Genomic DNA, 144,179 nt, shown 5'->3' with positions numbered 1-144,179 from the left:
TCTTTTTCTGTGTTTATTTTGCTCTTTGAAGCCTGCAGTCCAATTTTGCTCCTAAAAGCACTGTTTTGGGGTGGAGCTTCAGTAAGCCCAGGGAGCCTAGCAGCTCAACAGTGCTACACCACTGCAGTTGAACAACAACCTGTGATCAGCTAAGGCTGTGGCCACTTAAGGGAGCCAAACTACATTCTGAAGAGCTGTAAAAAAGCCTGAATAGATGTTTCTCTTCCAGATAATCTTAATAATCATGCAAAAACCACAGGATGGCGATGAAATTTCCAACACTCAATTGGAAGGCAATGGATCTCCTTTCTGAGTTTACTTTGTTCTGACAGCACATGGAGCTCTGTTTTTTGGACCTCAGTGTTTCTGAACCAGATAAACAAGCTGTTAAGGTTAAAGCTGCTCTCAGCAGTGAAGACCTCCACAGACTGAACACTTCAGGTCTGTTGTTCAAATTCAAATAAAATATGGTCAGCACTGGAAGATCAATTCCGAGTGAAGCTCAGCCTCAGGATACACCGTCTGGAATTCATACCTTTTAGGCAACAACTGATAGAGACTATTGACTATTTCATAAGTAGATGCAGAAACAAGGAGTGTGATTACAACTTCATGGGTGTCTGAGCTAGCCAACAGAATAATCAAGCTCATAATAGCACCAACCCCAATAGAAGAATTCAAAACATGTACTTTTAAGGAGCTGTATCTGAAAACTGCTGTCAATCACTTATCACCAAAACAGGATGTAACACAGTAGCCCTTTGACTCTGTTCTCAGAATACAGCAGCAGATGAAGAAGTCAGACATGTATATATAGCCTCCCAGTTAATATTGTGTGTATACAGTCTTATCTTCAAATAAAGAACCCACATTATTGTTTTACCAATCCTTGTCATATACTTGGTATCTTTCCGTTGAATAGAAGAATGTAACAATCCCCTGTCCTCATCCTGCTGTTACTATAATGTACCCCTCCCTACACCTGCCTTTTTGGTGCCTTTGGGTGTTTCATGTCTGCTCCTGCTCAGATCCTCTGGTCTTAGCAGTCTAGGCACAAGGGCTAAGGTCCACTTTCTGTGGGTCCTGCTGGAAAAATGATGCAGGAGACATAACGGCATTATTTCCACCTCATTAGAATCATTTTTACAACCTTGGAACTGCTGCAATAGCAAGTTCTCTGCCCCACTTAGGTACTCGGAAGTCGGGAGATGGACAACTGGCACCACATGCCACCTTCTGTTCTTCTCAGGGAACCATACCCTGGGTGCAAAGTACAGAAAATTTCAGCTCCTATAATTCTGAAGCCATCATGCTCAAGATTTGGTCTGGTTAGACCCAACCTCTACACTTAGTTCTGGCCACAACAGGCAGCAAAAGAAGCATCTGGCCTTCAAAGTGATGCTGAATATGATCACAAGGTTGAAATCTAAGGACTGAATTATGAGGAGACATTGGAATAATGTGAATTTTTTAGCCTTGAAAGGGGGTGAATATGAATGGATCTAATGGAGGAACATAAGAAACCAATTATAATAGTAAGAATTGGACTGTAGTTGTAAGACGAAGGATACAGATACAAACTGATAAAAGTTAAGTTCAAACAATACTTCTTTACACAGTGATGAATGCCTGGTATGGTCTTGTATGTAATAAAGTAGCAAAACTCTGGAGGCAGTTATGCTGTGATGGGGAGACTGAAGGTTTCACTGAAAGAATGAGCTAAATGAGCTGATTGGCCTCCCTTGCCTGTATTTGTCCTTGTGATTTAGACCATTCATAAAATAAATGGCCCTATGTTATCTTGGTACATTTATTTTAAGAAATATTTTAATAAGCTTCTTTGATCAGACAATTTAACAAGAGGCTCTCAATTAATCTCAGTCACTTCAAGCAAAAGAAACTGTGCATTAATATGAAGTGTAGCAGGGTTAAAAGATGAATACTGAAACCATGCATTATATCTTTCGCTATAAGACATACCACAACCCACAAATGAGATTATACACTAGATTTCTCAATAGGATCTAAAGTGTAAATGAATGCACTTCAAATGCTGAGGTATTGACATTGACAGATTAGCCCCGGTTACGGAAGTTACAGTCGAGTGATCACATTACAAGTGGATAGCCGATAGTGTCATCCTGCCTGAGGCTAGAAAACAAGGACAGAGAGTTACAGTTCATACTTCAATGCACCTAGGATCCTCGTCGCAGACTAATATACGTTCATTATAATCATTAGTAGGTAGCACAGATCTGCGCAATCCAATAGCTTTAAATTTCTTGCAGTTCTGATCAGCTGAGTCTGAGGATGTAATCTTTTATTATCGTTACTGTCGCTTTGCTTACAACAACCTAATCCTCATTAGAGAGTAATAACACTTTTCTGATGTTTTAACCCAAGGACCTGGGGCCTAAGAGGGCATGGGGGGCAGATGTGGCACATAAGTAAACATGCAGAAAGTAATTTTTTTGTCAGAGAATGGTCTGCAGGGTGCTTATTCCCTCTACAACTATATTGAATTACAAGAATGCATGGGGGTATTTCCTCATTAGTTCCAATGCCTGCCAAGAGGCAGGTATTATTTTTTCCAGCTTGTTGCAAAAGGTTTGAAAGCAATGTGGCTCTATTATACAATGTCTCTCCATTTTCTTCCAAACTAACAGTTCTTCCTCACCCATGGCCCCTGCAGTTATGCAAGAGATTATTTCCCCCACTTCATTTACCTCCTTTTTCTGCTTATATTTCTCTCACTTTTTTCCTCCTTTTCCTGTCATCTTTTGCTCCTCTTCAGTTTTATGCTTATTTCAATTTGTTTCATTTTCCTGATACACTCTTTTTGCTTCATAAGATTTAGATTAAAGATAAAATTTATCGTACAACTTTTTGGATGGCCAACAAAGGAACAGGTTTGGCAGGGGTCAATTTCTTTGATCTATTTCCCCAAGAAACAAGCAAACTCTTGATGTGAATGTGAGGAAAAAATGGGGAAGAGAACTTTTCAACTGGGTCTTCATCCCTAGTAATTTTCCCAGAATGGCTGCAACTGCCCCCAAGTGGTGGAGCAGGGACTATGTATGTGAAGGATGTAGGCCCAATAAACAATCTTAAATGTGCAATGAGGGGATGTTCCAAGACCTTCCTAAGTGCATAGCCAAGGTTCGCTCAGACACTGGTATCCAGCAAGCTGGCAGTCAAGGCTCATCAGACCGGGTTTAGTGGTCCTCATGTGTATAAGATTTCTGACCTACATTGACTTTCCCCTTTTCCTTTCAAAAGTATTTCTACATGACTGAACTAGTACAGTTTACAAGAGCATATGGGGACGTAATGTGCTCCTACAATCTGTGGCACTGTGTTACCTTAGTGTTTAGAGGAGATTCAATAATTCCTTTACCATTTATGGTTATTTCAAACAGTGGCCATATTGGCAATGTCACATGTAGGGAGTAAGATGCTGATGTATTGCTACATGAGTTGGGTGCAAAAAAAGCTGGCCTCTTTCGAACTCCAGATCCTTGACAGATATGACAGCTAGGGTCAATGCTGTACAAAATCTGCAAGACATGATAATGCATGGGAGAAGACAGGACACTTTAAGGGATCTAACAGTAACATGTAGCAGTTATATTCCACAAAGTGCTGTCTGTTCATAACACATTGACTGTTCATTTCTGATGAGCCCTAGCACAAAGAGCTTTTCATTGCATCTCATGTATACAGTTACCATAGCAGGGTCTGTTCTCCAGCTGTGACTTACAACTCAAAGTGTTGGAATATATATTTCTTCCAAGGCCTTCATGCATCATTTTTTTGCAGTATGTTCCAACAGCATAATGCTCAATAGTTCAGTAATACCAAGAATGGGTTACAGTTTGGGCATGGCTTCCTTCTTCAAGTTACAAGTTAAGGCTACTTCACAAGTCTGTGAATCTCTTGGAGGAGGACAGACTGGATATCATTGCCTATAAGAGAAACAAAAAGGGAATAGAGAAGCTGAAACAGAAGGCCACCCCCAAGCTCAGGTCAAGCACCATTCTGCTCCTATGCCTTGTTCTCTTCTCACTCAGCTCCACACATATATAATAGTAAATGCATCACATGCAGTATCTTGCAATACAAGTCCAAATTCCTATCTTGGAAAAGTTACTTTTTCATGTCCTTTGTCTGTGACATCTTTTGGTTATCTTCACCTATCACTGGCCCTCTATCCAGCTCTACTTGTATCCCCCCACCCACACACCCCGCCCCCCTCCCCAAACCAGCTTATATTTCTCCTCTCTTCTTAGTTCTGTTGAAGGGTCATTCGGACTTGAAACGTTAACTGTGCTCCTCTCTGCAGATGCTGCCAGACCTGCTGAGTTTTTCCATGTATTTTTGTTTTTGTTTTTTCATGTCCTGCCTGTTTTCATCTAATATTCTTGTTTCCTTCTTGCAGTCTTCCATCTCATGAGTGATGGTTTGCGCCCTGGCGGTCAACTCTGTGTTAGGCATTGCCTGTTGAGGCTCAGGAATCCCATTCTGGCATGGCACTCTCTGCCACATTTGCTGCAAAGGAAGACAGTGGGCTGAGAAAGTACAGGATTTGCTGACTTCTGTTTTCTCTGGGTCCTCTTCTTGGCCTGCTGAGGTTTTTCTTTCTGCTTGCCTCTTCCAGTGCCCCTCCAAACAGTCAGCCTCCAGGGTCACGGCCACAGGTAACTGCCTCCCAGTTGTCAGTGTCAATGTCTACCATCATCATATCTCCTTTGTAGTGGAGGTATGGATGCCCAGCAGGTTGTAGCTTAGTAGTCAGTTCACTGTATGGAAAGCCTTTGGGTATACGGTGTCATCCATTTGATGAACATGGTAGAGCCAGCGCAGATGTTGGTGGCTTAACAACGAGAGAACGTTGATAGAATTAGCATTATCCAGGACCTTTGAGTTGGTGATCTCGTCCTGCCAAGAGATGCAGAGGATATGACTGAGACAGCAAAAGGTGGAAACTGTCTAACCATTCTCCTGCCGAGCATATGTTGTCCACGTCTGACCACTGTATGGCCTTGTTATGGCACGGCAGATGGTAAATGCTGAGCTGCTCAAATCCCAGAGAGAAACTGAAACAACTTCTAAAATGGTTTTTCCAATTTCTGTAGTACAAGGAGTGGTTCTGAAATCAGGAAATGATGTCCCTGACTACTTGTGATGATTTTATATCAAAGTAAACAACTATTTAAAGAATAAAGAAAAAAAGCAAATAAAACACAATTACATTTAAACACATGAATGGCTTCACACAGTAAACAGTTTTTAAAACAGTTCCATAAATCTTAAACAAAAACAGAATTACCTGGAAAAACTCAGCAGGTCTGGCAGCATCGGCGGAGAAGAAAAGAGTTGACATTTCGAGTCCTCATGACCCTTCGACAGAACTTTAAGTTCTGTCGAAGGGTCATGAGGACTCGAAACGTCAACTCTTTTCTTCTCCGCCGATGCTGCCAGACCTGCTGAGTTTTTCCAGGTAATTCTGTTTTTGTTTTGGATTTCCAGCATCCGCAGGTTTTTTGTTTTTATCCATAAATCTTAACTTTACCTTCAGAGCTAACCTTCCCCTTTTCTGTTCAGCAACTATCTTTATAGATTTTAGAATCTATAGAAGTCCAGTAATTTTTACCACACAGTGGTTTTTCTTGAGGTGTCCTGTGAGGCTGGCAGAAACTGATTCTTTCAGTCTGGCCTTGTTCACACAGTCTTTTGGAAATTCTGACCAGCTACCCTGCTATCTTCTGGAAAGTCTAAGCAGCTACCCCCTCACATTGGCTTTAGTATTTCCTTAAATGCATTCCTTCCATTTGATCTCTCTATTCCAATTTCTTCAGAAATGCTTTCTTCCCAGAATTGATTAGATGATTCTTTACTTCAGCTCTTAGGCTTTAATAACAAACTTAACCTATCTTTACCTCACTTCTTACACCTTTTTACAACCTGCACATATCTCCCTTTGAACTACAACAACTCAATTCAAAACTATTCCTGTATTGGTTTATGTAAAACTCTGATTGAAGTTCCTCTTGGTTCATTAACATATCAAAGCCACAGTTGCCTTTAGACCCTTGTCATCACGCTAGCTTTTAATTCAATTACAGCCTGACTTCCAGCTCATAAGATAATATGTCAGGGTTACTACCAGAAGAAAAATATTGTAATTTATTGTTTTCTTGACAGAATGTGCTGAAAACACCAGCTTGGTAGACCGGCAGTTTGGTGTTCTCAGTCAGGTTGCTGTTGCTCTACACTCCTTTACTCAGCTGCAGCTTTCACAATGTGTGTGTTGATTTCAAATGACAGACACCTGATGATCACAGAGTCTAGATATGTGAAGCTATCAACAACCTCCAGGGTCACGTTGCCAATGCTGATAGATGGCAGTATGGCAACATCCTGGACCATGACACGTGTCTTCCTGATGCTGATGATCAAACCAAATTATTTACAGGCTTGAGAGAGTTTGTCCGTTTGCCACTGCAGGTGTTCCTCAGTATAGAATGTTAGTGCAGCATCGTCAGCATCGAGCAACTCTCTGATGAGGACTTGGTGCACTTTTATCTTTGATCTTGGGCAAGCAAGACTGAACAGCTTTCTGCCAATTCTGGTATGTAAGTAGACATCCTCTATTAGCTGAACTAAAGGCAGATGACAGCAGCAAAAAGAAGAATAAGCTGAAGTGTGTCGGTGCCAGAACACAACCCTTTTTGACTACATTGTCGATATCCAAATGTTCTGATGTTTCTTTGTCATAGTTGACCTGATCATCATATCATGGAAAGAGGAGATCGCACTGAGTAGCTATGGAAGGCAGGTGATTTTCTCTGGCAGCTAAATTGGGCCACCGCTGCTCACACGGTTGAATGCCTTGGTGAGTTCTGTGAAGGAAATATATAGTTGTCTCCTTTGTTCACAGCATTTCTTTTGCAACAGCCAGACTGAGAAGATCATATCAATTGTGGATCTTCCAGTTCTGAAACCACACTGGAATTTGGAAGAGATGAAATCAGCTAAGATCTTCAGTCTGACAAAGGGCAAGTACTTTTCCCATGATGCTCAGCAGGGAGTTACCTTGGTAGTTGTTACAATCACTGTGATTGCCCTCGTCCTTGTAGAGGGTCACACTCTTTGCATCACGCTTATCCTGGGAGACTGCTCCCTCCCTTGAGCTGAGACAGGGCAGTTGTGCAGATAATGCAGGACCGCAGCGTTCCTGTGCTTGATGAGTTCAGGCACCACCACTGATGAACGGTGGCAGTAGTGTGTACCATCTACAACTCACCAAGGCTCCTTCGACAGCACTTTCCAAATCCACGACTGCTACCATCTAGAAGGACAAGGGCAGCAGACACATGGGAACACCACCACCCGGAAGTTCCCCTCCAAGCCACTCGCAATTCTGACTTGGAAATATATCACCATCCCTTCATGTCACTGGGTCAAAATCCTGGAATTCCTTCCCTAACAGCACTGTGGGTGTACCTACGTCACATGGACTGGTGATTCAAGAAAGAAGCTCACCACCACCTTCTCAAGGGCAAGTAGGAATGGGTAATAAATGCTGGCCTAGCCAATGACACCCAGACCCGATAAATGGATTTTCAAAAGTACACATCAGCACTTGGAGCTTTACTCATGGCAAGCATGTCAATAAATTTGCTAAGCTCCTCCAACATGGGTTCCATATCCACCTCTGCCACGACAGGCAGGCTCTCTATGGTGTCTAGAGCTTCCTCAGTAACTATGTTTTCGCTGGAGTACAATTCAAGGTAGCGATTCACCCATCTCCCCTCCGTTTTAACCTGATGCTGTTCTGCTGAAACTTGTAATGCATAATGTATATTACCGAGGTCACATTACCCACAAGCTTTAATGACTTCTAAACATGGGAATTCAACTTGTGTATCTATGCAATGGATCTGGGAAGATAAATAGCGTCACCAAAATGACAAGAGCATCAGAGTTGGCTTACCTGAGTGACAAGGATCTTTTTTATTATTTAGTATCACAGAATAATACAGCACACAGAGGAAGGCCATTAATCCCATCAAAGAACAATCCAGTTAGTTCCACTAACACCATTACACTGCATTTTTTTCTTCTGTATCTATCCAGTTCTCTTTCAAGCTCTACTATCAAATCTGTATACGCTATCCTATGAGGCAGTGCTTTCCAAATCCTTACCACTCTTTGCGTAAAAATATTTTTCATGTTGCCTCAGGTTCTTTTTGCCAATCACTTTAAATCTGTACCCCCTTGTTATCCACCCTTACAGCCATTGGAAACAGTTTTGCTTCATTTACTATATCTAAACTATGCATGAATGTGAACACATCTAACAAATATCTCCTTAGCTTTCTTTACTCCAAGGAGAACAACCCAGCTTCTCCGGTCTAGACACATACCTGTAATCCCTCAACCCCAGGAATCAATCTGGTAAATCACTTCTGTGCCTAATCCAAACCCTTCATGCCTTTCCTAAAGTGTGGTGACCACAATTGGACACAATAGTTCACATGAGGTTGAACTTGTGTTTTACAAAGGGCTAGCATAACTTCCTGGTTTTTGTACACTTTGCCATTATTTAAAACACTTAGGATCCTTTATGCTTTATTAATAGCTTTGTTAACCTGTCCTACTACCTTCAAAGAATTTTACATAAATACCCCTAGATTTCCCTGTTCTTGGTCCCCTTTAAAGTTGTCTCCTTTAGCATATAATCTCTCTCCGTATTCTTTCTACCAAAGTTATCACTTCACACTTTTCTGTGTGCAATTTCATTTCATTACATCCACTCATTCCATCAGCCCATCTATGTCCTCTTGTTTTCCTGTTTATTTATATCACACAGGAAGTTTTCATTTTAACATGAAAATTCTACATATTAATAAATATGATGGCTGTGGCAGAGGCCTTGTGGTGTAATGGTTCTGCCCCTTCATTTGGGCATGATGCTTTAGGTTTAAATCCCACTTCAGGACTTGATGGGCATAGAAGGTGTGTTAGTAACATGGCTAATATTGGGTTGATTATCAGCCTGTAAATCTTTCCAATATACTTAATAGCAGATGGTAAGAGTGGGAGAGTTTCCTAGTCAGATATACTGCAGATGGCAATGGTAAACCATTGCAGTGCTTTGCCAAGCATAATCATAGACCAATCATAGACCAATTTCTTGGTACATGGCACCTGAAGGAGGGACAGGATGTCTTTTCACTGTGAGGTGTGTTTTGATTTGGTTCACTAAAAGGGCTTCAGACTGCAGTTAGGTTTTACTTTGTTCACAATACACTGTCCTGTACAGTGTGGCAGTGTTGTGAAGAATGGAGACATTAGAGACAGGAATGAAAAAACATAAGAAGGAAAAGGACAAAAAAGTTTGAAAGAAAAAAGGAAAGCATTTTGGAAAGGGAAGCATGAAAGACGATGTGGAGCAATTATTCAGGGGAGCCCAAAAATAAATTGCAGCATCTATGTTAACAATCAAAATGCACCACAAACAAAGGTGCACCTGTGACCATTAACACATGTGGTTAACAATTCATTGTCCCTTACACAGGTACACAGGTTGAATTTCTAGGTTCACAACTCATAAGAATCTGTGTGCAACATGATTTATGCATTGAAATCTATGGTAATTATAGCAATAGCAGGTGAGATCCATTAAATATTGTTGGTTCACACGTGATCCCATTAGTCAACGACTGACAGTTAGCTTTGTGATTCAATAAGGTGCTTCCTTTCTCTTAGGTTTTCTTTGGGAGGGGTGGGACTGGGGTGAGAGTACAAAAGGCGTTTATAGTGATGGTCAGGTAAGAGGGCTCACATTTCAGGATTCTATAAGAGACAGAAAGAAATGTCTGCCATTTCAATAGATGCTTTCCAACCCCGTTAGAGAAACTTATTTGCATATTGTTGAACTGTAACACCTTTCATGATGATTTAATTGCTTGACATAATGAGTTATTATTCTTGGTACTATTTATTTTGCCCTAATTATATGATGGATGAAAAACAATTATCTCTTCAATATCTCTTGAATGGAACTCATTTCCATATTAACGAGGCTCTACTGGTCTTCACTTTGAAAGGCACAGATATATAATTGATAGAAAAGTGTCTATTCTTCTTCCTAAACAAATTCTAATTAATATAAAATTGTAACACTGAGAGCAGTGATGAGTGGAAATGCAAGAATACCAAGGTACACTAGCTCATTTACTTGCTTGGAATAGGAAAAGTATTCTCCTCTCTCCAATGTAACTTTATCATCTTACATTTTATATCAATGCCATTATTATCTTTGCTTTTTTGAACTTTCCTCCCTTGTTCCTCCTTAAATCCAAATGCACTTTCACACACAAGCTTCCTCCTCACTGGTTGGAAATCATCCCTTATGTATCCAACTGTAAATGATTTATTTTACTGCTTCAAAAATGTTCAAATCCTTATTTCACTGAGAATTTTCTCTATTCCTAGTTTGTTGCCACCTAGTCAATGCTTCCTGATTTAAGTTGAACTGTTTGCAAGTTTGGTGGAAATTAGAACAAAAATAATAGAAACTGCCCTGTTTCTTTATATGTGAGGCTATTATAGCTGTACCACAAGCAATCTTCCATAATGTTTGTAATTCCAGGTCATTGATGTGAAGATATCTTGCATTTGATACGAGATGGACACTCAACTCAAGAAGAAATAATTTTTGACACGTATGGAACATAGAGTATAGTTAAAGAAGTAACATATTTAATCTCTTGAGCCAGTTCCACCATTCCATTTGATCATGGCTGAACTGTAACTTAACTCCATCTCTCTGCCTTCATTCCCAAATCCTAAATAGCCTTACTAAAAATTTATCAATCTCAATTCTGGAATTTTCAAATGACTCCCAGCCTCAGTAGCTTTTCAGGGGAGAAATTTTCTGCTACTTTTGTAAGATGAATGCTTTCTGACATCACCAGTTCATAGCCTAGAATTAATTTGAAGTTGTGCCCCCTTAACTCCCCCTGCCCTCAGCAAAGGTAATAATTTCTATTTGGTTTTGTTAATAACTCCTTCAATCACCGTAAACACTTCAATTTTATCACCATTTATTCAATAATATTCAGAGAGACCACAAGCTTGCTCTTGCCTCAAAGTCAGATGGTTGTGGGTTCAAGTTCCACTCCAGGTCTTGTGCATAAAATATCAATCCTTATTCATGTAATCTTTCCACACCATTTAACCCTTTTCATCCCAATATCATTCAGCTGAGTCTTTGCTCTGCCCTTCCAAGGCCAATATATTCTTCCTGAACAGCAGTGCCAAGAACTGAATGCAAAACTCAACCCAAGCTTTATATAACTGTAACATAATTCCCACCCCTTTGTATTCAAGCCCTCTTGAAATAAAGGCCAACATTACATCAGTCTTTTTAATAATTTTTTTGTACCTTTCCACTAGTTTTTAGCGATTTCTATACTTGGATCCCTCAAATCTCTCTGTTCCTCCTCAGTTCCCAGTTTTGTCCCATTTTAATTTGATCTACTTTTCTTGGGTCAAAAGTAATTTCACACAATGAACTCTAGGACATTCTAGGACACACAGAGTGTGTTATTCCATTGTGATCTCTACCCAAGAGGCTGAGGTAACGTTAATTTGAATGAGCTGAGGTGAAATAATAGATCAGGATTAACTTCAGGGATGACAACATTTTATTGCTAATATCAGATCAAGGACCATCAAGATACTCTTCCATGAAAATTCAGGATCTTACCTTGAAGGGGATATTAATTTTGGAAAACTGGGGCAGAAAGTGTTTACATAGGAATGTCCAGAATAAATAAGTCCAGAAATGTCAGTTCCTAAGTTGGATGCATGTGGATCATTTTTGGCAGACAATGAAGCTGAGCGCTTGGAGTCTGTTGAGAACTTTCTTGACTGCATTCAAGCCAAATTCGAAGGTGCTTTGGTGAGCCATGCTGCAAATGGAGATTTCTACAAACACTTTGCAGTCTGAGGTGAACCACAATGTTATGTATGTACTTTGTGAAGACACTGGAAGCTAACACAAGGAGAACATCTTGTACTGGTAGTTATTTTTTTCATTCTTTCATGGGATGTGGATGTCACTGGTAAATCCAGCATTTATTGCTCATCGCTAATTGCCCTTGAATTGAGTGGCTTGTTAGGCCATTTTTAGAGGTCAGTTAAGAGTCAACCACAACATTGCTGTGGATCTGGAGTCACAGGTAGGTCAGGCCAGGCAAGGATGTAAGTTTCTTTCCCTAAAGGACATTAGTAAACCAGATGGGTTTTTAACAGCAATCAATGATAGTTTCATGGCATCATTGCTAGCTTTCCTTGCTAGATTTAAAAACAAATAATTTAAATTCAATTAGTTGTTATAGTGGGATTCGAACCCATGTCCCCAGAGTATTAGCCTGGGCACCTGGATTTCTAGTCCAGTAACATTAACAATATGTCACCATCTCCTCTATGACAGAGCCCTGGAGTTCAACCAAGGATATTTGTGAAGACAAGAATAGAACACAATGTGAAAATATGTGCCCTTCAGATGCAAAGCAGCCAGTAAGTTAACTGGACACGCTGTACAAATAATTTGAGGTGATGCTACCACCTGAAGCTTTCCTGCTCAGGTCTTGGAGGAACCTGTTGATATGGTTACGGATACTGCATAAAATACTGTAACATCCACATGCCTGCATTGTTTTGTCTTGTTATGTCTTGGAGGTAACCCTATGAACAGAAAATGTGACTCCTGGCTGGGAAATAACAGACAGTGATCTGAGTCTATGGCAGGATCCACATAGATGTTTCCACACTGTCCAGGCCTCATGATTATACCATAGAAGTCCACAGGGCCTATCTCCTGTTTTCTTCAGTATGTGATCTAAATGTTATCAGCTCTAGCACTGGTTGTAAGAAATTGGAACAAAAATATCTTTAAGGGCAATTATTTTCATGTGTGTTCATCATCCCCCACTTAAGAAAATCTGGGTTACTTGCACTAGACATCAGGAAAAAGAAACAGGCAGTCACAATCACAGCATTGTTGCAGTGTTAATAGGTTTTAAGCGAAGCTGAATTGTGACTGCTGTGATAAAACTCAAATACTTGCCTTAATCAGAAGTCGGAGGTCAGGGACTACTGTTCGTGACGAGTCTTGGGCCTTTTATGCATGTGCTGGCCAGGGAATGGCCACACATTCGAAAAAATGACTTGATGAGAAGGATGAACAACCCGTGGTTAAGAAAGGTTCTCAAGGAGAGTATCCAATTAAAACTAAGGCATAGAAAGCTGGAAAAACTAGTCGTAGGCTAGAGGATCGGGAATTTTTTTAGGAACCAGCAGTGGATGACTAAAAAACTGATAAAGAGTGAGAAAATTGATTATGAAAGTAAATTGGCAAGAAATATAAAAACAAACAGCAAGAGTTTCTGTGGTATATAAAAAGAAAGAGAGTAGTTAAAATGTGCATAGGACCCTTGGAGGATGCAACTGGAGAATTGATAACGGGGAACAGGGAAATGGCAGTTAACAGAAACCAATATTTTGCATCGGTCTTCACGGTGGAGGACACTATATACAGCCCAAAGATATCAGATAACCAGGAGCTAATGGGAGGAAAGATCTTGTAACAGTCCCTATCATGAGGGACTAAGTGTTTGACAAACAAATGGGACTAAAGGCAGGATGACCTGCATCCCAAGGATTTTAAAGGAAGTGGCTGCATTGGTTGAAATATTTCAGAACTCATTGGATTCTGGGAGGGTCCCAGTGGATTGGAAAACTGCTAATGTGACACCCCTGTTCAAGGAGGGAGGGAGACAAAAAGCAGGAAACTATAGGCCAGTCAGCCTGACATCTGTCGTTGGGGAAATGCTAGAGTCCATTATTAAGGAAGAAATAGCAGGACCTTTAGAAAATGTTAACGCAATCAAACAGATTAACATGGTTTTGTGAAATGGAGATCATGTTTGACAAATTTGCTAGAGTTCTTTGAGGATTAAACAAGCAGAGTTGATAAAGTGGAACCAGTAAATGTAGTGTATTTGGATTTCCAGAAGGCATTCGACAAGTTGCCACATAAAAAGTTGTTGCACAAGATAGGAGCTCTTGGTGTTGAGGATATTGTATTAGCATGGATTGAGGATTGGTTAACACACAAAAGACAGTGAGTCAGGATTAATGAATCTTTTTCAGGTTGGAAAGACATAACTAGTGGAGTGCCACAAGGATCAGTCCTAGGTCCTCAATTATTTACTATCTATATTAATGATTTGAAGGCGGGGGCAGAGTAATGTATCCAAATTTGCAGACAGCACAAAAATAGGAGGGCGTGTTGTGATGAGGACAAAAGGCATCTGCAAGGCGATATAGACAGGTTGAGTGAGTGGGCAAAAACTTGGCAGAAGGAGTTTAATGTAGGAAAGTGTGAGGTCATGCACTTTGGTCGGAAGAATCAAAAGACAGACTATTATTTAAATGGAGAAAGACTCCAAAAAAGTAAGCACAAAGGGATCTGGATGTTCTTGTTCATGAAACACAAAAAGTTAGCACGCAGGTGCAGCAAGTAATTAAGAAAGCAAATGGAATTTTGCCCTGTATTGCTAGGGGGTTGGAGTTTAAAAATAGGGAAGTCTTGTTACAGTTCTACAGGGTGTTGGTGAGGCCGCACCTGGAGCACTGTGTATAGTTTTGGTCCCCATATTTAACAAAGGATATACTGGCATTGGAGGCAGCTCAAAAGAGATTCACTGGGCTGATTCCTGGGATGAAGGGTTTCACTTATCAAGAACAGCTAAACAGATTAGACCTTTATTCATTAGAGTTTAGATGATTGAGCAGTGATTTTAATGTTGAGAAGATGTTTCCACTAGTGGGGGAATCTCAAACTAGAGACATAGCTACAGAATAAGGGGACACTCATTTAAAACTGAGATGCAAAGGAATTTCTTCTCTCAGAGGGTAGTGAATGTTTGGAATTATCTGCCCCAGAGGGTTGTGGAGGCTAGATCACTGCAAGTATTTAAAGAGGAGTTAGATAGAATTTTGAAATATGGGGGAGTTGAAAGCTATGAGGAGTTGGCATGAAAGAGGAGTTGAGGCCTGGGGCAGATCAGCCATGATCTTATTGAATGGTGGGGCAGACTTGAGGTGCCGAATGGCTTACTCCTGCTCTTATTTATTATGTTCTTAGTTTGTTTATTTTTCCTTCTTCATTGTGTGCTTGTGCAGAAGGAAGGAAGGGAAAACGGCTTGAAAGGCAAATCAGATTACCTGAACCGGAGCACCATTACTAAGTAGGTGTCCCAGGAGCAGGACAGAGAGAAGGTCCCAAAACAAGGAGAGGTACATGGAGAGGTCCCAGAAGGAAGTTCCAGGTAAGGAACAAAGACAGGGATCAGGAATAGGTCCCATTAAGTTAAGCTAAAAGAAAGGAGCAGAGAAGTAGGCTCTGAGTTAAAGAAGGAGCTGCAGTGAGGAGACTTGAAGTGAAATGGGCTTGAGAGAAGTCCTGAAGATCTGAGAAGGCAGACGAAGGTTGGTGACTCTGTGCTGTGGGCCATTGGTGCAAAGGTACTCCCTTGAAGTAGTGGTGTTCTGCTTGGCATAGCCAAAGATCTGAAATTGTGTTTGGAGGGTGTTGCATGAGTGTACTCGGAAATCCAGGGGAAAGAAATCTCAGAAGGCAAGACTGAAACCCTACGAGGTGGGCCACTGTTGAAACCGCCCAAGTGGGAGTGGTTTTTGGAAAGAATTTCAAGACGAGGTCTTCAATGTGGAGATTAGAAACCCTCGTGAGAAAGAAGTTTCAGTGAGATTAGTTGACTCACAATGTGATAAACATCTGGGTGGGTTGTTAAGAAATCCGTGGAATTTGCTGTGCTCTAACCTATCATTTATTATGGGGTGTTGAGTGTGTGTCAGAGAGAGAAACTAGGGATTTTCAGCTCTCTGAGAAGAAAAACTACAAGGCTATAATTAGTTATAGCGCTCAGTAAAGTGATCATTTTAGCACAGCTGTTGCTGGAAGACTGAGGGCAGAATTTTCAGGTTGGCAGGAGGCTGCAATTGGTGGGTTCGGGGAACAGGTTGCCGATGGCAATCGGTCCCTGACTGCGATTTCATGCTGGGTGGTCAATTAATGGCTAGCTAGCGTGAAGCATACGCTGAAATGCTCAGTGCTGCTGGATTGGGGGCGGGTGCTGAAGTAATCATGGGCGCAGCCGAGCGCGGAATGAGTGCTCCCTAAAGGTAGGGAACTGATGCAGGGAGCTGAAGACTTCATCAGTATTAAATAAAGATTTTAAAATCAGGACAAAAATGTCCAAGCATCACAAAAAGTCTCCTGAACATATCCTGAACATTATAAAAATTACGTCCATAGATTGATATATTTTTTAATTTATTAACGGAAACCTCATCCACCTTTGGATGAGATTTCATGAAAAATGCAAAGGCCGCTTGGCTGATTCGCCAACCGAGAGGCTTGACAGACCACAAAATTTCGGGGAAATTACAACTTTAATGGGCTTAATTGGCTTCTTAATTGTCGGCGGGCATGCTTCTGACTTTTGCGTGTGCCCGCTGACCGAAATATCACTCGGGCGGGATGATGTTGGTATGCTCATCCAACATCATTGTGTGTTATTTTACACTCGAGCAGGTTGGGCATGTGCCCACAAGCTGACTTGAAAATTCTTCCCTGAGTTTGGGGAACCAATTTGTTTTCTCTGCAGTTGAAGAAACAGTGAGTTTAGAGTATGGTTTTTCGATGTCTCAGGGAGAGAGATGAGTTGGTGAGAAGCATTAGGAATTCACCAGAAGAAAACCTTTAGCAACTGTACCAGTCCCAAATGAGAAGCTTTTGTGTCAAGCTAGCAGTAACTCTTCGCTGGTTTATGTGTCTGTAAAAATATTGCTGGGGTAAAGGGATAGTAGGAATTTGACTCTCCTTCCTATGTTTGTATTCAGATCTTTTCAACCTTTTTTTCTGGTGTAATATAGTTCACCTTTCTTGTTTTAATAAATATTTTATTCTTTGTATTAAAAGTTCGTCAAAAGACTCCTGTGAATTAGTTTAGTAACTTAACTCCATGGTTTCTAAAAATAAAAAGAGTTAGGATCTATCAAGCCAGGCTTTACTCTGGGTTCTGACTTGTTCAGTATTAACATCAGCTGGGATCATAACACTACCACTTGCCCTTCTGGCTCTACCACTGGGAGATACACCATTTCTACCTGTTATGTGAACATTCAGTGAAGTGTTTTGATCCCATGTTTTTAATGGGGTCTATTAGTTTATAATGTATTATTTGTAAGAACATTACTTAAAACCAGTACAGCTAGAAAGTAACTATTATCATTGAGGGAGTGAGTGGAATAAGATTTACTTCAAAGCCTGTGATTGTCTCTCAATCAATTTTTTCAGTGTTTACAAAGGGAAAAGACTGTTCTAAATTATTCATGTGATTCTTAATCCATTCATCTCCTGTCTGTGTTGGCCTTGCATCAGCTTTAACAAGAGCTTCCAGCTGTTGCTGTTTCAGTTATAGATAATCGCTCACTCTGCCAAAGTGAAAATTGAATTCTACTGAACTGTGCGCTTTACCTTCCTGGGAGCTCATGCCAGCTACAGCAGAAAAATGTGAGTCACACTAAAACAAAATAGAAGTGTCAATAAAGTGCTACTTTGCAGCTCGGAACAAAATTGGATTTTTGCAGAGTCAGGGAGACTCCCTGGACTTTTAAAAAAGGGCAGCCAGTACTCGATCCTGACCCATTTCCCAGCGTTTCTAACTTTCACCAGGGCATTTTAAGGGTGCGGACGGGCATGCACCCTGTATGCCTAACCTGGCCAGTTCCATTTCAGGGATAGCATGTCCTAGTCCACTGCAATTTTCAGGGAGCTGGACAGCTTTTCAAAGAGTTGTAGTTCACAGCACTTCAAAGGTGTCATGAACCATATAGTCAGCACGAGGGAACCTTTTGAAAGGTATGTTCAAAACGTCATCCTCATGCTCCCAATGTCAAGGGATACCCTCCACCCGCCCCATATGTCCTCCCATGACGAATTAAAGTATCAATTATCCAGACCATTTTAAGTATAAATAGTAGAAACTGCAAGCATTTGTAACTGCTTTATCTCGAGTAAATAAACATTGTGAAATTGTCAGCATAGATCTGAGAACCAGAACTGACAATCAAGCAATCTTTTCTCTGCGGTTCAGGTGTTCAGTACTTTAATGGATGCCTGAGCTCTCTGCCAAGAGTGCATAATGAGCCCTAGGGAATATGTTACTTGATTGACAGCTCTGGCTCTCTGATCTATGTTGTCAATTTCACAATATTTATTTACACAAGATAAAGAGGTTTCAAGTGCTCCCAGTTTATGCTATTGATACATTAAGTGGCCTGGGTGACTGACAGTCTTTTGGGCTACAGGAAAAAGAAAGTTTTTTTTCAGAAACTGGAAAGGTATCAATGAATGACTGGGTTTTTAAAGCTTTTTTACACATCCTAATGTCATTTAGGGTTCATTGGTTCTATGCAGTGTATAGTGGGTGAATAGGCATGGAAGTGCAATAGCATGGCTTGGGGGATAAAGGGCCATTAGCATTGATTGGGGGCTTAGCTTGGCATGGGAGCATGAGGGGGCTATTGGGGGTGGGTAGGGTGGCATGACGTGGCATGGATGGGGCGTGGGGACTGAGTGAGGAGTGAGGGCTGGAGGGCCTTCTCACAGGACCAAGTCTCACAGCACTGAGGTGGGCCTCTTAAGCATCTTGCCTCCACACCCGGCAGCCCCTGTGGCTGCTTCCAAATTGTTTCCTGGGTCAGCTGGCCTGACTGCAGCCTGCACCTGCCCCTCCCCGCAATGAAAATCCCATCCTTCCTGGCACTTCCTCCTGAAGCGGGTGGGCCGAGTCGGGAATTTTCCCAACTCCTGCTACCCACCTCAAGGACAAAAATCCAGCCAAAACTTCTGCACACGCTCCATTGGCAAATGACCTGCATTACTCTAAGGAGCAAATTTCACACACAGTTGAACAGATTAGTTGGGAATCTAACTGTCCTGATCCACACTTGTACTAAAATATGAATTTCTAATTACCTGACATTCAGATCCACTTTAATAACCAGCCTACAGAATACGGTATATTTTTGTCAAGTAATTTAGTTGATCAGGGCCATCTCATTGTTTACTGCGATGAATAATATTTATCACATTGTTTCAAGTAACTTCATATTTTCAAATTTGTTTCATATATAATATAAAATTACAGTGCCTTTTTACTGATTATTATTCAGGTTCAGTGCACTACTCTGAGTTATCTGGCAAGAGTTACAGCAGCAAAAAGATATTTAGAAGATAGTCCCTTATTCTGTAATTGGTTTCACGTCTTGATGCACATGCTAAGAATGATCTGATCATAGACCTTAAGAATTAAATCCGCCCTACAGTTTCATTGACAGTGCAGAGTAAACATCACTGCTGCAACACTAATGAGATAACATAAAATATCCAGAGGATAGTAAGTACTTTGTGACAGTAATAAGACTACTTTTAGACTGCCTCACTCTCTTGTCTGATTGGCAAAGGCTTTGCTGTGCATATTCTAGCCTGATTAAAAGTCTTAAATTTCAGACTAATAATTTGACTTCGGCTTGTAGCATGAATAATAGGTTTCATTATGGCGCAAGTCAGTTAAATGGCCTGGAGCATTTTTTCAGGAGTTTAGTTATTTTAATATTGAACAATTTTCTCAGCGCAATTAAATGGGAGATGAAACCCTCGCATGATTAGTTTCTGATCTCAGCTGTAGAAAAGATAGGGAAACACAACAGTTAGTCTGAGTATCTCCGCATAGAGAGAAGGAAGTTACAGCAACCTGTCTGCTCAGTCAGGAAGCTCCTAAAACCAGTTAAAGAGTGGCAGATTCAGGGTCTCTTGGTGATGGAATATTGGCCAGTGTGAGGGGCCCATGAATGAGACTGAGAAAAACAAGTGTAACTGAAAAAATTATTATAGGCTCTGATAAGTTCCTTAATTATTGGTCAGAAGTATGTTTTTACATTCAAATACTTGGACAAGTCAAACAGCAGAATACATGAACCCATCAAGTACAGTAAGGTAAATCAAGGAGTGCTGTTAGGCTATGTCAAAGTTAGGCCAGCAACTCACCAAGGCTACTTCGACAACACCTCCCAAACCCACGCCCTCTATCACAGGGGCAACAGATGCCTGGGAACACCGTCACCTGCAAGTTCCCCTCCAAGCCACACATCATCCTGACTTGGAAATTAGGGATGGGTAATAAATGCTGGCCTAGCCAACGACATCCACATCCCATAAAAGAATAAAAATAAGTTGGATTGAGAAAACTTGTACCTATTATGAAAGGAAGTGAAGGACAAGAGTAAAGGAACTCCAAAGCTTTGACATTGTCAGAGCCAATAAGATGGAACAAGAACTTATATTTTACTGATGAGGAACCAGGATAAAAGACTAAAGCCTTTTTTGGAGAATGATAACAACAATAAGGTAGAAAAATATCCCAGGGTGTTTTACAGAAGTATAATCAAATAAAAAGGTTGACACAGGCCCAAAGAAGTCGTTATTGGGTGGATGATTGAAACTGTGGGTCAAAGGGGCAGGAATGGAGGAGGATCTTAATGGAGGAGAGGTATTGGATCCAGTGCCCTAGTTTGTTGGGGCTAAAGGACCCAGGTTGCACACTTGTTTCGGGGTGGCCGCGTTGGTACCAAGGTAGAGAAGATCAGTAGACCGTTCTTAGAAGAAACACATTGTTTATTTACAAAAGGAACTCAGCATCTGCACTTGTGTGCTTACAACTCAAAGCTCTGTCTTTACTCTTCAAGCTCTAACTCAAGACTACTGAATACAGAAGTTAATGTCCCCTTTAGCACATTCCTTAGATAACATCACCACCATCAACACCTCTTTGTCCTTTTGTCTATGACATCTTTTGTCAATCTCCACCTATCATTGGCCGTCTATCCAGCTCTACCTGTCCCACCTCCCACTTAAAGCAACCTTTTTTCACCTCTTTTCTATTTTTCCTTAGTTCTGAGGAAGAGTCATTCACACTTGAAATGTTAACTGTGTTCCTCTCCGCAGATGCTGTCAGACCTGCTGAGTTTTTCCAGCTATTTTTGTTTTTGTTGGAGAAACCTAAGTGTTGAAGGTTTGCAATTGAGAAGTAAGAGGCCAATTTAGGACTGATGGTAGGAAGTTTATCACCCGTGTAGTGACAATGGAAATTTACACTGATGTGTTAACACTGCATTTATTTTGATGCATTTATAATGGTCTGATACAAAATATAGGATCTCACTGCTTAATCTGGTTTTGCTTATATTACTGGTAGTATTACATTATTTGAGAGGTAAACAGCAACAACCACATTAAGGAACAACAAAGAATTAGATCTTGAGAATTTGTTGAAAATCTTCCATATGTCCATGGAGTTGGAATAAATAACCTAAGCAAAGGCAGCTATTGTATAATAAGCCAGATTCCTATTATGATACAAATGAGGTGTCAGCCTTGGTTCAGTCTTGCCATTGAGTCAGAAGGTTTTGAGTTCAAGTTCTACTCCAGAGACTTGAGCTTCTTGATTGATACGTCATTGCAGCACTGAGATGCTATCGTTTGGATGAACCCTTAAACTGAGACTCCATTTACCCTCACAAGTTTACATAAAAGCTTCCCTGGTGCTATTTTGAAGAAGAACAGGGTGTTCTCTCTGTTGTCCAGGCCAATATTTATCCCACAACTAACATTATTAGAAACCCAGATTATTTGGTCATTGATACATTGGTGTTTGTAAGAGCTGGCTGGTTTATATTTTACCTCATGGCAACAGTTCTTATATTTGAATATTACTTCATAGGTCTGCAGGTCATGAAAGATGTCATGATGGTGGAAAACTTCATTTGTCACATCTCGAGATCCAAATCTTTGTTTTCCTTTTATCTATTGGGTGCGGCTGTATGAAAGGAGCAAAGCTCTTCAGTTCCTTATAGTTTTGTGTCATACCTTCCTGTAAGCAAAGAATTCTCAGTGGTTTACTCCCTGCACCAGGTAGTACATCTTTATATGTCTATCCATGCAGTTATTGCATTTGATTTTAAGTATGGTTACAATGGAGATATTTTAAGCAGCAAATTTTTTGAGAGTGACCCTATTTTGCATTAAAAACAGGAAAATTCAGTTGCTTGATGACATATCTTTGTGAATAACCTCTCTGAGAATTTATTCCAGCTGATGGAATCTTGCTGGTAGTATTTCATTGTTTCATGGACAAAAGTGTTGAACAGATGAAAAGAGCTATTTCATTTATCTTTATTTGGAGTGATAGGCAGTAACACCCTTGAACTATAATGTTTACTGCTATTACCATGCTTGTCAACACAGTTGTTTTAACAGAGCATTCCCTACGTTAAATTGAAATGGAGAACCATTGCCATGTGAAAATCCCAATAAGTGACTGTGAGCCCCTGGAGGGGATGTTCAGGGCACAGTTACAGTTCCAACTTCTGTTTCCCTCCTTCAGAGAGAAAATCTAACCCCTCTTGTCAGTGTCAAACATCCTCCAGTTTGATGTAGAATGAATAGAAATATAGGCCTGAACTTTTCATTTGTTGGGCACAGGTGATTGGTGGGCCAGGAACAGATGGGAAACGGACCTCCGGCCACAATCGGACCCCGACCATGATTTCATGCTGGGTGGCCAATTAACGGTCAGCCAGGGTGAAACGCGCACTGAGAAATGCTCAGTGCTGCTGCGGTGGGAGAGGGAAGAGGGTGGGCACTGACCTAACTCGGTGCGCGGGTGAGAGTAAGACCATAAGTCCATAAGGTATAGGAGCAGAAGAAGGCCATTCAGCCCATCTGAGTCTGCTCCACCATTCAATGAGATCATGACTGATCTGATAATCCTCAACTCCACTTCCCTGCCTTTTCCCTTACTGATTCCCTTACTGATTAAAAATCTATCTCCGCCTTGAATATACTTAACAACCCAGCTTCTCCAGCCCTCTGTGGTAAAGAATTACACAGATTAACCACCCTCTGAGAGAAAATATTCCTCCTCATCTCTGTTTTAGCTCAAGGAGTGAGCTCCCTGAAGGCAGACAGCTGCTCCAGAGAGCTGCAGACCTCCACAGAATAAAAGGAAATGACAAAACAGATGCAAAATATGTCAATGCAGCACAATCAAGCGCCCAAAAGCATACCTCATAGAAAACCGATCCCCAGATATCTCTTCTCATTTTATTTCCCCACAGATTTTTCACCCTGCCCTGGATCGAGGTTTGAGCAAAAATGCGAATGCCGCCTGGGAGAATGGCCCATCCGCCAACCGTAACTATTTACGGGCTGCATAAAATTGTGGTTAATTGCTTAATTGCCCACTTAATTGTCGGCGGGCACTTGCGGTAGCCGGAAGGGCCTGCCAAGCGAAATATTGCACAAGTGCGCGATGACATCGGGACGCTCGCTCAATGTCATCACGCGCTATTTCATGCCTGTTTGGGTCGGGCGCATGCCCGTCCATGGGACCTAAAATTCTGGCCGTAGGGAAGTACCGAAAATTAGACCCAGGAAGGATTATGCTGCGCGTCCGATTGTCCCAAAAGCTGCTGGGTATTAAATTGAATATGATTCACAAACAGTTGTGTGGCCTGGAGATAGCATCCTAATTTATATCCCTTTTCTTTCATTGTAGGTCTGGAGGAGCAGCCTGTCTGTATTTCCAGTGAACCAAAGCAAAACAGCCTCCTATTTCCTTCCTACTAAAGATGGCAAGCACCAACTTTGCCCTGCGATGCTTTTGAAAGGTGGCATCAGTGGAGACAGAGAACCCAATGGATGAAAAGCATGTGAAAATGGCTGCGGAAAAGTTGAACCTCCTAGTCCCATGGTTACCATATGGGAAGCACTACCCTTTCAGGAACACTGCCCGCCTTGGAAAGGTTCTCTACCCTGAAGGAAAGTGATTAATGTGTTACAGAAACAGAAAACGCTGGAAAAACTCAGCAGGTCTAGCAGCATCTGTGGAGAGAGAAACAGAGTTAGCGTTTCGAGTCTGTATGACCCTTCTTCAGAGCTGAATGTGCTGCCTCTTGCAAATAAAGACTTTGCTAGATAAATCTGGGTAGAGATGACCAGCTGATATATCATTAATGCCAGTTTAGAAGCACCTAATGGTTTAAGAGTTGAGTGTAGTGGTGATTTTACTTTCTGGGTAAAAGGTTATTCTACGATAGAAGTGGTCTGCAGGTAAGTCTCCAAATATCTCAACTATGATCGTACCTGCTTTCTGCCTTTTTTGTCTCTTCACAGAACGGCCTCCTTTGTCCAAATCCTGGAACATTATTGTAACCTCAAAAGAAATTGTAGGAAAAAGAATGGTGTCACGCCAGGCATCTACAACATGAGGAACCAATTAACAACAAAATACAATTATATGATAAACTAAAACTACTCTCACTTTTCAATCAATATTGAAAACTCAAACAAACCTTTAAGAAGTCACTGTTTAAAGTTTAAAAGTAGCAACCAAACAGTCATGAATCCATAGATAAAAGCAAAAAACTGCGGATGCTGGAAATCCAAAACAAAAACAGAAATACCTGGAAAAACTCAGCAGGTCTGACTGCATCTGCATATGACTCTTCAACAGAACTAAGGAAAAATAGAAAAGAGGTGAAATATAAGCTGGTTTAAGGGGGGGAGGTGGGACAGGTAGAGCTGGATAGAGGATCAGTGATAGGTGAAGATAACCAAAAGATGTCATAGACAAAAGGACAAAGAGGTGTTGAAGGTGGTGATATTATCTAAGGAATTTGATAATAGGTGGCATTAAGGGTAGAAAGATGGATGTGCAAGGCACAGATAGCCCTAGTAGGGATGGGGTGGGGAGAAGGGATCAAAATAGGCTAAAGGGTAGAGATAAAACAATGGATGGAAATACATTTAAAAATAATGGAAATAGGTGGGAAAAGAAAAATCTATATAAATTATTGGAAAAAAGGGGGATCGGAAATGGGGTGGGGATGGAGGAGAGAGTTCATGATCTAAAATTGTTGAACTCAATATTGAGTCCAGAAGGCTGTAAAGTGCCTAGTCGGAAGATGAGGTGCGGTTCCTCCAGTTTGCATTGAGCTTCACTGGAACAATGCAGCAGGCCAAGAATGGACATGTGGGCATGAGAGCAGGGTGGAATGTTGAAATGACAAGCGACAGGGAGGTCTGGGTCATGCTTGCAGACAGACTGAAGGTGTTCCGCAAAGCGGTCACCCGGTTTGCATTTGGTATCTCCAATGTAGCGGAGACCGCATTGAGAGCAGCAAATGCAGTAGACTAAATTGAGGGAAGTGCAAGTGAAATGCTGCTTCACTTGAAAGGATTGTTTGGGCCCTTGGACGATGAGGAGAGGGGAAGTAAAGGGGCAGGTGTTGCACCTTCTGCGGTTGCATGGGAAGGTGTTGTGGGAGGGGGTTGAGGTGTAGGGGGTAATGGAGAAGTGGACCAGGGTGTCCCGGAGGGGACAATCCCTGCAGAATGCCGATGAGGGGTGGGGGGGGGGGCAAAAGGAAGATGTGTTTGGTGGTGGCATCATGCTGGAGGTGGCAGAAATGGCGGAGGATGATCCTTTGAATGTGGAAGTTGGTGGTGTGATAAGTGAGGACAAGGGGACCCTATCATGGTTCCGGGAAGAAGAGGAAGGTGTGAGGGCAGATGCGCGGGAGATGGGCTGGACAAGGTTGAGGGCCCTGTCAACCACCATGGGTGGAAAACCTTGGTTAAGGAAGAAGGAAGACATGTCAGAGGAATTGTTTTTGAAAGTGGCATCATCAGAACAGATTCAACGGAGGCGAAGGAACTGAGAGAATGGGATGGAGTCCTTACAGGAAGCGGGGTGTGAGGAGCTGTAGTCAAGGTAGCTGTGGGAGTCGGTAGGCTTGTAATGAATATTAGTGGACAGTCTATCACCAGAAATTGAGACAGAGAGGCCAAGGAAGGGGAGGGAAGTGTCAGTGATGGACCATGTGAAATTGATGGAGGTGTGGAAATTGGAAGCAAAATTAATAAATTTTTCCAGGTCCAGACGAGAGCACCGAAGCAATCATTGATGTACTGGAGAAACAGTTGTGGGAGGGGGCCGGAGTAGGACTGGAACAAGGAATGTTCCATATAACCCATAGAGAGACAGGCATAGCTGGGGCCCATGCAGGTACCCATAGCCATACCTTTTATGTGGAGGAAGTTAGAGGAGTTTAAGGAGAAATTGTTCAGTGAGAGAACAAGTTCAGCCAGACGGAGGAGAGTAGTGGTGGAGAGCACTGAACGTTCAGCATCAGAGAGGGGAAGGTCAGGGGGTATGGTGAATACACGGCCGGGGCTGGGATCGGAAGATGGGATGGGGACAGAGGGACAGGCAGGGGTGGAGGGTCCTGGATGGGCGTTGGTGTCGATGAATTGTTGAAGTTTGCGTCAGTTCCTCTGACATGGGAAAATGGGAGCCATTCAGATTAATGTCTGAGACATTTAAAAGGTTAATTAACTCAGCTAAGAGGCAATGGGTGAGACTATATCCCTAGACCTAGGCTAACCCAATACCCAATATGGCAGCATGATTCGATAGCAGCCCTTTTGTGTTTTTGAACTGTATAAAGGAGGCTGTAAGGAGTCACCTTGTGTGGCAATGTGAGAGGCCATAGCAGCATACAGATCTCAGCTGAACCAGCCATGAGTCACATGTGAGAGCTTGTGCGAACATGGGATTCCCTGCCATTGGGATTTAGAGTAAGGCACTGAGAAAAATCATCCCTGTTCCTCTGGGAAGAAGCTAAGCAATCTCCAAGTGTCTGTACCTGCAGTTTCCAGTAAGGAAAGGTGCCTTTACACACTGCCAACATCTGCGTTATTAATAAGTCCATCTACAAAGGAAAACCCTGACTATTTGATGTCACAAGCCATTGCAGCTGCTAAACTGAGTCTCAAGTTTTAACCCCTTCACTTTGGAAAGAAGAAATTCAAGCAACTGGTGCACAATGATACCTCACAGGGGCTGAGCTAAAAGCAAAATACAGCGGATGCTGGAAATCTGAAACAAAAACAGAAAATGCTGGAAAAACTCAGCAGGTCTAACAGCATCTGTGGAGAGAAACACAGAGTTAATGTTTCGAATCTGTATGACTCATCTTCAGAGCTCTGAAGAAGAGTCATATGGACTTGAAACATTAACCCTGTCTCTCCACAGATGGGGTAGAATTTTCTGCCTGTCTGGCGGGTGGGCCAGACCCAATCTCCGGCAGGCGGGGAGCCAATTCCCGCCGGAGAAGCGGGCCCCACCGCCATTTTACGTGAGCCACCTTCGGAGGGGATGGCCCTTGTCACCCAGCAGCCATCCATCCAGCCGAGCCAGAGCACTGGAGAGCCCCGGCACCTGGGAGTGTCTGAGGATGTAGGCGTTGTGGGAGCTGCCTGGGTACCTTGCACAGACGTGTAGAATCAGCATCCTGTGATCACACACTATCTGCACGTTCATGGAGTGGAAGCCCTTCCTGTTGACGAAGGCACCGGGCTCACTTGCTGGCGCCTTGATGGCCACATGTGTACAGTCTATAGCACCCTGGACGCGGGGGAAGCCAGCAATGGCCGCGAAGCCTCTGGTTCACTGTGTCTGACTTGCCTGGTCACAGCGGAAGTGGATGAAGGTCAATGCCCGTCTGAACAGAGCGTCTGTAACCTGCTTCACACAAGTGTGGACAGCTGATTGGGAGACACCGCAAAGGTCACCCACCGAGTCCTGGAAGGAGCCAGAGGCATAGAAGTTGAGGGCAACTATGACCTTCCGAGCCGCTGGCAAAGGGTGTCCACCCACACAGTTAGGGGAGATCTCTGGCCCGGGCTTGACAGATATAGTTGACTGTCTCCCTTGATAGACGGACCCTCCTTCAGCACTGCAACTCAGACATATTGAGGTAACTGCTTCCCCGCTGTACACCCTGGCAGCAGGATAGTGGCGTCTTCTGTGACCCCTTCCGCCTTGAACAACCTCTTGGCCCTGCGCCCCTTGTGCCTGTGCCTGGCCTCCCAAAGGTGGCTCCCCTGGAGGCTGATTGTGCACTCCTGGCCTCCTCCTTATTCTATCCCTCCCTTCCTCCTCAGAGGAGCTGCCTCCAGTGGACAGATCAGCTCCCATTCCCAGACTAAGGGAAGGTTTCTTGAAACCTGCAGGGATGGAAAAGATTCCTCACTGCAGAGTGCTGACCTGCAGGTTAAAAGTCCAGAAAAAGCAGCTGGGATGCGTTCTGAGGTGTTGCAGATCACACAGGCAAGTTTGAAAAACTTTCAACAATAAACACTTCACCGAGCAGATTCACGATCCGACCGAGCCCTCTTATCCCGCCCGTGGGTGAGGTAAATACAAATGTCTCCTACCCCCTGCCTTTTGCACCTGTGCGCCGACCTGAAGATTGCACGGGCGCTGAAAGGTTGCTGTCGATTGAACACTCAAGGGCCTTAAGTGGCCCATTAATTAATGGCGGGCGTGCTTTGGACTTCATCACAAGCTTACCCGCGCAGAGGAATATCGCGATGTCGGGATGCTGACCTGACCTCAGCGTGTGTCATTTTACGCACGGACGTACGGGCCCTGCTCCACCCGCACGTCAAATGGAAAATTCTGCTCTTGGTGGAGCAGACCACACACGAATCCTTAGCTCATGGATCACTTGATGAAACATCTTTTATGTTGTTATGACTCTCATCCTGAGAATTGCATTGCTCAATTTGGAAATGAGACATGCAGATAGCTGAGGCAATAGTTAGTGGGCTACACAGTTGGTGATCATGTGATACATTCACTCTAAAACAAACTTAGCCAAAGATCCAGTTTTTCACTGTTTCTCTCCTGTCAAATGGACATGTTCTGGCAGGCCCAGCCTATCTAATCAAGTCTCCATTTTCCAGCCAGATTTCCTTTTAGTAGCTTAAAGCGGACAGTAAAATAACTCTAATCAGAAAACTGAGGCTTCCCTTTGGTAAAGAACTTGTTAGCTGATGCCCGTGGAACAGGCCCTTCAAACCCATGCCAAATACAAATCAGAGAAAATATTGACGCTAATTACTGAATCTATATTTTGTATCATATCTATTTACCCAAATTTAGTCTTTTTTTTCTGTGGATTTTTTTTGAAGCACCTCACTAACCATCTCTTATTCCTGCTGTGATATGTCCCGAAGGCCTGTCAAAGTCATTCTTCACCTTCACGCTGGCGCAACTCACTCTGGAAGGCCAGGGAGAATATCTCCCATTGATTAATGATCTCTCAGCCAGAAATACAGTCAGGTTCTAAGGGACATCTAGAGGGCGTATGGAAGCCCTACCTTGCGAGGTGTGCACTGCAGTGAAGTGGAGGAAAAAACTTTGATGAGTGCACTGAGAAACTAGGGGTGGAATCGTCCCAGATTTGTGTTAATTGAGGTAGTGGGTGAGTGAGTGAAATGACATTTTACCCATGGGGCTGTGGTGGCGGGTTTTCACGCTGTATCGTCCGAAACTTGCCACATTATTTATGCATTCTCAGGAAACATGCAAAAACGAGAGTCCGCCCACCATCACCTCACCGCTTCATCACGGGCACCATATTTAAAGTCCAGCCGCACGCACACATCTCAGTGATTCCGGAACGCAGCTGCTGCAGGGGAGACCTGGCCCTGAAAAGACAAAAAGACTGCAGCCCCCATGTTCAGGGCTGCGTCACGGGAACGCCTTTTGGATGCTGTGGAGTCCCGCCGGGATGTCCGCTACCCCCCACTCTGGCTGCAGGATGGGCAGAGGTGTGGGCAACCAGGCTTGGGTGGTGGTGCCAACATCTTTCAAAAGAGGACAGAATTGCAGTGCTGCAAGAGGATGAATGGCCTCCTCTGTTCCACAAGGGAAAGTCACTCTTCTCATCGCTTTCAACTCTCACACTCACAAACCCATCACACACCCACAGGGTCCTCACTCACTGCAGTTCAAGGGACATCACCTTTCACTCGTTCACACTCACCGTCATTGTCCTCATCCCATCCATGGGATCACTCACCACCCACACAGGCCAGGCATACTTAACAGCTGGACTGCCAGGCACACTGGTTACAGCTTTTCCATCTATCTTCATGCGGGACCAGCTGGCACAAAACAAGAGGGAGAGGTTGCAGACCAGTGGAGGAGTACCTGAAATCAAGGTCCTCACGGACTTTTAAAACAGAACTGGCCGGTGAAGGTCTGGACCGGTCCTGTGCTGACAGTGACCTCAGCGCTGCTCTACCAAGTGAGGGTCCAGAAGTACAACTTCCATCAGACAACCATACTGTCAGTGATGTGTCCTGTTTCATAGGCCACTGCCGTGCACTAATTATCCCCCCTTGCTTTCGCAGGCACATCTGGGAAACAGCAGACAGAGTTCTTGACCCAGGGCCTCCAATCAAGCCCCGAAGAAATCTCTGAAGAAGAATCTGGAGGTACCCTCCTTGAAGTCCCATCACAGCGATTACTCACAATCACACCTCCCACCCTTACTCGTACACCTCGGTGGGACCTAGCTTTAGAGTAGCCTCGGGATCACAATCTGATGAGCACCTTGCACTTTCTGATCCACAACAAGCGGCGGCAGGGATCTCCCTGGTGTCCGCAACTCGGAGGACTGCTGGAGGCCAGAAATTGGCTGAGTCCGAGTCAGATGATGAGCCTCTGGACTCAGTCATGTCACAGTTGCTGGAGCTGCAAAGGCAAGCTTGGGAACATCAGGAAGTGATGTCCGCTGCCTTCCTCAGATTGCAAGGCACAATGGAGGAGTCAGTCCACATTCACTCTGAGGTGATAGTGCCAGCATGCCAACACACCGAGGCCAACATTGGTAGGATGGCAACTGCCATGAAGGCCAAGGTCCAGAACAGCACTCCTGCACTGGTGCACTGGCTCAAATCCACCACTGATGCCATAGTTAGCCTCCATCAGTGTGTATGCGAGAAGGGTGCCGGGCAGCTCGATCTCACTCCAGCTACCCCTTCTCTTCAAGGAGTCAGCCAGGGGCCCTTGGGCACCCATATGGAGGAGGATCAGTAGGTAAACACTCTGGGACCGACCATCCATCCATCCAGGTAACTTCGGGAGTGTCTGGCCCATTCATATCACCTCATCCTGTGACCTCAGCAGCTCCAGCTCCGTAGGTTGAGGAGGGTGCCACTGCGTGAAAGCAGGCCGGGGCCTTCCAAGCCTCGGCTCTACAGAGGACGCCCACCAAGGTCATCACAGACAGGGTGTCGCAGTCAGCAGACTGCCTCTATCTCTGCTGTGGCTGTCCGGGGAGCACCAAGACATAGTGGCAGGGTTAGGAATGTTAAGGAGAATTAGTTGCACACACTGGGCATGGATGTTAATCACTTGTACACACTGTTCACTATTGTCAATGAACTCCCAAGAATATCTCCCTGCCTATGTCTCCTTGTTCTGATGAGTAATGTTCTTGTCGCTCAGATGTGAAACTTTTCTGCACAAGATAAAGACAGGTGTCTCAGTCCAGGGCCTCTTCCCTGTGCTCTGTGCAGCCTTCAGACCACAGTGATGGTCCAGCCTCACACTCCCTGAAACATTAATGATTCCTGCACCTTGGCAGTGCTGTTCATTGCTGCCAAAATATAGTGGGCAGGCACCACAGAGTTCTCTCATTCTCTTGGTGTGCTCTCAGCACCTCTAAGGTGAGGCTGGCCCCCATTTCTTCAGCATCTGTGACCTGTGACGCTGTGCTCCTGATGTGCTGAGGTGTTGAAGGCGGACAAAGGATCAGATGCTTCTAAAGTTTCATGGCTGCATCTCTATGATATGATCCTGATCACAAAGCGCAAGTGAGCTGCCCTTGGCCAGAAAGGAGTCAGACATTCTCAGAGGCTGTGTGAAGATCTATGGAATGTCCTCACTGCATGTCATCATCATCCTCCTGCAATTGAGCTACTATTAGGACCTCCACTGCGTCTCCATGACAGAAGAATTATCACAGAGCGTATTTGCGCTGCTAGGCTGGAGTCAAACATTCACGGATGCAATGTGAGGCACTACGGGGCTACCTCACTGCATGTCATAATCATCCTCCACAATCTAGCAGCTATGAGGGCCTCCTGAGCGTGCCTGCCTCCTCAAGCCAGTTTGAGGGCCTCATCCCCATCATCGTCGCCTGTGGGGACCTCCTCACCCTCATCCCCGTCGGAGGAGACCTACAGCTCCTCCACTAGCTCATGTCCCCGCTGTAGTGGCAGGTTGTAAAGGGTGCAGCAGACGACGACGATGTGTGACACCCTCTGAGGACTGTTTTGCAAGGCTCCATCAGACTGGTCAGGCACTGGAAACTTATCTTCAGGATTCTGATCATCTGCTCCACCAAGTTGGGAGCTGCAGCATGAGCCTCATTATAGCGTCGCTCTGCTACAGTCTGAAGCCGCCACACGGGTGTCATCAGCCACAGCCTTGTCCCCGAGGAGCCAAACCTGCAGCTTCTGTGGACCTTGGAAGACTTCAGAGATCTGCGACCGACTGAGGAGGTAGGCATCGTGCACACTCCCTGGAAACTGTGCACATCTGAAGGATGTACTTCTGGTGATCACACACCAGCTACACATTCAGTGAGTGGAACCCCTTGCAGTTGACATAGTTGACCGCATGTTGCGATGGAGATCTGAGCACCACATGGGTACAGTCAATTGCAACCTGCACCTATGGAAAGCCCAAGATCTGGGCAAATCCAATCGCTTTTGCAATCTGGCTGTCCTGGTCCCAGGCAAAATGCACAAAGATGGCATCTGTGACATCATGGATGCATTTGTGGGTGGTAGGTTGTGAGATCCAGAGGTCGCCTGTGGAGCCCAGAAAGGAACCACTGGTGTGGAATTTGAGCGCCGTGGTCACTTTCACAGCCACTGGCAGTGGATGCCCCCCAGGTCCCCGTGGCACCAAATCCTGCTGTAGCTGGCAGATGTGACTGACCAGCTCCCTAGACATGTGCAGCCTTCGGCAATGCTGGTACTTGCTTATCTGCAGGAATGAAAGGCAGCATCTATAGGCCCTGGGTGTCGTTGGGGGGGTTCGCAGTGGCTCTTTGGCAGTGTATACGGGAGCCCCAGCCGCCCCTTCTTCCTGAGGTTGCTGCTCCTGCCTCCGTGTACCCAAGAGCCTCAGCCGCGCTCTTCACCGTCATCCTCACTCTCTGTAGGCCATCAGGCATACAGCTGGTTCACCAGGCTCCCCGATCCTGATGTAGTCCTCCTGCAGGATAAAAGAGAGAGACATGTGGTTAGCATGGGTGATCTAAGAACCTGTCCTGGTGAAATGTGAAGGTCCCTTAATGCATCACGGAGAGTGCTGGTCACCACTTGGATGGTCAGAGATTAGTGCGCTGCATGGCTGCCCGAAACCCCACCACCTCTGCCCCACTTCACCTGATTGATTGGCAGCAGCCTTACCCATTGGACTACATGCTGTGCTCTCAGTTCAGGCATTCTCCTAACCCACACTGTAAGGCTGCACTCTTAGCTTGATCCATGGGGGAGCCTGATCCAACCCGAACGATGACATTGCGAGGGGCTGTGAGCGCCTCTAATCGTGACTGCTCCATGGCCAGCTTTAGCAAGGAGTTTGTACAATGTGTGCAATTTTCCAACTGTTCTGCAGTGCACTAAAATGTTCATGACTTTGTAGCCTGTATAGGGGGCCGGTGGTGGTGAAAAGCTTTGGAGCACTTGGTGGCACTTTGAGTGGGCAGATAATCCTGAAGCCCGACTCCAAAAACATCAATGTGGCTGTGCCGGAACTGTCTGAGTTCCAGAGCAATGGTCACCTTATACAGGTGTCCCTAATGCGTGGCCGCTTCCCTCGGCCACCCCCTATCCCGAAAGCTTGTGCTCTGTATTCAAAGGCCTCCCTCCCCCAACAGCCCTCAAGCTTGAAGTCCAACAGGACTACGAGCGCTGCACAATGTTACTTTGTACTCACTTCTGATTTCCTCTCAAATTGCAACCTGCCAAGTGCAAGCCCTTAATGTGCTGTTGTGAAACACGTCGGCGTGCTTTCCCGCGTATGTGGATGGACAATCCAGCGGAGTGGAGGCAGGGGGGGTGAGAGTGGGGGCACGGTGGGGGGGGGGAGTTGGGGGCTGGGGGAGAGGGGGGGGTTATGATTCCAATGGGCTGGCCTAGGCCTAATAATGATATGCAGATGTATTACAATGAGGTTCCTGACGTCCAATGGTGGGAAATGCTGAGCGGACAATCACAAACTGGTTTCACGCCATATTGTCCACCGCATGCCACCGAACATGACTGACGCTGATGGGCATGGAAAAACCCAGCCTAGACAAATCTGAACAGGTGGGAACCTGTGGAAGCTCCTCCGGCCACACCTCACCAAAAGACAGTTACAGAATTTCTGAAATCTTTTACAGTATTGCTCAACATTTTGTACAAAATATCTTAATATTTACAGTTGCACAAATGGGAACTAATTTTGGGTGAGGATCCGATAACAGTTTGACAAAAAAAAAATTATTGTGTGTCCCAAGCTTGGATAGAAACTGTGACACAATATAAAGCATTCTTCTCCTCACCCCACCCTAAATCCAGACAGGTAAGTGCAAGTGAGCACTAATCTATCATCAGTTAGTGCTGACAGCGAGGACTGAACAAGTTCCGAACACTCACTCAACCTGCAGGCAGAACAAAAGGTAAGATTCCGGCACCGCATCTTTGTTCAGTTTAAAATGGAAAAGCCAAATCTTCTTCCTCTTCTAACTCACATGTTAAAATGTGTCCAGAATCAGAAAGTACATTGAAGTGGAAATTATATTCACAGGATAAGAGTACCTGATGTGGGTTCCACTGAAAACAATGAAATCCACAATTCATTGCCTCAGACTATGAATACAGTCTTTGTTTTATTAGCTGTGTTTCGTATGTGATCGCTGAAGGTGGTTCAATTGAACTCAGCAGAAGTCTTATGTTGTTTCTTCTAAAAGTTGTTCACAAAGGCCAATAAACTAAAATTGCCCATTAGTTTGAGGAATTTGAAGGGTTTGAAGAATACTTGTGTGATCAGAAATATCTTAAGCCAAATCATTTATTTTCAGATTTTAACAGGCTTGTTTTTTTGTACTGTTTTTAAAAATGTTTTAAAGATATACTATTCTTCCATATAATATTTGCTAATTACAGGTAAGATGGGTGTAGGAACAGAAGAACCTGTGAGTATATGCACATAAGTCTTTAAAGGTCACCAGACAAATTGAGAAGACTGTTTAAGAAGAAAACATGTGGGATCCTTAGCTTTATAGATAGACACATGGAGTACTAAAGCAAGGAAATTGTGTGAAACACTCATTAGACCCCAGCTATAGTATTGTGCTCAATCTGGCCACCACTCTTCGGGAAAGATGTCAAGGCATAGGAGACAATGAAGAAGAGATTTACTAGATTGGCTTGAGGTACTTCAGTAATAGAGAAACTGGAGTTTTTCTTCTAAAAGCAAAAAAAAAAATTAAGGGAAAATTTAACAGAGGTGTTCAAAATTTTCAATGGTTTTGATAGAATAAATAAGGAAAAATTAATTCCAGTGAGAGAATGGTCAATAGCCAGAGGACAGAGATTTAAGGAACCAGAGGTAACATGAAAGCGTTTTTAGCAGCACATTGATTTGATATAGAATGCACTACGTTGGAAAGAGATTCCATAATAACTTCCAAAATGGGTTAATGATTTAAAAAGGAATAATTTACAAGGATGTATGGAAAGAACAATGGAGTGGACTAATCTCAAAGAGATGGCATAAATATGATGGACTGAATGGCCTTCTGTGCTGTATCATTCTATGATTGTAGATGGTTAGATTTTTATTTGGTATATTTTCATTATATCCCTAGAATAATATTTTATTTTTGTTGTCTTGTTAAACAGTGCTAAGAGAAAAGGTTTATCATGTCAGCTTCTTGATTTTTTTTTTGGTCATATGCCTGTAGAAAATATAAGAATTCTGTTCCTCCGTAATTGTAGCTGGGTATGACATTAGCGCAATACTGCAGGGGAGTAGGAAAGGTGGGTCAAGCACATGTTAAAATGAAGCATCAAATGCTAATGATACATATAGTTCTTTCAGAAGCACTGGCTTTGTTCTTGTTAATACAGATGTCACAGTATTGTTGGTGACTCATTAATCATGGATAAAAAAGAATCAACAAGCCCCTTTTCTCATGGCAGCCATTTAAATCTGCATATTATCTTTCACATGACAAAAGATGCCAATATTCTTTACGAGACAGAAGGCAATGTGTAGGGTTCCCTGCAGCTCTGTTAGTAAGGTTTAAGAGTGTTGGGTTCATCCCATTAAAGGAGGAGTGTCCACTTTAGGTACAGGAACTACACCTGACAGATCTATATATGTAGACTGCTCCATGAAAATTTTGTTTTTCTAACCTGAGAAGCCTCAGCTATTCAAATTCTTAAACAAGCCCAGGCTTGTCAGGGTTCGATCATTTATATGCTTGCGAGTTTCTAAAGAAAATATTAAGTTTTTCATTCTTGAATATCCCATCTTTTCACTGTTAAAATAGTTTCAAGAAAATTATTTCCACTTTGCTTTTTGTGTTGGAAGTCTTGTTTCCTTCCATTAGCAGACTTGCTTTTTTCAATGTTGGTTGAATAAAACTTTATATTTTCATAATTTAGCTGAAGTAGCCTGAGGGTAATGCTGACATCCACATACATGCTGCCTCACAATGGTATGAGATTGAGTTGTGACTGCAGTTTTTCATCCAATAAGTCAACGTTCTGCCTTTTCCCTTTGAGAGAAGAAACAGCAAGATGAAGGAAACAGCAAGATTTAGAGAATGGGATAAAAAGAACATGATGGTCATTTTGGCTCCAAGTCCCCATCTTTGGCTCATGGATGCCAGGAAACTCCCTTAATTGAGTCCTTTATATATGGTGAGGTAGCTGATTTCAATGAGGACAACTATAGCTACCTTACAATTGGTCACAATTTCCTCAGGATGAAAGGACAAATGTCTAGGGATCTTACGTCTGATCTCTATTTGGTAACAGCTGCTGTTCACTGTGGAATCCAGATGAGTCCAAGATCTGGCTTAAGTGTAATCTTTTCCACAGTCGATTAAGTTGTTGATGCTCACCATCAACATGGGTTATATCCACCTGAGTGAGGTGTCCACTGTTTGTGGAACTGTATCCATAAGGAGGAAAATAGTGGAAAGGAAGCTGAGTAGTGTGGTGCCTGCCTCAACCAACTAGACCATCCCCATGGGCAGAGGTCTTCTAGACATTTTGGTGATATGAAATAGATGTAGCGACTGGGGTTGTGGGAGGGGGAGATCAACTACATTAGACAGGAAGTAACTGATATTAAATATAATTCAGAATAAATGTTGCATTAGAAACCTTGAGAGCAGGGGACTGCAGTCTATGTGCTGGTGAGTGGATTTCTTTAATGTTGAGTTATTTCATGAGAGTGGAAAAATGATCATTTATGCCAGAGTAATTTAAGTGCAGATCATTTTATTCTTTTGGGTGCTGCTGACATAAGATGACTATTTCAAGAATGCCCTTTCCTTTCGGGTGACAGTAAGATATCTCCACAAAGAGTAGACCAAAAGATCTACCTGAAAGAACATCATCATTTGGCATGGTCCCTTCAGTGCCATGACCTATTGCAGTGAGAGGCAAGTATCAATAGTCCACAATATTGAAAGAAACTGACATTTGCCAAGGGTCATTTGGTTTTAGTGCCAGCCCTTGGTGTTGCTGATATGGGTGACCAGAAGCTACACTTGAAGAAGTGCACAAACTTTAAGATAGAGGAAGGAAAGAAGTTACATAGTATGTTGCCCATCCACAGGACATCATGCAACACTTCACAGCCAATGAAGTACTTTTGCAGCATGAGTGTTGTTCTAAAGGAAACAGGGCAACTAATTTGCACACAACAATGTTGCACAAACTGTATTGTTAGAACAACCAAATCATCTGGCTTTTTTTAGCTGCTGCTTGTGGGATAAATATTAGTCATGACACTGGGGAGAACTGCCCTGCTCTTCAAAATAGTTGGATCTTTTACATCCACTTGAGATGGCAGTCAGGGTTTCACTTTAATGTCCCTTTCTGAAGGTGGCACATTCAACAGTGCAGCTCAACCTTGGTACTGCAATGAAGTGCCAACCTAGATTTTGTGCATGTCATTTTGGGACTGGCACTTGAACCTAAAACCTTTTGACTCTGAGGCACTGAGACACAGCAGAAAGGGTAGAGGATCTCTGTCAAATAAATATTGAAAAAAAGTGTATAAAACTTATAGCAAATTAACATATCTGGGAAATGCCTCCCCTCATTTGGTTGGCCAAAATGAACGTACTCCATTTCCTAGCTACCGATGCCATCTCTCATCCTGGCAACAGTCTGAGATTAAGCTAGTCACTTTCCAATTCGCCCCTGTCTTAGCTTGTCTACTGCTGAAACCCTCATTCATGGCTCCTAATGACTGGACCACACTATTCCAATGCAGTCCTGGCTGATCTTCCATAAAAATGAGGTCAACCAAACTTAGATTCCAGTGTCTTAACTTACAGCAAGGCCTCTTTCCCTATCACCCATGTGCTCACCCAAGTGAGTTTATATTGGCTCCCAGTCAAGCTTTAAAATTTTCATCCTCATTTTCAAATTCCTCCATGGCCTTGCTCCTTCCTATTTCTGTAATCTCCTCCAGCCTTAAAACCCTCCAAGATACCTGTGCTCTTCTAACTTTGGCCACTCTTGCATTCCCAGTTCTAACTATTCTACCACTGGTTGTCATGTCTTCAGTTACCTAGGCCCCAAGCTCTGCAATTCTCTTCCTATACCTTTTTTACCTCGCTTTCCTCCTTCTTAAGCCTACCTCTTTGAACAAGCTTTTAGTCATCTGACCTAATTTCTCATTATGTGGCTTGGTGTCATTCTTTGTTTTATAATACTAACATGGCATCTTAAAGATGCTCTATACATTCAAGCTGTTATTGTTGATAACTTTGTGTTTGCAAGGTTGAGCTGTTTTTGTGCGTCTTGTAATATTTCGGAGTGTGGATAATGCCATATCACAGTTGAAAGTAATATTCTTTTGCATAAATATTTGTGGTCCTTACTGGAGTGAGCTGATGTGGAGACTTGCAATGTCATTTACAATATTCGCTTGGCAACAACTGGCAATAGGAGCTACAATGGTAAAAATATCTTGTCTTATGATGATTAATATACATGTATTCAGGATTTAGTGCATAATTCAGGAGATTATGTGAAAACGGAAGTTGTTTATTCAACTGTAGAACCTATACTTGCACTGGGATCAGATTGAAAGGGTAAAATATTTTCCTTTTGAGTTCATTGTAAGATTCTTTGATTAAGGTTGGGTGGTCTTTTTTTTAAAACCTTTTTGCAATTGATATAGGTTCTCTGATATATCTGGAGAGTAATTTAGCATTCACTACACCAGATTGCCTGCACATTGAATGATGCAAGTTGGGCAGGTGACTGAACCAACTTGCTTGGCCCTAGGTTTTTCGATTGGTCCCCAAACATATAACATTTCCTCAATTTCAGGCAGACTGGAAACGTTACTGAGTCTGATTGGAAGGGCGTATCCCAAATGTATATTTCCAAAATATTTGTTGTGGGTGGACTGTGCCTCATCAACAGAGAGGGTACTTTTCTTTGTAACTGGTAATGAGAGCCATGCCACTTGCTCATTCTGAGTGGATGGGAGGAGGGTGTGCTGTATTTTCTGTTTTTTTCTCCTGTATAGGTATGCCCACAAATCACTAAGCTGAGTCCCCTGGGATCTTGAGACTGATTGATTGAGTTCTTTGTGACCTCCCAGGCTAATTGAACGATTTTCTAGTTTGTGGACGTGAACCATTGCACACAGATGCCTAATTTGGCACACTTGGGCTGCATTAGAAAGTCAATAATAATGGTTAATTGTAACTGGAAAGGTCGGAGTAGTTCTTGATGCGTGGCGGGGAGGTTATTCTTCTGAGGTTGTGGTTAAGATACTGGGGAGTAAAACTTCCTCTGGTCACTGTGTATTGTGACATCATAAAGCGTTAAAGTTTTCCTGTTACATACTTTGGCTAAAATCATAACACCTTTTGTAAGGACACATTCACAGTATCTCTAGAAGTATCTAACAGAGGACATCTTTACATATGCAGTTATGGCATTGCTTTGTAGATAAACCAGGGGACTTCTTGTCCCTTTGTTAGCCCACCATATAGGAAGTTTTACTCTGCTGCTTACCTCTACTCTGACATAGAACTATGTGGTGCGCTTTTTTAACTAGCTATAAAAAATGGTAGGTTTACCATTTCTTAACATCGAAGTCCTTCATTTCAAGCAGCACATGTTTCACCTCATAAAATCTAAATGACTTTTAAGAGCAGGGAATGTGATACTTATGGACAAGGAAGGCCATTCAGCCCATCACAAACATCCATCTGGATCATCCTACATTGTTGCATCTAAATATTTCCAGCTTTTTGCGTCTGTACTTCTGCCCATTTTGAGTATTAATCGTTCTTTGTGTGAAAAAGAACATCCTGATAATTTCATAGATCGTGATATATAAGTCACCCTCTGAAGCTTTGAACAATCCTTTCGAAAACAGAAGTTGACTTATATGCTGAGAATAAAATGTAAACTGGTGTTGCTGTAGGTGGGTGCTATTTTGAAATGTGTGGGCATGTCTATAACTCCCATGAATCTCCTTGGGAACATGCCTGTATTGCTCCACTTGATCTCATGCCTCAATGTACAAGCGAATATCATCCGAAACATGATTAGCAGAAAAATGGGGCATTGACTTATATGCCAGATCAATTTACACACCCCAATCTGTGGTATTCCTAAAGTTACTTTTTGCTAGTTTAAACCTTTGCCACATTGTTCTAATTTTACTGGTTATTTAGAATATTATTTTAGCTTAATCTTTTCTACAAAATTGACCAATCTATTTACTGTTTTAAGATTATATATGAGATGCGTTTTTTCTGAGCTTAAAGTCTCTCCAATCTTCCCTCATAACTTAGATACCGGTCTTCAGATCAGTCATGTGGTTCTTCTCAGCACTGTCTCTATTGTTTCTCAGTGACTAGACAGGCCATAGTGCTCAATCAATCTGTTTAGCTGACCAAAAAATTATACGGTTTGATCATCACTTCTTCTGGCTTGTATTCTATTAATTCTTTGCCCTTTAACACTGTGTTGATCACTGTTCTCAATTAGCTCAAAATGTTGAACATTAAGTCTCCTAAGGCTATTAGATCTCTTTCTACTTTATCCTTAGATGTACGTGCAACATTTCACATATATTGGTATTAAATTTCATCTACCATTGTTCGGCTTACTTGCATTTTCTATTTGGTGTGTTTGGTAGTTTTCTGACTCCATTGTCCCTCCTAGTTTGCATTTGCAAATTTAGTTAATTTGCATTGAGTTCTGGTAACCAAGTTGCTAACGTAATCAGGAAAATTGATGTAAATTACGAATGGCTTTACACTTCTTCATGGGTGTTGTCACTCAGCACAATGATATGATTCCCCTAAGCCATTATGAGTAACTCTCACTAGTCATCTATTTATACATCGCATGCTCTAAATTGCTCCTGCTTTGAATGTCATTAGTAATCTTTAAAACATGTTTTGGAAGTCAATATAGACAACACGGTAAGATTCACTAAGATAAAAGTAAAAAAAACTGCAGATGCTGGAAATCCAAAACAAAAATAAAAATACCTGGAAAAACTCAGCAGGTCTGACAGCATCTGCGGAGCGGAACACTGTTAACATTTTGAGTCCGTATGACTTTTCAACAGAACTAAGGAAAAATAGAAGAGAGTCCAATTTTCACTTCCTTAAAGCAATTGAGGAGATTGAAAAATGAAGGATGTTCACCTGATGAATGTTTGTTGATTGCTATTTACCGAGTTATTCTTGTACAGGTTAGACAAGAAAGCCTCTGAGCCTTGTGAAGATATTTCTTAAGATTGCTCTGTTGAATAATTCATTATTTTAGGTGCAACAGAAGCTAGGATAATAGATCTGTGGTCTTCTGTATTGTCACCATTTTTGAATCTGGGTACCACATTTGCCTGCTTTCAATTGACTGGCCATTGTTCATTGACTCCCTCAAAATGATTGTCAGCACCTTGCAAACTTTATAAATGATAGATCGGGCTGGATATTAGCGTTTTTGTGGGGTGAGGGAGACAGAACAGAAAGCGAGTGATCTGCTTGCTCCTCTCTCCACTGTTTCAGCTTGTGGAATCAAGCATCAGACGGCCAATTAGCAGTGCGAAAAGGGACTCTGTGCTCAATCTGGAGTTTAGGCCGGGATGTCATGTGGCAGAGGGGTTATACTATGAACAGGGAGTCGGTCACAGCTACAAATTTGAAGGCCCCCTGTTCTCTCAATCTCTCCTTATTTCTTATGGAAGGCTCAAGAAAAAACAGCTGAAGTCCAAAATCATACGGACGCTGTCACCTTCACCAGCTGACCCTGCTGATACATGCAGCCATGATCCCAGTGACAGGCCTTTTCTTCCACCCTGTGTTGCCTGGTCATACCTGCCATAAAACACTCCTAAAACTTTTCCTCTCCAATGTCCGAAAAATGCAGTGGGCAATGAAAATTGCATACATTTGACTCTTTAACAAGTTTAATAGACTGTTAATTGGTTATTTCAAAATGGCAGGTGGGCTTCCAATTTCCACGTCCGGTCCATTCCACAATATCCGAGACTGACTTGATGACACTGTACACTGACCCGACGTCACTCTGCCAAATTTTACGTTCACACTGGCAGGGTGGGTGAAGGGCCACCCAGCAAATTTACAGACTTAAAATCCATCCCATTCTGATTTTATAATGAGGTTAAATGGCTTTTTATTGCTTCGAAGATGGAATTTTTGCTGCCTCTTGGATTTATTTGTTTTAAGTCCTTTCAGATTTTCTAAGGGAAGAAATTTCCCCCCGTCGGGAGGGAAGTTCAGGAGTGGGCCCAGGCAGGTGTGCCTCCGATCGGCGCCCCTGATTGGGGGTGCGCCGCCATTTTACGTGGGCGGGCCAATTAAGCCCCGCCCAGTGTGACGTCCGCCAGGGAGCACTATGCGCTCCCTGTGAGGGCAGGGGTCGGGGATTCTCTCATTCGAGAGTGTGCTCTTCCGCACATGTGCACTCTCAGCCGGGGGAAACCTCCCCAAATTTAAAAATGTTAAAGGTACAAAAACAAAATTTCCCTGACATGTCCCCTCATGTGACACCGTCACATGAGTTGAGACATGTCCATCACTTTAACTCAAACATTTATTAAAATTTTATAAACCTTCATGAAACCCCATCCTGCCCATGGATGAGGTTTCGCACTTTTTCTGAAGCCTGCCCGCCAACCCTAAGATTGGACGGGCAGGTCCATTAATGAGGTTAATGGCATTTTAAGTGGCCTCAATTGGCCGTTGACAGGTCGGCGGGCACACAGCTGATTCGGCTGCGCCCCTGCCGACCTGAAAATGGAGATGACGCGGGGGTCACATCGGGCGGAATCCAGCGTCGGCGAGCGGGCCCCGCCTCCCACTTTCTGACCTAAATCTCCTGCCCCAAGACTTTATACAGAAGTCTTGATTTCTGCCTCAATGTTGAGGAGAATGTTCTGTTTATTTTAGATGTCAGCCTGGCTCAGTGGTGGCACTCAGCCCTCCACCCGCACTCCCCACCCCACCCCCCCACCACCACCCAAAATGTGTTACCCGGGCAGCAAGTTGTACCTCTGTGAAATAACATAGGGCAGAATTTTTCCATTGGCGTGCGGGGTGGGGTACTCGCTCGCCGACATGTAAAATGAGGTGGGGTGAAGTCGGGTGGAACTCCTAATGTCACCCCGCGTCACTTACAGTTTCAGGCCGGCGAGCGAGCAGCTGACCTGTCAACGGCCTATTAAGGCCATTAAGAGGATGAGGCTTCATGAGGATTTTAAAATTTTTAACGAAAGGTTTCAATAAAAGTTCTGGACGTGTCCCAACTCATGTGACAGTGACACGAGGGGACATGACGGGGAAAATTTTAAAACTCCTTTATTAAAAGTTTCAAAATGGAGCCAATCTCTCTGAGGCTGCACTTTGCCTCGGAGATTTGTGCTCTCTTTCACACGTGTGCGCGGTAGAGCGCACTCCCGGCTCATTGACTCCACCCCCACCCCACCTGCACAGGGAGCACATGGCAGTTGCTGATGGGCGCAGTTGTGAGTTGTGAGGAGGATGTAAGGAAGCTCCAGGGTGATTTAGACAAGCCGTGTGTGTGTGGGCAAACACTTGGAGATGCAGTGTAATGTGGATAAATGTGAAGTTATATGCTTTGGTATGAAAAGCAGAAATGGTGATATATTGGGAAGTGTGGATGTACAAAGGGATCTGGGTGTCCTTGTACACCAGCCAGTGAAAGTAAATAGGCAGGTGCAGCAAGCAATTAGGAAGGCAAATGGTATGTTGGCCTCCATTGCAAGAGGATTTGAGTTCAGAAGTAGGGATGTCTTACTGCAGTTATACAGGGATTTGGTGAGACCACACCTGGGGCAGAATTTTTCTGTCAGTGAGCTGGGGGCGGGCCGACACGAAAACGATGCAGGATGATGTCGGGGGGAATCCCCGCCCCATTTAAATATTCAGGAGGTGGGCGGACAGCGCGATCAGCTGTCTGCCCACCAACCTGTCAATGGCCAATTGAGGCCATTGACAGGGTAGTTAAATCAATTAAAGGACCTGCCCGTCCAACCTTAAGGTTAGCGGGCAGGCCAGGAGCCCCAGCGGGCTTCTGAAAAAACATGAAACCTCCTCCACCGGCAGGATGAAGTTTCATGTCTGTTTTAAAAACTTTAATAAAGTTTATTTGATATTTATTAACATGTCTCATCTTGTGTGACATTGTCACCCGAGGGGGACATATTAATTTTTTAATTTTCTATTTTTAAACTTTCAGCGATCTCCCTGAGGCAGCACTTAGCCTCAGGGAGATGTGCGCTCTTTAGTGTGCATGTGTGAAAGAGCACACTCTGACAGTTGGGAATCCCTCCCCCCGCTTCCTGTCGGGCAACACGCTGGGCAGGCCTTAATTGGCCCACCCACTTAAAATGGCTGCGGGTCCCGTTTCGGTGACGGCGATCGGCTGCCCACCCGCCCATCAAGGGCAAAATTCTGCCCCTGGAGTATTGTGTGCAGTTTTGGTCTCCCTACCTAAGAAAGGATATACTTGGCATAGAAGGAGTGCAGCAAAAGTTCACTAGGCTGATACTGGGGATAGCAGGACTGTTGTATGAGGAGACATTGGCTTGACTGGCCTTGTATTCACTGGAATTTAGGAGAATGAAAGGGGATCTGATTGAAACATATAAAATTCTAACAGGGCTAGACAGACTAGATAAAGGGAGGATGTTTCCCCTGGTTGGGGAGTCTAGAACCAGGGACCACAGTCTCAAGATACAGGTTAGGCCATTTAGGACTGAGGTGAAGAAACATTTCTTTACGCAGAGGGTGGTCAGCCTGTGGAATTCTCTACCACAGAAGGTTGCAGAGGCAGGGTCACCGAGTATATTCAAGGAAGAAATTGATAAATTTTTGGATATTAGGAGCATCAAGGGGCATGGAGAGAAAGCGGGAACATGACGCTGAGATAGAGGATCAGCCGTGATCATATTGAATGGTGGAACAGGCTCGAAGAGCCAAATGGTGTACTCCTGCTCCTAGTTTCTATGTTTCTATAATGAATTTGTTGGATATAATGTGGGATATCATTTAGAAAACTTCCCAGAGCTACTTGAAAATCAAGAGGTGAAAAGGGGGGATGAATTTAAAACATTCACCATCACCAGGGAATAGGTGCTGGGAAACCTATAAGACCTAAATGATGACAAGTCCCCAGGACCAGATGGCTTGCATCCTAGGTCTTAAAAGAAATGGCTGCAGATATAATGAGGCACTGGTTATAACCTCCCAAAATGCCTTAGATTCTGGAAAGGTCCCAGTGGATTGTAAAATAGCACAATTGTTACATTTAACACCATTATTCAAGAAGGAGGGAGACAGAAAGCACAAAACTGTAGACCATAGGCAAATTGCTAGAATCCATTGTTAAGAAGGTTATTGCAGGATACTTAGTAAATCATAATGGGATCAGGTAGAGTCAATATGATTTTGAGAAAGAGAAACTGTGTTTTTTGAGGAATTAACAAGCAAGGTGGATAAAAGGAAATCTGTAGATGTGGTGTGCTTGGATTTCCAAAAGGCACATCAAAGGTAAGAGCACATGGTGTAGGGGGTAAAATATTCGCTGGATAAAGGATTGGTTAGCTCACAGGAAGAATCAGGAGTAGGGATAAAATGGTCCTTTTTGGGTTGGTAAGCTGTAACTAGTGGAGCGCCACAGGTATCAGTGCTGGGGCCTTGGCTATTTACAATCTATACTGATGACTTGGATGAAAGGACTGAATGTATTGTAGCTAAATTTTGCTGATGACACCAGATAGGTAGGAAAGGAAGTTGTCAAAAGGAGGTAAACAGTCTACAAAGGGATATAGATTCAATGAATGGGAAAGAAATTGCTTACGGTGTATAATGCGGTTAAATGTGAACATGTCCACTTTGGCAGAAAGAATAGAAAAGCAGCATATTATTTAAATGGAGAGGGATTGCAGAACTCTGAGATACAGAGGGATCTGGGTGTCCAAGTGTATGAATCACAAAAAGTGATTAGGAAGGCAAATGGAATGTTGCGTATATAGCAAAGGGAATGGAATATAAAGTAGGGAAGTTTTACTGCAGCTGCCCAGGGCCTTGATGATACTGTGTACAGTTTTGTCTCCTTATTTGAAAAAAAGGATATAATTGCATGAGAAGCAATACAGAGAAAGTTCACTCTACTCATTCCTGGAATGAAGTGATTATCTTATGAAGAAAGTTTGAACAGGTTGAGCCTATACCCATTGAAGTTTAGAAGAATGAGAGGTGATCTTCTTGAAATGTGTAAGATCCTGTGGGGACTTGATAGGGTTGGTACTGAAAGGATGTTTCCTCTCGTGGAGGAGACTAAAACTAGGGGACACAATTTAAGAATAAGAGATCGCCCATTGAAGAAAGAAATGAGGAGAATTTTTTCTTTCAAAGAGTTTTTTGTATGTGCAATTCTCTTCTCCAGAAAGCAGTGGAGGATGGGTCATTTAATTTATTCAAGGCTGAATTAAGTAGATTTTTGAAGGACAAGGGAGACAAGAGTCATTATGGGCAGACAGGAAAGTGTTGAGACCACAACCAGATCAGCTATGATCTTTTCAAATGGTGAAGTAGGCTTGAGGGACTGAATTGCCTGTTCCTATGTTCTATATTTCTATGTTTATATATTCCTATATTCCTAATATCATACTGCAGCAAATCATATTCCCTATTAACAGTCTTCATTGGTCTCTCCTTCTTGTTCTTCCAATACATAAGATAGCATTTATGAATAAGAAAGAGTTCAGATTCTCCTTTTATGGTATGCATTCTTTTATGAACCCAGTGCACATCTCTGTATGTAGAGTTTGCTATTGTGCAAGTTGCTTTTTCTTTTTGCTTGTGATGGAATTATACATCAATGTCACTTTGCAATGAGCTAAAATGTATCTTTGTGAACTGTCCTTGGGAATATCTGCAAATCATTTACGAGCTGATGCAAATTAAGGCACAAAACTTGATAGTCCATATGGCACAAACATTGACTAACTATTTTTTAAGTAGCCTATGATCCTTCAAATTATTGGAGGAGACCAAGGCTGGAATTTTGGGTGTCCTGGCGGGTGGTGGGGTAGGGGAGGGGCACTATGGTGAGAAAGCCAAAAATTGGTTGCACAGAACTTTGATAATTTCGCCCGGGATCAGGAAAACCAGGAAGCAAGAATGCTGGGATTTAAAAGGAAAAAATGTTTTTATTCATTCACAGAATGTGGGCTTTGCTGGCTGGGCCAGCATTTATTGCCCTTGAGAAGGTGGTGGTGAGCTGCCTTCTTGAAACGCTGCAGTCCATGTGGTGTAGGTACACCCACTGTGCTGTTAGGGAGTTCCATGATCTTGACCCAGCGACAGATCTCAGGTTTGCCACAGGTGCAGGATGCCATCGACTGCACTCACGTAACGCTTGGATCTCCGTGGCAACAAGCAGTCAACTATGTCAACCGGAAGGCTTCCACTCGCTGAATATTCAGCTGGTGTGCGACCACCACAAACACATCCTGCAGGTCTGTGCACGATTCCCAGGAAGTGTCCACGACTCCTACAGCCCAGGCAGGTCTCAGATCCCTGACATCTTCCAGGGTCCACAGAGGCTGCAGGGTTGGCTCCTCAGGGACAAGGGATACCCACAGAGGACGTGGCCGCTGACACCTGTGCAGCAGCCTCAGACTGCGGCAGAGTGATGATGCAATGAGTCGGACCTGGACTTTGGTGGAACAACTATAGGCATTTTGAAAATGAGGTTCCGGTACCTCGACAGGTCTGGACTGTAATACAGTCCCCAGAGGGTGTCATGGTATCATTGTCACTTGCTGCTTGCTTCACAACCTGGCACTACAATGGGGAGAGGACCTGGCTGAGGAGGAAATGGAGGAGCTGCGATGAGGAGGACGTTGAAGGGGATGACAGTGTTGAGGTCCTCAAAGGCGAGGATGTCTGCAATGAGGCCATCGCACTGGCTACATGAGGCAGATGCACTTGGGAGGCCCTCATAACAGCACAATTTGTGGAGGATGATGACGAGATGCAGCGAGGACAACCCTGATATCCTCACCTTGCACCTGGAAACGATTGACTTCTGTGTGGCTGACGACAGTTCACATACTCCCAGTGCTCAGGGTCATGTCATGGAGATGCAGCAGAGCCCCTAATAGTGACTAGATTCCAGGAGGATGATGGCGCAGTGAGGACACTCCATAGATCTTCATATTGCCTCTGTGAACTTCTGACTCCTGTCTGGCCAGAGAGGGGGGAGGGGACTTCATGGTAGATGCCCACAGTGTCCAGTAGGTGTCCAAGGGAGACTTTGCTAAAGTTGGGGGCAACATGTTTTCTCCCTTTGGCAGCCGGGGCGTTGCAGCAGCTTCCAATGCCTTAGGCAGTGCTAGCCCTGTGCGGGGGCCCCCTCTAAATCTGGAGCCTGGATTACTGAAGGCCTGAGGAGACAACAGGGGCTGGAGAATCAAAGGCTGTCCTGCCAGCAACCCAGCATGTTCCCCAGGAATGCATTATTAATGAGGTGGGATGCACTGGGATTGGGATGATACAGCACAAAAACCCATCATTGCAGACAGCGGGTAAAATGTCCTTTTTTCTGCCCACTACCACACTTTTTGCAAATCTTGGATGATTCCACCCCACGTTTTATAGATTGAACAAATGTTATTTTGTTAAATTATTCTTTTGTGGAATGTGACAGGAGACAAAATTAAAAGTAAACAGAAAATATAATGTAATTGTGAATAACCAAATTCGGAAATAACCACTTTCCTTCGATAGCACCTTCCAAATCCATGACCTCTACCAATTGGGACAGCAGATAGATGGGAACACCATCACCTGCAAGTTCCCCTCCAAGCTGCTCACTATTCTGACTTGGAAATATATCACCGTTCCTTTCACTGTCACTGGTCAAAATCCTAAAACTGCCTCCCTAAATGCACTGCGGGCGTATCTACAACACATGGACTGAAGCTGTTCAAGAAGGCAGCTCACCACCACCTTCTCAAGGGCAATTAGGAATGGGCAATAAAAATGCTGGCCTAGCCAGCAACACCCACATCCTGTGAAAGAATAAAAAAAGGAAAAGGTTATTTATACCGTAAAAGATTCCTTTCTGCGCTGTTTTAAATGCAGTGTTAACCCATTGCATAAGTTTCAATGACTTTGTCAAATACATTAACATGTTATTACTTTTTTGCACAATATGCTCTCAACCCATTGACATTAATTCACACATAGGCCACATACTTACAGGCAGGTTAACTTTTATTCTAACAGCTTTAGAACTACTTATGTTTTGGTTTTGTATAGTGGAGATTCTTGTTTCTCCTTTGAATTGCACTAGAATTATTTGCCTATTTGATCAGTCTTTGACAGAAAGGAGAGGCTAAATTTAAGTTTGTGCTTCGAAAATACTCTCTTCTTTCAAATCTAATGTTTGATTTGGTATTGATTATTATTCACATGGTTGTTAAATAGGGAATACCCAGATATAAATGTTTAAATTAATTTTTGGTATTTGGGTGTTGCAAGGATGTATTGCCCATCCCTAGTTGCCCTGACAACTAAGTGGTTTAGACCTAGGCCACTGCAGCAATGATAAAGGGACAGTGAAACTTATTCAAGTCAGGACATGTGTGTGATTAGGAAGGATGATAAGCTTGACGATATTTTTAAAGTACTGAAAACAAGGTTTGAAAAACGAGTTTCAGAATATTTACAGATGAATCACATTAGTTTGGGAGACACTTGGATTGATTTGATTATCAGCAGCATTATTCAAAGATAATGATTCTTTTTGAATTTCAATCACCAAACAAATTGTCATGAGGAGTTTCCTTATCAATGCATATTAATCTCTTAATTTCCTAATTTATGTATGATGGACTATGAACATGCACTAATGTATTATTCATTCCCATAAATTCAAAATTGAGTCACACCCTTTGTTGGTAAATGTTTTGACAGCTCCTTGACAACAGGACATCTTATACAAATAATCTGTGGTTGATTCTCACAATTAGTAGGAGATTTAATGGGACAATAGTCTTCTCACTCTGCTTTTCTTCAGCTTTAGAGATTTTAGAGACAAAAAAATACCATGACCAGAAAGAGAAAAAAAATGAAATGAAGGGATTAATCAAGAGGGAAGAACTGTAACATTTAAATATACAGCTATAGTAATGAAACAAGATACCCAACCAGAATCTGAGCCACAGGAATGAACAATTCTTTGACTTGCAAGCTGACAAACGTTTTTCTCTTTTTCTCTGTCTTCATGTCTTTCCCTATTTTTCTCTCTCTCTCTCATGTCTACACATAGAAATAAAAATAATTAAATAATACTTCTCCCATAGCATTGCACACTGAAAGTCAAGTGTAGTCTTCAGGTGAAGTAGAGTTAGAGGATAAATTATAAATGGATCCAGATGTATAATTAAATGGATTCAGTTCCAATTTTAAACACGTACATTCTGTCTTTGTTTTTGCATTGGTGTGAGTACAACTGAGCCTGCCAGTTTCCTAACAACCTTGCACTAATCCTGATTTTTAACCTGTTCTTCTGATTCTTGCATCCTTCCCTCCTCCTCCCTGCCTACATCCTGGCTGAGTTGAATTATTGTTGATAATAAAATATAATAAAATTAAACCTCTGGGAATTTGAGAACATATACGTTCCTCTACAAGGTAGCAAAGAACAAAAAAGGACGACTTTTGTTTATCCCAATTGCTCTAAACTAAAGCTATAAATACATCCTCAAGATCCCATTTGAAACAGAGGTGAGGAGGAATTTCTTCTCTCAGAGGGTTGGTAATATTTGGGCTTCTTTTCCACTGAGGGAAGTGGAGGTTGGCTCACTGAATATATTCGAGGCTGAGGAATTGAAAACAATGAAACTGAGGAGCTAGAGTGTCACCACTAACAAAAGGATGTCATAACCGTGTAACACATTTACTTAATGAAACAAGCATCCGCAGTATTCTGCCCTTAATTTTGAAGACACAGCTATAACCTGTGTTTAGTACTAAATAGAGTAGTTTTATTATCAAGTAGCTAAAACATAACTAACCATTTACTCAATTTAAGTACTGCCTCTCCCATTAGAATGTAGTTGGGAACCAGATGCAAAAGTTATTTTTGTAACCATCTGTATAGTTACCAACTGGCTGAATCAATGAAAGGGCTGTTTCCCCATTCTCTAGAACTCTCAGTTTCGGTTTTGGTATACCCCGACCTCTAGCTCCACAGGAAGAGGGAGACTGAGGCTGAGGAGCCATCCAGGAATGGAACAAGCATATCTGCAAATCAGGAGGAAAATTAGCACAGGCAATCTGGTCATCTTAAGGGATGAAGCAAATTACCTTGAAGAAATTGATCTTGCACCAATATGCCGGCTATTTCATATAATGACATAAGAAATAGGAACAGGAGTAGGCCATTCAGCCCCTTGAGCATGCTTCAGCATTCAGTAAGATCATGCTGATCAGATTGCAGCCTTAACTCCACTTTCTTGCCTACCCCTCATGCACCCCTCCCCATAACCCTTGACGCATTTGTGAACCAAAAATCTGTCTAATTTAACTCAAATAAATTCAGTGAGCCAGCTTCCACTTCCCCCAGTGGAAAAGAATTCCAAACACTAGCAAGCCTCTGAGAGAAGAAATTCCTCCTCATCTGTGTCTTAAATGGGGTCTTGGGGATGTATGCTGTAGCTTTAATTTAGAGCAAAATAAAAGATGTTCTCTTTTGTTATTTGCCACATTGTAGAAGATTTATTCCCACTGTGTTTTGTTTATTTCATGTTTAAATTACGTACTGGGGGTGAAAGCCTGGGGTTGGAAATGCATTTAAGTGGGAAACTTGTGTGAATACAAGTAGATTTGATTTAAGTAGCAGTTTCCAGGAACATATCTACTATTTGAAATGGGACATTCCTGTAGTGTCCCATATAAATGTGGATGTAGGGATTCATAATAGAACAAAATCACCAAAAAGAAAATAACAAAAACATGCCAACAGGAATTAAGGTTTCATGGATAGGAAGCTTGTGGACATTAGGGCCTGGATTTTCATGCCTCCATTCACGTTGGAATGGAGATGGGGGATTTAAAATTGGTGGGCGGGACCCAAATCCGGGATTCCTGCAGCTATTGTAATGGCTCCAGGATAAGGCAGCGGGTAGCAAGCCCACACTCAGTACTTGTGGCCTTGCCTACTCCATTGCAGAGGTGGGCATTTTAGATCCCCCACTATTTTCATGGGTTTGGGGCCATTTTGTTTGGACAGATGGTTCATGACACTTCTGAGTAGCTGTGAACCTTGGGGGAAGCTTGTTGTGGAATCAGGAACCTTTTGACAGGCAGGTTTTAAAGGTCTTGCCAACTTCTACTGTCATAATTAGATGCTGAACAATAAGTTAAATATGTTTTTCATGCAGTGATTTGTCATAAGGCTCTATCCTTAAAAGGTAACTGACCATTAAATTGACCAGTAGTGTCTAAGTGTTCACATGCATTAGAGTACTTTACCTAGTGGATAAAGGGCTCTTCTGTGTTCAGTAGTATTGAGAATCTGACTTTAAGTGTCATCTGGACATTGTACTTTCACCTTCAGATTGATATAAAGTTCAAAGCCCTTTTGAAACCTAAAGCACACTTCCAGTAACCATTATGGGCAGAACTTATGAGCCATATAATAACACAGACAAGTCTTTGAAATGTTCATGAGACTGTAAAAATAAGCAAGCAGGCATTCAAAACCTCCATGAAAAAAAAACACCCTTCTTACAAGTTCAGAAACTGCCAAAGAAACACAGCCATTGCCCTATAATGTGGATTATGAAGGGACCATTGGTGGTATCCAGAGCGGATGGAGAAATCGAGGGGCTATGGGAGTATGGAGGAGTCATATGTGTATTAGAGTTGCATGGGGTGTATAGAGACTGTATGGGTTATACAGAGGGTTATGAGGGTGTGGAATGGTCATGGGATGTATTGAAGGGGCATTGGTGCATGGTGGGGGCATGAGGTGTGTGGAGGAGTCATGGATGAATGGGGGGCATGGGTGTAATAAGGGTGCATTGGGGTGTACTGGGGGCATGGAGGTATGGAGCGGGAATGGTGTGAACTGGGAGGCATAGGTGGTATGGAGGAGGTGTGGGGGTATGGAAAGGGTTGGGAAATGGAGGGGGAGGAAGTATGCAGGGGACATGGGGCATGTGAAGGGGGCGTGGCTTGGGGGTGGGTGAGAGGGGGTGTGGGGAGTGAGGGCTGTGGGGCCTAATAACCATGTTGAGAACCGGGCTCATGTCCCAATGAACGGAGATGGGCCTTTTAAACTGCCCACTTTGCCATTCACTCACCTCTTTTGCTGCCTCAGTCTTGTTTCCGGAGGTGACAGACCCATTGGCAGGCCGGCTCTGCCTCGTCCGGATGAAAATACAACCGGCAGGCAGGCACTGCCAGGGCAGAGGCAGAACCGCCGAGAACATTCCTGACTCCCGATTCCAACCTCAAAGATGAAAATCCGGCCCTAGGTTTTTAATGCTTTAGAGGCACCACATAATTAATCCCAGTACGATGAAGCTTTTAAGTATGACGATTGAAATGAAATTCAACTTCAATGCTGTGAGATTTTTTTTCTGTTGTTAATAAATTTGTTCATTCTTGAAAAATATTTTTCAACTTTTTTGCGCATAGTAATGAATGACAAAATTCTACATGCATTACCCAATAACGCTCCTTCTTTTCCCTTTCCATTTATTGAAGGTTTCACTGCTGACATCAGAGAAAGTTTGAACAGCCAATAAAAATGGGGCGCGAGTTCCGAGCCATCATTCTCCTTTCCTGCTTGTGCCTGATTGGTCAGACGGCAGGTAAATTTATAATAGGCAAGTAATCTGCTCAAGGAGTCTTGAGGCTTATTTCAGTATTTAAGTGCTGGCAAAATGTTGTGTTTTTGGTGATTTGTGTAGCTAACTTTTCCAATCTTGCACCTGACGTACACTCACCATGACAGCTGGGGAATTTAAATGTAATTAATGAAATAAAACCTGAAATTGAAGGCTAATATCATTAAGGGTGGCCAAAAAAAACTGCTGGTATTTCATTAAAACCCAGCTGGTTCACTAATGCACTCCAGGAAAGGAAATCAGCCATCATACCCAGTCTGACATATGTTTGACTCCTGGCCCACAACAATGTGGTGGATTCTCAACTGCTCTCTGAAGTGGCCTAAGAAGTCATTCAGTTGTATTCAAGAAGGCAGCTCACCACCACGTTCTCAAGGGCAATTATGAAGGGGCAATAAATGACACCCACATACTGTGAAATAATAAAATAATACATTTTTGGTACTTAAAAGCTTTTTAATATTAAAAATATTGAAGTTACTAAGCAACTGACTGCTTTATACCAATGAAACCAGTAAGGGGTTTTGTATAGTTTCTAAAATTATTTTCAGTTATTTAAAATCTGGTTACTTACGGGTTGAGGACTAGATGCTGATGGAATAGTTATTTTTGTGATAAACTAATTTTCAGCTATATTAATAAAACTGCACCAGGTCAGCACTTTTAAATATGTTGAGGATTTTTTTTGAATGCAAACAGAAGTACATTCCAAAATGCTTGTCCTGGTTTATGGAAGAGTTTACGCTTGACAAAATGCAAATAAATGCTTGAAATTCTTTCATCATTTACCTTGACTGAACTACTTTTGGGCAAATTGTTCTGGCAAGATCAACATAAACTTCATTCCTTTGTGGTTCTTGCTTCTGTTCAACTTCAAGAATTCCACGTAGAAAATGCTTTCACTTCTGTGAAAAACATGCCTGAAAATTATTCCATTGCCATAGGCTCTCTGAAACCGCTGTAATTCACAGAATGCAAACCGATCCAAGTTCAGTTCTGGGTCGGTGCCCATTCAGCTGGCTTCAGCCATGTGGCCCTGGGTTCAGGCAGCAAAAACCACCCTTTGTTTCTTGACTTGATCACTATCCAGCAACCTTTGGCTCTAAGTGTGCTAATCAGATCCTTTGATGAGAGGTGTTGGCACAGTGGTATTGTCACTGGACTAATATCCCAGTGACCCAGGGTAATTCTCTGGGGACCTGAGTTTGAATCCCACCTTAGCTGATGGTAAAATGTGAATTTAATAAAGATCTGGTGCTAAATGTCTGATGATGACCACACAACCATTGCTGGTTGTCATAAAAGCCCAGCTGGTTCACTTATACCCTTTAGGGAAGGAAATCTACCATCCTTACCTGGACTGGCCTACTTGTGACTCCAGACCTACAGCAAAGTGGTTGACTCTTAAATACCCCCTGAATGAGGGATGGGCAATGATGCTGGCCTAGCCATTGACTCCCACATCCCATGAATTAATTAAAAAAAATAGAATGCAACTTGATTTTAATGCCTTCTACAGCCTTACAATAAGGTCTTACATTATATGATGAGTCTCAAAATTTGACAAGTACGGGAGGGCAAATGGTGCCGTGGGAATCAGATCCTAGTGAGGACTCAATACCTTTAAGAGAGGAGGAAAAGGATGAAAATTGGCAGGAAAGGAAAAATGTTTGCAAACAGCTTTCAATAAGCTGGCCAGGAGGCAGTCAACTCTAGAGTTGCTCAGTTAGATTTGTAATCCATCCATTAAAACAAATGGCTGGCAAACTAATATGTCAAATTAATCCAGAAATATCTTGAGCAGATGGAGATAAAAATGCAAAATATGAAGGATGAACAGATACAAACACAAAGAATATCCTTGCGGGTTCTCCAATTGGCCGTTATCGCTTTAGTGGAAATTCTGTTGGGGATTTCTGTCAATCTTCCATTAATTTTATGGCAGCTAATCAGGAGCTCTTAGGAAATTCTGGCTAAACTGTTTATTTTTGAAATTTATTTAAAATTGTTTTTATGTTGGCAGATTGTGGTATTGCATTAGAGTAACATTATAACATTGGTCATCCATGGTTTAAAATTTTCAGCCTAAGGAAGTTGACATCACCCTGGCTCTGGTGGGAGTCCATGGTTCAGGTTAAATCTATGCTAAAATAAATTTTACAGAGACGAAAGCTCTGGGCTGTTTTCTTTTTTTTTTAAACTGTGTTCAGAGAATATCTATTCTGATTAAAGAACATGTTATCATCAACATCTGATTCCTGGAGTTAAATACAGCTACTGAGAATAATAAGCAAAGTTCTAACCACTTATCAAATTGTATATCATCCATCAAACTGCCACAGGATTTAAAGAATCTCTCTTCGTTACTTAACCCGTAAATAAGGAGATTAACGAATCTCAATCTTTTCAACATGAAACTCAAAGCATTTTTCATTGGTTTTTGCATTGTTAATATATCAATGGATAACAGTACATGAATAGTATTAACTTAATTCACAGATTTATTAACATTTGCTTTTTGTTTGACATTCAAAGGGAAACGTGGAGAATATGATAAAGGCTCAAAAGAGGTAAAACAATGCACTATAAATTTATACAGTGACTAGGGAGTTTGAAGGGAAACAGCACCGAGGGAAATACTTTTATTCACATGCAGCCCATTTTGCCATCTCCCTCAAGGGGAAGTATTTCCATTTTACTGGTACCAGTTGGGTCTTTCACTAAAAACAGTCCACTTGATTATTATCAGTACTGAACTTTTCAGTTATAATAGCATCTAGAACAGAAAGTGATGCCAGAAACAATCCAGCTCAGTTACTGAAACAAAAACAGAAAATGCTGGACAAACTCAGCAGGTCTAGCAGCATCTGTGGAGAGAGAAACAGAGTTTATGTTTCGAGTCGTATAGCCCTTCTTCATCAGATGTTGAGTTTTTCCAGCATTTTCTCTTTTTGTTTCAGATTTCCAGCATCCACTGTATTTTGCTTTTATCAGCTGAGTTATGTTGGCTAGAGATAAACTCACTAAAAACATCATGTAAGGAGATCTTTTTCAATAGGAAGTCTACTGTTCTCAGGAGACAATTCCATTACATTCTCCAGCCCCTGCTCCAACCGTATATGTTTGCACAGTTTCACAGAAATTCACCAATTGGTCGTTCTTTATGTACACACTTGAACAGCATTCATAGACTATTCATTCTTGAGGCATGGCTCAATTTTTTCCTTACCAGACATCCAGACATAGACAATTTGCAGTTCATGTAACTGAGTATTAATACATTGATAGGGGCCCTGACTGATATTTCCTCACCCTAACCCAGGGTCACAGTAAACATTTGCAGCATCCCTACTGCTGCCTTGGCTAAAATCAGCATAGACTAGGATCATTCCTGTGCTTTACCTCATCCTTAATGGCCCTTTCATCTATTAATACATTGAGGCACCTTGAATCAACCACATTTTTAATAACATTTGGCATTGATATTGTAACTTCAACATAGAGAAACATCCCACAGCACTTCACAGAGAAAATTGACATTGAACCTAAGGTGGAGATATGGGATGAGGTGGTCAAAGAAGTGAAGTTTAAGAATTGTCTTAAAAGGAGAGATGGTGATGCTGAAGATGGAGGGATGGGATTTAGGGAATTGCTGAGTGTGTGACTAAGGTAGGTGAAAGCAATGATAAGTTAAAAGTCAAGAGGATGCCTCGAGGTGTTAATGTATTAACAATTACATTGTTAAAGTTTTTTAATGTCTTGTTAATTACATTGTTAAGGTTAAGAGAAACAGGTGATGGGTATTAATTGTCTTTAAGCACATATAAATAGGGGATAGCTGGGATGCTGGGTTTTGTGGGAGGAGAGCTGTGAGACTGAACAAGTCAATAAACTCTTTCAATAAAGAAAAGCTCTATCTTGGTTTCAGCTTCGCCAACCAGCTTGGATCTTATTAACAAAGAGGTCTGAGTAATTAGGGACGGAGGTCATTGGGTAGAAGGAGTTCACATACATACAGAGGAGCGAGACTATGAAAGTAGTTAAAAAGAAGGATGAGAATTCTAATTTCAGGCTTTGGGGGGCTGAGAGTCAATGTAGAAAAGCTGGAGCAGGGGTAATAGCTGAAAGATTATTATATGGGCAGCAACATTTGGATGAGCTAATGTTTGTGGTGAGTGAGAGATGGAAAGTGGGACACAGGGCCATTGGAATTGTTAAGTCTGGTAGTAACAAAGATATGAATGAGGAGACAGGTAGGGATGGAGGTGGGTGATGTTGTGGATGTGAAAGTAGACAGCCTTTTTGATGTAGAGGTTATGGGGTAGGAGCTCACTCCGTGATGGACAGAATGCTAAGGTCATGAACAATCTAGTTCAGCTTGAGATAATGGCTGAGGTGGAGAGGGCTGGGTAGAAATATGGGGCAGAATTTTACATTCGGTGTGTGGGTGCGTGCCTGGCATGCCGGAACATAAAATGACGCGCGATAACGTCGGGCGTGTGTCCCGATGTCACCACGAACTCGCACAAGATTTCGTTCGGGTGGTGCGTGCTAGAATTGGCTGTGCACCCACCGGTAATTGAAAGGCCTATTAAGGCCATTAGCTAGGTAATTAAGTTGAATTTTACACAGACAGGCGAAAAGGTCAAGCGGCCTTTACGTTTTTAGGAAACCTTATCCACTAGCAGGATAAGGTTTCCTGAAGCTAATACTGATGAAATAAAAACTTTATTTTGAAAAGAGAAACATCTCCCATCTCATGTGACACAGTCACATGAGGGGGCATGGTTCATTAAATTTTTACTGTCCTTATATATTTTTTTAACAAATGATCCAATCTCCCTGAGACACAGGATCCACGCAGGGCGGGCCTTGATTGGCATACCCATGTGAAATCGCAGTGCAGAGCCGATCACAGGCAGCAGTGGGCTCTGTGAGTGCCCCCGCCCGCTCCTGCCAAGCCTGTCCGATGACTAGAAAATCCTACACGTGCAATCAGTGGCAGGAGGGGGTTTAGGGGACCACGTAACAATGCAAAGGTGGGGTAATGTGACAGAGTTTGTAGTGAGGACCAAAGATGGCATTTGACCTTCCTAATGTTCAGCTGCCTTTCTGGCGAATATTTCAGATGGAAAGTGTTTCCCTTAATAATTAATTCCTCTAATAGTTTAATAGGTTGTGAAATAAAAGGCACTATATACAGTTAACATGACAAATGAAGGCTGTGGTTAATACTTTAAGGGTTAATTATTGATGGTATCTAGAACTGCATGTGTTTTATTTATGGTTTTGCACTTTGCTTGTCTGATTGTGTTGATCATAATGTAACGATTATAATGTTATAAAGCGAATGCTTATTTTGTAATTATAGTATTTATAAAGTCAGGAGAACTGCCAGCATGCTTAATAAGATAATAATAGCTTACAATTCAAATCATCGATACCTTTGCGAGTATGGTGAGTTGAAACTTTGTGTATAAACAATATATAGCTCTATAAGTAACTGACAACAAACACATTTTTCTTTAAATAAATTCACAAATATTCATGGAAACTATAGTTTTCAGGGTAGATTTTTATCAGGTTGTACAGTGTTGCACTTCAGTGACTTGTTTCCCTAAAAATGTGATTTTTCATCATGCTTTACTAGAAAGATGTAATTAAATGTTCAAAAGTCAGTTCCCCTGATGACCGTGTCAGTAAGTTCACCAAATCTGCTGAATACCAGTCAGGGGAATGATGCCCTTTTCTACTAACTGCAACAAATCATAAATATCTCAGTTATGTATGGGCATCTATTTTCACTATGACTAGTGCTCTGAGGAAACCCACCTCTCAAGGAGATCTCCAGTTCAGTTCTGAGCCTGTGCTCTGTTTACTGGGCTGGTGAGTGGATAGTCAGCCAGAGTTTCCATTCTGGTCATTCCCCAGTGATAATAGAAGAGGAATCAGCTCATTTGGAGTGCTCAAGTCTCCTGCTGACACTCAATGTCTCACACATGAAGAATGCTTGGTTGCCTGGGGTAGCTGAGGACTGTCAGCATGCATTGAAGAGCACTCTAGCATGAGTCAGCATCTTAAGAGTGAAAAGGTGGGTGTACGTGATGTTCCTGGGTCTTCCAATTGTTGAAGCACTGACATTAACTAAAAGAGTGTGATACTATTGGGGGTGGATTTCTGCTGGTGTCTCCCAATCATCTGCTGTCTGACAGAGAACCTGAAAAAACAGCCTTGTTATTAACAGCTTATTGAAATTACACCTGTACCAGGTTATTCCGTGCAGTACAATGGTATAAATACCTATTATAACAGCTTGGATCAGGGTTACATTGAATATTGGATAAATCACATTATTACATTGCCTTTCCCTTTCTATGAATGTCAACATTTTGTAACTGGGCTATTGAATGGTTTGCATATTTTGAATTGTAGGGGGCAGGAATATGTCGGGGTTGGGAAAATGATCTAAGGAACAATCTCAGCGCTCCAGGAAATATCACGGATTATCTTAAAAACCTTAATGAGACTATCAGGAATCTGAATCCACGTTGTGTCCAGACATTCAGTCTTAATGTCACCCCTTCCAATTTGGTGGAGCTGTAAGTATAGCAGGTCCCTCCATATTGAAATAATTTTTATAAGAGAGTAACTATGTGTAAATTTAAAAAAAAACCTGTTTTGATATATTATTATTGTATATTCTGTCCTGACATTTCCAAAACTATGCATCATCCCTAACCAAGAGGACAGGCTGGGGCCTGCTGCAGGCCAGAATAGTGCTGGTTTATAGCCAAACATGATGAAAGATATGAGAAGACCTGAAAAGATTCTTATGGGGTAGAAATTTGTTCTGAGCAGGCGGGCATGTGCCCAACCTGCTCGAGCGTAAAATGACAGGCGATATTTCGGTCAGTGGGCGTGCACGGGAGTTGGCAGCCCGCCGGCTGACAATTAACAGGCCTATTAAAGCCATTGAGGTTCTAATTGAATTAAATTTTTTGCTGCTCATCCAACCTTGCGGTTGGCGGGCTGGCAAAAAGGCCAAGTGGTCTTTGGATTTTTTTTAGGAAACCTCATCCATGGGCGGGTTGAGGTTTCCAACAGCAGTTAAAAATTAAATAATTTTAAAAATTAATTCGTAACATGTCCCTGCTCATGTGACAGAGTCACATGAGCAGGGACATGTTTTTAACAGTGCTAGCTTTTTTATTTTTGTGTTTTAAATCTTCAGCTCCTTGAGGCAGCTCTGTGCCTCAGGGAGCTTTCATTGTGTACACCCGCGGGCATGCGCTGACTTCTGCGCTTGCCCTCCTCCCTGCCGGGGTGGCAGTGCTGAGCGTTGCAGTGCATGATTCACACTGGCTGGTCGTTAATTGGTCAGCAAGGGTGAAATCGATTTTGGGGCTCGATCGCAGGCGGCGGTCAGTTTTGTGCTCGCTTCCGGGCCCACCCACCGCGCCTGCCTAGCAGGGTAAGAATTCTGGCCATTAGCGTTTGTCCCCCTCTTCACTTTCATGGTTTCAAATTTTACTGAGTGGGGGTAATCCCCAGCAAAGTTTGACACGCACCCAAGGACCCTGCCTCTACTATCTTTCAAAAGATGATGCCAGCTACAAAAATAGAGCAATGTTGCTCTTGTAGGAAATATTTTGTATTAATATATAATAAAGATAACATACTAGAAAATCAGCCAATAAGAAAAAAAATTGCATTAGTTCTCAACTCACTGTGCTTGTGGAAAATCCACATGAAAAATTGGATCGTCTTGTGATCTCCAAGTTTTAGATCATTAACCTCCCTGAATCTGTGGACTGCAATATGAAATTTATGCACAATGGGGAAGCGCCTCCCCTGTACTCTGTGACGCATCACATGGGTATCACTACCAGCAGGAAACTAACCAGATCATTGTAATGCATGGTAACATGTGTTCCAGTCCATGCCTTGTCTTGCATGCATACTCATCATTCCATCATTTGACCAAGTGAGGGGCAGATAATGGGACTCACCTTGTTAATTATCGAAAAAAAGTATAGTTCTCACCCTGGAAATTCAAATAAGATATAACTGCGCACACAGCAAAATCCAGAAATTATTTTCCATATTAGCGATGGTGGAATGTCTAAGTGAAATTGCTGATTAGAAATGTGGTTGAGACCGTCTAAAATCATTTCATATCAGCACTACTGCATCTCTGGTTGAAGTGAGCCAACTTAATGCAGCTAGTGACTCAAATTAGCTGGTGAATTTTCAGCTTAGGCAAGAATGGAAAACTGGCTACTTCTGTTCCCACACTGAAGATTAGCCCCATCGCAAGCACCTTCAAGTTTATGGGCAGAATTTCCCCCTGTTGGGCGTGAAGTTGAATTGCAGGCACGCACAGGCGCGCCATTTTATGTGGGCGGGCCAATTAAGGCCCACCCAGCGCGATGTCTACACGGAAGCGTTATGCGCTCCCTGTGCGGGCGGGGGGAAGTCCTTAAACCTGAGAGTGCGCTCCTCCACACATGCGTACGAAAGAGTACACTCATCTCCCTGAGGCTAAGTGCTGCCTCAGGGAGATCGGCTGTTCTGTCACAAATATTAAGAATAGAAAAAAGAAATTCCTGATGTGTCCCCTTGTGCGAGACTGTCACATGAGTTGGGACATGTCCATAATTTTCAATAAAACTTTAATGAAATTTTTAAAAGCCTACATGAAGCCTCATCCCGCCCGTGAATGAGGTTTCACGCTTTTTCTAATTCCCGCCGGGGCTCCTGGCCTGTCACCAACCTTAAGGTTGGACGGGCAGGTCCATTAATTAGTTAAATGACTCTGTCAATGGCCTCAATTGGCCATTGACAGGTCGGCGGGCGCACAGCTGATTTTGCTGCATCCCCGCCTACTGGAAAATTTAAATGGGGCGCGGTGACATCGGGAGTTCTGCCCGACATCACCGCGTGTTATTTTACGCGTCGGTGAGTGGACCCTGTCCCCTGCTCGCCGACAGGAAAATCCTGTGTTTAGCAACTGCTTAAATCCTCTGGGTAGGGAACATTATTTTCCTCACTTCTATTGTTACCAAACACACATATAATCTGCTTTAACATCATTACTTTGCAATATAATTTGGCAAAGTATTTTCATTTTTTTTATCAATGTGTTATCATTTAATGCACTAATTCTTCTGTTTTCCTTTGACACATTTTATTGCAGGATGAAACTCTTAAATGTGAAATATGATTACCTTAAGCCAGGTACCAGGAAGCAGATTTATAAGTGGGTTGAAAAAATTTATACAAAGATGTCAGGACCTGGAATGAGCACCTGGAAACCCAAACCTAATGAGAGAAAAACAGGAAAGCCAACCAATAATTACAACGAAGAGAAAGGTATTATAACTGGAATTATGTGCCTGTTGGAGGCTAATCCTGCCAATCTTCATTCTACCCAACTCATCTTTTCCCTCTGCTGCCCCTATTGCCTCTGCCAGTGGGTCAGCTCTCACCAGCCCTCTATGCATCTCCCTGTAGAATACCTGTTCACTTATGAACAAGACTCTTTCCATGGACTTATTGTGAATGATTGCATCGACATCATGGCCTTAAAGAAAATCTGGCTGAGGGCCAATTACATAGGCCATAACTTCCAATGACTGGCGGATCATATCAAACAACACATCCCTTCGAATGTTGGCAATTGACAGAGTACTGACCATGCTCAACCAGCCCATGCTTGCAAAACTCAGAGCATAATGCCTAATGTCAGATGTGAATCCACGATTGGACAGTACTTGCTGACCAATCCGGAATATGCCAAGAATGACACCGACAAAAAATTTAAGATCATTAGTCAGGCTTCAAATGTGACTCATTTATGCTTGCAAAAAGCCACATATGTTTATATACAGGGACCTGTCTTCTGTGGGCTTTCTTGAATTAAACAAAAGCTTGGGAACAATAGATTCCTGGTACCTGCTCCATGACAATACCTCAACCAATCCAAGTACACTTGCCAACCAATCAGCACCCTGTCCTCATGCAGTATAAATTGTGGTTCCCTTTGAAATTTAGCATTCTTGCATCTGTCCTGATGAGTGGAAGGTAAAAACCTTTGACAGCATGTTCCTTTTTTCAGCAGTATTTAGGGTCTGTGCTCCCAAGGGGCTATTTAGTTTTACAATGCTCCTGTGGAATATCTTGGGATGTTTTATTATTTTAGAGGCGCATTATAAATATAAGTTGTTGTTATGGACTGGATCAAGATGGAGAAAACATTTGTGGACAAGGGTCTTGTACACAGCATATGTCATTCTTCAGTATTACCTCCAGGCATCATATTCTAGGTATCTCGCTTAAAATATCACGCTGCAACTGAGCAAGTAGAGAGGGGGGGGAGAAAAAGGTAATTATTTTCTACTGTCTTCATTCATCTTGATAACCTGGCCGTCCACAAAGGCGAATCCATTGAAATAGTTATCAGCAATTAGCTTCCAGTTGACCATGGAATGTGTTAATTCAGACCACTTCACCACTTGAAATTTGGCCTTACATGGACAGGCCAATTTAATTTTAGCAATTAAACATCACAGAAGTATTCCAGACCACACTGAGCAATTGGAACTAAGATAATCTAATTTATATCTTTGTCTGATGAAATTCACATCTCTCGGGAAGCCTTCCCATATCATCATAATTGTAATAAAAGCAGTAATTATATTTGCACAAATGCAATCATATGAATAATAATTCTTGCATACTTGCAGATGTTATCACCACTCATTTTATTTGGTTCTTTCCATACATAGCCCTTCAGGAATTACTTGTTTACTTTTTGAAGTGACTAGAAGATTTGAAATTTCACCTACCTTCCACCAATTACCTCTACATGTTGTGCATACAATCTTTGGAACCCTTAAATGTGTCAGCTTGATTTAGTTCATAGCACTTGGAAAACTTGAGCATACTGACACCTCAGTGCAATGCTGAGGAGGTGCTATCTTTCAAATAAATTGTTAGGCCAAGAATTATCTGCCATTCCAAATGAACATAAAAAAATCCCCTGACAGCACTCAGAGAAGATATTTAACAAAAGCGCGGGAGGTTCTCCTAATGCCATGGTCAGTATTTCTCCGGGCAATCGGCTGGTTGTGAGAACTTTGAGAAGAGTTGAGGATGTGCTACACATGCAAATCCTTTCTTATTTTCCTGTTACCCTTAAAGACTGTTGTCTTATCCCTCAGGTGAGGAAGAAATTTGGAGGGAAACTTCATTCTGGTCAGGTCATGTCATTTTGTAAAATTCATTTACGGGATGCGGGCGTCGCTGGCTGGGCCAGCATTTATTGCCCATCCCTAATTGCCATTGAGAAGGTGGTGGTGAGATGACTTCTTGGACCACTGAAGTCCATGTGATGTAGGTACACCCACAGTGCTGTTAGGGAGGGGGTTCCAGGATTTTGACACAGCGACATTGAAGGAATGGCAATATATTTCCAAGTCAGGATGGTGAGTGGTAGTGTTCCCATGTATCTAGTACCCTTGTCCTACTGGATGGTAGTGGTTGTGGGTTTGAAAGGTTTTACCTAAGTAGCCTTGGTGCGTTTCTGCAGTGCATCTTGTAGATGATATACACTTCTGTCACTGTTTGTCAGTGGTGGAGGGTGTGAATGTTTATGGAAGGGGTGCTTATCAAATGGGATGCATTGTCCTGGATTTTGTCAAACTTCTTGAGTGTTGTTGGAGCTGCACTCATCCAGGCAAGTGGAGAGTATTCCATCACACTCCTGACTTGTACCTTGTAGATGGTGGACAGGCTTTGGGGAGTCAGGAGGTGAATTACTCTTGCAAGATTCCTAGTCTCTGACAGGCTCTTGGAGCCACAGTGTTTATATGGCTAGTCCCGTTCAGTTTCTGGTCAATGGTAACCTGCAGGATGTTGATAGTGGGGGTTTCAGCAATGGTAATGCCATTGAATGTCAGGGGATGATGGTTGGATTCTCTCTTGTTGGAGATGGTCATTGTCTGGCACTTGTGTGGCACGAATGTTACTTGCCACTTGTCAGCCCAAGCCTGAAGATTATCCAGGTCTTGCTGCATTTGGTCATATCTGAGGAGTCGTGAATGGTACTGAACATTGTGCAATCTGCAGCAAAAATCCACACTTATGACTTTATGATAGAAGTAAGTTCATTGATGAAGCAGCTGAAGATGGTTGGGGCCTAAGACACTACCCTGAGGAACTCCTGCAGCGATGTCCTGGAACTGAGATGATTGACCTCCAACAACCACAATAATTTTCCTTAGTGCTAGGTATGACTCCAACCAATGAAGATTTTCCCCCTTGATTCCTGTTGACTCCAGTTTTGCCAGAGCTCTCTGATGTCACACTCGGTCAAATGCTGCTTTGATATCAAGGGCAGTCACTCTCACCTCACCTCGGGAGTTCAGCTCTTTTGTCCAGGTTTGAACCAAGGCTGTAATGAGGTCAGGAACTGAGTGGCCCTGGCGGAACCCAAACTGGGCACCAGTGAGCAGGTCATTGCTAAGCAAGTGCTGCTTGATAACACTGTTGATGATCCCTTCCATAACTTTACCAATGATGGAGAGTAGACTGATGAGGCAGTAATTGTCCGGGTTGGATTTGTCCTGCTTTTTGTATACAGGACACACCTGGGCAATTTTCCACATAGCTGGCTAGATGCCAGTGTTGTAGCTGTACTGGAGCAGCTTGGCTAGGGGCACGGCAAGTTATGGAGCACAAATCTTCAGTACTGTTCCTGAAATTTTGTCAGGGCCCACAGCCTTTGCAGTATCCAGTGCCTTCAGCCATTTCTTGATATCACATGGAGTGAACTGAATTAGCTGAAGTCTGGCATCTGTGATGCTGGGGACCTCCGGAGGAGGCCGAGTTGAATCACATACTTGGCATTTCTGGCTGAAGATTGCAGCAGATGCTTCAGCCTTATATTTTACTCTGATGTGCTGGGCTCCCCCATCATTGAGCATGGGGATATTTGTGGAGCTGCCTCCTGCAGTGAGTTGTTTAATTGTCCACCACCATTCATGGCTGGATGTGGCAGGACTGCAGAGCTTATGTTTGATTCATTGGTTGTGGAATCGTTTGATTCTGCTTATCACTGCTTATGCTGTTTGGCATACAAGTAGTTCTGTGCAGAAAAGCAGCATTATATTAAATAAATATTATAGTCGTCAAGCTCCCATGGACTTTAAAAAGTTAAGGCCAAGTCTAATCCTCAGATAAAGTGGGGTTATAGGCAGGGGACAAATGGACTACCATATATCATTTATTCAGCATTTCACTATGTTATAAGGTGTCCCTATCTCTATGGGCAGAATTTTACCCTTGGCGTGAGGGCATGTGCCCGACACGAGCGAGCGTGAAATAAAGCACGTTGATGTTGGACGAGCGTCCTGACGTCAATGCGTACTCTCGTGATATTTTGATAGGCGGGCGTGCAATGAAGACGGAGGCGTGCCCACCATTAATTAACTGGCCAGTTAAGGCCCTTGAGAGACCAATTGACTCTGAGTTTACGTAGCTCATGCAATTTTCAGGCCATCGCACGGGCAAAACGGGCAGGCCACAATTTGCATAACATCATCCACGGGCGGGATAAGAGGGGTCAATGGGCTGGACAAAGCGAATAGTGAGTAGTTTTGGATATCGCTTGCTGCTGCTTGCTTCCGTGAACAGGACAGCTTCATTTCACTTCAGCGCTGCATTCAGAGCATTTAGAGGCTTCAGTTCAGGACTCAGTGTTGTCTTCTAGGACCCCCGAAGGATTCTCACCACGTGAGGCCTTCCAGGTATCATAAACTTCCCTTACCCTGGTAATGAGGATTGTGGCCTCTGCTGGAGGCACCTCCTCTGAGGAGGAAGAGAGGGCCAGAAGGGAGAGGAGGCCAGATGTCCCTATTCAGCTTCCAGGGGAACGACCTGTGGGAAGACAGGTACAGGCAAAAGGGGCACAGGGCCAACAGGAAGGCCAAGGCGGAATGGGCTGCAGAAAACACCACTATCCTGCTGCCAGAGTTTACAGGCAGCGATGCAGCTACCTCAATATGTCTGAGGTGCAATGCTGAAAGAGGCTCTGTTTCTTAAGGGAGACAGTGACCTCTTTTTGTCAGAGGATCAGTCCTGAGCTCAGCTGTAACTGTTTGAGTGGACAGCCCATGCCAATGGTTCTGAAGGTCACAGTGGCTCTAAACTTCTATGCCTCTGGCTCTTTCCAGGGTTCAGTGGGGGATCTCTGTGGAGTCTCCCAATCAGCTGTCCTCAGTTGTGTCAAACTGGTTACAGAAGCTCTGTTCAGGTGTGCATTGAGTTTCATTCATAACCGTATGGAGGAGGCCAGCCAGGCTGAGCGAGCCAGAGGTTTCGCAGTGATTGCTGGTTCCCCCGCATCCAGGGTTCAATCGACTGCACAGATGTGACCATCAAGGTGCCAGCGGGTGAGCTGGGATCCTTCATCAACAGGAAGGGATTCTGCTCTTTGAATGTGCAGACAGTGTGTGACCATAGGATGCAGATTCTGCAAATCTGTGCAAGGTACCCAGGCAGCTCACACGACGCTTACATCCAGAGACACTCCCAGGTGCTGAGTCTCTTCAGTGCTCCAGCCCGGCTGGATGGATGGCTGCTGGGTGACAAGGGCTCTCTGCTCAAAAGATGGTTCTTGATCCCTCTCTGCCATCCAAGAACAGAGGCTGAGCAGTGGTATAATAGGGACCACACCTCCACAAGGGCAGTGTTAGAGAGAACCATCGGTCTTCTCAAGATGCGCTTCTGATGCCTGGACTGTTCGGGGGGCGCACTCCATTAACCCCCAGTTCGTGTGTCGCTGATAGTGGTTGCATGCTGCGCTCTCCCCAATCTGGCGCTGGAAAGGGGGGACGCAGCAGAGGGAGAAGATCTTGACGCAGCTGCACAGGGAACAGATGAGTCCAGTAGTGAGTCCAAAGACGAGCACGCTCAGGAGAACACTGAGGGGATAGATGCTGACCTGGGTAACTTCAAGGGAGGCAGGGATGCCCAGGAAACTTTGACCCAACGCTCCTTCAGCTAGTCGACCAAATAAGAACCACCAACACATGCCAGGGCTGCAGGCTCCATATTCGATCCCTGACGGAACCAGATCATTGGTCAACAACATACACTATGTGCCTTTGCATTAAAATTAAAGGAGTCACACGTCCAGCATAACATTATGGCTTACCCTGCACCTACAGGACAAATAAGGCATTCAAAGGCCAGTCGCAAAAAACGAACATCTAATTTACTGCTGAGTGACAAACATTGCAGAAATTAACCTTGACCGGTGTTTTACATCACACTTTTAAAAAAAACACATAGGGAAGAATCTTCCCATCAGCGAGTGGGGGTGGGGCCCGCTTACCAACACGTAAAATGACATGGAACTACGTCAGGCGGAACTCCCGACAACACCCGCGCCATTTGCATTTTCAGGTCAGCGGGGGCGCAGCCGAGTCAGCTGTGCCGATCTGTCAACGGCCTATTGAGGCCATTCAAAAAACAATTAAAGCAATTAGTGGACCTGCCCGTCCAAATTTAAGGTTAACGGGCAGGTCGGGAGCGCTGGAGGCTACCTCAAAAAGCAGGAAACCTCATCCATGGGCAGGATGAGGTTTCATGACTGAATTAAAAAATTAGGATCCATTTTTATTTAAAGTTATGTCCACATCTTAACTCATGTGACATTGTCATATGAGGGGACATGGATGGTAAATGAAATTTTTGACAGAGTAACTTTTTCACTTTGGGAACCGATCTCCCTGAGGCAGCACATAGTCCCAGGGAGATCGGAGCACTCCCTCGCACGCAGCCGCATTTGCCATTCCCCCCCACCAACCCTGGCACAGGGAGCAAACAGCGCTTCCGTGCGGATGTCACGCTGGGCGGGCCTTAATTGGTCTGCCAACAAAAAATGGCGGCGGGGCGCAGATTGGAGGGCTGTCTGCCAATGCCTACTCTTGCACCTCCCCCAGTGGGGGGAAAATTTTGCCCATTAAATGGGGGAAACAAATAATACCTGTGATCAGGCCATGTTGTGTTTAAGGTGCTTTAAGTTTTCACTTGTGAGTGCTACGTCTAGGTGCTCTCCCTTCACTGGCAGCAGCATTGGAGACAGCCTGCTCACTCTGCTGTCTTGTTGGCCTTGATGACCTTGGCGGGCACCCTCTGGGCCATGGAACCTGTGCTGACCCTGCTTGGGAGGGAGCGGCCAGTGTCATGGCTGCTATCTCCCCAGTCATCGCAGCCTCATCAGATGCCGTGGTCTCTGGCAGAGCGGCGGAGGAGCTGCTGTCGTTATCCAGAGTACCCTGAGACGAGCCTGCAGAGATGATAAGCAGCTCGTGTGCCAACGTGAGGTCGCTCTGGACCACCCTGCTTACCACTGATGGAAGGGCACCTAGCTGGGATACTGGGTGCCTCATCCATCTTTCACACTGACACTGACCAGCTGAGGTCATTGCTGGTGTGAGGGCTTACAGGTCCGAGCACATCCCCAGGAACTCTGATTGTGTCCCTAGAGGAGCCTCTCCATGAGAGTCGCCTGTCTCTCCATGGAGGAGGTAGTGTGCTCAGCCATGAGGGTCAATGCAGTGCTTGTGCTCCGCATGGACTCCTCCACAATGGACACCATGCCACGCGTTCTCTCATGTATCTCCACCAGATCCTCCCGCACACCCCGCTGGACATCCAGCAGCTGCTGCCTCATGAACGACTCCAGAGGCCCATCATCAGCCATCGACTGAGCATTGTCCTGGTCTCCAATAGTCCTCCGACTACCGGCACCCTGGGCACTCTCTGCCTCCGCCTGCACCTCATGCGAGTGTGAAGTGCTCTTACCAATGTGCACCGAGATACTAGACGGTGAACTTATGCCCACTGAGATGCTGGTATCTGCGCTGGTGCCTGCTTCAAAAAGCGAGTGTGATAGTGGTGCATGATGAACATGCTGGTCCTCAGGGGTCAGGGGTGGGATTTCAGGCTCCTCACTGGTGAACCTAAGAGGGAGAAGAAAGACATGTCATTAGTTTAAACTGTAACTATGCATGCCTGGCACCCTGATGAGGCAGAGATCTGCATCATGGTGCCCTCATCTTTCCATTATCAATGGGCATTCCAGGATTGAGGCTCACATCAATGTAGAGACAACACTAGAATGGTTGCAAAAAGCCACATTCTCACTTCAGGTGCACTGCACTCTTACCTCCCCCTAGCACCCCAACCTCACCTTGGCCGCTTGACCAAGGTGCCTGGTGTCTCACCAATTCCAAGGCCTTCTGCTCAAATCTATTGAGGATGAGGATGTATGAGGGTCCCCCGCCAGTCTGTGACCTCTCTGCATTGTTGTTGGATGCTTTCTGCTGGAAGGATAGAGAAGCATTGATTAGCCCACCCTCTACCTGCAGTGCCATTGCAGCCTGGCCAATCCCACCTGAGGAACACCTTGCCCATTCGTGACTCCGGAGCCACAAGGTACTCAGCCCAAGCAGCCAGGGCTCACCCCCTTGGCCAGCTCCTGCCTCACTGACATTTGCCACTCACACTCCAACACCTCTGAGGTCCACGGGGGGATGGGCAGCTCTTACCTGTTCTGCAAAGTGACCCATGCCAACACAGTACTCACCCTTCCTGAGTGCAGGAGATTGTTTAAGTGCTTCCGGCACTGGACGCATTTGTGCCTCACCACATTGTGGCTGCTGACACTGATGCCACCTCCTCCCAGGCCTTTCTGGCGAGGTGGAAGGGGCCTCCTCCACCCATCCCTGGGGTCAAGTGTTTCTCTCCATGCTGCCACCTCCTCCAGGAGGGCAGCGGGGCATTCATCTGAGAAACGTGGGGCCGACTGCCCTGCTGACCTGCCCTCCCACCTGTCGTGTCCACCCGCTACGGCATCCATGCGCAGGACTTCCACCTCCTTCCGTAGCAGTCTTCCAGGGGCTGCCAAGGTCGCATTTGAATCGGCCACCATGTTGCCATTGGACCCGGCAGACATTAAGACCCTGCCCCCGCCTGCCCCTTCATGCTCATTCAAAGGCTGCATCTCACCCTGGGCAGGCCCTAATTGGTCCGCCTGAGTAAAATCGTGGTACACTGCTGATCGTGGGCTTCCCAACTGCCCCTGCCCGCCCACCCCTGCTGAATACCCCCGCCAAGGGTAAAATTCTATATTAATTTACAAGTCCTTCGGTCAATATTTACTTGTTGCTGGTCCACAGAACATCAAGACGCTCAGTGACAAATTGTTCTCCCATTATCTATCATCTAAAAACTCCCCCATCCTCTTCTCCCATGTCCTTAACCTCTTCCAGTTCTCCACTTTTCCTTGTCCATCTTTCTCATTGGGCTCCTCTCTTCCTTCACCCTCTCCCTATCAGGGAACTATCTACTATAATTTGTTTCATTGCAATTCATGTCTTTCTCTTTTCTGTGTCTTTCTCTTTATTCTTTTCTCTCTAGCTCTTTGCTTTCTACTTTTGTCTTCCCCTTCTCTGCTGTCAGTGAGAGATTCGGGTTATGATTGGAGAAGGGATCGGGCTGAGACCCCTGCCCAGCATGTGCTGCATTATTTTTGAGTTGCAGGTGCTGGCTGAAGGCTGTAGAAAGGGATCAGACTCAGTGGCTATATTGTCACCTCAAAATCGAAAGAGGAGGATAAAGGAATATTACATACACAAAACAGCAAAACTCTCCTTCACAGTGAATCTTGCACACTAACGGATGATCCTAGTTTCCTTGTTTACTTAGATATTGTAGATTTTTCAAATGTTGTTAATATTTGATGTAATTGTTTGAATCAATGGCTAATTGCTGTTGCAGAGGACTTTTCATGGTAAATACTCTTCATAGGAGATTACAATATCAAGTTTCACACCAAATAATACGTGTTTTGTTTGGAACATGATGAAATCCAAATCAAGATAAGGCCTGTTGGCTAATGAAATCAGATTAATTCAAAGCCCTTGTTTAATATTCTAACTTAAGAGTTCCCTCCCACATCACCAGTTAATTCCTTAGTCTGGAGATACTTAAGTTCCTTCTGCTATTTGCCTGACAAAAAAAAAGTGTTTAATGATATATTGATAAGCTAAGGTCCCTACTATCCATTTTAAGCTTGTCGCAGCAATCAGAATCATTAACAGTGTCTGCATGTTCCCCTCCTCAGGCAAGGGTAAAGGCAAAAACCATTGGATCACCCTTGAAGTCCTGAACATACTTGGCCATTTCATTGTCCAAGCCCCTACCTCCATTCTCAAGAACATTGCCGGAGGTAAAGATAGTACGGTAAGAATTCACTCATTTGAGTATTTTTTAATAAAATTGTTAGATTCAAGTTCAAAAATGTTTCTAAAAACAAAAAAACTGCGGATGCTGGAAATCCAAAACAAAAACAGCAGAGGAACTGTTTTTGAATGTAATTACCTGGAAAAACTCAGCAGGTCTGGCAGCATCGGCGGAGAAGAAAAGAGTTGACGTTTCGAGTCCTCATGACCCTTCGACAGAACTTGAGTTCGAGTCCAGGAAAGCTCTTTCCTGGACTCGAACTCAAGTTCTGTCGAAGGGTCATGAGGACTCGAAACGTCAACTCTTTTCTTCTCCGCCGATGCTGCCAGACCTGCTGAGTTTTTCCAGGTAATTACATTCAAAAACAGTTCCTCTGCTGTTTTTGTTGTGTCAAAAATGTTTCTGTATATTCAGAGTCTGGATTTAGCCTCTGTCATTTTTAATACCAGTCATATTGGTTTGGCTTACTTAGTGCTTTCTGTTTGATTCCCTCGAATCAACACCCAAACCTTATCAAACCTCCATGGTATTTTTATTAACAATAAAACTAATAAGCTGCTATCATTTCTGCTTCTCAGATTTCTCAAAGCCCCTGTAAACCAACATGCAATTATTATGATTTGTGAACAGTGTGTGTGTTCAAGTTTTGTATAGATCTTTATTTAAAAGATTTGGCTCAGAGCAAATGCAAAGAAACAGGTTATACCTAACTGAAGACCATTTTCCATATTTGGGGAAGGAAGTAAGAGAAGCAAAGAAGAAAGGCAGCGGTGATGTTAGGGAAGGGGCATAGATAGAGGTGTTACGAGAGTTAAGTTGGGTGATTCTGATAGAGCTGACTTTGACAGTTTAGCAGTTGGTTTGGAGACACTTTGTTCTGCAGGTTGGCTGAAGACGCTGCCCTATTTCCTTTTTGATTATGGCTTTGCTGAGCCTTTCCTCCAGCAACAGAGAGAGACACAGAAGAGAGAGAGAGAGAGAGATGCAGAGAGAGCGAGATAGAGAGATTTCACCTGCAACTACAGAGGGGTGACTAGTTGGTCTTCTTGCTATCATACACACAGCACACTAGCACACACTGCACTGCTCTGCAGCTAGCTTTTTAAACCACTTTCCCCTGTGTGTTCCTATAAGGGGAAAAAAGCCATGTCTTGCGCCCAGAGTCTGTTTTCTTTGATCTCCAACCATCTGACACATCCTGAGATATAAATCAACAGGAGATGGAGTTTAGATGACTGCTGAGCTGTGATAATCAGTCTTTTCTCTCTGCAACCACATGAGATTAAAGTTCAGTCTTTTGCATATTTCCCATCTCCCTTTTAAGTGTCTCTGCTTGAAGAAAGCCATGACGCTTTTTCCGTGTGACATTCCAAGTTTTCTCAGGACAGGTCTGTCAGTATAATCCACATAGGAATTTTTCTAGAAAATGGTCGCTTCATATTATCAATCATCTTTTGCTCAGTGTCCTTGCTTGTATTTCTTTAAAAACACACACGTCTTCCTTAAAAAGCCCAATATGCCTGTAAGTAATTCGTGGCTGTAATTGATTTTTCATGACAGAGGGAAGAAGAGGAAAGATAGGAGAGAGTGGAGCAAGAGAGGAGCTCAATGAGGAAGGTGGACAGGAAAAAGTGGAGGGCTGGAAGAAAATAAGGACAAGGGAGGAGCGGATGGAGGATTCTTTAGATAATAGGTGATGGACGAATAATTTGGCACTGTCCATTTTGATGCTCTGTGGAGCAGCAACAATTTTCCTACTAGGTTTGGTGCAGCAGAGAAATTGATGGTTGAAAATGTAGGGGTCCAAAGGACTGCTGTATGAACTGTTGGGGGCAAACCTAGATGGAGTTTACCTCAGTTTGCAGCACTTCTCTGGGAGGGGTGTAGCTAGGATGCATGAAGAAAGGGAACCAAAATGCTGCTCAGTGCGGAGGGATTAGATCTACTTGAGCGGAGAAAAGGTTGCACAGTGGGGATTGTCTGAAATACTGTCCAATGTTTAAATGAGGTATACCAATAATCGGCAGTGGTGGGGAGGCAGTGAAGACTACATTTAGTCTTGACATGTCATAAACAATAAGACCGAAAATAACAAGTAAAGTATTAAAAGATCTTCCATCTGCATACACTTCCTTTCAACTTTCTCCATTGTAAATCCCTATAACCACATTTTTAAAGGAGATTACCTGGGTAAAGCTAGTAAAGCTTATCATAACATGTTTCAGATATGTTATAATTGCACCCTCCTTCTAGCCACCGCAGCACTGGAAGGCTGACGTCATATCAGTGTGATAAGTTTTTATATCAGCGATTTCCATTATAAATGTACATACAGGAATTGGTAATGGAAACATAAAAATAAGGACAGAGTACCATAATATAAAAAGGGGAACTGAACTGTAAATAGCCAATTTTCCACTACTATCTCTTTCCATTTCACCTTAAGAATATTTGGTATTGATTTACTACGTTTATGACATGAGACTTGAAATAGTTAATCCTCAGATTGCACTGTGGCACAATTGTGATTGTCTCACTTACTGTTTCTCACTTTAACATGTAATATATTAACAATTAATATTTGTCATATGTACAACGTTAATTACCGTAAACCCTATCCTAATGATTAGGAAATACATTTAGTCTTTTAACAGTTCCCTTCCAGGTTTTCATTTTAGTGTTGGCTATATTCAATTAATTATCTGCCTGTACCTCTCTAATAAAGAAGTTAACCTCTGGCTCATTTTGCTTTGTAAGTGAGGCCTCTTGCCATTGTCCTTGGAGTTATCAATGAGATAACTATAACGGTGGTTAGACAGGTCCCATGAGCCACTTATTAGTACTTCTTCAAAGTGAACTTGGGATCCCCATCTTGCAAATGAATAGCTGGAACAAATAAATGTTTGGCCACTTTGCTCTGCTATGGAAATGGTTTTCCACGTTAAAACACAACTGCAAATTGAAATTTTGCATTCTGTTCGAACTATCAATTTTGCCTAATATATGTCAAATGTGACTATTTACAGATATGTCAGTTTTTCAACACTTCTTCTGACCTTTTGGACAAACTGTTTGATCTTACACCCGTGCAAGCTCGCATATTCTTAAAAGGACTTGATGAATGTGCCAATATTGACATCATGAATGAAACAGTAATTGCCAAGTGAGGATATTGGTATTTTTCAGTTTACAGCTTTAACAAAAACTTAACCACATGTGCCAGATCTGGGCATTTATAGGGGCACAGATTTCATGTAAAATTATTTGACACAATGTTTTATCCACATCTATTTACAAGTACACATTGAGATTAGAATTCTCTCTGAAGTGCATCAGCAAATCACTTGTATATCATTTCATCATGGCAGTATGGCTCTTATAGGTCTGCCTCCTTCACAGAAACAAAATAGCTGCCACTTTTACATGAAGACAGTGGCCCAAGCAGCAATGTAAACTTTCAGTAGAGGTTACTGAAAATTGGCGAGATAACAAAGTCGGACACCACTGTCAAACCTAAGCTATGAGTAAACAAATTTGCATTTTTATATGAAAGGGCTACCATGTGTACAATGAGGATTATGTCATATTCTCATGTTTTGCCCTTTATGACAGACTCATGTATGACATGCCTACCACCAGGCTTGGTAAAAATTTGCTGGGACATAACTGGCGTCTGCCATAACTTGTGTTTCTCTGGCCGGATTAGGGTTCCTTCCCACCATTGAGCGCCAAGAAATTCTGCGCCACTGAATTTTAGAAAATGTGTGGACTGTGTCAGGTATTATATAACAGAACAATTTCAAACAATTCAAAGTTGCAAATTTGTCAAGTTCAACACTAAATTATTCTTGAATGACATAAACTATAATCATCGTTAACATGAAAAGGAACAGGTTTTGGATTGTAAGAAAAATAGCTCACTGAGGTTACCCATTTTACATTATGGGCAGAATTTTGAGGTGGTCGGGCGGGTGTGGTGGGAGGGCCTGGGAGCGGCTGGGAAATGGCCTGTCCCCCACGATCGGCCCCGACTGCGATTTCACGCTGGCTGGCCAATTAATGCTGAAAGGCTCAGCGCTGCTGAGGTGGAGAAGGGAGGAGGGCAGTTGCTGGGGAGTGCGCAGGGAAAGCTCCCTGGAGGCAGAGAGCTGCCTCAAGAAGCTGAAGAATTTTAAACCATCAAGTGAATCTCTTAAACTGCAGAAAAAAAAAAACGTCCACACATCGGACTCACTCACCTAAACATATAGATGATAAAAATTCTGCCCAAAACATTTTTATTTCTTTTTTAATTAATACCAGAAACTTCATCCTGCCCTTGGATGAGCTTTCCTCAAAAATCCAAAGGCCGCCTGGCCAATTCACCTGGCCGCTAACCGTAACATTGGGCAGGCAGTCAAAAAATCCAGGTTAATGAATACATTAATGGCTTTAATAGGCCTCTTAATTGTCAGTGGGCGTGCTGCCAACTCTCGAGCGCGCCCATTGACCAAAATATCTCGCGGGTGCACGATGACATCGGGGCATTCACCCGAAGCCGTTGCATGCTTTTTTTACGCTCAGGCGTGCTGGCGTACGTCTGCACACCGACCAAAGAATCCTGCTCTATGTTGCTGCTCCGATTTTCAAATTAATTTTGCCCCCCAGGTTATTTATAACAATGTTCATGTTGTTTCACTCATAAGATACAAATCGCATTCAGAGTCTAATTCTGATTTATTTTCTCTCCCTACCTCATCTGTAGCCTTGGTCAGCTAGTGTGTTTCTATCCTGTCAAGCAACTGAAATCACTTAATGAGATAGCAAGAACTGCTTTGCAGAACAAACTGCTCAACTGCACAAGGAATATAAAGAATGTGAGTATATGATGTGAAATACTTTGAGCCCCTGGTGACCAATGACATATCATTTCAGTATTTTGTCCAGACTTGCTGCGTTAAGCTTATGTATATGTTGTGCTTCATTTGAAAGCCAATGCCATTTAAAATCTCTACCAAGAGAACTTATGATGTATATTCCGCTCAGTTATTTAACACCGACATGTTCCTGCAGATCTACCAGGTCCTGGTGGAGGTTTTTGCTGTCAACATTTCAAGTGCTGAAAATCTAAAAAAGCTGGGAGCTGCTGCGGTTGGGCTTAAAGTCAGTCAATTGTCCAATCTTTCGAGTGAGATTGTTGCAGGTGCTGTCAGTGAACTGAAAAAGGTCAAAGGATGGTCCAAAGGCCAAATCAAAGCCATTGTCAGAAAATATCAGAAAAATGAAAATGTAAGTAGCAATCATTAAAATGCATGTTCACAGTGTGTATGTTATTATTTACTTAACCTGGTGTGTGACCAACTTTCCTTGTGATGATTATTTAACCAAGCAGAAAATTCTGAAAATATGCTGCATGTTTGGTAATATAATGGTTATGTCACTGGATTAATAATCCAGAAGCCAGGGCTAATAATCTTGATTTAAAAAATCAAATCCCACCACAGCTTCTCGGGAATTTAAATCCAATTAATAAAATTAAATCTGGAATAAAAATCTAATATTAGTAATTATTGACCATGGAATAATTGGATTGTTGTTTAAAAACCCACATGATTCTCTAATATTCATAAGGTGAGGAGATCTGCCGTCCTTACCCAATTTGGCCTAATAAGCAACTGCAGATTCCACAGCAATGTGGCTGATTCTGAGGTGGCCTAGCAAGCCATTCAGTTGAATTCGAGAAGATGGCTCACCAGCACCTTCTCAAGGAAAATTGGGATGGGCAATTAATGCTGGCCTTGGGAGCTGTTCTGAAGGCCTGCTGTTCTGTCGGAGGTGCCAAGATTGAACCCTTCCACCCTCAGGTGGACATTTAAAAAAAAATCACATGCCACTAATCAAAGAAGAGAAGGAGAGTTCTGCTGGTATCCTGATCAATACTTATCCCTCAACCAACATCACTAAAACAGATTATCTGGTCATTATAACATTGCAAATTGGCTTCCACATCTCCTACATTACAGCAGTGACTACGCTGCAAAAAATCCTCATTAACTGCAAAGTATTTTGGGATTTCCTGAGGTTAAGAAAGGCACTATGTAATTGTAAGTCTTTCTTCTTCCAGTTATCAGAAATATTGGAAAATAACCAGCTGTCATAGATTTAGCTGAACAAATCACACAGGCTGCTTGTTTCAAAGTGGCTTGGCTTCTTTTTCAAGCCTTTCAAACAGCCAAATAAAACTTGCAAGATTGGTATTGAGTCACAGAAATAAAGAAGCTGCCATTTATATGATGCCTTTCAGGGTATCCCAAGGCATTTCGTCTGAGCAAGTGGACATAGCTCAAAAGGTGCTCTTAGATATTTAAACAGAGCAAAATATTGTAACAAATTATTCATGAGATGGCACATGCCTTTAGTATAATTCCATATGAAGAAGCCAGTACATGATAGAAGGGGGTGCCTGAAAATCATTACATTTATGGAAATCTGTTACTTAGATTATTTTCAACCTAGAGTTGAACTGAATAATTCAACTATTGCCTACCAAATGTGCTCCGTTACAATATTTTAAACCATACTGGACCTCAGCCGTACCTTTGAAACAATATTTACCACCTTATCTTTTGCAGGTCACAGCTGACAAATTGAAGAATCTAGGGGTTCTGGCCTCTGGTGTTAGTGCAAATACATTTGAAAAGCTCAATGGCCAGAAATTCCTAGAAGTCTTTTCTGAAAAGGATGTGGCAGAATCCTTGAACTTCATGTTGCCAGTACAGAAGAAATCTATCATGAAAATGGCAAGTCTTTGTATTGATCTTATTATTGAGAAAATACATTCCTAGTTTGATCCATAACATTGGAAATCATACTTGTTAAGACTGATCATCCAAACTGCCAACATGCAGTATCTGAGCTCCAATAAGCAAATCAACCTGAAATGGGCTGTCTTAATTAAGAACAATAAGATAATTATTTCCTTCAAAGGAAGGTTCTTTCATTATCAGCTTGCTATACGTTTTTGATATGATAATTAGTATATTTATCATCAGATAAGAAATATTTCTCTCATAGCCTTCAACCTCTCATATTCCATCTCAAACTGTTAAAATTTACAGCACAACAGGAGGGCTATTTGGTTTCTCATGTCTCAACTGTTTGCTAGAATTATCCTAAACTAATCCCGCTGCTCAAGACTCTTGCCAAAGCCCATATTTCTTTGCTGAAAATAGTTATCCAATTTTCTCTTAAAAATTAAATAGTGTCTGCCTCTACTGCTCTATGTATCTAATTTATTCTATTCGCCAACATCCATCTGTGTAATCTTCTCCTGTCATTTCTCCTCAATTTCAGTGACAATTTTAAAGTGATTCACCAGCCCTACCAAGAGGAAGTAGTCACTCATTGTTAACCCCATCATAATCCATCAGCATTTTAAAAACCTCCATTAAATTTCTTTTTGTGTTCCAGTGAAAATAGTCTCAGTATTTCAATTTATTATCACTATAGTTTCTAATCCCTGGCTATCCTGCTGGAGCAACATGAGTGTTTTGTACACTTTCATTGCCCTGTCTATGATTGGGCAACTAAAATTGCTCACAGTACTTTAACTGTGTCCTAAGCAATGTTTTATACAAATGTATCATGATTTCTTTGCATTCTAACTCGAAAATTCTGTGGTCTTTTTTGTGGCTTTATTTACTGACACAACATTTTCAGGGAATTATGTATCTCAACTCTTAGATCTCCTACATCAACAGCTTTTAGCATCTTTTCATTATATTGGCCTGAACGTTGTGAAAGCAATGGAATCTCGGCCATTGGCTCCAGGGCCCCGTGTCTCCTATTTTTGGGAAGGTCTTCCACACCTTGTGCTTAGGCCATTGGTGGATTTTTCCCTGGGATCAAGGGTCCGGGGTAATGGGAGGGGTTGGGGGAAGGGCGGGGGGTGAGTTGTGCAGAAGCCGTGGCCACCGAAAGCTGCTGCACCTCTATTGAACAGCAGTCCTCTCGTGGAGGCGATGGCTGCTGCTGGTACAACCCCCACCCGAGGCCTAGTATAGTCACTGGATCCCTGGTGGGCAGTGCATCACAGGGTGTGGGTCACGGTGGATAGGGGTGCTTTCTGCAGGACCCCTTCTCAATGCAAGTCCCTCGATCAGGACGCTCTCCCGGGAGTCCGCAAGCAATCCTGACACGGTTTACTTTTCATACTATCCCACATGCCAAGCCACAGCCCCGCCTCCGCCCAACCACCATTCCCACATGCCGCTGGATTAATACTGGCGGCAGTGGGATGAAACTCTTAAGTGGCCATTAACTGCCCACTTAAAGGCTTCACTTGTTAGGGGGGGTAGGAAGGCCATGCACGGGCCTTCCTCCTGTGGACTTAATCAGGGCAGGGGCAAGAACGTGGCAGGGTCCCCACCTGCCTGTTTAAGTGCCAGCCGCCATCTCACTACAGGGAGGGCACAAAATTCGGCTCATTATTTCTCCTATTCCTAGAAACAGTGCCAAATAGGGGTCCTTGTGAAGCTGCCCCTTGAAGGTGACTATGTATGTAAAGGTATGGTTGAACAGTTCTTCAATATAATCATGATCCTTATTCACAGAAGCATGAACTAATAGAATTTATTTTAACTGTACAGATCTTGCAGTCAGTGAAGATTGATTCAGCTCTGGAATCACTTCCAGATTTATTGGTGCCACAAGTTCCAGTAAGAAAACTGGAAAAGGCTGGCAGCATCATTAATTTAGACTTCTTGAGCAAGGACAAGCCTTGGAACAAGGGTCAGGTAAGACAATGAACCAGAAGAATGCAGGATATGGGGAGTAGAACAACAGCCCAAGCTCTGTAATGAACCAACATGCCAATCCTGACTTCAAAAGCCTGCTAGAATGCTCAAAACTTACTTTTACAGTTGGGGGTCTGTTTTCTGGTTTACCCAGTATTCAAGGACTAACTATTAAACTTTAGGTGACAGAGTAGTCAGTTGGGAAAGTACCCATTCTTCTTTATTTTGGGACATTACCTTTAAAATGTTTAAAATTCTACTATCCCCACATGTTTGCTAATTCCAGAAAATTTACAAATCTTCCATTTGGAATTGTTACACGGCTATGCTACAGATGTGGCAGCCAGAGGAATTCTCTCCCTGGTGTGTTACGTACAGCTATTTTAAAAGAAGGATGTCAGGAAATCTTATCCTGAACTGAAAGTATGTCCCTGTGATTCTCCTCTTCCTGCAGCAAACTTACTTTCTTTCTAATTTTCTAGTCTGTTGCCGTCATTAATCGTGTTAAAGACCAACTCAATGATGTTAAAAATATGAGGTGAGCCAAAGACTTTTCTAGCTTGACTTTGAGATTTATTATTTTGAACGATTTGTTAAAGAAATTGCTAATTGTTAGGGCTTTAAGAATTGGTAAGGTTATTTTTGTTTCACAGTTGATTGCATATATACATTAAGTAAGGCAAAAAACTATCCATGCTTAAAGAACAATAATAACTTGAAATATTTATATGCAGCAATTTGTCAGAAACACATTGAAATATTTCATATACAATAAACTACTTTACAGTGTGTTAACTATTACTGTATTGTCAGTCATTTTTCATAGTAAGATACTAAAGACAGCAATAATAAGATTGATAAGTTAAGCTATTCTGGGGATATTGTGGAAACCAGGAGAACTCCTTTCTTTCAAATAGTACAAAGAGAATCTTTGATGTTAATTGCAAACAAATGAGCAGCAAGATGATGCAATATTTTTGTTGTATTTTTGTAATATTTTTATTAATTACTAGTTACTATATATGTATGTACAGTATAAGGCCTAAGCTAGGAGCTGTCTTCAGGCTTGCTTCTGCACATGGCTCCGTCTAGTACAAGACTGACCTCTAGGCTCAGGTCATGTGTTTCTTTACATCACGTTGCAAGCCGTACTGTACTCAGTCCCATGTTAACCCTTTCTATGCCAGACCCTTATAATACAATTTTAAAATCTTATCTGAAGCACAGTACCTCCAATGGTGCAGCACTTCCTCAGTGTTACACTAGAATACTAACTTAGATTATGACTTCAAACATCAGGTAAAACAGCTTAAACCCATAACATTCATCACTGGAGAAGAAAGAGCTACCAACAAAACTGAACTTACACATATTTAATTGTACTGATTCTTGAGTATTGCTGAAAAGAGAGACATGTTACTGAAGCTTTTCATCTTGCACTCATCAGGACAAACACAAGAATAGCAAATTTCAAATGATCACTACAATTTATATTACAGAATAAAAGGTAATGATTGGTCGGCAAGATGACCCTGGCCGAGGTGTTGTCATGCAGAAGCAATGGGAAACTGTAGGCTCCAAAAGCTTGAGGGTAATTCAAAAAATGCTCAAGGCTTGAACAAATTCCTTGTTTTATGAGAAGGGGGTCCATGTGTATTAATATACATCACTTCTAGGAAGTGTAAATGGGCTGTGTTATAAGCTTGAGTGATTATCTTAAATTGGTTGCTAATGTGGATATTAACACATTCAGGATTGTTCAGCAAGTGTTGCCCTGTTGCTTTCTCCTTGGCAACATAAGTAGGGCAAAAAAAACTATCCACGCTTTAAGGAGACAAAAACAGCTTGTCAATCAAGCAGCATCCTTTCCTCCTGTGGTATAAAATGTTGCGATCATTTGAAATTTGTCATTCTTGTCTTTGTCTTGGTGAGTACAAGATGAAAAGTTTCAGCAACATGCCTCTCTTGTATCAACATTCATTGAATAGATTTAAAGTGTGTTTCTCTCGTTTGAAAATCTTGTGATTCCAAGTGATTTTAAATTAATATTTAGAAATAATTTTGTGACAACTGCTATGAAACCTTAAACAGTGCAATGTTTATTGCATGAAAATATAACATTATTTGAAAAGTTAATTTAGAATTATGAGCTGTCAGTGCTCATTTTTGTTCCTACTGAATTTATTTTTCTGTTTCTTGTTGAAGTAAACTGAAGGCTGTTGTCAAAGGAATTCCATGTAGCCTCATTAACTCACTGAATCCTGATGTGGTGAAGGCACTTGCAAATAATCCCCTTGTTTCGAGTAATCAGGTAAATTTATGCCAATATATTCTACTAGACACACCAACCAAGCTTACATGATCAGATTGTAGAGAACTTACACCACAGAAAGAAACTATGCAGATGACTGGTAGACAAAAGCATTTATGCTCCACATGAGCCTCCTATTCTACTTCACCAAACTCCATTTTAACACCTTTTCCACACAAGCCACTTGTTCTGTACCTGCACAGTTAATGGTTGAATATCCTGGTAGCACATGAGTGAGACATTTCTGGGTCCTCCTTCTCCCCCAGCAATGTTTGTTTGCAGATGCCAACCTGCTCCCTTCACCAATTTATGCCTCCAAAGAAATGCCTGAATTTTATCCGCTCTGTCCAATTCTCCCCTCTCCTTCGTTGAAGGCATTGAGTATGCCAGTGGTATGTTTCTATATTTGCTGGTCACACCCCAGTACTTTAGATGGCTGTTCTTTGAGCCTGTCTGTCACCTTTTTGGAATCTTCGGTCATGTTGTCACAGATAAGATTTGGACATGTTAAGATGTAATTTTTTTCTCGCAAAGCTTGCCCATGAGACGTTGGTTTACTGTTTTGGTAGGTAGATGGCAAATGCCAAGCTGCCCAAATCTCAGAGGGAAACTTGAAGCAGCTGTTGCACTATTTGCAATTTGTACTTATTTTGAGATGCAGGCTTTGAATTCAGTAAAAAAAAGGCCACCAAGTCTTATAGGTTTCTTACAAAACTAAATTAAACTTTTATTAATAGAAGAAATTATTTTAAGCATATATATATATATATCTACAAATTGCTACTATGATAACTTCTAAATCTTCTAATTAATCTAAATCCCAGTTGCACCTCTGTTAAGGCAACAGTGAGACACATAGATTTTAAAAGATCCAGGCAAAGTAACACATGATAACCTGAACAGTCAAATTCAATGTGAGTTTTTCTCAGCTTCAGTTCCTTATAGACAGCAGCTTGAGGCTTAGATGCAGGAGTTAGATCTTAGAATGCCTTCCCTTACACACAGCCTTCTCTCCTTTATACACATTTTACCCTGTGAATGCAAATTTCCATTGTTTCACTATGTCTTTGGACTTCACCTCTCTAATAATAAAATCTATCATAGTACTAATTATACCAGTAATCTTTGTGAAAAATAAACGCACTGTTTCTGAAGTTCTCCTGGCTAGATGTGACATTTCACTCCCTCTTTTGAATTCAAGCTAGTCTGGTTTATTTAAAAATGAAAGTTTTCCCTTTACACATTACATTCTAAAACTTTCCCTATGTTTGCCTATTTAACATTTCAAACCTAGCTTATCTTCTGATACATCAAAGCCTTTAGACCAGCTGCCTTTAATTCAATTAAGTCCCCCTACCCAAACAGAGACACACACAGGCACAAACCCCACTCTACTTTACAATAAATTCCAATAACATTACGAAAATTATTATATCTCCCTGACACTTACCAAGATAGCTCAGAGCTGAGTTCTGAATAGCTGGAGTGCATGTGTGGAGACATGGAAATTTAATGCAGTGCACATGAGAGTTTCATTATTACATTCCTGGGTCCTTTGCTGCATAAATAGATATGGGGCAACATTTTTCCCCTGAAGGGGGAGATGTGTGGGAGCAGCTGCGGGCGGGTGGGTTCCCAATTGGTGCCCCTGGTTGGGGGCGCATCGCCATTTACGTGGGCGGGCCAGTTAAGGCCCCCCCAGTGTGACGTCCGCTCGAAAATGCTGTGCACTCCCTATGCGGGCAGAGGGGAGGGGTGTGTGGTGGATTCCCTGAGCCTCAGTACGCTCTTTCGTGCACGCGCCTGAAAGAGTGCACAGATCTCCCCGAGGCAAAGTGCCGTCTCAGGGAGGTCGCTGGAAGTTTTAAAAATTTGTGGAAGTGTGGAAAAAAAATTCCTGACATGTCCCCTCATGTGACACTGTCACATGAGCTGGGACATGTCAATTTCTATTATTTCAACATTTCATTAACATTTTAAAACCCTCATAAAACCTCATCCCGCCCGTGGATGAGGCTTCATGTTTTTTAAAAGGCCGCCTGGTCTCCTTGCCTGCCCGCCAACCTTAAGGTTGGATGGGCAGGTCCTTTAATTAGCTTAATTACTTTTTTAAAGGCCTTAAGTGGCCGCTGACAGTTCGGCGGGTGCGCAGCTGAGTCGGCTGTGTGCCTGCCGAACTGAAAAGCTGGGTGATGTTGGGACACATGCCCAACGTCACCCTGCATTGGCGAGCGGGCCCTGTCCCCTGCTCGCCATCCAGAAGATGCAGCCCATGGGGTAGTGGGAATTAATTGCCAGAAAATAAAGGAGTTAAAACCATTTAAGGGAGCAATTGGTACTAATATATCCAGAAATCTATCTGGGGTAGCCCCAGATTTGAAACGCTGGGTGTGTAGCCAGTGTGTCAGCAGATATTAGAATGCAGCATTATAAGCTAACCCTGGCCTTAACCTTAGACCAAATCACAGGTAAATGCTATCCAACACCAGTCATTGGACAATAGTCTGATTTTCCTCCATCTATTCATGGGCATTTATAAGAATTGAAATGCTCCGACCACCACCTGCCCATTTGTTATAAGGCTATCATGGAGACATAGAACACTTCACACCACATCCTTAATCATGCAGAACAGGTTAGACTTGGCAGAGCAGTGCCCTGCATTGCATTAGTACAATGTTAACAATTACATTTCATGTTTATTTTAAAATCATGATCACCATTTTGCTCTTGACCCACTCATTATAATGCACTTTGGAAATGCTTATTCATGGAATATTACTCTGATGAAGAAATTACAACTGTAATAGTGCTCTTTAAAGGAAAGAGATAATCACCCATCTTCCTCTTTACAAAATTACACAGTTTCCTCCCTGACAGATCATTCCAATTCTTCACACCATAGAACCTCACAGTTGTCAACTGTGCCACCCGTCCCTTGCCTCTGCTGGAGTCACCAACTGCCTTTCCCTAGAATCACCAACTGCCCCCACTCCCAGAGCCACCAACTACCCCTCTTTGGAGTCACCAATTGACCCTCCCCAGTGTAATCAACTGTCCTCCCCACCCCTAGAATCACCAACTGCCTCTCCCTAGATTCCTTTTTCCAAAATTCCTTTATCTCTAAAATGTTTAAAAGTTTATAATAAGATATTTCAAGTTGAAGATTACAGAAAGTGCAATAAAATTCAACTTCTCTCCTTATAGTATTTTTCACATCGAGGTGCCTCAATGCAATTGAAATACTCTTGATATTTGCAATATACATTCCATGTTAGGCATACAGCTGATGTGTGTGTGTGGGTGGGAGTTGTAGGGGGAGGTTCTAATGGTTTCCAGACACTCGTGTACCGTGACTAAAAGGCCCTAGACAGAGACCTTTCACCTTTGCCCCTCCTAAGGCAGCTGCCCCAAGCTTTAGTGTGTCCCTCAGTGTGCATCTCCCCAGTCACCAAGTTCTAAGTGTCACCAACTTGCCCTCCCAGCCATCAAATGCTCCTCTGCAATGTCACTTAGCTTACCCTCTTCACAGTCACCCTGTAACCATAGTTTCTGTGAGGTTATGTGGTGCTGAAAGAGAACTGAATGATGATTGCTGGGAAAGGTCCTTTTTTCAGTCAGAGATGTCTATCACATGAGCATTTAAAAATCATCAAATGTTTATTTGTGGAGCACTTTTCAAAGCATATGTACTGTTGTGGCAGAATATTTCCCCAGTAAACATATTTATTATGAAATGTTTCCTTAGTTATTTCATATCAGCTTTGATTATTTCTACTCAATTGACTGGAGTTGATAAAAGTCTTGCTGGGGTAATGAGTATTCATGGGGCGGAATGTTCCGTGCCCGCTGGCATCAGGCATGATGGACAAAATGGCGCAATCAGTTTCATGTCGGCGGGAAACCAGTATGTGATCGTTCGCTCAGCCCACCAATGGCAGGCTGTGTTTCCCACAATCGGATGTCGGGAACCTCATTGTAATACATCAGCATATCATTATCAAGCCAGCCTGCCAGAATCGGGCCTCCCCCCCAACCTCAACCCTGCTGGATCATCTGTCCACGCCAAGGTGTTTCACAACAGCACATAAGCAACATGGACTTGGCGGCCTGCACTTTGAGGGGAACTCGGAGGTGAGTAAATAGTGACATTGTGCAGCACTTGCTAGAGTTGCCTGTTGGACTTCAAGCTTGAGGGACATTGGGGGGTCGGGGTTAAGGGCAGCCCTGCTGTTGAGGTGACTTGTGGTGGGGTTGGGGGCAAGGCAAGGGCCTGCCATTAAATATAATGCACAAGCATTCAGAATAGGGGATAATGTGGGTGAGGGAAACCTGTATAAAGTGACTATTCCTCTGTAATTGAGACAGTTCAGGTGCAGCCACATTGATATGATTGGAGTTGGGCTTCTAGTTTATCTGTCCACTCAAGCAACGCAGAGGCATCAAAGTGCCACCAAGTGCTCCAAATCTTTTCACCCCACCTCCACCTCCTACCCACCCAGTACAGACTGCAAAGTCATGAGCATTTTAGTTGACTGCAGAACAGTTGGATAACTGCACACGTTGTACAATCTCCTTGCTAAAACTGGCCGTGGAGCAGTCACTGGTGGAAGCGCTCACAGCCCCTCGCAATGTCATCATCCTGGCTTGGATCAGTCTCCCCCATGGTTCAACCTAACAGTGTAGCCTTGCAGTGCAGGTTAGGAGAATGTCTGTGCCTGAGCTGAGAGCACAGCATGCAGCCCAATGGGCAAGGCTACTGCCAATCGGTCAGATGGAAGGTGGTGGAAGTGGTGGGGTTTCGGGCAGCCATGCAGCGCACTAATCTCTGACCATCTAAGTGGTGACCAGCACTCTCCGCAATGCATTAAGGGGCCTTCAAACTTCACCAGGACAGGTCCTTAGTGCATCCATGCTAACCACGTGTCTCTCTCTTTCATCCTGCAGGAGGACTACATCAGGATCATGGAGCCTGGTGAACTAGCTGTAGGCCTGATGGCCTACAGAGGGCGAAGATGATGGAGGAGAGAGTGACTGAGGCTCCTGGCTGTGCAGAGGCAGGAGCAGCAACCTCAGGAAGAAGTGCCGGATGGAACTCTGCACATGCCGCTGAACAGCCACAGTGAGCCGCCACTGGTCAGCGCCTAGCAACACCCAGGGTCTATAGACACTGCCTGTCATTCCTGCAGATGACCCAAGAACCAGTGTCACCAAAGACTGCACATGTCTAGGGAGCTGGTCGGTCACATCTGCCAGCTACTGCAGGATTTGGCACCACAGGGAATGGAGGGCATCCACTGCCAGTGGCTGTGAAAGTGACAGCGGCACTCAATTTCTATACCAGTGGCTCCTTTCAGGGCTCCACAGGTGACCTCTGTGGGACCTCACAAGCCTCGACCCATAAATGCATCCATGGGGTCACAGACACCATCTTTGCGAGGGCACACAACTTTGTGCATTTTGCCCGGGACCAGGTCAGCCAGGATTCAAGAGCGATTGGATTCCCCCAGGTTGTGGGATTCCCACAGGTGCAGGGAGCGATCGACTGCACTCACCTAGCGCTCAGATCTCCATCGCAACACATGGTGAACTACCCCAACCACAAGGGATTCCATTCGCTGAATGTGCAGATGGTATGCGACCAACAGAAACGCATCTTGCAGGGGTCCGCACGGTTTCTAGAGCGTGTGCACAACTCCTACATCCTCAGTTGGTCACAGATCCCTGGAGTCTTTCAGGGCCCACAGAGACTGCAGGGATGGCTCCTCAGGGACAAGGGCTACCCGCAGAGGCTGTGGCTGATGACACCCGTCCGGCGGCCTCAGACTGCAGCAGAGCGACGCTATAATGAGGCTCATGCTGCAGCTCAGAACTTGGTGGAGCAGAACATTGGCATGCTGAAGGTAAGGTTCTGGTTGGACTAGTCTGCTGGAGCCCTGCAATACAGTCCTCAGAGCGTGTCACGCATCATCGTCGTCTGCTGCGCCCTTTACACCCTGGCGCTCCAACGGGGAGACGGATTGGCTGAGGAGGAACTGCATGTCCCCTCTGATGGGCATGAGGAGGTCCTCGGAGGCAATGATGATGGGGATGAGGCCCTCGCACTGGCCAAGTGAGGCAGGTGCGCTTGGGAAGTCCTCATAGCTGCTAGATTTGTGGAGGATGATGACAACATGCAGTGAGGTGTCCCCGTAGATGCTCACATTGCATCTGTGAATGTTTGACTCTAGTCTAGTTGACAGCAGCGCGAATACCCTCTGTGAGAATGCTCCCATCATAGAGACGCAGCGGAGGCCCTAATAGTTGCTCGATTGCAAGGGGATGACAACGTCACGCAGTGAGGACACTCCATAAATCTCCTCAGAGCATCTGTGAATGTTTGATTCCTATCTGGCTCAGGGCAGGTCGCTTGCACTCTGTGATCAGGATCATATCATAGAGACGCAGCCATGAAACTTTAGAAGCATCTGACCCTTTGTTCACCTTCAGCACCTGACCTCTTCAGGAGCACAGCATCACTGGTCACAAATGCTGAAGAGATGGGGGACCAGCCCCACCTTAGAGTTGCTGAGAGCACAGAGAGAGAATAAGAGAATTCTGTGGCACAAGCCCACTATATTCTGGCAGCAATGACAAGCACCACTGATGTGCAGGCATCAGTAATGTTTCCAGGGAGTGTGAGGCTGGACCATCACTTTGGTCTGAAGGCTGCACAGAGCACATGGAGGAAGTTCAGGACTGAGACACCTGCCTTTATATTGTGCAGAAAGATTTCATATCTGAGTGACAAGAACACTGCTCATCAGAACAAGGAGCCATAGGCAGGGAGACATTCTTGTGAATTTATTTACAATAATGAACATTATGTACAAGTGATTAACACCTGTGCCCAGGCTGCGCAACTAATTCTCCTTAATTTTTATAACCGTGCTGCTATGTCTTGGTGCTCCCTAGACATCCACAGTGGAGGTGGAGGCAGCCTGCTGATGGTGACACCCTGACTGTGGTGACCTTGGTGTGCGTCCTCTGTAGGGCTGAAACTTGGAGGGCCCCAGCCTGCTTTTGGGGTCCTGCTGTGTGGCAGTGGCCCCCTCCTTGGCCTGTGGAGCTGGAGTTGCTGAAACCACAGGAATAGGGGAGTCAGATGGGCCAGACATTCTCGGAGCCAGCTGGATGAATGGGCCCAGAAAGTGCACCTACTGATCCTCCTCCCAATGGGTGCCCGGGGGCCCCAGGCTGAGTCCTTGAGGAGAAAGGGTAGCTAGAGTGAGTTTGAGCTGCCTGGCACCCCTCTCGGGTACACATTGTTTGAGGCCAACTATGGCATCAGCGATGGAGTTGAGCCCGCACAGCAGTGCAGGAGTGAAGTCCTGGGCAAGGCCTCCATGGCGGCTGCTGTCCTACCAGTGTTGACCTTGGCGCATTGGCATCCCTGTACCATCGCCTCAGAGTGAAGGTGGACAGACTCCTCCATTGTGCCTTGCAATCTGAGGAGTGCAGCGGACATCCCTTCCTGATGTTCCCGAGCTTGCCTTTGCGGCTCCAGCAACTGTGACATGACCGAGTCCAGAGGCTCGTTATGTGACTCGGACTCAGCAACATTCCGGCCTCCAACAGTCCTCTGAGTGACAAAAACCTGGATGTCCCTGCCTCCACCTGCTGTGGATCGGATGGTGCAATGTTCTCACCAGATTGTGATCCCAAGGTTATTCTAAAGCAAGGTTCCACTGTGGTGTGTGTCTCTGCACTGGTGGAGGGGGTGGGTGAGTGCTGTGGCAGGACTTCAGGGAGCGTGCCTCCAGATTCCTTTTCAGAGGTTTCTTTGGGGCTTGATTGGAGGCTTTAGGTTGTGGACTCCATTGGCTATGTAGCAGGTGTTGCCTGCGGAAGCAAGGAGAGATCATTAGTGCATGGCAGAGGCCTTTAAACAGGATATATCACCTCAATTAATAGAGCACCGCTGACTTCACCATTAGCACAGGGCCAGTCCAGGTCATCACCAGCCAGCTGGATGGCTCTGTTTTCAAAGTCCTTAAGGATCTTGATTTCGGGCATTCCACCCCTGGTCAGTGACCTCTCCCTGTTGTTGTGTGCCAGCTTGTTCTGCATGAATAGAGATGGAGAAAGTGTAAGCAGGATGCCTGCCAGGCCAGGTGATAAGTATGCCTGGCCTGTGTGGGTGGTGAGTGATCCCATGGATGGGATGAGGATAATGATGGTGATTGCGAGAGAGTTAATGGTCATGTCCCTTGATCTGGCAGCGAGTGAGAGCCCCGTGTGATGGGTTTGTGAGTGTGAGAGTTGAGAGTGTTGAGAAGAGTGACTTATCCTGTTGGAATGGAAGAGATCATTCATCCTCTTGTGGCACTGGGTGGCTGTCCTCTTTTGAAGGGCGTTGGCGCTGACCACCACTGTCACTACCTCCCAAGCCGGGTTAATGCTGTTGCTGTCATCCTATGGCCAGAGCGGGGATAGAGGACATCCCGACGGGCCTCCACAGCATCCAAAAGGTGCTTGAGGGATGTGTCACTGAACCTGGGGGTTGCAGTCTCCTTCAGTTTCAGGGCCATGTCTTCCATGCAGCATTGGTGGTCTGGAAGCACTGAGATGTGTGCTTGTGGCTGGACTTTAAATATAGTGCCAGCATGATGCTGTGGCGGGTGATGGTGTGGTGGGAAAATGAGAGCCCACCCACCATGGAAATGCCGTGTTTCCCGGGAGTGCATAAATATGTGGCGGGTTTGGGACGATATGGTATGAAAACTCACCACCATGGCCAGAGGGGTAAAACTGCACTTAGTGCAAATCTGGGACGATTCCACCCATGGTTTTATATCATTCTGCTAGTATTATTATAAACATTTCTTGTCTCAATACCTTAAAGAGCAAGATGAACCATAGACCATTGACTATTATCAAAAATGTTGTGTTGGCAAAGTTCCACAATTTGCTATACGATAGATCTTTCGAGCATTAACCATGTTAGTAATACTTACCTTGAACATTTCATTAACATGTTGCTCAAATAATTTACAGATTCGCTGCTTTTCCGTCAAATATTTTAAAGAGCAGAAGACCAGCAGACCAAATTATTTCAGCAACCTGACACTAGAAGATATTAATGAATTCCTGGACTCATACATGATTTTTCAACCGTAAGTAATGTTATTTCCTTCACAACCTCCCTTCTCACTTCAACAATAGACAAGATGTAAGAAACCACATGATCTCCCTTTTCATGGGATGACTGACTTGTTTTTGGTATTACTTTTCATTCCAGAAAACTACTAGCTACAAAAGCTGACTTGCTGTATCTTATCTTCCAGCTTAAAACCTGAAGCACTTAGAATTCTCTATCAAAACCAATTGGCTCATATCTTTTTCCCCCCCTTTCTACACCCCTGTCAAATAGTAGACCTGTTCCTTTGACTTCTCCCCAATGTTATGATCTATCAGTAGGCCTGACAATAAAACCAGTTACATTTCTCCCTTTCTTGGGTCTCAAGGAACTATTTCTGGCTATTCTCAAACTGAATAGGCTTCATTGTGTGCAAATGATTTTAAAATGAGTCAATTGATGCTTATTGTCCCCATTGGAAGGAGGCTATGAGCCTCAATGTTCCACAAATTAATTCGTCTGGGTTTAACTCACATCGTCAATAACTGCAGCCTTTGATTTTTCTAAAACCGTGCAAGTTCACTTGGTCTTAAACCCAACCCAGCACATTCCCAAATCCTTTCTCTGAAGGAAACACAGATCAAAGCTCCCGCAATGCCACAATGTGATTCCATATATGCCAAACAGACCCTGGGAAGTGGCCATAAAAAAAAGAAAAAGCATATGAGAATGTTTTGTTTCTTGGCGTTGTTCCCAATGAATGGAGAGATGCAAAGAACAGCAAAGGTTGAGAAACTGATAGCAAGAGCTACAAAAAGGGAGTACAAAAAGAAACTTGCAAGGGATATCAAAATCAACTTAAAATACTTTTACAATTGTATTAAGAAAATGAGGATGGTTTAAAAACAATGTGGCTTCCTTGAAAACTGACAATGATGATATGATAAATGAAAATATGGAAATGGAACACGTGTTAAATAATAACTTTGTGTCAGTATTTATAGTAGAGGAAAAGGGTAGCATGGCAGATATTCCAAACTGAAAAAAAAGAATCACAGGCAGGATGGACTTACATTAATTTTGGTAAGTAACTGAACAGTAATGAAAAACAAATAATGGCAATAAAGAGTGACATATTCCCAGTTTCAATTTCACAGTTCTAAAGGAAGTAGATAGAACAATGCAAATGCCCTAAATATGATCTTGCAAAGTTCTGAATTTAGGAACACCTCCTTTAGATTGATGTCACTCTACTATTTAAAAAAGGTAAAAAAGGAAAACCAACTAATAACAGAAATGTTAGCCCAACATCTGTTGCCAAGAAATTACTAAAGTCTAACCTTAAGGATATGATCATTGAATCCCTTAAGAAGCGTCAGTTGATCAGAGATAGGCAGATGGATTTGTAAACGATTGGCCAGGATTCCAAGGGTACAAGCAGAGGTGAAGAGATTATGCAAATTAAGGTTGTATTTTGTGGCATTTAGCAGATTATGGGGTGATGTGATCAACAGATTCATGATATTAAAGGGAACTGATCGAGTAGATAGAAAACTATTTCATCTAATTGGGAAATCTAGGACTAAGGGACATAGCCTAAAATTTAGAGCCAGGCCTTCTGAGAATGAAGCTCGGAAACATTTCTAAACACAGACTGTGATAGAAGTTTGGAATTGTTTTCTGCAAACAGCAGTTGAGGCTGGGTTAAATGTTAATTTTAAATCCGAGATGTCCTGGAGACAGGGATTCAAATCCCACCATAGCAACTGGTGGAATTTAACTCAATTAATAATCTGGAATGGAAAAGCTAGTCTCAGTAATGGTGACCATGAAACCATTGTTGATTGCCATAAAAACCCATCTTGTTCACTAATGTCTTTTAGGGAAGGAAATCTGCCATTCTTACCCAGTCTGGCCTACAGGTGGCTCCAGACCCATAGCAATGTGATTGACTCTTAACCGCCCTCTGAAATGATGTGGCAAGGCACTCAGTTCAAGGGCAATTAGGGATGGGTAACAAATGTTGGCTTTGCCAGCGATGCCTGCATCCCATGAAAGAATACAGAATAAAAGACAGATTAGCCATGATTGGCACGTCATAACATTCAAGGCTATGGGCCAAGTACTGGTAAATGGGATTAGGTAGGTAGGTCAGGTGTTTCTCACGTGTCGGTGCAGATGTGATGGGCCAAAGGGTCTCTTCTGCACTGTGATTCTGTGATCTAATTGAATGGTGGAATTGTTTTGAGGGGCTAAGTGGCCAACTCCTGTTCCTGTGTTCTTATCATTTATATGTAAGCCTTGAGCTTTAATCTGTTAATTAGCCCCAGGGAACATTATACAGAATCCTGAAACCAATTTTTGTTTGATGTTCACAGTTCTAGGAGCAGTTATTATTAGTAGTCAGGAATAGGGGTAGAGTTTTATGGCCCTGTCACAGCGGGAGCAGGGCCGGGTCCGTAAAATGTGGAGAGCCATTCAAAGTCGGGTGACTTTGGTGGGACCAAAAGTCTTGTCGGAGCAAAAGTCCGCCCAGGAATCTTGGTAAATTTCTCCTTCATTAAAACAAGGTTTGTTAGGGCTGAGATCAGTGAACTGAGCACAGCCAAATAGAGAACTAAGGATCCCTGGCCTTTTGCAACCCTTCCAATTTTTGGAGGAATTTTGTTCAGAGCTAATAGCTCTCTACTTCATGGGATAACAGTGCTTACCATTTTTGCTCTTGAAGGTGACTTCTTTATCATAGCCATATGTTTCCCTGTCTTCATCCCCTGTCCTGCCATCCCCCTCCCAACCTCATATATTCTTTGGCCCTGAATTTGTAAAGTGAAATAATAATGTAGGAACGTTTAATGCTTTATTTTGAAATTCCTCTGTGGTATTTTAGCCAAGAGATGAATCCATTTTTTTCTCGTTATGGCTATGAACTTGCCAATGAATTGCCTGTGAACCACTGCCCAAAACCAGTTTGACCTCTATGTCAGCTGGGGCTCACTTACCAAGGTCTTGTTTTTAATTAAGAAATAAATCAGAATGATGACCAATTTCTTGTACACAATCTGACTCCTGTTTCTATTTTCAAATTTAATTGCGATAATTTCAATTCAAAACTGCAACATCAAAATTATAGCATTTCCTCTATTTGCTATTGGATGAAAAATTCTGCTTTTTCTCACAAAGGCAAACATAATGAGTTTCACAATGTATTGGTCCCATAGCCTCATTTCATGTCCTCAGTAGGTAACTAAGTTGTCTTTGAAATGGCTCTTTGTTGTTGGTAGCAGAAGTGTATTGGAAAAGACCTAGGTAAAATTAACCTGCTGGGTTTTACATGGAGCAGCCTGCCACTTGCCTTTTCTTTGCACCCAAATCGTTGAAATTACGTGCAGTTATCTGCCTCCATTGAGTGATGGGCAGACACTATTGAATGACATGCTATTGCATCCTTTTATTAACTGCTTCCAGTTTTTTGTTGTTGTTGTCAGCTGAAGCTTATGGCTGGGAAGAAAAGAATTTAATGATATGCAGTGTACAGGAGCAAAGGTACAAAATCAGGGTTAAAATTGAAACATCTTTATTGCTATTGAGCAAAGTTTGGAATGATGGAGTTGCTTCCGTTCAACAATAATTGAACAATGCACCACAACCATGCTTCAGTGATATATTACATTAGGCTGATATATTCTAATTCTCAAAGCGAATAATGATTCATTTCAGAGGTCCTAAGGCAAATTTCCTATGAGACACGAGTCAAAAAGGCTGTCAGAAACAGAGGCTCTATAATGTGCAGCTGTCTCATGCAGAAGATATTTCAAATTTTTGGCAGGAGAGTTTTCAAGTATTGAATATTGTTTAGGACTAAAAAAAAAGCCTTCCCACCTGACCACATGCCACTTATATCACAACAAAGTCTAGTGCAGTTCAATGCTTGAATGTTACAAGTGCAAATGAATATTACTGGTGTACTGGTGGTTATCTGCTTTGGAGCTGTGTGAGTGATAAGCACTGAGTTGCACTGCCCCATGCACTAGGCAGAGGGAAAAAGAGTTTGGTGCTTATACACATGTCATTCTCTCATGACTGGCATTCAATACCTGATAAAATCTTGGATAAGAGTAGGTGCTTTGACAAATGTTAAATTTCCATTTGCACAAGCTAGCTATTTACTATCTGTCAGTTGTATTGCAATCAAAGTTGAAACAATATGAAATGACCCTCTCAACATAGTCTTAGACTTGAAGCAAAATGCCTAACCTATTCCAGTTTGGTTACAGTTGTCCTCTAATAATCGCTCCACAGTGATGCAGAATGCAGTATATCTGCACTATGTGAGTTTGTGTAAGGACAAAAGGTGCAGTGGGGAAGACCAGTCACCCTTCACCTCCAAAACCTGGAATCAAAGCTTAGGCTGATGAAATTAAATTTCCCTCCATCTACTGGCTATAGGATGTTACATAAAAATGGGAAGCTTCAACTGTAAATGCAAGCACCAAATGTGAAGTTAGTTATGACTTTGCATTTATTGACACTTATATATAGGACCACAGAATGGTATGTATGAGTAAAAGTAGTGGTATATATAGGGTACTTTTCTGGGGCTCTGCCACATTGTTGGGACAATATAGACGTGACTTAATTGTGTACATGATTCACACTTATCTGATACTGATAGTGAGGGCTGAAAATGAAATAAATGTAATTGAAAAAAAATAAGCATAGGACTAGAAAGTGGGCTAGTAACACCTATTTTAAGGCACAAATTGGCCTCCTTTCTCTCTAAAACAGCAGACATGAAAAATAGACACGCTTCCAAATAATATTGTACCATCTGCCATATTGGGATAATTCCTTGACCCATGGCTGGAATAGGCATTAGGCTCTTTGCATATATAAATAAAAGGTCTAACACCTACTTGAGGTCCTCATTGCAAAGCTGGCTTGCCTTGAGGCAGCCAACACAATTGCGGGCTGGGAAGCAGTTCTGCAGAAGGAGTTGTCCTCCCCACCCCACCCTTTTACCCCAACTGGAGTTGTTCCTGACTCAAGATCTCCAATCTCTAGGTTCTTTAGCCCCAATTTCTCTCCAGCGGGCACTTCCAAACCTCCAGCTCATAATGTTTAATTTTATGGCTAAGGACCCCGTCATCTCAATTTAAATTACGACTTAAAAGATAGAGGAATAGCACTTTGTAACTAATAGCTCCATTGTGGAGTATGCCCTCCCACTCCTGCTATATTTTTTAATTATATGTTGTATCCTGGCTGTTTTTCTAAACACTCTGCGACAAGTTCATAATAAGCACATTTACCAGAGACAGAATTTCAGGCACTTTTTCATCAGACATTGAAACTGATGGATAACACTTTTCAGATTGATTTCCACAACTGGCAGCTGGAGTGCTTGCATCTTACTCTCTGTCAATCCTCTCTGTCAGCTTCAATGTGTGATAATACCTCTGCTATCATTTATTCTTCAAATTTTATTCACTTAATTGAAATTTCTTATTTTCAAATCTTATCTTTTGTCTGGATGGAACTCTCCCATAATCATGTTGATATACATTGATTTCCTTCCCATTTATTAATGCAAATACACAAGATTGAATAAATATGGCTTAATAGGTAGCTTCAATAACTGTATCAATATGTCTTCTCAAATTAATAGATGGTCACTAATCATTTATTCAGCATCTAAAAATTTAATAAGAGCAAAAACTATTGGCAATTTGTTTCTGGAAATTTTCAGCAAGGTGAGACAGCAAAGCTCTTCCTAGTTTATATTTCAGAGTATAAGAAGAATGTTTATTGAAGGCACAGAGCTACCTCAGAGAGCTGAAGATTTCTAACATTAAAAATAAAGATTTAAAATTAAGGTAAACATGTCCCCCACTCATGTGACTCTGTCATATGAGCAAGGACATGTTAAAAATGAGATTAAAAGATTTTTATTTTATTTTTAATTAATAATGGAAACCTCATTCCGCCTATGGATAAGGTTTCTTCAAAAATCCAAAGGCTGCTTGGCCCTTTTTACCTACCCGCCCTGAATGGGCAGGGAAAAGTTCACTTTAATTAATTTATTAATGGGCTTAACAGCCCTCTTAATTTATGGCGGACATGCTGCTGACTCCCACGCATGCCCACCGACTGAAATATCACGCGAGTGCGTAATGACGTCAGGACACTCGCCCAACACATCGTGCACTATTTCACGCTTGTGCGTGTCGGGCACATGCCTGCATGCTGAGCTGAAAATCCAGCCCATTGTTACGATCCCTGTAGAGACTGATAACTTTTAAAAAGGGATCCAAATTTCCCAGCCGCTGACAGAAAGAATCATGCAACAAGATTTCAAGTTTTAAGACTTTTACTGCAACAAAATAAAATCAACACTGACAAAACATTATTTAGTGGGCAGGTATTAAACTATAGTAAAGATATTTCCCCAGTAAATAATTAACACAACCAAAACCCCACATCACATTAATACAATGTGCCACACTCTCAGTAGATGTGTAGCCTTGTAGATAACATCACATTTGGATGAGGAGGCGGTGGGATGGGAGAAGAAGGCAAAAAAGGAATAGGTATGTGCCTATGGGTTGTCCTGGACATTTTCAGCCTGTCTGCTAGCCACAGCCTCAGTCATGGTGGATTTTTAATTTAATTTGAGAACATAGAGAGCTGAAGTTAAGTTTTAATAATACGTCCTTTGAATTAGTTCCTGTTAAAAGAAATGAACTGTAATTTTCTGCCTCTGTTGAAATGTCTCAAAAGAACAATAATCTTAATTAAAAAAAAACATGGAAACAGAAGCCAGGGACCAAAGAATCAGGTGCTGTATCACAATCTACTTTTTAAAAAAATTATACATTATTTAATGTTCCACAAAATATTTTTCCCTTTGAATTCTTCAATCTTAGAGGGAAATATTTATTAAGACATAAACAGCTTGCTATAACTGAGGAAGTGGTACAAATAGAAGCCGTATAATGAAAATGTGCCCTTTTTTTGTATATTTAATGCAAAAATACTTTTAGGTCTTTAATTAAATATTTCAGGCTTTCTTTGACACATAAATTTAAATTTGTTACCCTATTCAGTTGTATCTGACAACTGTTCTCATGAATAAATATCCTTATTTGATTTAGCTCCTGTCGCCCTGCAAAAAGGCTCCTCTATCCTTTCCCTCCCTCCAAGAACTTGCCATTCCTCTGACTCTGGTTTCATGTACAATCTCCCCTTACCTTTGCCTCACTATTGGCTTCCGTGCCTTCAGACACCCAGGTTCCTTGCTCTGGAATTCCCTCACTAAACCTTTTCCATTTCTCCACCTCCCCTTCCTTTCGGAACCACTTCTTTGATCAAGCTTAATATCTATTTTTTTGGCTTGGTGTCTATTATTTCCTCACACATGTTTTTCCCGTTAAGGGGTCTATATAAATACTAATTATTGTTGTTGTCACAGAGATGACTTGTATATTTCAGGGATATTAAGGAATTGAAACTCATTCCACGAGGTTTGTGCTCTAACATGGTTGAGCTCATAAGCCAGGCCAATATTACAATGCTACCTCGAAGCTCACCCAGACGTAAAGAACTTCTCGATTATTCCACCAATTGCCTGGTAAGTTTTGAAAAAGTTATGTGATCCAAATATTAGTGCGTTGTGTATATCCTGTGATTAATAAGGTTGATATAATATTAAACCATGTAATTGGTGAGGTGCTCTCCCCGCAGCGCTCTTGATATGCCATCTTTGTGTTGTGTATAAGTCTAAATCGCATGTATCATTCTCAGTCTTTATTTCAGTCTCTGGGTAAAGTAACGCTGTTTTGAGGAGGGGCACTTATTCCCTCCTCATTTGTGTATCTTTGGCCTTGTTATTGCATTAATTGAATCTGCTCACAGCCTTCAACCACAATTCTTTGAATTGACTTTGATACACCTTTAACTCCATCCCACAACCCACCCCCAACTTCTTAGATTTTGTAAATGCTTGGTCAAATCTGTGCAACAAGGTCAAAGCAAAATTTATGAAGTGTAGTACATTTTTTTGTTGATGCTTTGTGTTATTTTTTCAAGAATATGTCGGCCTTCATTGCCTCTCAGCCACAGCATTCATCCTTTTTTGTCATCCATCCCTCCTCCATTTAGTTGGACCCAAGTTCAATATCTCCCAGCTTTCAACCTCTCTCCTTGCAGCAATTCCCAATGCCAACCTTTCTCACTCAACTCCCCCATTCCAAAGTATAAAGTATGGCCAATAACAAAGCTTAAAGAATATAGAATTCACAAATTTATGGAATTTTTTTATTGGATAGATGCAAAATAAAAAATAAAAATAATCAAATAGAGCGAGCATTTGCAGAGAAGTAGATTCTCACAGTATTACTTGTTTATGAATGAGTAAGTGACACACAATAGAGTGAAGCACATCAGGGACTACTGCCAGAGCCTGTAGAAAAATCACTGCTTCGACTATTCCTTCTTGGTTTGAAGGGAGCTTCATCCTGTACACTCTTGCCTTGTATTTGATAACAAATATGTCATCCAGCTCGAATCCCTCCACTCCAGCTGATCTCAGGGAAAAACCATGCCACAGCTGTCAGATAGAGAAACAAGATGAGAAGTGGCTTTGCAAAGGATGGAATCATGCTCTGAAGATATTCTTTGGTCTATTGTTAATCTTGGGAGAGCACCAGTGGCCAGGGAAATAACGTGATTTGAAGAGGTGGTAAATCAAGGCCAAGTTGAGGCAAGAACTGGAATGACGTACTGCAGGAGCTCTCAACCTTTTTGCTCCTGTGGCTTCCATCTCTGTGTTATAAAATGACAACAAGACAAGTATTATTTTTCTGTACTAAAATTCCCTCAATGTTGCTGCTCTTATCCTGGCACTGAAGAAAATGCAAGTATCACCAACTGCGCTATTACCTCTTTCCCTTCATGTGGGCCCCAAGCATCTGACCCTCAGTCTTCCGTGTTCCCTCTCAACATACTGACTACTTCACCACTCGTTCCAAGAACATCCGCCGGTCTGAGCTCTCTGCTTGATTGTCAGTTAAACTGTTTTTTCCTCCCTTTTCCAATATTTTATAACTAACGAAGGAAAGTGAACAGTGAATTATCCCCTAAATTGTTCAGAGCAGTTTTGGGATTGTAATGTTACATTCCTGGTGACTCCAGGGCAATCCAGGAAGGTTGAATTCCTAGCTCACTGAGTGTGCACCCTCAGATCTGCTGCGATACCTTTCTTGGTATAGCTAAGCTGTTAATACTCAAGGTTGGGCCTTGGAGGTGAAGAATGAATAAGGTACACCAAAGAGGAACCAGCATCACTAATTGTTGTAATATGTCTTTAAGGGATAGCAGCATGACATTACCATAAGGGAAGTGTGTCATGCGATCTAGTCTTAGTTTCACTTTTGCTTTTGAGCAGAGTAAACACACACACACGTAGCCCTGCTGCTGATGTCTTCAAGCTTCCTGCTTATATATAGCTATTCTCATGTGCCTAGTCTTAATAGATGACCCCAAAACATGTTTACTCAATCCCTTATGAGTGATTGGTGGCTCTATATCATTCTAACAACATGATGGTAATTATACTTCAGTGTGATTTAACACTTAGAGACAGCAGGAGAGAAACTGGGGAAAAAATTAGGCAGTGTAACATGTTTAACTGAGATTGCAAACTGTTGCAATTTTGCTGGTAGTGTCAATTGTAATACTTTCCTAAGGTTGATCTATTCCACTCAGCTTCCTCAATGTAGACAGTGGCTTACAGTTTGACCCCCAGCAACAATTGTGACCCATCAAATAACAAAGATGGGACAAAAATATTCAAATCTGAAATGGGACCAATGCATAGAGAACCACCATTGGCTGAAATTAATAGTTGTGGTTAGTTGAACTGAATGGGTCACAGTCGCTGTTACTTGATTTAAGGCAATGAAAGAATTTGGGGAATGAGGGGTGAAAGTAGAAGAGAAAATGTTCGAGGAGTGAGGGTTGAAAATAGAATTCGGGGACTGAGGGGTGAAAGTAGAAGAGAAATTAACCGGGGGGTGGGGGAAAGTTAGGAGTTGGGGGGAAACAACAACCCATGCAGTATGGTGTTAGGACAAATGCTGGGGTCGGGGGTGGGGGGGGCGGGGTGGGTGGTGGTGGTGAATGAAATATACTATAGGACATGGTGAGAGGAGGATGGACTAGAGCACAAGCCAGGAGATCTGTGCGCTCAGTGACCATCATCTCTCTCCTTTTTCAATGAGCGGGTGCCTAGGCTCAGTGTTAGCTGCTGCTGTCATTGCACAGGTCTAAGACAAGGCCAGAGCAGCAGTTTGCTTTGCTCGAACCCACCTTAATGCGAGTGTATTTCCCTTTTTTTAAAACCAGATTTTTTTTTTTAAATCCCGAAGGCTCCTTCTCATGGGGCCTTGGGGGGCAGCCAACTCCTAGGTTGAGAACCCCGGCGTACTCCACCATTATGTGCATCTTCTCGAGACAGTTTTGAGAAGTTGCAGCCATGGTATCTCAGCGTAAATACCAAACAGAGAGTTTTTAAAAAAAGTTTTATTAACTGAAGTGACTTAATGTTGTTAGTACTTTTTGATTTCAGTAATGTCATTGCATGTTAGAATGATAATTTTGTGCACTGTTTGAAGTGATAGTCCAAAACTTCAATTCTGAAATGCCAATGACAGATGCATAGTTTGGTAAATAACATCTGCCAAATGAATGAGTAATAAGTGTCCATCTGGAGATGCTCCAGTTCCCAATTCTAGATTCACTAACTTCTGGATTGTACAAATTATCCTCTACAGTAAACATTCTATTTAAAAGTCTGTCAGTTTTTGCATTTCATTATCCTTCACTCTGGCATGATCTGACTTTCAACCATAAGGTGGAAGTCAATCAATGTTCAGAATGATTAAGGTCAATGGAGCTCATGACAGATGATGGGGGGAAATATTTGTCTTCATTATCTGGGTGTTAGGTTTATCCTGGGAGGAGCGTAGAAAGAAAAATCCACTGAGGAGGAATTGGCATTTTAGAATTGAAGCTTTGGGCCTGAGCCTGGCTGATTTTCCTTCTATTGATTATAAGGGAATGAAAATCAGGCAGGAATTGTTGGTGGTCTGTGCAATTTTCTTCTCCTTGGTCTATCCTGAAAATGCTGGATGTCCTGTGATAACGCCAAAGATCCCACATCCCTGAGTTTACATGTGGACCTCCCAATTGCTGCTCTTCATGGCCCTCCCTAAAATTTGACCAACTCTTAACACTTTGACTTGGCAAGATGCTTCATTGACAAGAAGGAACGTAAATTACTGACAATCTGTATCTACAGATTGGGAGGCAACAGGGTAGGCAATGGTGTAGTGGTTTTGTTGCTGGACTAGTAATCCAGAGACCCAGGGTAATGCTCTGGGGACTCAGGTTTGAATCCCACCATGGCAGATGGTGGAATTTGGATTCAATAAAAATCTGGAATTAAAAGTCTACTGATTGCCATTGTCGATTGTTATGCATTCTAAACGTTGCGTATAACTTTTTTATCGTGAATCTATTTTATGCAATTAGAATGAACAGGTCTTAATAAAGATACTCAAGTGAACGTGAATATGGCTCGGAATTTTTTTAAAAATCATTGGATGTGGGCGTCGCTGACTAGGCTAGCATTTATTGCCTGTCCCTAAATTGCCCTTTCCTCAGGGGACCTTTAAGAGTTAACCACATTGCAGTGGGTCTGGAGTCACATGTAGGCCAGACCAGGTAAGGATGGCAGATTTCCTTCCCCAAAGGACATTAATGGACCAGGTAGAGTGAGATGTTTGTGATTCTATCCCTGACTTTGCCCTCTGTGGAGATATTACTTTAATTCCTCTCTTACTAAGTTACTCAGTAAAGGAATATTGACAAGGTGCATATTTACTTCCTGGAGTAGGTCATAGCTTAACTCAGATATCAGCAGAACCTTAAACATTAATTAGAAGATGATTTGCTGCTATGATTAATCTTTGGTTCTTAAATTGTTTTGCAACAGACCCCATGACATTGTAAATCTTACCATTAAACTTCAATACAGAGAGCTCCTCTGGTGGCCTAGTGGGTAAATACAGTGTTTGGACTTGGGCTGGCACTGAGTCATATGGACTAGAGGTCACATTTTTAACCTCTGGTCTGTGTTATGCTGGCTGACATCCAGGATAGCGTTTAGGGACTCCAATCATCTAAATATCTTTGGATAGAGAAAAGAAGATTCAGCCAATGTTCCTGTTTCTGATAAATAGGACTGAAATCCTAATCAAAAGGGAATGTGGGGACCTTGGGTGAGAGCAAGCACAGGCTTGGTTTCGATATCCTGTATGGTCAGATAGCCTGATATTTTGTTTTGGCTCACACGTGAGGGATGACCACTTGGCTGGCATTTCTGTGGGCCCAAGAAAAGTCAATAGCTTGAGGAGTGACAGGGAACAAAGAGAGAAAATACAAGGAGTAAATGAGTGTCAGTAATGATTTTTACTTTGAGATCATTCTACCTTTTCCAGTCAAATTATTTGAACACTTCTATAAACAAGAATAGTTACATCACAGGCTTTTAGAACAGCATGAGTTAGATTTTAAATACTGACATAATTCAGTTGAGCATTCTCCACTCTGACATCAGAGCAAATTCACCCATCTCTAATCCAATTAGAACGAAACTCTTGCCTATTTTAATTGGGGGCCTTTTGTCCCTTGTTCCCTTTAAATGCACATACTGAGCAAAAATGGTTGAGATCATGTAGATCAGTTCCTCTACCACATGTTCATCATTATTATGCACTCAAAGGGTATAACATAGATGAAAATTACTTCACCCAACTACCCCAACCTGCCACTTTCTGTCAAAGGCTGTATGCAGGCTACCAAAGAGAATATTACCCATAATGTTAATTAGTACATGTTGCATTGTCCAGTATTTGTAATTGCCCTAATAAGTCATAATACTACGCACTGAAATTTGTATAGCCCTTTTATTACAAATCAAAAATGTGAAAGGTGCTAGGCCAAGTGACGCCCTTGTCCCACGAAAGAATAAATTTTTAAAAAGCTCAAGTAGACCATATAACCCAAAGAGCCTTCCTCTCCATTCAAAACAATCATGGCTGATCTGTTGCCTCAATTCCGCTTTCCCTCCCTCTACCCATAACCATTGATTCCTGATAGACTGAAAATCTGTCTCTCTCCGCTTTAAATATACTCAACAATGGAGCATCCACAAAGCTCTGGGGTAGACAATTCCAAAGATTCATAAGCCCTGAGTGAAAAAAAATTCTCTTTCTCCTATAATATTAACAATAGAGTGTTAGAATATAATGAATGTGACTGAGAAGACCAATACATACTGAGGTAGAAATTCACCTTGAGAATTAGTGTGAAACTTCAATCGAATAAAGTTGGGTGGAGTCTCGCTTATTTGCTATTGCTTGTTTTGTGTCACGGTCAGCGAGAATTCTTCCCCCTGGTCCCAGGGAAAGGCCTCTGCTAGCCTGTCAAATGCCTGAGTGGAATAATAAGTAACAGGCCGTCTTGAAAATAGGTGATGCAGGGTTCTCAAAAGGTCTCCAGCCGGCAGCTGAGACCCCCATGGTCTGTATTAATTCCGCCCACAGTCTCATTAAGAACTAAGAACATAAGTTTATAATCAGTTTTCATTATCTGACCTCCTTCAATATAAATGAGTTATCTGATGAAGATAGGTGTTTGTCAAGGAAAACCAAACAGGCAGTCTCTGTACCACAATATTAGATCAGTAAATATCTCCTACCGTTTCGGGTTTAGAATAAATTCAACAAGTCCAAGAATTAATACAGCTGCGTTTGCCATATTTAGTTAATTATTTTCTCTATAAATTAGCAGAGGTCGCAAGCCTCGTGGACATTGTCAGTTACCTGTTTTGCTTTCCAAAAATCAGCACGGTTTATTAATGGATTTTGCAATGAGGCATGCAGAACGCACATTGATAATTTACTGCAGTTATACATCATTTTAAATTTAAATCAGATGCAGAGCAATGAAACCATCAACAATGCCCACAGAGTTAATTAAGGTGCGAGAACAAAGGTGATACAATATTCATTATAAAATCACAAGTGCATCACACAAGCTAACCTCATAAGTGAAATAAATGTGCCATTGCTTCAGCTTCCATCTAAAAATTGATTTTCAAATTATTTTGAATATGATATGAAGGGTAACTGCCACAAATTTCAACATTTGTGCTGGGCTAATCCTAATCTGTTAATTAAAAGATCAGCAGTAGACTGGCTGGTCATGCGTCAAAGAGGCCCCAAACACACCATGCCGAATTAGCATAATTAGTTGACTTGCTTTTGCAGGGAATAAATTATCCCCAGCCATGTGAAATTCTATATCCTGTTACAGCTAATAATCTTGTGCTTCTAGGGTTTTGCTGATAAATTATTTGTCTATGGATTGGTGTCAGTTTTGAATAGCTGAGATTTAAAAAATTTATTTCTGCAATCCGCAGGCTTTGGTTCTCCATGTATTGAAATGCAAACATGTTTGCATTGTCCAATGGATCAATAATGACTGGTAAATATATATGTGAGAGCAGCCAGGTAATGAGGCCAAGCAGAGGCCAGCAGCTCTATTGAATGGCAGTGCCAGCAGGGAGGCGGTGGTTACTGCCATTGCTACACCCACCCCAGACCGAGGAATCGCCTGCTGGATCCCAGGCCTTGGATGGGAGGGGGAATGGTGGCGTGGGGGCTGTAGGAGAATGGAGTCAGCAGCAAGGGCAAGGAGTGGCTCTCAACGCTACTCCCCCCTCCCCTGGGTCCCTTGATCAGTAACCGAGTGCCTGCAAGCAACACACCACAGGTTTGCTTGTAGTGTTCCTTGCAAGGCGAGCGCACACCTCCTGCCACCCGCTGTTTGGTTATTACCAGGGTGCTGAGATGAGGCCCTTAAGTCGGCACTAAGTATCCACTTAAGGGCTTCAATTGGCATTGGGGCAGAAAGGTCATCCACGGGCCTTCCCACCACAGATTTACTTAGGGTGGAGGTGGAAAGGCAATGAAGTACTTCCCCCTCATTAAATATCACCAAGCTCAACTCATGGGAGGGCACAAGATTTCACCCTGTATTGCTCATGACCATCCACTGCCTAAAGCACAAGTGCCAATTTTCAAAACAAACATGGTTTTAAAGGCCATCATTAACTGATTTCTATAACAAATTGTCTCTGTGAAATGTTGCGCTCAATTCTATTTTTAAATCGCTTCCCTGTGGAATTTTAGTAACCTTTGTGTGTTGGAAGCCAGATAACATATTGAATTCCACTCATTTCAATTCCTCACAAAGCTTGGGAGCAATCACAGTGAGACAAAACCTTCAGGATGGTGAATACCTGTTCAAGAGGAAGTTACAGGGATGAAAAATATTGATTTTGAAGTTAGAAATGAAAATTGATTTCCTGATTTGACTTTATTTGCTACAAAGTCAAAACTAGGGCTGAAAATGAATGGTTGTGAAGATATAATTGGGCTTTCTACATCAGTGGTTCTCAAACCGTGCTCTCCAACTCCTGCCATGGTGTCACATCTCACTCAACTCCTGAGCTGTGCCACCTGTCTTTCCTGAACCCTAATCCATATTCCGCTGGCACCCATTTCACTGCCTGTCCTGCTTCAATTCTGGATCTCCCCCCTCAATAGGGTGAATACTTAAGAAACTAGAGAAAAAAATATTACAGTCTTGTACCAGAGATAAAAGTAAGGGAGGAAAAAGAGAAACAGAATAAAGGATAGGGACATACATGTAGGAGAAGAGTAAGGAAGCATTTACACTCCAACTTTTGAATTAGTGACAAGCAGTTTCAGCTTGGTCATAATGCTAAAACCACAACCTTACTCAAAACCAGGTGAGTGAGACTCCTTGTTCCAGAGGGTCACTGCTTTGGGAACAGGTTGGATCCTGATTGTGGATTTACACTGCTTTTGCGTTATCACTAAAACACTGGTGCAAACAGAAGCAATCCTGGACTAAACTTGGCATTGTAATTTTAGTAAGAGGAATGCGGGAGGAGAATGAGAGAGCCTGCAGTGATTCTTCTGTTCCTGTTTTCTTCCTTTGGTGGGAAAATATCTGAAAGCAAGTGAATACAGTTGGCTACTTCAGGAAACATTAATTCAGTGACCAAAATCTAGAGTAAAAACAATCCTTTGCTTGAGGTGATTTTTTTTTTTTTGGTGATCAGTGCTTTTCCATTTAGATCATTCCAGTACCAGCATCAAACTCTTCAGATATAACCTCACAGCTGTGGTACAAAGATTCAGCTAATTCTCTCTCAGTTGAGCTCAGAAAAGCTTCCAATTGCCAAGCATTTTCACATCTCTCAAAGCCGCCATCCTGAAGGTCTGTTTGAAAGGTGTTACCTACCTACTGCCAAATTGCTGAACAGTTGTGCTTTGTGAGCACTGGCTTAATAAGAACAAGTATGGGCAACCCCTCCTACAAGAGAAAGATAAGATGCTCTCCCCATTAATTTGGATGGGATTTTAATTCAAAATGTACAGTGGCAATAATAGCTTCAATACCATCCTATCAGTGCTAAAAAAAAGAATGACCCTAGTTGACCAGTTTCATTCAATTTTTTGAGGAGACGACATATATGAGTACATCAGGTATCCAGCAGGTGTAGTGCACATGGATGTTAGGAAATTCTCTGACAAGGTAACATATGAGAGGTTGGAAACTAAGTTGAAAATTGGTTAGTAAAGAGAGTAGGCATTGAGAATAGCATTCAAAATGGTTGGGAGTGGTTAATAGTTGGGTTCTGGGACCATTTATGGGCTCTGTGTATATCAATGATTCAGGTAAATGTCAAGAGAAATTAGTGCTAAAATGTTCTGATGATACTAAAATAAAGGATACAGTTAGTTCTTCAGTAGACCAAAGGAAGCTGCAAAGAATATTAATAAGATAGTGGAATGGACTAAAAAAGTAGGTATTACAATGAGGTGGTATTACAATATCATTAAATGTAACGTGATACTACTTAGAAAAAAACAGCAGTAATCATACCATGAATGGGATTTTATTTGGTCCTGTGGAAGAAGAAAGAAATTTGAAGGTAAATTTTATGAAACATTAAATATGAGTATTATCAGCTTGACAAGATTGAATTCTATTGGTTGTTTCCATAATGTTTTATCATAATATCTATAGGATTATGGGGGGAGGCATTGGCAAAGTGGTATTGTCACTGGGCTAGTAATCTAGAACTCATAATCTAAAAACCCAAGGTAATGCCCTGGGGACCTGGGTTCAAATCCCACCACGGCAGATGGAGAAATTTGAATTCAATAAAAATCTAGAATTAAAAGTCTAATGATGACCCTGAAACCATTGCCAATTGTTGTAAAAAAAAAAAACACCTGGTTCACTAATGTCCTTTAAGGAAGGCAACCTGCCACCCTTACCTGGTCTGGCCTACATGTGACTCCAGAAACACAGCAATGTGTTTGACTCTTAACTGCCCTCTGAAATAGCCTAGCAGCTACTCAGTTCTCAAGGGCAATTATGAATGGACAACAAATGCTGACCTAGCCAGTGACTCCCACATTCCATGACCAAATAAAGAAAATGAAAGGCTATAAGCTAATGATGAACCTATATAAAACCTTAAGATCTCAGTTAAAGTAGAAAAGCAAAGTACTGCAGATGTTGGAAATCTGAGGTAGAAACTGAAAATGCTGGAAGTACTTGGCCATAGTTATGCACTGCCTATCTCTACACCAACAGATGTGGGCAGGTTACAAATCATGACCTCCCCCCTTCCCCCCACCCCCGCTTCCATCCAAATCCCAAAGAGCTGTGTGACCAATTTTTTGCTTTGGGACTTTATTTGCTAACAACACAGATATGAAAGAAGGGTTTAAAGTTAAGAAAGAATGGAACATGGTAGATAGGTGTAGGTAGTTTCCAGTGCTTGAGGGATCAAGAACAATGGGTCAGAGATACAAGGTAAAATGGAAGCAATTTAGCACAGAAGGCAGGAAAACTTCTTGTCCTGAGGAATTTTTTAATCTTTTATTCAATGTGAGCATTGCTGGCAAGGCATGCATTTGTTGCCCATCCATAAATTGCCCTTGAACTGAGTGGCTTGGCACTTCATTGTTTTTATGACAGTTCCATAGTTACCATTACTGAGATGAACTTTATATTCCAGATTTATTAACTGAATTCAAATTCCACCAGCTGGCTTTATGAGAATTGAACCCACATCCCCAGAACATTAACCTGGGTCTCTGGAGTACTAGTCCAGTGACGTTATCACTACACCACTATCTCCCCCAAAGGAAAGGCAGTAGAGAAATAGAGAGGTAGAGAGAGAGGCTGTGGAATTCACTTCCAAGGTAATGATTGAGGCTGAAGCTGTCAACATTTAAGGTTGAGTAGATGGATGAAGGGAACGTGTTGAAGAGATGTAGAGATTGGACAGATAAATGTGATTAAAAATATTTGCTCACATGAAGGGTAATTGTTGACAGGGACTAATTAGCTGAATAGTCTATTTCATTTCGCAGCTTGTAGTATTTTTATGCTATCCTTATAAAAAAAACAAGTAATTTGTTTGAATTTTATGCAAAAAAAAGGCTGATGGAGTGATTTTTAATTTGAGCTTCGTTCCATTATTCACTGACAGAATTTGACTGCATCCTCAATGACAGGGGAACAAGGTGACAGTTTGGGATTCCTGGTCTGTGAATTTAGTCCTGAAGATATTAACAACTTTAACGACACCGCGTTCCTTGCAATTGTCGATCAACTTCGAGAATGTGGACAATTTGACAAAGGGAAGAAAAATGCTCTGAGACAGAAGATCCTGTCAGCCTATCCGTAAGCACAGAAAAGGGTTAACTACAGTTTTAGTTGAATAAGAGGTTTTCAGAGGGCAGAAGTTTCCTCCGTCAGAGGGGGTGGGGGGGGTGGGGGGGGGGTTGGTGTGGGCTGGTGGTGTGTGGACCCAATTGACGCCCCAGATCGGGGCTGTGCTGTGCAGCCATTTTACGTGGGCGGGGCCAATTAAGGCCCGCCCAGAGTGACGTGCGCCCGGAAGTGCTGAGTGCTCTCTGTGCTGGGTGGGGGGTAGGAGGCTGGGTCGGGGCCTGCGCTCTTTCGTGCATACGCGCAAAAGAGCGCAGACAACTCCCTGAGGCAGGGATCTGCCTCAGGGAGATTAAGTTCGGAATGTAAGCTTTTATTAAAGTCAGAAAAAAATTGTTTAGACATGTCCCCTCATGTGATAGCATCACATGAGCTGGGGCATTTTTATCAAATGTCTGAAAATTCTTTATTTAATTAATAAACCCTTTATGAAACCTCATCCCGCCTGTGGATGAGGTTTCATGAAAAATGTGAAGGCCGCCTGGGCTCTTCGTCTGACCCCTGCCAACCTTAAGGTTGGACGGGCAGCTCAGGTCATTGTTTTAATTGATATTTAAATGGCCTTAATAGGCCTTTGACAGTTCAGTGGACGCGCAGCTGACTCCGGTGCGTGCACACCGAACTGAAAATCTAAATGACATGCGGTGACATCAGGAAGTCTGCCCAGTGTCACCACGTGTCATTTTAAGCCCCCCCCCCCACCGCCCCCTCCCCCCCCCCACTCGCCATCCCAAAAATTCTTCCCAAAGTTTGCACGGCTAATGTGTATGAGTATTTTAAGTGTAATTTTACCCGTTTAAAATGATTTTTTTTTAAACTCAGGCCTCTCTCAAACTGGACAGTTGATGAACTCACTGAGTTGCGTACCTTGCTAGCAGTTCTACAACCTGATGATTTTAAATCAATTCCCAACAATGTAAGTAATACTCTTGAGATGTTGGTAGTGAACCACCTCTTTGAACTGCTGCAGGCCTTGTGGTGTAATTACGTCCACAATGCTGTTCGGGAAGGAGTTCCAGGTTTTAGACCTAGTTGCACTGAAGGAATGGTTACATAGTTCCAACTCAGGATGGTGCGTGGCTTGGAGGGGAACTTGGAAGTGGTGGTGTTCCTATGTGTATTTTGCCCTTGTCATTTAGGTGGTTGTCGTTCAGTGGAAGGAGCCTTGGTGAGTTTATGCAGCCATCTTGTAAATGGTGCACACTGTTGCCACTGTGTGCCAGTGGTAGAGGGAGTGAATGTTTAGGGTGGCAGATGTGGTGTTGATCAAGTAGGCTGCTTTATGTTGGATAGTGTCAAATCTCTTGAGCATTGTCAAAGTTGCACTCATCTAGGCAAGAGCATAGTAGTTGATCACACTCCTGGCTTGTGACTTTTAGATGGTGCAGTCAGGAGATGATTTACTCACCCAGAATTCCTCTGACCTGCTCTTGTAGCCACAGTTCTGCCCATTGGCGTTGGGAGGAGCAGAAAACTCCCTCCAGTGCTAGAGGCGGTAAAATCCCACCCAAAGTCTTGATCCTTGCCTTATCATTAAGCTATGGGGCAGAATATTGCCCTTGGTGGGCAGGCTCAGTGGGGGGTGGGTGGGGGCAGTCACAAAGCCGACTGCCGCCTGCGATTGGCACTAGACCGAGATCTCACGCCTGTGGGCCAATTAAGGTCCGCGCAGCGGGAAACGCGAGCGGGAGCGCTGCCCATGCGGGGGGCGGTGAAGAGGGTGAGCCGGACCAAGCATGAACTTCGTGCATGTGCGCGAGCGAGTGCTTCATAATCGCCCTGAGGCGCAGAGCTGAAGAGATATTAAAAAAAATTTTAAATAAAAATGTAATAAAACACGCCCCCTCATGTGACTGTCACTTGAGCAAGGCCATGTTACTCATGAAAAATTAAAGTTTTTATTTTATTTCTATTTGCTTTTGGAAACCTCATCCCACCCACGGATGAGGCTTCTGAAAAACACTGCAAAGGCTGCTTAGCCTTTTTTGCCTGCCCACCAACTGCTGGGTTGGATGTGCAGTGAAATATTTAAATTATTGTTTACTTACTGGCCTTAACAGGTCTTTTAATTGTCAGTGGACACACTGCCGACTCTGGCCTGCACCCGCCGACAAAACTATCAACCAACTGTGCGTCGATGTCAGCACACTCAGCCAACATCAACATGGGTCATTTCACACTCCAGCGGGTCGGGCACACACCCACCCACTGAGTGAAAATGTTTTGCCCAACGTGTTTCGTTTGGTTTATAACATTAGTAGTTCTACTGTCCTTACCATGCTCAGCCCTTAAGAGGTACATGGAGGTACCATGACTGGATGCATGAGATAGTCAAGTTCAGTTTTTTTAACCACTTTTCTTTTATTCTTGGGGACTATTGTTGTTCTTCTCTGCAGCCTTTCCAACAGTTGCATTTCTTTTTGTGGATTACTTATGGAAAGTGAGCATAATACTTTCGATGGAGTCTAGTGAATGTATTTTGAAGCATTAACATAGCCTCTGTGAATTTGTGTTCGACAGTCCTCTCTACGTATCCAAGCGTTCTACTACCTTATGTAACTGCTGTGACATATAATCTGAACACTGTCCACTATTACCCCCAAGGACATTTTTAACTCTCCCTTTGTGAATTCATGTCTGATCATTGTATTCCCATGGACCACGCATTCCTTGGGCACAGTCAAGTGCCAATCATCCTTTATTATAAAGCATGTTAAACACGGGCTGGGCTCTCTTTTATAACATTTGGCTTTTTCTTTAGGATGACATCCAAACGGCACTGAAGGAAATCCTCTCCAATCACAAGTCTGTTAAGGATTCTAACCTTCCTGATTTTAACAACTCTCCTGACCTCTCTTTACTTTATAAAAAACGCTTCGATATTCTGAACAACACCTCTGGGAACAACAGGAGAAAATGGGCTGCAGGTAGGCATCATCGAGGTTATTGATCTTCAGACCAAAAACATCATGAAGGAGAAAGACAACAAAGGAGAATCAATCTTTTAGACACAGTATGAAGGCGATTTTTGTCTTTGCCACCAAGGAGTTAAACATCTTCTGGGAAGTGCCGAGTGGAAAATCTATCACAAAATCACATGTCAGTAACAATACCAACCGAATTGTCATTTCATTTAAATTAATGACAGAAAAATCAGGTAGTCATCGATGACTGAAATGGAATCTTTCTCATCTGATTTCCTTGTCTGCACTCTTCCCATGCAATGCTTAATGCTCAAGTAGTTAAGTTAAAAGTATGGCAGATTAGGAAAAATTATTTTAATTTTTCTTATTGGTGAAATGGGTGAAGTACCAGAAGATAACTTTGTCATAAACACTAGCTAGGTGACACGCAAGTTGTGGCTAAATGTATTTGCTTTCTTTTGGGGTTGTCAGTACACTGAGGTCCAAGAGGTTTTGTTTTTCCAGATTCACTTTTTTGAACTTGATTTTGGATTTGGCACAATGGTAGCACTCTTACCTCTAAATCAGGGATTGTGGGTTCAAGCCCTACTCCAGTGATGTTGGGCTGAACTTTCCCAGCCCCATGGAGGTGGATTAGGAGGTAGGACTGGCAGCTAAGTTGTAAAATGGCACATTGGGCGATGCTTCCCCACCTCTGAACATTCTTGCCAATAAGCCTTTACCTAGTTGCTTTTCTAAAGTTGACTAGAGAAATTGCTTCAAACTTAATGCCCAATGAAACTGATTCATAGGCCAGGATATTGAGGGCGGCAAGCAGGGGGTGGGGCCCTCTCGCCGACGTGTAAAATGATGCAGGATGACGTTGGGCGGAACTCCCTATGACACCCCGCATCATTTCAGTTTTCAGGTCGATGGGGGCACAGCCGAATCAGCTGTGCACCCACCGACCTGTCAACGGCCAATTGAGGCCATTTAAAAACTAACTGAACTAGTTAATAGACCTGCCCATCTAACCTTAAATTTGACGGGCAGGCCGGGAGCCTTGGCGGGTTTCAGAAAAAGCGTGAAACCTCATCCACGGGCAGGATGAAGTTTCATGTCGGTTTTTAAAAATTTAATAAAAGTTTCAGTGTCACATGAGGGGACATGTCAGGGAAATTTTATTTCTCTACATTTACCATTTTTAAGTTTGAAGCCGATCTCCCTGAGGCAGCACTTAGCCTCAGGGAGATGAGTGAACACTTTTGTGCACATGTGCAGAAGGGCACACTCCCGACTTAGGGAATCAACCCCCCCACCTCCCGCACAGGGAGTGCATAGCATTTCCTGGCGGATGTCACACTGGGCGGGTTTTAATTCGCCCACCCATGTAAAATGGCGATGCGCCCCCAATTTGGGGCACCGATCGGAGGTGCACTCACTCCTGAACATTCCCCCCGCTTTCATAGGTCCTGGGCTTGTACGGTATTGACACTGCATTCCAGTTTCAGGAGTTGTGACTTATATCTGACATTGATAGAGCTGAACATCAGATCAAATAAATGTCTGTCTTCTTATCCATTGTTATCTTTACTTCCAGATTGTACAAAACGTCCCACCTTAGAGGAAATTGAAAACCTTGGTCAAGCAAACAAATTGTGGGCTGCTGAACAATTGAGTTGCATTTCAGTTGAAGACTTCATAAATTCGCTGGACACACTGACTGAGGTCACAGGCTTCAACAATACTCAGCTGAGAGCATTAGCATCGAAGGCCCTGGAGGTGAGCAGTTGGAATACTGACGAGAGGGGAAATGGTCTGGTTGTGTTCCCAGCAATAATTGCAAACACATTCTAAATCCACTGGAGTCCAATTCACATACACAAAGTACATCAGGCAGGTCGCTGGCAGAGCAGTTGCACAACACGCCTGATGGCACCAGCGAGAGGGCCGAACCATTTTCATGGTTGGAGCTCTTCTGCATAACTTAGGCAAGTTATAAATGGCTGACAAGAAGCTTTCCAACTGGATGTGTTACAGCAGGTGGATGGTAAGTGGCAAGTTACTCAAATCCCAAAGAGAAACTTGAAATAACTGCCACAATTGATTGGCAATTTGTGTGTTTTATTTTTTATTCATTCACGGGATGTGGGCTTCAGTGGCTGGGCCAGCATTTATTGCCCATCTCTAGTTTCCCTTGAGAAGGTGGTGGTGAGCTGCCTTCTTGAATCGCTGCAGTCCACGTGCTGTAGGTGGACCCACAGTATTGTTCGGGAAGAAGTCCCAGGATTTTGACCCAGCGAAACAGTGAAGAAACGGTGATATATTTCCAAGTCACGATGATCAGTGACTTGGAGGGGAACTTCCAGGTGGTGGTGTCCCCATCTATCTACTACCCTTGTCCTTCTAGATGGTAGTGATCATGGGTTTGAAAGGTGCTGTCATAGGAGCTTCAGTGAATTCCTGCAGTGTATCTATTATATTTTGAGATGAGTGCCTTGAATTCAGCAGTAATAAGACCACTGGGTCTTATAGGTTTCTTACAAAACTAAATTAAACATTTATTAATAGAAGAAATTATTTTAAGCACATACATAGATTTACAAATTAATACTTTAATAACTTCTAAATCCTCTATTTAATCTAACTCCTAGTTACACTTTCGTTAAGGGAACAGTAAGATGCACAGATTTTAACAGACTCAGGCAAAGAAACACGGTACCTGAATAATCCAATTCAAAGTGAGTTTTCTTAAGTTCAGGGATAGGATTTTGGGATTGTTGGGCGGGCCCAGAAGCGGCTGGGAAATGGTGCACCACCCGCAATTAGTTTCACGCTGGCTGGACAATTAAAGACCAGCAAGCATGAAAGGTGCGCTGAGAAGCTCAACACTGTCAGGTTGGGGGTGGGAGGAGAGCAAGTGCTGGAGTCTGCACATGAGAGAGGGAGCGCGCAATGAAAGCTTCCAGAAGGCAGAGAGCTGCCTTAGGGAGCTGAAGAATATAAAAGTCTTGAATAAAGATGTGGAAAATATGAAAAAAGTCCCCACATAGGACTCACTCACATGAACATGGACATAATAAAAATTCTGTCAAAACACTTTTTTTAAAAAATTACTGTCGGAAACGTCATCCTGCCCCGGATGAGGTTTCTTCAAAAATGCAAAGGCCGCCTGACCGATTCGCCCGCCCGCCAACCATCAGGTTGGATGGGCAGCAAAAATAGTATTTAATTAATTGATTAGTGGCCTTAATAGGCCACTTAATTGTCAAAGGTGCGCTGCTGACTCTCGTGCCCGCCAACTGAAATATCGCATGAGTGTACGATGATGTCATGACACTCACCCAGCGATATTGCATGCTAATTTACGCCTGCCCGCCGGACGCAAAATCCTTCCCCAGTTCTTTGTCGACAGCACCTTGAGGCATAGATGCTGGAGGCTCTTCACACTTGTTTTAGATCTTAAAATGCCTGCCCTTACATACAACCTTCTCTCATTTATACATATTTTCCCCTTTGAAAATTCCCATGGTTTCACTATGTCTTTGGACTTTACCTCTTAAATAATAAAAATCTATCTTAGTACCAATTTTACCAGTGATCTTTGGGAAAAATAAACACTGTTTCTTAACGTGTCCTGGCTAGATGAACCATTTCACCCCTCCTTTAAATTCAAGCTAGTCTGCTTTATTTAAAAATGTAAATGTTCCCTTTACACATTACATTCTAAGACATCCCCCATGTTTATCTACTTAAGCTAGGTTTGAAATGTTATCTTTTGATATATCAAAACCTTCAGACAAGCTGCGTTTAATTCACACCCACACACACATAGACACAGAGCACACTATCACTCTGTTATAATAAATTCCAATAACATTATAAAAATTATTATATCTTACTGAAAGGTGGGATTGTGTTGACACCATCCAGGAGCTGTGCCAGGAGTATTCCCTTAGAGGGAGTGATCTATCCTGGGGTGGGAAGGACAGGTGAGGGAGGATCTCTGAGCAACCAGCAATGGGTGGAAAGATTTCTGTGAGGCCAGGAGAGACCTTCATTGTTCTTTTGTCAACATCCAAAAAAGCAGTGCTACCCTTTTATGTAAGTCATTCGGGGCAGCCTTTTAAAGTTAGCGTTATAAATGGCATTGGACTCTGAGATAAATATCTAATAAGGCTTTTGCATGTTTTGGATGGTAGCTTGGCCACTTTTTGTGAGGCCTACTCAACAATAATGACCTTGGGCAGCTAGGAGTTTCTGATAAAATTGTGCCTGCCTACTGCTCCATATTTCAACATGAATAGAACAACTGGCAGATGACAATCACCCCTGTTGTGCTTATAATAAAGATGCACACAATAGTTCTTCCTGCAATATTGCACCAGATGTGGAGAAAGGGAGAAGGGATTCCTGATAGACAGTGGTCAGCTTTTACATTCTGTTGAGTCATTAACAATCCAATTACCTTTAAATTGTAAATGAGGTTGCAGCAGAGCCATCTTAAATGAAAATCACATCTTGCATTTAAAGGGCCCCATTAACATGTCGCAACTTCTCAAAGAACTCCGCACGCTGAAGCATAGTGAATGTTGGTATTCAAGCAATATTGTAGTATCCAATTTTCTAGCTAAATTAATGATACCAACTGTGTGCTCAGATTAAACCCAGTGGAGAACCACTTTCTCCAGGCTTCTGTGCAATGAGTTGAAATGCTATTCGATGCTGACACACAGCAGGACTGTGGACTCCACCATTAGCATAGCCATTACCCGCAATTCTCAGGAAAGCCGAACAGAGTGTCTACATGTGTCTGATGCTCTGCTGCCACTCTTCTTTTCATGGCAGAACCCCTGAAATCATTATCCCATTGCGTTGCAATCAAGGGGTACCATGTCTTGCACCTCCACTAAACTTCATCAGGCTGCACTTCCAAATTTGTATCCTTTGGCTTTCCACACACCCTGTGTTTCACTTTATGATAATTCTTCATCTATCGTATCTCTACCCCATTCAGAGGGTGTTTCTGGGCTACCAAGCGCAAGGAAGGGTTAATAAAATGGAAAATGACTGGCTGCCAATGTCACCAGAGGTAGCAGGGACTGCAAGTCCTTGCTCTTTAGCAGTCATCTCAGTGGTGTCCCATCCTGCAGCCTCTGGGGGGAAAAAGCAGTACAGCTAATGTTTGGTGTGCCTGAGTAACATCCTATCCTAATCAGCTACTTTTTGAAGGAAGTGGTAATTGCCAAAGAGCTTCAAGAGCACATAGGATCATGAAATACGAAAAAGAGTACGATCTCACAACTCCAGTGTAAACACTGAGACACCTACGTTGACATCCCCAACTTCCCAGGAATTGAATGTTGTTTTTGCTATTGCTGCTCCTTCAACTGATGCTAAATGCTGGATAGTGGCACTCCCTCCACCAGTCACCTGGCACTGTAAGCTGCTTCCTTCAGGAGGAATTGTATTAACTGCTTGCTCGCTTGCTGGAGTCTCCATATTCTGTAGCCGCAATCAATTAGGATTTATTGAATGTACGGTAACAATGTAATGTAAAGGAAAATTGATCTAGGATGTCACACTCCATTATGCTAAATGGCTTAGATGCTGTGAGATATTTAACATGAGTGCTGCCAAGTGATTCTGCTCCTGGGACAGGGAAAATGGTGCAATGCGATTCCTCACAGAGAAATGTTTGACTGTTGTTCCAAGGAACGTTATTCTAGTCTCTGTGGTTTATTTAACTGCATTGTTATTCACCTGAAAATATTCCTATCTCTGCTAACATAGTAAAGGCATTAAACTACGTTTGATACAGGGAGTCCTTGGGGTTATGGAGGTCCTACTCACAGCCACCTTCTTGCACATTGTCCATGCTGCTACATGTGATGGTTTCTACCTGATACTCCAATAGTTACATTCTTCTGTTCTGCAATTTGAGCCAGCTGTATTTCCACATTATCCTCTGAGATGTTAATTCCTTCCTCTTCCCAATATGTCTGCGGGTGGGACTTCTCCCCTTCTCCTACTAGCATTATTTACATGAGGTAAATTTAGAATTTTCACTCAGTTTTTGCTCAGCAAATTGCTTGGGTTGAACTCAGGAGCTCGCTACGTGGAGATCAACTGTACAGAGAAATGTCTGATTACTAATTAGCATTTTGGAGTATTCCGGAGACTTGCCTTTGAACAATAGACCTTCAACGCAAAGTTAATGAAAATTACTGATTTGGAAGCTAGTCAATTTTGATTGATCTCGCTGGACAAAAGAAAAGCCTAATATGTGAAGGAGTTGTTTAAGAGAACCTATTGAGGATTCTAGATGTTTGTGCAGATTCTGAAGCTCCGTCAACATAAACATTTTTATTTCCTCAATCAACTCAGCTATTTATATAAAATGTAAAAACTATCAGTTTTGACTTTGAGTGAAGCTGAAATTATAAAGCAGGCTCAAGTCTAATCCTGCCAAAAACTACTTGTTTAATTGAATATTCTTGAAGGAAATGAAGGAAAAATTGACACAATTCTGGGCCTTAGAGATAAAACGTTGATAAAGGTTACAGAAATATTACATAACCAATAAAAGCAATTCAGAATGATAGGGGAGGCCAGAGGTGCATAATAAGATGTAAATAGCATCTTAAGGGAGAGCAGGCCAGAGAAGGGATTGAAAAATTATCTGACAGCCAAAGGCATTAACTTGTAAGATAATTAAGAATGTAGTTTGACCATTATATTCGCAAGTCTGTTTATTGTGGCATACAGTGACTGCTAAGACAAAGCAGCATATTAAAAGGAGTAATTCTATGAAATCACAAAAAAGCAGTTTCAGTCAGCTCAAACTTTACTTTTTACTGGACGCTGAATAAATATTTTTTACTGACTAAATTGTTAGAAGACAAGACTTTTTTTTTAACACCGTGTAGCTATCCATATCATCAGTGGAGGGACCAGAGTGAATGATCCAATATTTGTTACAATCGAAGACAGGATAGATGGTTAGTTAAAACATGAAGTAAGAGATGAGTGTTTAATTCAAATTCCTGCGGCATTATTCATTACAGGCATTAATGAGTAGTTTAGGGAGAATCATTTTCTCATTTATTTTAAATTAAGTCAGTTGATTTCAGTGGACTGAAAATCAGGCAGATTGTGAATGCAGGAACAGAAGTAGGCCATTCAGCCCCTCAAGCCTATTTTGCTATTTAATTAGAATATGCCTTATCTGTGCATGAATTCTATTTATCCACCTTTGATCCACATCTCTTGGTTCCCTTGCCTAGTAAAAACCTGTCTTAGAATTTCAATTTCCCCAGCATCCAGAGAGACAGTTCCACATTTCTACAATCCTTTACGTGAAACAATGGGGAGGATCTCCCGGTTGGTGAGCAGGGGGGGCGGGGCCCACTTGCCAACACATAAAATGACTCAGGATGAGGTTGGGCGGAACTCCCGCTGTCACCCTGCGTCATTTCCATTTTCAGGTTGGTGGGGGCGCAGCTGAATCAGTTGCGTGCCCACCGACCTGTCAATGGCCTTTTGAGGCCATTTAAAAAGTAATTAATATCATTAATGGACCTGCCCGCGGGCAGGCTGGGAACCCTGGAGGGCTTAAGAAACCTTGTCCATGGGCAGGGTGAGGTTTCATGAGGGTTTTTAAATATTTAATAAAGGTTTCAGTAAAAGTGATGGACATGTCCCAACTCATGTGACAGTGTCAATGAGGGGACCTGTCAGGAAAATTTTGCTATCAGGTGTTTAACATTTTTTAATTTGCATCCGATCTCCCTGAGGTAGCAATTAGCCTCAGGGAGGTCAGTGCACTCTTTCGCGTGCATGTGCGAGAAAGCGCACTCTTGGCTGAGGGAATCCCCCCCCCCACTTTGTCCGCACAGGGAGCACATAGCTGGGTGAGCCTTAATTGGCCCGCCCATGTAAAATGGTGGTGCTCCCCCAATCAGGGGGCGCCAATCGGAGGCATGCCTACCCACGCCCGCTCCTGCACTTCCCTCCCAACGGGAGGGAAAATTTTTCCCAATACTTCCCAATTTTACTTCAGAATGGTCTAGTGCTAATTTTGGAATTGTGCCTTCCTCTTTTGGAATGCCTCCACCTGATGAAGTACATTTTCTGAAATTAGTCCATTGAATCCTATTTTCTGTTTAAATACCTCAATTCAATCAACCCTCAAACTTCTAAACTCAAGGGAATATAACTCAAGTTAAATGTCTTCACGTTCAAACCCTTTTAGCCGCAGTTTAATTTTGGTAAATTGGCACTCTACCGTCTTCTCAGGACAATATTTATGTTCTTAAGGTACGTTGCTCTGAAGTGAACATAATACTTCAGGTGAAGTCTCGTTGAGGCTCTGTACCACTCTTTATTGTTAAAAACAAAGTATTAATAAAAAGGACTCAGTGAGACCTTTAATTGAAGTGGAAACCTTTGAACAATCAACCTCCATTTGGCACAGAAAGGTAGAGCAATTAAATCTCGTGGCCTTGGAGTGTTATACTAAGTTCTGGACAGATGCATTTTAGCAGCAGAAAAATGCATTATACAGCGTGATGGTTCAGTGGATGTATTGAGATGAAATTTTGATATGCATTTTGGGCAGGAATGAAGAAAAGGAGATAGCCAATCGGTAGACTATTTTACACTCCACTGATTATTTAAAAATATACTATCTTTAATGTGCAAGTCAGGCTGCCAAGTTGCTTCCACCTGAGATACATTTCACATCCTAGATCCTTACACTGAGTTCCATGAAATATTTGAAAAAGTGAAAAACACGGAGGGGCAGATGGTGCCAACTACAACAGGGCAATAAATGGTGTCCGCTGTTAGACTTGGCACTGCACCCTTTAGCGCAAAACATTTTACTCAATAAATTGCTAGAAGTTTAAGCTGATAATGGAACAACATGGAAAATGGGGCAGCTGGGGCCTGAGAGGTCAGGGCAAGCAAAAGTCTTTCCATCACTTCTCCGAGGACTTTTCATACAACCCAATCCTGTCAGTTCTGTTCAGGAGACAACTCAGCCCCATTGATTAAAATGTTCAGGGTAAAAAGGTTAAAATTAAAATGGATTTCCTTCATCAATCAAATTGAAGGATATAAGTATAAATTAGAAAGGGTGATTTCAATGTCTAATCTGGTACAAAGAGTGAATTAAGGAGAGGGAAAGAGGGATTCGTTAAAAGAGAAAGAAAAACATATAGAAGGGAAAGAAATTAAGGCCAGAATGTTCCAGCCCCATTAGCGTTGGGTGTCATGGTGGTTGGGATGGTACAACATGGCAAGAAAACCAAAAACCTGTGAAACCAATTTGTGATCATCTGCTCCACCCATCAATGGCAGGCCTTGTTTCCCACCACTGCATGTTGGGACCCTACTTTCAATACTTTAGCATCTCTTTATAAGCCCTGCACACTGACATGTTTCACAACTGTGCATAAGCAACACATATCTGACGAGCTGCACTTTGCATGGGACTTCGAGGTTTGTTTGCCTACCTTGCTTTGAGCAGCACTCACGGTCATCAGTGCCAGGCTTTGCAGGCAACACCACATCACTCTTAGTGGGGCTCACGGGCCTGTCTCTATCTACCAGAGCAGCCATAAGGCGAGGATAGTTTTTCAATGGCTACAGGGCTAGGGCTTGCTTGGGGAAGGGGGAGAAATGGCCACAGGCAGGGAGAGGCTGTAGGGCGAAGGCTATACTGAGGAAGGTGGTATCCCAGGGTGTGTGTGGGGGCACATGTTGATCTGTGCAAATGGCCTCAAGATGGTGAGGGCTGAGGAGGCAGTCTCTAGAGGAGATGAGGCTGGATGGTGATGTGAGGATGTGTGAGAGAGAGTGAGTGGTGATGTCCCTTGAGCTGGCAGTGAGTGAGATGTCAGTGAATGTGTGAGTTTAGAGTGATAAGATGCTTGCCCTGATGGCACGGGTGAGATCATTCATTCTTTTTCTGCATTGGGTAGCTGAACTCTTGTGTGCAGCATCGGCACTGACTACCTCTGCCCCTGTCTCCCAAGCTGGTGTGGAAAGAATGATCGGTCTCCTGCAACCAGAGCAGGGGTAGAGGACATTGTGGTGGGCCTCCACAACGTCCAGAAGATGTCCCAGGGATGTGTCACTGAATTGGAGGAGTGGTAACCTGAAGTGCAGTACACCTTTAAGAGAATGTGAGCCAATTGACCACGTGATGATATTACCCAATTGCTGTGTAGCACGGGCTACATTGTTAATCAGTAGTTTTAGAATAGGTTTTGTGTTTCAGAAGTACACACATGTTGGTGTTCCATTATTTATGTGACTAAACAGCATGTGCTTCATTTTACAATGGTCTTTTCACCTCCATCGTCTTGGTTACCAACTCACTCGTCAGTAAATAAGTGTTCAACCTTGTTCGCCGAACAAAGCGACCTGATAGAAGGAGCCGAGCAGGGAGGGGCTTCACTCTTCTGGGCTTTCGGGGCCATGTCTTCACTGGAGCAATCCAGGCTGCAAGCATTGAGAAGTGTACATGCGGCTGCCATTTAAATTTGGTGCCCTGCGTGATGAAGCGGCCAAGTAGCTGGAAGTGGCGGGAAATTTGGAGGCCGCCTGCCAGCGAGACGGCGTGTTTCCTGTGGCTGCATAATTAATGAGGCAGGAATGGGATGATATGGCTCCAAAAACCACCATTGCAGCTGATGGGTAAAATGACTTTTCTGCCGCCTGCCACCACACTTTGTGCGAATCTGGGACGACTTCGCCCCAAATGGTTTAAATGACATTTTTTCAATCTGCAGCAATTATTACCTGTTTTCACAGTGCAAGAGATTGACAAGCACCAATTAACAATTATCATGATGATAAAATGGCATCTCCAGTCAAAATGGCTTGACTTAATTTTCTGCAGTTTGTTTAGTTCATGCCTAATGCGGAACTGTGGCAACTTCATGCCATTCAATGCATTACAATGGTGAAGCAGGCAGTGAGATGATGAGTGGAATTCAATGCCCCATCCAGGAGGCAAGCTTGGAGTTGGGGGTGGTGGAGAGCCTATTGCATGCCTGACTCACCCCAATCAAATTCGGAGCGAGAAGGGTCGAGAACAACCTTCCCATCCTGTCCCACATACCTGTGTTCCGGGGTCTCTAGCGATTTTCCTCCTCACTATAAACAAAATTTCCATACAGTGTCCATCATGGTTAGTGTAACAAAGAAAATGTTTAAATGTTGTTTTATTTTACTATATTAAAACCATTATAAACATATACTACAAATATATATATATATATATATATTTATATATATGAAGTTGTAGTTATATATATGTCGATTCTTGTCTTTTCAGGCTTACGGCATGGATATCACAAACGACGAGCTCGCCTCTCTGGAAAAGATTACACTTGGCTTCAGTGAAGATGAAGTAAAGAAGCATTTCACTAAACCTGATATCGATACTATTGGTGCAATCTCAGAATACAAGGATTGGGCCAGCATTGAGGTGAGGATAAGTTGCTGATTTATCATTTACATCAGCCGGAAAGCCATTTTAAACCGGAAAGCCATTTTAAACCGGAAAGCCATTTTAAACCGGAAAGCCATTTTAAACCGGAAAGCCATTTTAAGTGCTCTGTCTCATGCAAAGATAATAGGTGGAATTGTTTTCCATTGGCCATGAATTGCATTCTGACTTTCAAGGAGTTGCCATTAGGAAGATATGTGAATGATGGGCCTATTTAGGACACTTTGTTTGTAAGTAGGCAAAAAAAAATAAAAGTAAAATTACGGGTTCATTATTATTCAACAAGAACAACTTACTAAAGATATTGGTGACAAGATTGGATAGATTGATTTTAATCTTCAATCCTTGCGCAGAATTATAGCAGAGCAGATTTCACACCTGTTACAGAACCCATCTGACCTGTCTTGAGAGAATGAAGAAATTATTGGGCTCTACACAGGATCCGCCAGACAGATATATAGCTCATAGAGTTTGGGCTGCTTTTGAAGGGAGGTAACCAGGTAGGATTGGTTTAGGGGTAGAATTCCAGAGATCTCAGATGCTGTGATTTTAAAAATCGGCAAAGGGAAGATGTAGTGATATACAGTTAGGGGAGGTGTTGAATGGCAAGTCTTGTCATACCTCTCAGGTGCAAGTAAGCCCCTTCATAATACTGACTACGCTGTTCACGGTTTACATCTTTTGACAATGATTCTTAAAGATAAATTTGTGATGAATTTGTAGCTGTATAATTAAATTCTTGCATACAAGGGCTGATGATTTACATAATTTTTTTTTCCTTTAAAGTATTCCTCACGAGCCGAGACCATCATGAAGAACTTTTTGGGTGAGCGACAATGCAGTGCAGTCAGTGGCACAGAGCTGGTGGCTATGGGCTATTTCCTTTGTAGCTGTTGGCCAGATCAGATCAAGAAAATTAACGTGACAGCCTACAGGTAAAAACAACTCAATAGTCATTTTGTCCTTTGGTCCTTTCACATTGACATATGAGATTAAGGTTTGAAATATAGAATATTAAGCACAAAACTGCCTTACAAAATGCATACGTGGAATAGGTTGCCATGAAAATAGTTGATGTGGTGTTGGGGAAGGCACTTCAAAAAAGGACCGGTTGAAAGTTCAAGGGAAAAGAAAAGACCCTGGTGCTCAATCACTCTGTGAAATTTGATAGTTTTTGCATTGTTTCTGGCAATGCGGAGAGTGAATCAGTCTCACCTGCAGAGGCCAAGGGAGAAGAGGTGGTAGTAATTTGTTAAAAAAGATGGAGTAAAGTTGATGATATGAAAAATCTGTTAGGCGTCTTTTTAAAAAAAACTATTTTCTTTCCTTTCTTCCCTCCTTTCTGCTAACACTTAGTCATGTCCAGCTCCACAGCCTTAGCCTTCCAATACTTCATCCAAGCAGCCATGCTTCATCATGAGGCTAGAAAGTGGACATTAGTAAGCTATTTGATGTGGAGCACATCATGGTTGAGTATGTTCAGAATGTCCACACGCAAGCACTGCAGCAGAGGTCACTGAATATATCAATTCGAGTGGAAATTAAAACTGATTTTCTTTCCCACCGCCCCATGTCCAATGGGGCATGTGGTTCACTGCAACTTGCTTAGCTTCATCCTGGTTAGGACTAAATAGCTTAACATTGAGTGATGAGCAAGTCTGGAACATGACTAGCCCGTATGTGCATTTGCACACGGTATTAAATATTTTCCATAGAATTCAATAAATAGAGAAAGCTCATGGTAATTTACGCAAAGTGAACTGTAATCGGTGGCATTTATTGGTGTCACTTCCACCTTCCCCACAGTGGCACACCAATGTACTTAATGGGTCAATGTTTTTATTTTTAGTGGCTTATGAGGATCAGACTTTGCTTCATTTCATTATTCTAAATTTGAATCGAATCATCTGTACTAAGCATTAACAAGACAATAACAAACTCACAGATTGCTCTGTTTCATATTCCGCAGTGCTGCTGCCAAGGATGTTGGGAATGTGATGTGTCCTAAGACAGAGACTCTAGTTGCTTTGAAGGAAAAGGCAGTGGAGGCATTTCCCAAAGTGGGAAGTTGGACTGGTGCAGATTTACAAGAGATGGGAGTAGTAGCAGGTAAGAATTGCATAGGTGTTACAATATGGAGAGAATCTAACCATCTGCCTTTGACATTCAATGGTATTACTATTGCTGAACCCCCATCTATCAACATCCTGGGGGTTACCATTGACCAGAAACTGAACTGAACTAGTCATCTTATACTGTGGCTAAAAGAACAGATCAGAGACTGGGAATTTTGCGGACAGTAACTCACCTCTTGAATCCCCAAAGCCTATCCACTATCTACAAGGCTCAAGTCAGGAGTATGATGGAACATTCTCCACTTGCCTGGGTGAGTGCAGCTCCAATAACACTCAAGAAGCTCAACACCATCCAGGGGCAAAGCAACCCAGTTGATTGACACCACATTCACAAACATTCACCTCCTCCACCATTGAGGACCAGTGACAACAATGTGTACCATCTACAAGTTGTACTGCAGCAACTCACCAAAACTCTCTCAACAGCACCCTCCAAACCCTCCACCTCTACAAACTTGAAGGGCAAAGGGCAGCAGATGCATGGGAACACATCCATCTGCGAGTTCCCCTCCAAGACACACACCATCCTGACTTGGAACTATATCACTGTTCCTTCATTATTGCTGGTTCAAAATCCTGGAACTACCTAACAGCACTGTGAGGTGTACCCATGCCACATGGACTGCAGTGGTCCAAGAAGGTGGCTCACTGCCACTTTCTCAAGGGCAATTAGGGATGGGCAATAAATGCTGACCTAACCAGTGATTCCCATTTGATCAAACTATTTCCTCTCATTGTTTATCCTACAAATGAGCTAAATTTGGGGGAGCGTGTTTCCTCCCTTTGGCAGGCATGACTCTGCAGCAGCTTCTGATGCTCCAGAGAGGGCTAGCTCTGTGCAGGGGGCCCCCTTTAAATATGGTGACTGGATTACTGAAGGACTGAGGTGATGGCAGGGCAGGTGAATCAGAGGCAGCCCCACCATCAATTCAACGTGAAACTCGTGAATCTGCATTTTTCGAACAATATGGCAGTAAAAACCGTCCATGCCATCGATGGGTCAAACACTACTTTCCCCACTCAGTATGGGACTTTGCAGATTTCTGGGGCGATTCCGCCCTATGTTTCCCACAACAATCTTGCAAGAGAATGAAGGATAGATAGCTTCTCTCCCACCCCCTCAAGTTCCTGCCTTGTGCCTAGCAGACTGCAGTCATCATGAATACAACGCAAGGTAGAAAAAGCTGCTGGTTTACAGCAACTATTGAATGTGTTGAGAATGCGCTGCTTTTTAATGTCCTGGTCTACTCAATTTATACCTTTAATTTACAGCTGGGCTCAGTGCTGAAGAAGTGGCCAAACTGATGACATCTGCAGTATCATTCTTGACTCCAGAAGCTGTCTCCCGGTTCCCTCCGAAAGTCTTTTCGGCAAGTACCATTGTAACTTTGTACTGTATTACACTGGAAAGTGGATTATCAGAAGGAATCAAATGAGAACAACAGATGCTAGGGAAGTTGTTCTAACACGGTTGAGGGACATTATTGATTTTTAATGCATTCTAAGACAACTTGAAATGTATTTTGACTTCTTGGCGAAGCACATTTGATATTCTGGACAGATATTCTGACAGTGAAAAGGTTCCCCTCGCGATTTTCAGGCCCTCATTTAAATTTGGCAATTTAAGCACCAGACAGATGTCCCAGTGCAGCAACACAAGACTGAGGCCTCAACATCGGGCCAGTCTGGCTGGCTGCAAGTTAATTTGACGGGGTAATGGTTACAATCGCTGAACATGGAGCTTCAACTCTCCTCTCCGATTCCATCGCTCATGGAACTGGTCAGAGACTGGACTTACAGATGCCAATCTGTTCTGAGTAAAGTGAAAATTGGGGTCCTATTTACCTCCTAAAATGGAATAATTGAAATCAATACAAAAAAGAGTTGGTTGAATTGTTTAATGACCTGCTGATCCACTACCACTGATAATGCTCCCCTCCCAAAGTGAAATTTCACATCCTTTGCCTTATTTATAAATCGATGAGTGCCCAGTGTCGTCATCATATCATTATTCTGTTTGTTACTATACAATGTTTGGTGTATTACAATGGAATCTCCAATATTCCCTTAATACAAAGGCACTGTCAATTCCCATCAAGAAAAAACAAGATTCTGTAGCAAAAAAAAGCAAACAGCTTGGAAAAGTTTGTAGTGAAGCAGACGCCAAGATCCCTTAACAGACATGCAATCCTTTCAGCCTTTATTCTTTTATGTGTTGCACCTAAGTCAATATAATGCACCAGGGGAAGGAGCAAGAAAACCCCCACTGTGCCAGATACAACTTGTTTGTCTTTTGTCATCAAGATGGTGTACCTACATAGGCTTTTCCAGAATTGGCAGCGACTGAAAATCCCTAATAATGTGAAAAATGTGCCTGCAAATTTATTGGTACTTACATTTTTCTTTTGAAATCCTTAGCTAGACTTCTGTTAACAATCGGGGCATTTCAGTGAAGTCTTTTGATCACATCATCTGTCGGAGTATCTTAAATTTTTTTTTCAGATACAATGTGCCCTTAATTAGCTGACAAAAATCTCTCTTTCCCATTACGTTAGGCTATGAATGTGGAGCAATTGAGAAATTTGGGGCCACAAAATTATGGTGCTGTAACTGAAACACAGAAAAGAGAATTGTCAAAGGAAAAGCTTGATGCCTTGAATGAAAATGCAGGATATGCACGAGTCATTGGTGGTGCAGGTAAGCAATGGATTTACAAAGCAAGCTCAGTAACAAAGGGAAAAATTTTCCCCCCCATTGGGGCGGGAAGTGCAGGAGTGAGCGTGGGCAGACGTGCCTCCAATCAGCACCCCCAATCGAGGCCCGCCCAGTGTGACATCTGCCAGGAAGCACTATGTGTTCCCTGTGCAGGTGGGGGAGGTGGGGGATTCCCTCAGCCAGGAGTGCGCTCTTTTGCGCATGTATGTGAAAGAGCGCACTCATCTCCCTGAGGCCAAGTGCTGCCTCAGGGAGATCAGCTCGGAATTAAAACTTTTAAGACAAATGTTTAAAAAATTTCCCTGGCATGTCCCCACTCATGTGACACTGTTGACAGGTTGGCGGGCGTACAGCTGACTCGGCTGTGCCCCCCCGATCTGAAAATGGAAATGACACGGGGTGATGTCGGGAGGCCTCAGTCTTGTGTTGCTGCACAGGCCCCGCCTCCTGCTCGCCAACTGCAAAATTAAGAAGGTACTATTGCTCGGAATGAGAAGAGTTGATGTTCCATTGGAACAGAGGAAAATAGGAATGGGGTAGGCCATTTAAACTCTTGAAGCTGTTCTGCTCCCTAACTCCACATACCTGCCTTTGCTCCATAACACAGATTATGATAACCCTTGCCTCTACCTAATTAGGGCTGTTATGAACAGTACAATACTCAAACTTTGGGTTGACCCATTGATTCAGTACTTGAACAGCTGCCTTGTGAAAAAATAGAGTCAAACAAAGCAAGTGTGGATTTCACCTTTCTCAAGGTTAATCTGATTCTGGTGCTAACTATAATGGGTTTCTAGCATATAGCAGCAGTGATTTCATGAAGCAGGCTAAGCAGCCAATTATGTTATAACCCCTCTGAGATGGCAAACCAGGAAATAAATTGCAGTGGTTACCCTTCACTTTTTAATCATTTTACAGAGAGTGAAATAAAGATTGGGAAACAGGCATGGGATTAATGTAGAAACTGAAATATCATAAACAGACATTTTTTTATTATTAGAAACCTATAGTTCTTTTATAATGGAAAAATTTGATGTTCCACGAATATAAAATTCATTTCTCAAGGCTAGAGGTGCTGTTCAGCAGTAATTATAGTTAACATTCCATTAAAAACCTTGTTATGCCCCATTCAACAAGGCATAACGCTTTGTAGATTTTTTACAGTGAGTTTAGAGCATAAAAGTTCACATCAAAATTTGAGTGATTTCTAAAGATTAACTTCTGCAGGACTTTTAACATTGTACCCTGTGGGGGAGCAGGGAATCACTGACAGCAGCTTCTGTATTTCTACATTTAAGTGTGCATGTGTGGCCAGAGGTTACTGTCAGTTTCACACTGTAATGATGGCAAATGATGACAGTTCTGTCATCATCAGAACTGCAAAATATGGTCCATTACCTATCAATGTGGTCATTACCCCATATGGCTTCTTGCTTGTGATAAACTAGCACTGCTGTTGCTGGGCTGACTGACCAAAAGTCAATTTCATATTCTAGCTGTATTATGCAACATATACTCGTGTGGTTTTCTCCTTCATGACATTTTCTTATACATATGCACAGGTCATGAAATCCTGTAGCAAATTGCTCAAGTTTAATGAGATTACCTTCAAATATCAAGGTTACTTCCAAATGCCTCAGACTTCAAAGGGGCTGGAGAGTACCAGATGGTGCTTTGACAATTGCATGCTTTCCTTGGGACAAGTGGTTCAGAATTTACTCTCCAGTTGGTATAATGCAGCCTTCATTAAAATGAATAGAAAAGATAATGAAAATTCACTACCTTAAATGAGAAGGGATATTTTAATAATTTTATACACTCTTAATGGATATTGGAGAAGCACTTTGAGCAACAAATATGCCTAGATTTCCCATTCCTTTTATGTACAATATTTGGCTACAGAGCTCATTAATGTACCATCTCAGGCTAGATTATATCAGACTCTACATCTGTACAGTTCTATCATCAACACAACTTCCGATAAGAGATTTGTACATGTGGACCTGATGAATAATGGAGCAGAGATATTTAAAAGGATAAAATCCTTTGTAGGACCTGGATTTTGAGCCAGTGAGGTCATTAGTATGAGTGTTGGGTTTGTCTTTTTGTTTACTATTTCTATGATTCTTTTGACATTCAAAGTTCACCGAATGTGCTATGTCCCTTTGAAATCGCTCTTCACATTTCCTTTTCTATCTGTTCCCACTCCCCATTTTGGTCCTTGAAGGTTGATACCACTCATTTTATAGTAAAGGCTGCAAATGATAGCATTTTATATATATAACACATACATACATTCTGCTGAGCAAGGTGTGTGAAGTTCAACATAGTATAGTGACGTGGTCCTGTAGGTACCATTGTTTTTGCATCTTTAAGTTTCAGTGTGGTGTTGTATTAAATTGACAGTGTCAGTTCAGTTACAGACTACTTTCATTGTATAAATCTCATTAGCCAACTCCAAATCTAGCAGTAAATGGACTCCTGACAAATGGTTATACCACAAATTTTCCAAATAGCAAACATAAATTAGTCTTTCTCATAGCAATGCATGTCCATGAGATTAACCTGTCCTTCATAATGATGTTGCTTGTATAAAACCATTGACTTCCCTTGTCTACTTCTTCCATTAAAAACCCAGTTAGCTGAATGGAAGCAGATTATGGTGACGTCAGGAGGTGTTAATAAAGTCAGTGACCTCATTTGCAGCAAAATGGAAATTGATTAATCTGGTTTATTCAGCAAACATTAAGTATTAAAATGTTATTACACAGACAATGTTTGACTTCTCGTTCTAACTTAATGCTCTGATTCTGCTTTCTTATCAGGCTGTATCTACTGGAACCCTGTGATGATGCTGACCCTTCTGGTTCTCAGCTTGACAGCGGCACTTCATTAAAATGTGAACTAAAGAATTGGGAAATTCACTGTTGCTGAGAGTGATGCCAAGCAAAGCCCAAATGCAATTACCCATTGAAGTTTCAGGTTAAAAATAATACAATTATAAAGACCGTAGATTCCTGCCCATTGACATTACTGAGATAATTGGCCAACCACATAAAATGCTGTAGATAAAGAAATGGAATTTCTCACTAAATCTATTAAAACTGATAATATCAATACATTCTGTTGGCAGCTTCTACTTTAATTTTAAATGTCAGTCAGCTCAAATCTTGCTGGAAGGTGTGATCGGCAAAATGGTGATAGCCAGTTTGTCCAAGAAACTTGTTCATTATGGTTTATAGAACTTATGACTTGAAGTGCAGGGGGCTATTTTTGCTCATAAGTAGTATCCGGCTGATGTTACAGTCAGCATGTGATAGGGAATAGAAGGCGTAAGTGTAGTGATCACTGCTGGTTTGCTGTTCTATTAACCTTTCGATGGGGACAGAGATCATGTAATGCAGAAGGTAAATGGCTGTATAAATAATACTTGGTCTATATGATCTCCTAGTCTTGATTGCTTGAGGGAGCTGAGTCTTTTTTTGCCTCTTCCAGGAGGTTTTCCAGCTGTGCTGGGTGCGCGGGATGAGGTGGGGCATGGGAGAGTGTGGGGTTAGTGGGGGAGTGATGGTGGGTGATGGGGGAAATTAATGTTTAGCTACGATGTTCCAAACATCATGAGTTTATGGCAGGCTTGATGGACCTGCTGGTCTTTATTGCCTGCCATTTTCCCATGTGTTCTTTCTATTTCAGTAGCAATTTAAAACTATTGAAGAACTGTTGGTTGGGTTGACCCATTTGGGAAGTGCATTGTGAAGACAGGCTTCTTGCATTAACTCAAAAAATCATATATTCAACCTTTATTGAAGCTTGAGGTAGTATGGGTATGGCAATAGGAATGGTGTACTGCTAAACATTCTTTTATAGGCTGATGGGAAAAAAAACTGCAGTTTGTTCAATTACATTTATTTTTTAACATTCAATTCTTTACAAAAATGGCCAGATTAAGGGCGGAATTTTCCATTCCAGGACTAATCCAGTGGCAGGGCGGGAGCGGGGATTGTTTCCTGTTGCGGTGCTGGTGGGATTCATGCCGTAACGCATGAAGCTAGCTTAATTAATTACACAGCTGGGGGTTTTGCATGGTGGGGCTGTCTGGGTGGCTGCTCCTTGTCATCATATCCAGGCACCATATTAAAAAAAAACCCAGACATCAGCTGACCCACCATTGAAGGAAAAGATCCATCTCCTGAAAGCCCCTGAAGATAGAAGATCCACCTCCTGTAAACTGCTGCAGTTCAAAAATCCACCCACCTACTGCTGCACATGGTTTTCCAGGGTCCATGGACACTGGAGGCCTCCATCCCAAGCTCCGCAGGCTCCCACAGGCCTTCTTCAGTTAGGTCCCAACATCTCCATGCCTTGTTGGCCCATGTGTGTTCTGGTGCGGCGTGACACCTCGCTGGCAGCGTGGAGAATCATACGAGGGCAAGATTCCGGTCGGGCCTTCATCTGCATCCCATTAACAGGATGTAAAGCACCTGCCTCTGGTGACAGTCATGACAGGCAGGAGCGCAAGCTCCCACCGTCATTTTACACCGGAAGGAAACTAATTTTTTTCAGCTCTCGCCACATTGATTTCACTCCTCCCCCTACCTGCCATTAAACCAGCCGCAGTGGGGAACTGGAAAATTCTACCCTGTAAGCCATTCCACCAAGTTTCGTCTTCCCCACTGTGAGGCCTGGTGAGGAATCAGCACAAGAACAGAACTTACCAACTATCATATGCAGGCTAGAAAGTACTGTTGCCAATATTAGTTAGTATTAGTTATAGTTTAATACATTCATATATCTTGTATTTGGATAGAGTGAACGCATTTGAAATAAACAGGTTAACACATCTATTACAATAATGGGCGAAGTAAGGGCAAATAAATGTGTCATGTGTTCATCCTTTTACATTGCCACCAGTACGTTCAGGCAATATGCCAATGGGAGAGAAAATTGGGCAACTGGTTGGCTGTCACCCATTTTGTACTACCAGCCAAGAGAAGTTTCACCGCCTGTATCTCTTGTTCCCAAAATGTTCTTTAAAAAAAGGATTTTAAATTATGTTAATTGTGCATACATTATATTATAATCATCAAAACAATAAGAGTGTGCTTCACTGAAATAATCTCATTTTTAAAAACAATCTAGATATTGCTTCCTTCATAGTTAAAATTAAATTCAGCACAATAAATCTGGAGTTTATTTGATAAGGGCTAAATAAACGAGCATATTAATTTTCAGTGGGCTTATATTAACTGTTTAAAAATTAGAACAGGAAGCTTTCTCTTAGTTAACTCACAAATGGTCTGAATAGAACTTTTTACTCTGTTAAGCATTTGTTATATCTACAAAAGTGTCATGTCTGTGCATTGTTAGATTATTACATTATCACAATTATGTTTTCAGTTTGAGGAAGTAATCATTTACCTTGGCCTTTGAAGTGTTGCTTTTTTTGTTTTTTTAATTCCCTTGGTGAAAATGAATTTCAAAAGTCAGGAAAATATTGTATCTGATTTACACAGGCCATATCTTCACTATGTCAGGCAATAGTGTCCGTAATGAAGGCCTGTAAACACTGGCCACTGAAGAATATCAGCCATTTTTGTCAATATTAGACCCTCAGGGGGTACTTTTAACCTGCAAAGTGAGGGTGGGTGTTGATGCTGCAGGGGGTAATGACATCAGAAAAACATCAAATTCTGCAATTAACAGGGGGCGCATTTTGACGGATATGGGAAACTCCCGTGTAACTGATGGATCTGTGAAAGCCCATGGATGGCTTTCCTGCCCAGCCACCAATTCAGGCCTTTAAGTGCACCTCATCCGGCCAGCACTGGTGTTAACCCAGCAGCGGGCAATGGGAGTGCCATGCAGGGAGCACGCCGAGCAAGGGCGGATCCCTTGTTCAATGGTGCTCAGCTCCTGATCAAGGGACCCAGCATCAGGAAATGTAAGCCTACTGAGAGTCGCTCCCCCATCCTTGCTGCTGACCTTCCTCCCCCGCAGACCTGCTTTCTCGTGATCCCCGTCCCACCATCACCCTCCTGTGCCTGGGTTCTTCCTTGATTTGAGGTCTTGGGTGGGTATCATACTGGCAGCAACCACCACCACCCCAGGGGCGCTGCTGAGTACGGTAGCTCTCAGCGGGCAGAGTGTCTGTCCTGGGGCCCTTGATCCCAGGGGTAGGCCCGCCGCTGACCTGTTTTGCAGAAGGCCTTCTCAAAAGGAGGTGACATGGGGCTCTTGCTGGCTTTGCAGCCATTGGCCGAGACTCCCGGCACCTTCACAAGATTCCATCCTTAGATTTGATCAGACCAATTTCTGTCTGTTTTCTGATATTGCAGAATGATTTCATTCTGATCCCTGCCACGATCCCTATAAAAATTGAGGCTTTAACAATCAGATGGGGGTCCTGCTCACCATGTGCCTGCTCCAATTTGTTGGGAACCCTAAAGTGGGATATGAATACTGTGGTTAGTTAAAATGCCACAGAAAAGCTCACTCCACTACTGGGTTCTTGGGCCACTCCGTCCCACTGTAAACAGGTCTGAAGATCAAAATGCTGCCTTAGAAAAAAACTGGGCTCTAATGCATGAAGGTTGGGGTTTAGTATGGCAGCCTGATCAAACTCTTTTTCTCAGAATTCTTGCCTACTTGAATAGGACAGATATACTCATTTATGTGTCTTAAGTGTTTAGTGATACATATATAATAAGCTATCTGTTAAATACAAAGAATAATCCAGCCACAAATGTCAGATCAAGCAATTATTATGCATAAAGCATTTCAGAATGACAATGCATTATTTTATACATTTAACTAAAGCAAAATTGTATTTATGCCACTCGTGTTGCCATTATTTGTTGAATAATTGTTGAAGTTTTTGTGGTGTTTTAAAGTGATGAATGTACAGCAGACATCCTGTTTAATAAACATTTGGACTGTTATCTTGAATGGCTATGAATATTGCTTAATGATTTTACTGACTGATCACAAATGTGTTTTGGTCTTTTTTAAAACATAAAGAATTGAACACAAGAAACATAATAATATTCTTAGCTGTTATTATTAATGATATAACAGCTATTCAATTTGTTTGCTAAATCAATACTGAAGTGTTAGCTGATGAATTAGTTCCTCTTGACCTTGTTGCTGTGCTGTTTTCTCATTATTTGCAGGTTTTCTAATTCTCGTTCAATCCCAGCGATATATTTAATTCTGATTAATGACCTTTCTTTGATTATACGCATACTTTCAAATTTCACTCATAATATTTTCTGCGAGCTGCAATTGCATTTTAGTAATGCTGCAAATGTAATTAAATCAGAATAAATTGAAAATGCACAGTAGGTTAGTCAGAAATTAAAAGTGCTGGAGTAACATTTTGCATGGGGCTTTTCACCAGCCCTGAGGGGGTTAAAATTTTGTGTGGGACCCTTGTCTTTGAAACACTTAAAAAAAAAATCTCACATGTACTGTTGTGACAGTATGGATGGGAAAGATATTAGCAAATATTATTTAAAATGAATCATGAATATGAGTTGCGTCTGTGTGGGGGTGGCATGCTCTCTAACTGAACTTTAATACAGCGGTTAGCGGAAATTACCTTAATAGTTAGAGAGAAAATAAATGGAGGAATTTAAAGAGCATTGAGAAGCACTATTTCATGACAAAGAGACAAAAGGAAAATTGCAACGACAAGTGACGTCTGTCCAGCTGTGGCCTTTAACGTGAAACCTTTGATATACCTTACCATCAGATAGCAATTTCTTGTTCTGTAAGAAACTCATTTGATATATTATTTTCTGTGAGCTTACATTTTTAGTTATATAATTACTAAAGAATAATTGAGTTAATCACTTATTTCAAAGAAAATGAAATAGTATTCATCCACCTGAAACTTTAACTCTGTTTCTCTCTCCAGACTTGTTGCCAGACCTGCTGATTCTTTCCAGTATTTTCTATTTTTATTTCAGATTTCCAGCATCTGCAGTACTTTGCCCTTTACTGCTAATATTGCAGTAAATGGTAAATCCATAAAATATATAAATGATATGAGCTAAAAGGTGTTAGTTAAATCTTTTCCCCCTTGTACAAAACAGTAGTTTTATACTCAGGATTCACAAAGCAAAAATTCTGTTACAATGGATCGGAAAGAAGCAATTTCACAAAATTGAAAAGTTATCATTAACAAGAAATTTGTGTTTGATAAATTTACATCAACAATAAAAATATTTAATTTACTAGGGAACTGAATCTCAGATTTACCTTTCATATCAAGGTTTGCAAGAAGTCAAATTTAGTTTGTTCTTCAAGCATTTTACAGAACCCAGTCCAAATTATCTTAACGCAAGTTAAACCTATCAGAACTGGAGCACAACATAAGTACAATATTTCTTCTAGCTAGTCATCACTGATGAAGCTGGACACAAGGATATATTAACTATCATCACTTTAATTAACAACATATATGGATACATAACCAATACCATCACAAGGCTGTACATTTTCAGGTGAGAACCAACAGCTGAAATTGAAAACTGCCCCTTGTGTTGTCAGAGAAGGGTAACAACAACTTCTGGCATCTTTTGCTCAGTTTAGTGAAGGAAAGATTGAGCTATTTTATCTCAATCAATGCTGAATTTGCATGGTAGGAAATATAAGATTATGTGTGTACCTGAAAACAGCTATGCACAAGGATCTGGTGGTTTAAATAGGAGGTCTGAGGCTCTAATGCAGATGAGTGCAGTAGCTTAAAATAATCTGATAAACTACAGAATGACCCTAAAAACAGAAAAAAGGCTGGAAAACTCAGCAGTCTGGCAGCATCTGTGGAGAGAGAAACAGTTAATGTTTCGAGCCTGCATGACTCTTCTTTGGAGCTGAAGAGAGGTAGAAATGTGATGGGTCTTATGCTGTTGAAGAGAGAGGGTAGAACAGGTGGAGCAAAATAGAAGGTCAAGAGAAGGCAGGAGAGATTTGACAAAGATGGCATGGACACAAGGCCAAAGGAATGTGAATGATAGTGTTAAAGACCTGTTAAAGGAAGGTGCTATTAGTAGCATAAAGGTCAGAATGTGTTAATAGCAGAACAATGGTCAGCGGTCTCCGAAAACAAACAAAATACAAGTTACAATGTAGCACCGTGGAGGGATGGGATTTTGGAGAAAAAAAAATTAGAAGTTAAAAATGGAAGGCAGAGTTCATGGTCTGAAGTTGTTGAACTCAATGTTAAGTCCAGAAGCCTGAAAGTACCTAATTGGAAGAAAAGGCGCTGATCCTCCATTTGCATTGGGCTTCACTGGAACATTTCAAGAGTGTAATGTTAACGCTGCTGTGGATTTTTTGGGAAACAGCATCACCACCAAGTACTCCCAGGTCAGGAAATATTCTGGTCTATAGTATATTTTACCAGTGGTGATAGCCCCTTGGGTTCTTTTTATTTTGACTGATGTGAGCACATTGGTGAAATAAGTTCAGTAACTTGCATCAACAAGAATGTAGCATATTTTAGCATAGTTAAGCCTCCAAAATATTTCATGATGTGAAAACAGATGTGAAGAAGAGATAAAAAGAAGAATTTGTGAAGCTGACCAAGCCCTTGGTAAAGAGGTAGGTTTTGAGGATCCTTTAGAAGGAAGGAAGATAGTGAGAGAGAAAGGTAGAATGACATTGGGTTTAGGGATAAGTTCCAGAGTGCAGAACCAACATGCCTGAAGATTCTGCCTCTAAATATGGAGCAGAATTGTGGGGGTCAGGGTGGGGGGATGCCAGAGTCAAAAGAGACAAGTGGCACACAGGACTTGGTGATATTGCAGAGATAAGAGGGGCAAGCTCAGAAAGAGGCTTGCAAATAAGGGCATGAATTTTCAATTCCATTAATTGTGAGGTGGGGAGTCAATGGAAGTTGATGAGTATGGTGGTGATAGCAGGACAGATGAGTTGTAATTTGCATGGAATGGAGATCAGGGAAGCATGGGAGAAGCTAAAAATTGAACTGACAAAGGAATGGAAGAGGGTTTCTACGGCAGTGATGATGATATAAGAGTAGAATTGGGCAACATTGTAGAGGCACTATCAGTATTGATTGGACTCGAAACATTAACTGCTGCCAGACCTGCTGAGTTTTTCCAGGTATTTTTATTTTTGATCAGTATTGATCCTTTGTTTCAATTCTTCAGGTTTCCTGGTAGCTGTGTATTTCTGTTCATCAGCAATAATAGCACTGGGGTGTCAGCTTTCATTATGCATTGGTTACCCCTTTCATATGGCCTCATAGTCCTCGATAAGACAGTGTCAGTACAATGGCAGGTTTCATACTGTATTAGTTATTGATGTAGCATCTGCTAAGAAGCCTTTAAATCAGTCTGCAGATAACAAAGTCGGTGTCTTTGTTCACAAAAAACTATGTTTATAGCAATATTTTGACCTTTTTTTGCCCATTTGCTTAATTAAATATTTCCTCTGCCCCTCTTCTGAAGGCACTTACAATTTACTAACACAGCTCTACCACACTGGTCACTTTCCAGAACCTCAACCAACTGGCCATTATTCATATACATGTCCTGACAGTGACAGTCCTATTTAACTCTGGAGAGACTTCATTGCTGAGTCTGATTTTGTCCTTAGTCAATGTCTGCACATGCACTCTTCTAGCAGTGATCGGAAATGGAATATCAATACAAAAATGACATGAATAAGTGTGGGTATAGGCTGCATCAGTGGCTATACCACTGATATCATCGGTTTTGTCTGTTTAGTGGGAGGTTATGTGGTCAAAGTGTAGCATATGCTGCCCACATACACATAGCTCTAAATGACTAATTTATATCTTGATCAATGTCATAAACTTTAAGACTGTGTATGCTGCTAAATTGTATAATGAATCATACTTGACCAGCACCAATAACATTGTTTATGGGGTATGTAAAACAAATATGTAGATAAGAATGCTTGTCTGTGTGCCTGATGTTACTATTTGACAGATCGGATGTTATAGGTATAATCTCTGAAATATAATATTTGCTCCATGTTTTGTGTATAATGTAATAAAATTGACTCATAAATTGTCATAACAGAGTTTCATTGTAAGCAAGCAAAGGGAGATTTCCAGGTTTAATCTTACTCAATTTATAATTATGTAGTAACTGACAGATTCACAATTTTTGCACCTTTCTCTCTTGCACTTTTCAGATCCCTTCCTACTATAAACTTAGTGAACCTCCTCCGTGCTCATAAGATTCAACAGTCAAACTGACAGCTCAGGCACAACAGAAGCAAGTTAAAAGTACACATCTTTGTCACCAATTTCTTTTCTTTTAATGAGTTCAGTTAATTTTTATGGTTGTAGGGGACAATGTAATCTGGTCATTTGGTCACAGGTGAAAGCTTCGTCAGGCTTTGTTTCATATTTGCAATGGCAATAGAGTTTCAACCCACCTCCAAAAGAAAATAATTTATAACTATCCCTCCACACCACTCCAAACCTTTCAGAAGATTGTATGAGCTTTAATTCTCACAGGAACATTGTTCATGAGTACCTCTAAATGTCTTTCCAATGGGAACACAGAAGAATACTTCGAC

The 144,179-nt window shown here is 42.5% G+C and overlaps 1 protein-coding gene across 3 annotated transcripts; it reads left to right on the top strand.

Annotated features, from left to right (window-relative positions):
• The first annotated feature begins 34,699 nt into the window (after window positions 1-34,699).
• LOC121269484 lies at window positions 34,700-136,143 on the top strand. 3 transcript variants are annotated; one of them, XM_041174077.1, is made up of 25 exons: window positions 34,700-34,824; window positions 54,706-54,812; window positions 57,384-57,418; window positions 61,281-61,447; window positions 64,045-64,220; window positions 74,044-74,162; window positions 77,189-77,325; window positions 78,907-79,018; window positions 79,215-79,430; window positions 80,774-80,941; window positions 82,790-82,936; window positions 83,419-83,474; window positions 85,142-85,247; window positions 94,284-94,402; window positions 101,854-101,992; window positions 113,090-113,283; window positions 114,154-114,247; window positions 116,093-116,258; window positions 117,835-118,016; window positions 127,582-127,734; window positions 128,542-128,690; window positions 129,725-129,864; window positions 131,163-131,260; window positions 132,446-132,587; window positions 135,431-136,143. In XM_041174077.1, exons 2-25 carry the CDS (start codon window positions 54,749-54,751, stop codon window positions 135,499-135,501), a joined length of 3,150 nt encoding a protein of 1,049 aa, XP_041030011.1. In that variant the 5' UTR covers window positions 34,700-34,824; window positions 54,706-54,748; the 3' UTR covers window positions 135,502-136,143. The 3 variants fall into 3 exon arrangements, with proteins under 3 accessions (XP_041030011.1, XP_041030009.1, XP_041030010.1); XM_041174075.1 differs by having other exon boundaries at window positions 54,706-54,827; XM_041174076.1 differs by lacking the exon at window positions 34,700-34,824 and adding an exon at window positions 35,319-35,340 and having other exon boundaries at window positions 54,706-54,827.
• Window positions 136,144-144,179: the final 8,036 nt, after the last annotated feature.

This window comes from Carcharodon carcharias, chromosome 25 (genome assembly GCF_017639515.1).
Source record: "Carcharodon carcharias isolate sCarCar2 chromosome 25, sCarCar2.pri, whole genome shotgun sequence".
NCBI lineage: Eukaryota > Metazoa > Chordata > Chondrichthyes > Lamniformes > Lamnidae > Carcharodon > Carcharodon carcharias.
Note: the sequence above shows the minus strand (reverse complement) of the source record. Positions and strands in the feature narration are given on the sequence as shown.

Coding starts and splice junctions, on each gene's coding strand:
- LOC121269484 (XM_041174075.1), top strand. CDS start 54,749: ATGGGGCGCGAGTTCCGAGCCATCATTCTCCTTTCCTGCTTGTGCCTG. Junction 80,942..82,789: donor AGAAATCTATCATGAAAATG/GCAAGTCTTTGT, acceptor TTAACTGTACAG/ATCTTGCAGTCAGTGAAGAT. Junction 101,993..113,089: donor ATTATTCCACCAATTGCCTG/GTAAGTTTTGAA, acceptor ATTCACTGACAG/AATTTGACTGCATCCTCAAT.